Raw genomic sequence first — 119,842 nt, 5'->3', positions numbered from 1 at the left:
TACATTTGACTTCAAATCTACTGCCTCACAAAAAATGTATTTTCAGAATAACTACTGTCTTTTCAATGTTCGTTTGCAGGTTTGTTTTACCTCAAAATAAAATTCTTAACGGTAGTTCCAAATTAAGCTCAAAGAAAAAAATGGTCATGTTCAATATAAGCATGTAAGTCTTCAACATGCATCGCATCACACCAGCTATCATAATATCAGAAAAGATTCCAAATTTAACACACCAGGAAAATATATTCATGTGTCGGAGCATGAAACGCAGATATTACACGGAAGCTGTACTATTCGAAATATGTACAAAATTCCCTATGTCAGTGAATAACACTGATCAGAAGTATGTGCTAAATTCCAGCGTCAGTGAAAGTACACTTATCAGAAGTATGTGCTAAATTCCAGCGTCAGTGAAATAACACTGATCAGAAGTATGTGTTAAATTCCAGCGTCAGTGAAATAACACTGATCAGAAGCATGTGTTAAATTCCAGCGTCAGTGAAAATACACTTATCACACCAGATGATATGCATTGCTATTGGTTTAGCATCATAAAATCATTGACTTTTACACACAGGTTAAATGTCGGATTCCGATAACTGAAATCTTGTTTGGAATAAGATGGTGGCTGGAAGCTTCTGTGCTGTGAAGACTATTATAATCATCATTATGCATCGATGAAGAACGGGGACATTTTACCAGCATGTAAGAAGTTTGCGTCAGACAATAGTTTGCATAGTGACAGGCGTAAAATTCTTGTCCCGAGGGTGGAACTTTCCTTGTCAACACTGATACATAATGAAGGATTTTTCTGCTCACATTCCTGATTGAAGAACGAATGTCGAAGTCAGGATGGCTTATAGTGAATACTGATGCAATCTTAGAAACAGCAAAATACCCACTGAAAATGTATACCATTCCTAGAGCGTACAAAGTTCGGCTGACGCTGAAAAATTCCGGATAAACTTTAAGTAACATTGAAAAACATACCAGATTTCACAGAACAGTGGTCGAGATAATTGAAGCATACACGTCACTGTAGTCGTGTTTTGCAAAGAGCATGCGCAATGATAAGAGTGTAAATACTTCAAAATATATAAAAGCATCTTAAGATTAAACGAGACAACGAAAAAACCCAATAATCTAGTCCTTGTTTAAATTTTGATATTCAATTGATTTTTTTTCTGTCGGAAAAAATATTGCAGATATGAATAAAATTAAAAAAGAAAAATAGAAAAGTAATAGAAAAGTTAATAAAATCAACAAACCAACAAACACAAAATTACAACGGCATTTTTTGACTCGAAACAGGACAACATAATCTGCTCGTATATCTAGAAGGATGAGATATCATTATCTTGCTTTCGGGACACTAATTTCAACAAGCGCACGTTTATGTAAATGAGTTGCATTAATCTTGAATATTGTAAATGAATTCTCAGGAAGTGTTTGTAGTTTTTGTTAGATTTGTGTACGCTACGATAACATCAGGAACTCACGTGATGAAGTGCATCAGCTACGTGATGACCGTGTGTGTGTGATTAGGATTTGTAACGTAACTTTAAAAATTTTTCAGTCATATCGCTACGATGTCTGCAGTGTGATGTCTAGCACTGGGGCATCATGCCGCAGACATGTAGTATGATTTCCCACCCAGTCACATTATCCTGACACCAGGCCGACCAGTCCTAACACTAACCTCTTAATGCTGAGCGCCTAGCGAGGCAGCTGTTAGTACCATTTTTGTAAGTGTTTGGTATGACTAGGCCACCGTGATGAAAGATGTTTATGCCCCATCGTTTTACACTGGAAAACATGGCCCTACTGTTTCTGCTTGTCTGACAATTGCATGTGCACCTTGAAAGTAAATGACAATTATTGGCGGGACTGCGATAACAACGCCTACTAAACAGCAATGATTTTTCTTTTTAATCTATTTGGTTTCTACTGAAAATTAAACCCCTATTTTAATGATACAAAATAATGAAGTGATTACAAACAAGTTTATACCAGTTATTAAATGAACTCTTTCTTTGCGTCTAACCCATAGCAAAAGGGGCCTAGGCAAGGTGCAAAAGGTGCGATCACAAGCTAGAGGTAACTGAAATTTCGGAGCGTGTTTAAAACAGATTATTTATTTTTAAATTGATTTTGAAAAGAAACCTTTATTTTCTATGAATAGTTTATATCATTTCTTCGGTGATATAGACATTAGATTTTTGGAGATTTTTGGAGATCCGTTGCCCTAAAACCGCCGCTACCCATAATGTAATAGGCACCATTAATCAGACAGGCCAAAAATATCAGATTGAATTACTTAATGGTTTTAACGTTGTCTGGAATAACATTAGTTAGCGGTCCATTGGTAACGACAATAAATTTAAGAATTGCAAAATAGTGGCTGATATGTGGAGTTTAGGGTTTCGTCATATAAAGCTGATTGCTTGATTTAGGACACCTCACTATCTCAGGCTGGGAGCGAATTAAATCTTTGTTTCCTAAACGGCCTGGCCTGATAACATGCAAGCACACATTCGATCTTAATTCTGGAAGCATATCCTCTAAACCCGAGTGATTGCTTAGTTGCCTCAGTTTCCCCGCAATGCAACTCTGGTGATTGCTTAGTTGCCTCACTTTCCGCGCAATGAAACTCGGGTAACTGGTTAGTAGCTTCACATTCCCCGCAATGCATGAATGGCCAGTAATGTTAATTTCCGACATTTCTATATGAAAAAGACAGATGATAGTTATCCTCAATATGAACATTCCCATTCTCTTTTTCGTTTGTTCCAAATGTCACCAAAAATACAGCATAGTCATTACGGAAAAAGGTAACTCTTGGCAATTCTAGAGACATTTTGGAAAACAAAATTATGTTTTAATCAGGCTATCATCTAAATGAAATAATGAATATGTTCTTCTGCAGGGCGTAGACATTTAAATTGCTACAAGGACGGGTTTCCATTAATATTGTGGAATCCATGTTAATATGAAGCAAGACACAGCAGTCACCTTTCCGTTGACAGATGCGTCATTGTTAACAGCTTTGGTTGATGTTTTCATTTGCTTAGGTTTGTAAACCAGACGATAGACTAAAGTCCTATTTGGTATGACAATATTATGAACCTAAGGCGCTCGTACCTTTTAACTAGTAGTCGATGTGAGTTGTATACGATTTTCCTTATGGTTTTGGTTAACAGGTTTAATTTCTAGCATTTCCTAAACACCTCCACTAGTTTACATTGTGATCAAGGGCTCAGTCATAGAAAACTTCTTTTTAGATTCCTATTGTACTGAACGTTGATCATTACGAAGCTTAAATGCAATTGTCATGGCTTCTCGCCCCCATTATCTGGAGTTCAAGGTTCCCGTCATATAATATTTACGTTACGACTTTGGTTAGAGATTTAATTGCTAATAAGGCTTGACAGATTATTATAATAGCTGGCTATAATCATTACGAACCTAAGACAATTCCACTCACTCTACTCGCCCCTATGAATGGGCGTGATGTTATAGCCATAGAAAATTGCGTCCAGGGTTTGTTTGTATTTTCTTTTTATTTGATTATATTTCCTACATTTTCTGCACAAGTAGTTGTTGTGAGCCAACTGGGTATACAATGGACCGTTTTGGATACAAAGGGAATTAACTTTTGGCAGTCATCTTAGACGTGGCTTCTATAAGTACATGGGAGAATTAAATGCTAAAAAAAACTATAGATTTAACATTGTAGGCCTGTATGGGTACAATGGGTATGTCAAAAATGTACACAAGATTAACACTACTACGAAGCTGCACTATTGTGTACGTAATACGTTTTAATCTCGCGGATGAACTTGTGCCGTGGGAAACTGGAGCCATGAACCTGGATTCAACAACAGGACCTGGAATCCATTGGGTCGTGTATGCGGTGACACCCAAACAGTTTTATATTTTGACTCGTACGGGCTTGCATCGCTACGCGAAGTCGTTGATTATTTACAAGATGGTGGAGGGGAACAACCACTGTTTAATTCAATGCTGCCGTTGCAAACTTGGATAGACGGGCAGTATTTGGACATTATGCACTTGATCGTTCAACAACATCACAAGCGCTAGTTGATTACAGTGTCATTAAGAAAGTGCATTTTATATTATAGAAAATGCCTGTTTATATTTAAAGACGCTCTTAGCAACACAACACGTCGCCGATGTAGATATGAAAAGAGTTTGCACCAAAGCGGATTTGATTGAGATTACCAGCCAAGTTGTTGTTAACGTCGACTCTGGAGAGCTTACGATTTTCCAAGATCGAACTGGAAAACTGCAAACGTATTTACTGACCAACACACATAGAAATGACCAGCACCAACATCTACAGACCAGCATCAATATTTACTGAGCAACACCTACATCTAGCAACTAACACGATATATGACTGACCAGCGCTGATACCTACTTTACCAACACTGACACTAACTCACACAAGAAGTATGATGTATAGTAAGAGTAATATAGAAGCCAAATGCATTAAAACAACACTGCCATCATCATAACCTTTATAATCCTAGAAAAAATAGTAAAAGGAGAGAAAAGGACGATTCATGCAAACGCATATAAACTTATATAACATCACCAAGCAAAGGGCATTAATGTTCCCACATGCACAAATCTATTATCGCCATGAAAAGGGTAGGAGTGTTCACACATACATAAGCATACTGATATAATTGCACGAAACACTAACACATCACAAAAGAGCGGAGATAGGTTTAAATGTTAGTTGTGAACGAGAAAAGGAAAAGGACACGCACACCTAAAAAAAGTTAATATCAACACAGATTGTGTAATATCTCTGCTTCTTGCCATCTCGATGTTTTCCACCTCACTTCAAATATGAGCTACTTAGCTGCTCTGAAGGCGACCATATCCTTCTCTTCAGGTGTCGTTTAAAGAAAATATCACTTCATTTCATACACCCTGCCCAGGTGGTGCTCTGCCATTTGTGGCAAGCACATGGCTTCACACAACGTTTCCGCTTGGCAATAATGAGTCATTTGTTTCTGGGATGTCACGTCGACGATGGATGGCAAGTCTGGTGAAAGTACCACTTTATATGCTTTTTGTAGTGATCCGAAGGAACACATCGCTAGGTATAGCACACACAAATGTATGACACGGGTCAGGAGGAATCACGTAGCAATTTAAAAAAAAGATCGTGACGGAGAGAACGAGGGGTGAAAGAAAGAGAATGAAAAGTTATGTCAAAGGCATTTTTCATTTAAAAAAGCACAAACCAATCAGCAACATATTTCTAAATCAACAATTTGAAAGAAAGGACCAGTTAACTCATTCAGCCAAAATATGAAGGAGGATTGTCTGGGCAAGTTCCCATTTCTTCAGACACAGGCTCACAAGGGCAAAACTGTTAAACATGAACATCTTGACAAGGCTGATAATACCGAGATTTAAGGTTAGACTTCCAATGATCTAGAACAGTGTCATTTTGCCTTCGATGGGCACTAGGTTTTTGAGCTAAAGAAACCAAATAGCCATAACGATCATTAAACTACATTTTTATTTATGCGTAATTTCTAGAGAAGTTACGTTCATAACAAGTCAGTAAACATTCTAAAGAGAAAACAAGGCTGCGTTAATGAAGAAAATACACACAAAATTGTTCAGCCACCAGCGAATCCGATCCTTGTAAATCTCACATTATCGAACTGAGTTGATACACGATTTGTCTCATAATGTCAACGTTATCGTTTTTGAGAGGTAATCAATAGAAGTCAAACTATTCGTGTTGATCATATAAGCTGAAATGTCTTTAGGTTATCGATGAGTAAGTTCGTCTTTAGCATACACGACAAGATTCCACGGAGCTGTGCACGAATCGTTGATAAGGAAGCAATGATGTTCCCAGGTACTGATTTTCACAGGGAATGACAAGCATTTCATTATTTGTTCTTAAAAATAAATGTCAAGTTGTCCGCTGCACTGGATGTCTCAGTACTATGTTGCTTTGATGCATTTCGTCTTAGTGGAAATCATTGGAGGTATGTAATAGCTGATGTTGTGTTGATAAACATCTTTCATGATCATCGCTTCTGTGATGAGTGTCCATACTTCTAACAGAACTTCGCAAAACATTTGCTGGACTCGTTATTAAACATTCTCTATTTTCTTCTAGAATGATTGTCTTGTATACATACATACATACATACATACATACATACATATTCCTCCTTTGTAAACAGGTTAAGCAGATCTATTATTTGTAGTATCATCTTCTAAACGTGGATCAGTACGATTCTTTTTTTCTTCTTCAATACATCTCTCTCTCAACATTCAATTTGTCCTGGACGAAAGGTGATGAATCATTAGTAGCCCAGTATCGAACCTGTTAGGACTACATTATATCATGAAATGAAATTTGATTATTTTAACCTCGGTATATTAAACCATATCTGGGAAATTTGTATGGTTTTACGTCAACATAAAATCCTTTTATTAGTCATTTAGTTGTAATAATTATATACCATTTTAACTATATCGACAAGATACACACAATATTTGATAAAACAAGATTCTATATAAACAATGTATAAGCGTGCTTCAAGTAAATTCTTTCATTTTGGGTGTGTGTGATTTAGATTTTTAACGTAGGTTTAACCATTTTTCAGTCATATCGCTACGATGTCTTCAGTGTGGCTGTTTATAGTGATGTCTAGCACTGGGGCATCATGCCGCAGACATGTAACATGATGACCCACCCAGTCACATTATCCTGACACCAGACTGCTATTAGTACCATTTTTGTCAAGTCATTGGTATGACTCGGCCGGGGATCTAACCCACGGCCTCCCGCATCCGAGGCCGACTGCTCTAACCACTAGGCCAACGGAGCGGTTTCATTTTGCGATAAAGTTCATATTTTAATTGCCGTTAGAGGTGACAACACTGGCGATATCGAGAAGTAGGTGGAGGAAAATGTGATTCATCAGTATTCTAAATGTTGTACGGAAAATACTGCAATTTTTGGACATTTGTTTTTCTATTCATGTAATCCATGATGTAACAGGATAGACCTCAATGGATGCCTGGATCGAATGACAACACAACACAACGTGATGAATGATGATAATTTATATATAATGACTTAGTAAAAATATATAATGACTTTATATATATATATATATATATATATATATATATATATATATATATATATATATATATATATATATATATATATATATATATATATATATATAAATACAGTGATTCTTTCACGTTCCAAACATAGTCTCATTCAAATACTCTTATTCAAATATTCACAAGTAGGAAAACTAAAATTGATTCAAATGAAAGCGAGATTCAAATAATCTCTTGGAATGTAAGTGAGATTCGCATAATCTCATGTAATCAAAAATAAAGATACTCTTGTGTAAACAAAATGACTCAATTGTACTGAATTGAAACAACCAATTGAAACAAACAGGACTCAAGTCATTTGTGCAGCCGTATGATTTATATATATTTGTAAAACTTGCAAAATGTATCCAGTGACAAACCACACAGTTCTCCCGAATTCATGAGTTGGCTCTCACTTGTATTGGCCGTACACAACCATCATGGATCCACCATGCGCACAAGTTTACAAACTAGCGGTTTCGCCTTCGTATGGCCTTGATGGTTACATCATCTTCCATATCGACACAGACTGCCAGACAGATAGCCTGAGATACCTGCACACATACGCACCTATAGCACACAGTTCTCCTAGATTGGGATGGCCCACTTGTATTGGCTACACCCTCCCTTCATGGATCCACCATGCGTACAGACAGCTACAGACAGCCCTAAACAGCTACAATAAAAGGTCATAATTGGTTCGGAATTAATATCTATAGATATGTGCAACTAAATTAAACTCATAACAGCAACTTGTAATTCAAAAGTTCACAACGTTTCAAATCTGCGTAGTAATAAAGGCATCATTTCACGATACGACATTAAAAACTGAATACGCTTCACAGATCAAATAAAATACAAATGTAACACTTACCCCTATGGCTGGAGAATGTTCACTCCTAGACAAGATCCATAGACCAGTGTGTCAATTAGAAACTTGCCTTAAAACCACAGGAGAATGAGTATTAGTCAGGGTTAAAAATAAAAACGTGCTTACCGTGCTTTTAGTGAATCTCTCCGCAATCTTATCTACTACGAAGTACATATTTGTTCAGTTGCAGTGGCGTCACTAGGGTTGGTGTCACCCAGTGCGGTAACTCATGATGTCACCCCCATGGACCTCCTTCCTGCACAAAAATTCTAAATTTTTATAGACAGTCATGTACAATAACTCATGGTGTCACCCCATGGAACACTTCCTGCACAAAAGTCGAAAATTTTATAGACAGTCATTTGGGTGTCACCCCCTCTGATCGTGTCACCCGGTGCTGTCCGCACCCCCCCCCCACCCCCGTGACGCCACTGTTCAGTTGCTTACCTAGAAAAAACTATTCACCCTAAGTAACGTTGTACGCATGTACGACGACAATGATCAAATTGTTCTAAGGCGAAACCAAGTTATTTCTTGCCTTATTCTGTGAGACATGATATAACTAAGATGACCAAATACCTCCAAATCTGGCTAATCGTAGAGATAAAATTAGACGCTAGATCGTCGACTCACTATCGGCCCAAATATTACAAGGTTATAGGTGATAAATAATCATGAATAGTTTTACAGTTGAATACACTCTTTGTTCAACTTCACCGAAGCTTGATTACATATAACACTATGTTCATTGATAAGACCATAATAACAATTTGATTTAATTCGATGAAACAGTTATAAATCTTCTTGGACCTTTAATTCTGTCTGCTAATTAAACGTCTAAATAGCTGCTCAGGTGGTTGAATTAGTCAAATCATTGTTCTGTTTATGTTTGCTTGTGCACGTATAATGTCATGTCGATATTCAAGTATGGACATTGCACTTTATTGTCATACTTTCCCCCAAAACAGTACTGCATATACAATTTTGATAACGAAAACTTACGTCATTACGTGAAGTGCAAATGTATACTGGAGCACTTGTGTCATATTTGTCGTTGTCTTGGAAAACTCGTGACCAAACAAGTCCCATACAGAGGAAGATAATTGTGTCCGTGTACAAATGTATGCGGAGGACAAATTCATCCCTATATACAAGTTAAAGAATCCAGAAATTTGACGACCCACATCGATAAAGGTCTGCAGGAATCAGGCTTTTTTCAGTCTCGACTTTCATTAAATAATGTATCATACGTAACCGTGTCCTTTCGCCCAGTCGTGAAGTGTGTTCGGTTAGGCTTTGGAAGCTCTAAGTAGATTAGATAAGGTATCAGTTAAATGAACCGATCAACTTGAGTAAGATTGTAAGCTTTACGTTCATTAATAACGATTCTAAAGACAATCATCAACATTTTCAACCTGCTGAATAATTCACAAGCACATAAGCAGTCAAATAAAAGGAAAGTGTTAACAACGTGTGCAAGGCATACATTCCCAATGTTTTGTTAAAATGGGACCGTATTTGGTATTACCTTTGTCTGTGCAGATTTATCGTGTTAATTAAGTTTCATTTAACTCGATTATACTTGATATACACTGACGAATGATTTCTTGTTTTATGGAAATATCTTTAGATTTTCTGATGTATTTAATATCATAAGACTCCCAAAGATTGTCAACATTCATTTTAAAGAGAATCCGATTTTCTTTAGGAATTGCTCGACTATGTTGCCTGAGCTTTCATACAAACTGGCAAGGAAAATATACAATAAAAATCCAAGAAAAACACTTGTTTGAACTGAATAATACTCTAAGAAGCATGGAAAATACAAACTTACTTGATGACTGTGCCCTGTATTCCAGTTGCGAGTCCATAACTTTCCAGCAGCAAGAATAAAAATAATCTTCCTTTAAACAAAAATGCATTTATTTGGTACGTAGCACCTGAAAGTGCGGCATCGCAATCGGACCAGCATAAAACGTTGAGGGATACCCTTCGGGTAATGCAGGAGTTGTCCAAGAACGCTTCCGCCTCTCGTCTTTGTGAAACGGGACTAAGAAAACTTTGCTGTGATCTGAGCAAGGCATCAAACTAGAGGATGCGGAACATTCAATACAATGCGTAAATTGGATACAATATAACTTGGAATATCTACTTTTTCGTCTTATTTATAGACCTGTACGCTTCTCCTGTTACATTTATGGGCATCTTGTATTATGTCTATTTTAGACCTGATCGATCTGTTTATTCCATTCCATTTCATCTGGATTTTAAGTTTAATATGAATGATTCATACTTGGCATTTAACTCTCGGAACAATTCAAGCATGTTTACACCTGACAAGATCTTTAATAAAAAAAAATCTCCAATTCGTATAAATTGCTTGTGACACTGGGAGAACAATGCAAGGAAATCGAAGGCTATCATTCTTCTCTTCCTTGGAATTTTTATCCCGTCTTTTCCTTGTGGAGAAGGTTGATATTTCATGTGTCGTAGGAGCTATTTTGGATAATGATGAGCAGCAGCAGAATGCGGCGAAAGAAAAGAAACAAAGGTAATCGAAGGAGTAGGATGACAATGTCATGCTTACTCCGAATCGATAGTAATGTGTTATCAGTGTAGCAGATAAGCACCAGCTAGTTAGGGATAACCCTTTTGTATCGGCTATAAGGAATTAAAAACAAAGCATTAGGGAGGTATTATCTAAGATTATAATTTTCCACAACACCGTGTATGAACATAAATTGATTACATGAAATGATTTATCAATCATAGATAAGAAAAAAGAACACATTTAAAACATCACACGTCCATTTCCATATATTACTTAAAGAAAATAATGGTTAATACATTGAATATTAAAAGGATTAGAGTAAAAAGTTTAAAAAGTAAGCTAAAATACTAAAAGCTAATTATTAAAAATGTGCACTTATTTACAATGTGTGCCTTACATGCTTCTATTAGTGACTACATAATGAGAGAAAATGAACATCACATAGATGAAAATACAATTTACAATGGTAATTTCTTACTTTAGCCCTTAGTGAACGTGATTCTTATTTGTCAATTGCATATGAAGGGAAAATCCACTTTTGAAAATTTAGTCGTCACTAATTTCCGGATGAATTTCATTGAAAGGCTAGTTATGGATGGTCTTATTACCTGGATTGGACTTATTTATTATATTATAGATCGATAAGTGATTACAAAGTTGTTTCTTTTTGCCAAAATTCAAAGAAATGATGATATGTCTTCAAAGTGATTATGTTTTCAATTTCTTTCAAACAGACATCATCCAAAAATTTGCAATACAGCAAAGCAATATTTGATAAATTTCTAACGTTCATCATAACACCCGTTATTTTCCTGAAAATGAACAATGTACACAAGGAGAAAATATTGTGTCAAAGATCTGTCTCCTAATAATGAATTTCTTTAAAACGTTGGTTAAAGTTTTCTGCCCATATAACTATGAAACCTAAAGCCATCATATGTTCAGAGAATAATACTCACCAATTCTCAAAACTAATTTTCATGGAACTAGCATTGAACTGCCTGAAAATCTCAGATTTCCTAATTGTTTACATACTAATAACAAGGCTCCACAAGGCCAAAATTGCTCCAATGTTACACCCCATATATTTACTGATGGAACCTTTCGAGAGGACAGCTGCAGATGAAACGTTAGGACAACGTTTCTTATTCCATCCCAATGTCTCCTTATTTTCTTCGTTGTTTTTCTGTAGCCACTTAATCAGTGGATCAAAATATTCCAGAAGTGGAGCGGTGCTAAGCTTGTTAGTCTCACCGTCGGTTCCATTTGTAATTTTCAACATGGCCTCACCCCAAGGCCGTGACGCTCCCATTTTAAGCATCTCTCTGAATAAGAAAACGTTTTTAATTGATTACTTCAGCACCGAATCTACACGGTCTTCGAGGAGAGACGTACAAGTTATGTCCCATTGCAATATATCCGAGAAAATTTAGGGTAAAAATTGACCTTTAATGAGCTGTTTATTCTGATGAATCCGAAAACTAAATGCACAACATTTTCAAGATTTCGGTTTCGTTTCACATTAAACAGTTTTATAAAATGAATATAAAACTATACAAATCAGATCATGCGTGTTTTGACATGTAATCTGTAATCTTCACAATCAGTTTTAAATGGAGACCATTCTACATATGATGACCCGTGACCTTTGAAGCACATCAGCGGGAGAAGATAACGTTTGGTCATAATATTAATCGAAGTGTCTAATTATTCAGTTATTCATGTCATTTAAAATGTCAAAATTTGAAGACGGTGATTTATACACTCGCCCCTAGTCTGATACAAGGATTGTTGGGCTACGACATTTCTTGAAGAACGCATCACGTTGACATAGAACAACTACATGGTCGAGAATAATAATAATAATAATAATAATAATAAGTAGTAGTAGTAGTAGTAGATCGTGCTCTTGCCCAAATAGAGAGTTATACCCAATTACAATTACATGTTGAAAACTTAACAAAATAAAAATTAACAAAAATGCGTCAATGAATGTAATCAAACGATGAAATAGTTGATATGGCTTCAAACAGTTACAGTACAAAATGTATGATAGAGTGTTTAAATTAGAGAGCAATACTCACTTCAGTCTGGCTCCCGCAGCGGTATTGTTATAGATGTCACATCGGTGGAGGGGCCCAGGAATATTTCCCACCTGACACAAAGCTTTGTGCCATTGGAACTGGGCAACATAACTCACAAAATACCTGCAAGGGATGCATACGGTCTTTCATTGGTGCTTATGTATATGCAATTTATATCGCAAGATTATATTATCTGTTGCCCATGGTCAGGATCGAAAAAGAACTCGCACTAGAATTATTGGGGGTGTTTCTTGCACTGTAGTCCAAGTGTTTCTTTTCACTTGTTGGCTCGATATAACAAACAATGTGTTAAAAACGTCATTCATATCAGCAATCATCACCACCGCTAAAACCCAATACCCATTTGTTCTGATCCAGAATCGATATACCAAGAGTATGATCTTTAATGGCGAAAGGGTATAGCAGAAATGGTGATGGCGCCTCTTTGTCATATGCCATTTTGCTTCAGTACATAAACTATGATTTAATTACGTCGCCGTCTCCTGTGTCAGCCATATTACTTCCGTAAAAGGGAGTGTAATGACCGGTTACGCTTTGGTCGGAGTTGTAATAGCACACAACCACAACCAGTGCCGCCAGAAGGGAAAACTACAGACCAAAGTGAAACGTGATGCTCTTCAAAGAATCGCGAATATGCGACCCCGAGTTGCCTACAGTGTTGAAGTTTATAAACAGCTTAGATTTCATAAACCAAAAACAGCTTCCTATATTTAAAAAGAGAAAATATGGTCCTCGATATTTGTGTATGTATGATTTTCTTTGCGAGTCTGTCCATGATATCAATAATGTTTTGTGCAATAGCATTCAAGTCACGTGAATATCTATATAGAAACAAATCAATATTTCGACTCGACTCATAAAATTCGGAGTATTTCGAGCTTTCAAAAACGTTTGAGATAAGTAAAACACTTTTTGAATAATAACTAATTTCGAGACTAAAAAGGTCCACACATTCGGCCCTAATGCTCTTTCGAAGTGAAATCTAGTTTCATAGATATATACACACCTGATGAAAGGTATGCCTGTTGGAATATGGTACTTTGCCCCAGGATCAAAATCATCACTCGTTCTTTCAACTGGAGGGTAGATTCCTTGAAAGTCACACCTGCAATATGTTATTATTGATCATTGCTAAGTATGTGAAAGTAAATATTACATACTGGTTCATAAAGCTATATATTCAAACTTAACGTATGGGATAATAATTTTATCGTAAGATTTAGAATCAAAATTGCAATTTATTTTTCTTTACAACTGTACAACTGAAAACGTTAATAACAGGTGATGTCATGACCGTACTAGAAGAAAACACTAACACATACCACGTGGTGTTATACCGTCCAATGAAACGCCATATCGTACGGAAATCATGTAATTGCCGATTATAGACTGGATACGCGAGACTATATCAGTCTAATATGACTTCCAACGGCTAAAATTGAAGACCATAGTTCTTAAACCGTTTTTTACATCTCCAGATTCCTCCCTAAAGGTTTTTATGGAAACACTTCCTTGATTTTTAGCAACAAATAATTGTGACTTTAAAATATGAAGCTATATAACTGAGGAAAAAATTATTATTGTATTGATTGTAACAAGTTATCATGCGAACTTCGAATACTAACAAATACTGTTTAATTGTCTCCGTTCTTAAAATCATTTCTCGCGCGTTTAACTGATGAACTAAAATTTGCCTAATATTTTAAAGCGTTTGATAACATCATGGTTTTAAACAGGACAAAAAGAGTAAACAATATGGTATTTAGAACCGTAGTAAACCATATCCTTGCAGGACATAAAATGTTATGTTTTTGCAGTATTGTAGTTTATACGAGCGTAAAAGACAGAAATAGTACACATGTTATATATCTCTTGTTGGTATAATTTTGACGAAGATTAAAACGACCAAGTCCTATTTAAAATAATAGCTTTAAGTAACATATACCAAGTTATATAACGTCAAGAAGACGTTACCCTCTTGTTTAACGGATTTATACATTTCCACCATTTTCAATTACACGTTTTGCAGAAAAAATACTTCAAAAATCTAGGTAGCACAACTTTATTTCATAACATTAAAAGAAAAACAGTGTTTGAAGTTTTGAGAGGAAATGAACTGATAACGTTTTTCAGGTTCATTTGGGGTTTAAGAACAGGGGGCAAAAAGAGACGCTCTTTTAGTTTCCTTTAAGGAAAGGGGATTAAATTCCATTCACTTGTAATCATTTGTGGTGTCAAAACTTTCCTGGATTAGGCGCCTTTTACTAAATGAAGATGGTTTGTGGCACAAACTGGTTTCTGAACAAATGTTTGGAAAATCTGGAAGTACACTTATTAAAATTAGGAAAAACCAAATTGAAAATACTCTCTAAATCAACCGCTCCGGTGGCCTAGTGGTTAGAGCGCCAGCCCATGATTTGGGAGGTCATGGGTTCGATCCCAGACCGAGTCATACCAAAGACTTACAAGAATGGTACTTACAGCTGCCTCGCTTGGCGCTCAGCATTAAGAGGTTAGTGTTAGGACTGGTCGACCTGGTGTCAGGATAATGTGCCTGGGTGGGACATCATGCTACATGTCTGCGGCATGATGTCCCAGTGCCACACTGCAGACATAGTGGCGATATGACTGAAATTTGTCTTAAAACTACGTTAAAAATCCAAATCACACACACAATCTCTAAATCAGTTAAAACTATATTTGGGCTTGATGCTATTTATGCTGCGTGAAAATATAAAATGATGGATAGTTTTCGTGTAGTTTTGGACAAAACTTCGCTCCTTACAGTAAAAGTAAAGAATAAATTTATTTATAAAGATCGGAAAAGGACCAAGACAGAAGCCATATTATAAGCATTAAATTTGGTCGAGGCTTCTAGGGTGTCCAGTTGGCGCAAATGAATGGACAACTTTAGTTTGGCTAAACATTGCTCAAAAGACACGGAACTGATATGCTTTAATATTAGAGTTCACATAGAAATATTGCCACAAACCAGTTTTTGAGAAAGAAGAGTGATAATGATAAGTTCACTTCCTGTAAAGAGGGAATACATGTATAGACAAACCTGAGCACTTATTCTATGACTGTTCAGTTATTGAATACTTTTAGAAATTATTTGTGGAATGGATCCAAATTCGCAATCAACATTTGAAAATGACATGAAAAGACGTCTTTATAGGAAATAACATGTATGATCTTATTAATTTCCTACTTTAACTTGGATAAAAAGTCCCAAATCTCACCTATTATAAAAAATTTGGTTCATCATAGAAAAGGCTGGAAAACATATCTCTAAAGTAGATAACGGAAGTAATGTTTAAGAGAAAGTGGACCCTACTGTCAACCTTTGGTACATTTTTTTTAAACTTTCAAATAAAATAAACAGGCACTTGAAAACACCTTGGGATTTGCAAGCAAGTGGTTCTTTATGAAAATTATTTGTGAGTATAACTCAGTTTACAGGTGTATTTGTGTTTGCATCTAAGAAAGGGAACATGTGTAAAGATCAGGATAGAAAATAATGTTAAGGTAATGTCCCATACACCAAAGCAGGTGATGACGTAGTGGAACAAGTTAAATCTTGACAACTTTTGTTCAGTTTAAAACAATGTATATTTTCAGTTCTTAACACAGTTTATCGTTTGCATGTTGTGGGAAACAGCTATAGCACAAGTTACATTGGTCATGTATGTGCATGTACTCTTTTTAAATTAAATATAAATTGTTCTTTTAAAATCTAACATTAATTTTCTTTAACCAAAGTATTCAATCCTAATTATTGAATGATCTGCACCTTGACTGTCACCAAGAAACTTCCAGACCAAAGTTATCTATCGCTGTGTACTTTTACAATGGTGGTCACGTACTAAACTTGGGTCAAAATAAGATTGTGTCGAGTGGAAGCGTCACAATCGATGGTAGTGCGAATTTGTTGATCAATATGTGTAACTTTCATTGTGACATCACTTCGCGTGACATTCAATACGGATTGTACTGGATAACATCTTTAAGTTCATTTCGTCCAAAGCCTTCTACCTACTTTAACATTAATTTTGCCGTATGCATCTATCGGGGCGTCTAAATAACGACCTTCCAAAGGGAGATGGATATATACAAATCTAAATGATTGGACTATTTGCCCGTAACGGTATGTAAAATCAAACTCTAAAAAATGACAAATAGTCGGTGCTGAATGCCTTGATGTCCCGTGTGACTTGTACTATAGCATATGACGATTTCTTTAACAACAAGTGATCACTATTTAAGATGTACAGTATAACCAGTTCTCTGAAAATAAATTAATATCGTATTTAACCCATCTCAGATCCCACCATATAGCTGGACGTTAGTGTTTTCCTTCCTCCTATACCGCTCCGGTGGCCTAGTGGTTAGAGCGTCCGCCTCGGATGCCTGAGGTCGCGGGTTTTAACCTCAGCCGAGTCGTACCAAAGACTTACAAAAATGAAACAAACAGCTGCCTCGCTTGGCGCTCAGCATTAAGAGGTTAGTGTTAGGACTGGTCGGCCTGGTGTCAGGATAATGTGACTGGGTGGGTCATCATGTTACATATCTGCGGCATGATGCCCCAGTGCTAGACATCACACTGCAGACATCTTAGCGATATGACTGAAAAATTGTTAAAGTTACGTTAAAAATCCAAATCACACACACACACACACACACTTCTTTAACAACAAGTGATCACAATCTAAGATGAACAGTATAAGCAGTTTTCTGAACAACAATTAATACCGTATTTAACCCACCTTAGATCCCACCATTTTTCGTTATATCTGTCCGGTGTTGTTTCACCGCGAAATACACTCCATCTCCATTGGTCGATGAGGTATCCAAAAGGTAGAAATGCTACTTTCTCCAGGGCCATCCGTAATAAAAAGTTGATATCTCCTTCAGTGTCTGTAGAATAAATACTGTAATATTGAAGATAAGGATCCTATAGTTAGTTTAGTTCTGTAACAAGACGTACAAAATAAAACGTATACAATCATACATTATATCTCACAGATAACTAAAACCAATTCGACAGTTTAACGCTTTTACGGAGTATAGGAGAAGCTTTCTGCGAGAGAGAGAGAGAGAGAGAGAGAGAGAGAAGGATAAAAAGTGAACTATGAAAATAAACAAATATACACTTGTTCCGAGTATTTATGGTGGTACAAATTGACAGTGCTTGGTTTTCTGAACCCCATCATCGTTTACGAACAGATGCATTAACATACTAAAATAGTATACTTCTTGATCGAAGTGTACAAAAATATCGAACCATATTTGCCTGAAAAGATCACGTTATTTTCTTATTAGTGCGTTACACTTCCGGTGACGTAAGACTCCAGATAACTATCAATCGTCATCTTTGAAGAAAGTACACACTTTTTGAACCATTTACCCTGCAGTTCGGGAGGGGTGGGTGGGTGTGTATTTTACGAACTAAACGTAATAGGAAGTATCACATATTAGGTCTAGTTTTCCTATAGGATGTGCAGTTCATATTTCTGATATTAACACACGTTAAGCTGTCACTTGTTATGATTCCGATGGTCAAAATAAGCCTATCAAATTTGTGCGCAGTATTCTCTTTACTGATTGGCTGCAATCGTGGGAAAACTGGTTTTAACCCCGCCTTCCGGAAGTATGTTTTCAGTGAACACATCTGGGTTGTCATTATTCAAATCGACTCGCGAAAGGAATTGGGGGAAATTGGTCTCGTCTTTTTCAATATGGATAATTTACCCCCACAGGGGTTTGTTATGTCATGTATAACATGACATGAAAAGTGGCTAATACCACAAGACAAAAACAGCAACTTTTAACCACATGCCTTATGAAACTTTATGAAATGCATGAAACTCGTTGAATAATGTCCAGCTTTTGCTAGCCAAGGGTCATAAAAGCTGGACAGAATTCAACGTGTTTCATAAATTAAGTCATTACCCATATGAAATCCCCTATTGACGTCATTTGTGAGAATGACGTAACTGAAAAAGAAATCGAGAGACAATTTTAAATTGATAGCGGCCTATTATACAGCCTTGCGAACTGATAACAGTGATCTTATTATTGATTGATGCTGATGTTCCTCTTAAATTATGGTAGGCACGTCGGTTTATCGTCCGTATGACATCATGGTCCTTTCAAGTATTCGGGAAGAAAGAAACCCACTAAATACGCTTGGAATGACGATCTGTTTGTTAGAGAAAGATGCCGAATGAAATTATCCACAGAAAATATTCCGAATGAAAGAGGCCGACAGAAGTCACCGGGACGAACGGTTTCAGTTTAATTGCAAGGCTGTCACTAATGAGCGAATGCACACATTTGATTTGATTTCTTTCTTTTTTCAATAAAGAAAAGCTAAAAATGTTAGGCATGAACGGCGAACACAATGTTCATGTCCCAGAAATAAGCAGGAAGCTCAAAAATGTTCTTTTATTGAATGCTTACCGTTCGGAGCCGGTACTTCATCCATGAGTCCGATTTTATTCAGGTGTTCAGGTGTTTGGAAGGACAGTGTGACGATATCTGCTACTCCCTCATGGAATCCTACAATAGTAGCATGAGTCTGGTCACTGCTTCTCTTCATCTGTCTCTCGACTGAACCATGCATACACACATTTGTACGTACGTACGTACGTACACACACACACACACACACACACACACACACACGTGTAAATTCACCCTCATCTTCCAAGAATCCATTTTCACTGATTTTTATAATAGTCATCGATTCATCTATCTCCGGTGCATTTACTTTCTTTATTAAAATAGATTACAGATATGCACAAAAGATCACCAGTCTTCATCATACATTTACGGGTAAAATTAATTTAAACTAGAGCTTTTGGTGTTGAGTAGATTGCAAAAGACGCCGGTGACTAAAGTTTTCTCGGAAAGCCTTACAAAAATAAAACTACATGTTCAGAAATAAAGTTAGGAAGCATTGGTAAAATTGTGGCGCAAAAACAAACGGGAGGATGGGTATTTATGGGGCATAATTCCTATAAATATAGTGAGATTCGAACTAATTTAATATCTCATAAATAAAAAGTCACATGCTAAATTCTTTTGAAATTCGGCAATCATTGATAAAGCGATGCAGTGCAAACCAAAGTCAGGAGTCTGGACAATTGTTACGAATCTATGGTCATAAAATAACAGAAAGAAGCAAAACCAACAAGTTCTACAAAACCTAACAAATAATTAAATTTCCAAGTTATGAGATGAAGATGTAAATTGAATTTGCACTGTTACGAAGCGAATCCAAACTAATCCTAAAATGTTCTATTCAAGTCCAATATATCGAATGGTCCCAATGAATCCTCGAATGTACGTATCACAATGGCAGTTTCAGGAACTCGTGGGAATAATTCACAATAGTCTCAGAATATGTTCTAATCCAATGAGCACTTTTTAATTTCAATGAATAATCCTAACAACTGTCTCCTCTCAAACTATTTAAACACAAAATTAAACACATCTGCAGACTGATTTTAACAGATAAAACAAGAATCCGAAATAGAAATGAATCCAAAGATGGAATGCACAGTACAGAAGCAACATGGGCAATTCCGCCAATGCTGCGGTAGCTAAAGGTTCGCGAGTTCCAGGTTGACTGGAGAGTGTTTGTTCTCAATGTTCACATTGATGATACATTTGTCTCAGAAATATTATATTCTGAACTCAGTCACACGTAGACTTCGCGTAGCAGTGGAGGAGACGTAGCAGGGAACATGGCACTTTTGAAAATGCTCAATTGCAACAAGATTATGTTGATAGTAACAGCTAACAAATTATACAATCTAACGGACCAAATTATTTTGATGCCTCAGAACAAAGGTTGCTATGAATCACAAACAGCATAACGAGTGATCAGAAAGAGGTTAGATCCGTCATTTCAATGATACTGAACAGTTACATCATTATTGTTTTGCGAACAACGTCTGATGGAATGAACAGACCATCAACATGCACTAGATATTGCGACTAATTACATATTTATTGTGTTATGACAATGACCGGGCAGTTTGACTTGTTGTGTGTCTCGACGCTCTGTGTCATGTTTTGGGGTGATCAGGCCAGGAACAAGCTTAACATTGAGTAAAGGTCTTGTCGTCATTGTGCGTGGTTGAGAGAAATCATTGTTCCAAGTCAAGTACAGCTAATGATTACTCTCAGTACGACATATGGAAATGGCTGGCACGGTGGGCCGCCCACCATAAACTGAAACAAGATTGTCGCCATCATTTGTCATCCTTTATCTTTGCTTGCATGAAAAAGACTTAAGCCGCATTTTAAAATAAAATATTATGATCCGCATTTGTTCTGTTTCACCGTTTTATTATCACCAATCAAAACAGTGATGCTAATTCACACGAGTCATACCTAACCTGTATTTCAAGACCAATCAAAGAGGAAGACTTAACCGGAGTTTTGGAAAACTAGTTTATGTACAACTGTTTTATGTGTAGTTAATCGCAAGTAGGATTCCTGGATGAATCAAAATCATTAGTGGTAAGCAAAATACACAGTCCATGTCTCCAGCTGATTAACTCCAAATAGGAAAAGATACTTTTTTACCTTGAGCAAGTGTCAGTTTTGACATTATTTGTCAAGCAGAAACAGTCTTGTATGCAGATGAAAACGGCGTTGTAGGAACAAAGATGAAACACCCTATTTGAAATCTTGGTTTATTACATACCCTGAAGCTAAATTAGGTGGCTCCATGTGTCAGTAATCGGCTTTGTATCAAGCCGACTTTAAACAAGGTTTACATTGCTCGGAACAATAACTTTACACGAACATAACAAGTTTCTTGAACAACCAACAGATAAAGTAAAATGCTTTTCTCATCAGACCACCTCCGAAAATAGTCCTGATCCAGTCATTTAATATTCTTAATCCTGGTCAGACACACAAATAACGATCGTTTTTTTTTGTTTTTTGTTGTGTGCATGGTTTTATAGATGGATTTTGCCTTGACGAGTATTAAAATGAACGTTAAAACTAACAAATTACTCTGGTCAAGCTGCAAAAAGTCGCAGGTTATTGTCTCACGACGATACACTTAATTGCCAAATTCACCATTTTTGGGACACTATTTAATATTTGCTTCATGCACGTTCAATAAGCCGCAGTGTCTGGTTTAACTGGAGCCGTTGTAATGAAAATATTTTAATATGCGATTGTGCGGATGAGCGGATGAGCAACTGGATATTTGCGACAAAACATTTACAAAATAACTGGTGGCCTAAGTGGTTAGAGCGTCCGAGAACCCCGGCCTAGTCATACCAAAGACTTGTACAAATGGTACTAGCAGCTGCCTTGCTGGCGGTCAGCATTAAGAGGTTAGTGTTAGGACTGGTCGGCCTGGTGTCAAGATAATGTGACTGGGTGGGACTTCATGCTAAATGTCTGTGGTATTATGCCTCAATGCTAGACATCACCATAAACTGTCACACTGCAGAAATCCTAGCGATATGATTAAAAAGTTGTTAAAACTACGTTAAAAATCCAAATAACACACACGCACACACAAACACAATAATTGCAATATGCTTACCTGGGTTTGCACCTGACCTGTACAGAACAGGTAAATGTTTATATGCCAGGTAATAAATTACATGTCCCATCTCATGATGTACTGTCAGAAGATGATCCTCTCTTACGCTTGTACATTGCTTTATTCTTTAATGCAAAAGAAAAAAATATATGATCTCGATTAGATTAATGGACATCTTTTCTAGCAATATGTTCAACACGGGCAAACATGCATATGCAAATAATCTAGTCCAACGTCGCCATGAAATACAGCTAACGTGTCAAGTATAGCGACTGAAAATGGCATATAAAATAAGCGTATTGATGTGATCAGGGGATTCGGATATGGAACATGGAAATCAACTGACTCATCCCTGCACAAATCCCTATCTAGCTTGCATTAGATGGGATGGGGTGACATACTTGCGTCACCAGAGACCCACCTACACCTGGTACGAGACAGAAGTTTGTCGACCTGTGTAAATCTAAAGAATGAGTAACCAAGATAACATGTCGCTAAGTGAGTACGAGTACTCAGTTGCGAATCATTTTTTATTCTGTCCGATCTATGGGACCTGGGCGGACTTGTCAACTATGTTGTCACAGGGATACTGACATACGAATCAAATATTATCCACTAGAGTATTTCTACAGCCCTGCATATTAGATGAGAAGCATATAAGCCTGAAGTCCTGCACACCATCAACAGAAAACATGCATCATTTTTTCTCTACTAGGGAATACAAAGTGTAAATATACACAAAATTTCGATGCCAGTATGATGCCATCAAAAAAGTATTTGCATTGGAAATATGAACTCTGCGGCAGACCATGCTATTACGAATACTATAATTCGCATTTGCTCGCGTTAGGTGTTGGTCTAGGTGCTTGACCATGCCTTAAATGCGGTAACGGAGTCAAGTTGCGTAATCACAACAGCCTTCCATGCCGATTTATTCGCGAATATTATCGTGCAAACCGGGGAAAATTCGCTAACAGAACACAAAGAACCTATGATTGTAGAAACACCGGCAACGTTTACACTGAATCAAAAAGATATAAAAGTAGATGAAATAATATCCAGGATTGAAGCGATTGCAGATTCTGTGCCTTGTGAATTAAAAATGCTTTTAAAATGTTATTGATATTTGTTATATTATTTAGATGCGATGGTAAAACGTAGTAAGGACACGGCAAAAGTATTTATCGATGCGTTCTTTGCGACTTAAAAGCAAGACTTACTCGTACCGATGTCCGAATAACATTCCACAAGTGTGCGGTTAAATCATTCCACACTGGCATGGTCGCTATGTATGTTAACATGCCAAAGAACCCGCACATTGTGCTCCGTTAACAACGCAACAACGGTTCCAAGAAATTCTTTGCCCGTGTCCACCTCCAACAACCATGGACATGTTAACGGTGAACGTCCATAAATACATTTAAGCTCATCTGCGACACTTAAGCAATCTTGGGAAGTAAAAGGCTTTGCTTCAGTGTACCGGTCGGCGACATATACAATGGTTAACTCGTACTTGCATTCAAGTCCACATACCCGATCGTGCGGATGAAACAGACGATCAGTTTGATAAACTTCGTTTTGAGTGTTTAGTTGCGGGTAGGTAAATTTATCATAACGCTTGTTTAGACCAAAAAATCCTTTTGCTACCGCGCGAGTAGCCTTTACTGCGCTTGCTGAATTTTCAAAGCCCGATTCAATCTTTCCAATAAGTGGATGAGATGTAGTATCTTGGGGCCAGTTTCTTATCCATGCTTTTTATTATATCAATATATTTTACCTCCCCGTATAATCTTAACCTTCATACCTCCTTAGATGATCCACTGGCAATTCTTTCTCCGAGTGTTTGACTAATGGCGTTAAAGTCATATCGGCATGTTGACGAGAACGAATATCATTGATGCCTACAAGTAAAATCACGTCAGTAATATGCGGCATCGGCACGATTTATAGATGCTTATCCGAGCCTTTGGATGGTTTTTAAAATAAATTGCATATTCAGTCGTGTACCAGGCGCACACTAGTTGTATCCAAGAAATGTGCTTTTCACCTGAATATTACCTCCATGGTGCACCGGGTAGCTTCAATAACGTAGCGGCGACATCAGCGCTGGCGACGTTTTTTTAAGGCAATGCTTGCGAGATGAGTTTGCGTCTACAGTCGATCGACCTGAGAGCTCCCAAAAACGTGAACTGCGAGCTGCTTTGCTACAAAACAAACCTAAGTTCCAGTGATTGCGGTTCTGCCATTACGTATTTTAACTCTAGTTGGATTTGTAGTACGAGTGTTCGTGCGCATTAAACAATATGAAGGCACGACTATTAAAACAGGAGACATTTAACATGGCATCACGAAAGAGGAAAAGCCATGGTTTAAAGTCGTTGACTTTCTGCGCAGGCAAACAAATACCCAAACAAGATGAAACATTTCCAACTCAATTCGTCCGCTAATCATTGGACGGTCTGCTCAGGCATACCCCAATTGTTGAATATCAGTTTGGGATTGTTAACGAGGGATAGATTGTACATGACTACACCGTCAGCGCACGATCACCCATGCTATGATTACTAGGATTTTACATTTGGGCTGCAGACTTCACTAGCGTTGCAGACGTCGCAAAGTAAAGCATCTACCACTGATTTCTTTTCCACAGTCGAGGAAGCTCCTACCATTGACGACTTTGATCCGAGTGAGGAATCTTTTGTCGTATACGACGATGTGATGCTTGAACATAAAGATGAGGTCAAAGCAAATACGCAGGCGTGATGTGTTGCACAACGATACGGACACGTGCCTTAAGTGATCCGGGACAACTGTAAAATGTTGATATTTTGTTGCCTTGAAACAAATCCTTGTAAACATTTATTGAACAAGATGTGCCACCAACCATTCGTTCGGGCGAGTTTCGTAAAATGTTCGCCGATTTCATCAAGGATCCGTATAATTTCCTCACTATGAACTTCACAGTAACCTCTGAAAAAATATCGCTGGGTTCATAACGCAAGAATGTATTAATATGAAGATGACGTTCCTGGAGAGAGCGTGCACCGCTGGATTCCCGAAAGGATGGTAGTATGTGGATTCCCAGTCTTCCATACTTTCATCGGTACAGACTAATCCCGGGCGGTTCTACTTGTAGCTGTCATGTAGCACCAAGTCTCAAAGACGGTACCTCAATTATCTGCAGATAGCGAGAGGATGGTCCAGTGGGCAAACTTATGACTCCATTCGGGCAAAAAAATCATTTGCAATGGGCGCATAGGAAGGCGCTTTGAGCCTAGTAGGTGAAGGAATTCCCGTACGGATAGAATTTTCCTCGAAAGTAAGGTGCTACCATGGTTCCGATTTCAATGTCCGATCCTGAGGGAGACGAAATATTGTAACGTGTCAAGGGTCAAGGTCAAAGTAAACGGAATAGATGGACAGCTCACGCCATTTTCATTTACTAGATCTCTCCAGTGTATTGTAGTGTCAAGAATAGTGGTGTTCACCACAAAAGTCGCTCTTTAGATGACAAAGCACAAAACAAATATCAATAGACAGCACAGTTTATTATACAATTTCCAGGCTTGTATGTGTTTCTCACAAAATTTTGTGCTCAAAGTGGTGAAATATAATATTTGCAAATACGCAGAACAGGTGTTTGATAAAGCATGTTGTTGTTGTTGTTGTTGTTGTTGTAGGGTTTAACGCCATTTTTCAGCACACGATAGGCTATACATGGCGGCCAGTATTAATGGTAGAGGAAGAAACCGGGAAACCCCCGGAAAGAACCATCGACCCTCGAGAAGCAACTGGCAAGCTTTCTCACATACCCACATTGGCCGAATCCGAGACTCGAAACCACGCAGACAGTTGAGATGGCAGTGATCCGTAACGGTGAGCGCTTTAGACCACTCGGCCACTCGGGGCCCCGATAAAGCGTGTTGAAATAACAATAGTTGCAGTGGTAAATTCCATGTGAAAATCAGCATAAATGTTAAATTTGTCCTAACTCACATAATCTAACTCAGATAATCCAAATTCTCAAACTAATCTTACACAAAAAATAAGTTAATAGTTCTCAAAATTTGCTCATATGACGTACCGAAGTGGTAATGATTTTGTGCATCCAATCAAGGTTCGGAACCAGACCCGGGTTTGTGTTTTATAGTCTAATGGTGAATATGGTAGAGGCACAGTCTGGAATCGGGTGTTAATACTGTCGCGTGGGTTGGCTGCGACAATTTGTCGTTTTGAGCGACATAGTCTGGAACCGAATGTCAATAGTGTGTCGCGTGGGTTGGCTGCGACACAGTTTGTCGTTTTGAGCGACGCAGTCTGGAACCGGATGTCAATAGTGTCGCTTGAGTTGAATGGGACACTGTATCGTTTTGTAGCAACAAAGTGTGTCGTTGTGTCGAGTATATTATTTCGACATTTAAATGACACAACCACTACAAAATGGGTGTAAATTTGTGATTTCAAAATGATACATGAAACTGAGTAGGAAATTCGATAATGCCAATACTAAATTTCCAATGGATAGTAGAAGGCTGTATTGATGGCACAGTGAGTGTCGTCAGCTAAATCCCTCTACTGGAACTTTAATCTGATATGACGAGGAAATAAACCTTAGAATAATTTCAGAGAAGCATAATAGTCATAATGAGTACTAAATTTAATGTGTCGGTAGTAATTAGTGTACATTGCTATTAATGCTTGAAATTATCTGCTCAGATGACTAGACTTTTGCTTGGTCTTGAGACCTTTACTGGAATCCAGTAGAACCACAATTGCCAAAACGGCGGATCTCACCCCTATTTATAGGTTTTGGGAACACACTCGGGAAATTCATGACAGTTTTCATGAATATGACTAAATATGGAAGAATTCGAAAAGATTAACATGAGCGCCACCTAGTGGGAAGCCGAGCGCCCAATACACAAAGTAGTAAAAATGGCACCTAATTGCAAACGAAAATAATTAGCACTTATTTCACAATAAATTATACAAAAATTAAACATTGATGATGAACAGTTTCATCACACTGGTGACGAAAACTTATGAACTTACACTAGTATTAGCCTAATCCTGGAGAAAAATGGAGAAAATTGCCTACTTCTCTCAGAATAGAAGGTAGGTGATAACAGATTACAATCCTATTATGTACACACTGGGCTTCAAAAATCTTTACCCAGATGATAAATATTTAAACAAATCATTTTTATATGATTTACATATTGTATCAAATTACTTTTCCTTTGTGCAATGGTCATTTATCAAAAACTGTTGCTACAGTTACTATTATTTGCATTGGAAACAGAGGTACAACTTTCCAACATGAAGGGAATGTTAACAATAAAAGGAGATTATAAATTATCTCAAACAATAATGATACGTGCAAATACACTTTATAAGAATAAAAGATGACAGGTAGTCAGGATTGTTTCAATATGTTGCATGTGTATTGAACTTCATACACAGGTGAACCAATTGTTGAGATGGTTTTAGTTCGGATTTTTCCTTGTTGACGAGAAGCCCAGGTTTGTAACAATGATTATCGTGTTATGTAAGAGCTAACTCGCTCTTATTTCTACAGGATGTTGTTCAGGTTAATTGATGTTGCCGATGTAAAAATGGCCCTGACATGCACCATTACTCGATTCGTCAGACGCGTGAAGACCCAAGGGCTGATATCGAGTCCCAATGGCAGTGACCCGAATTGTGTGTGATTTGGATTCTTAACGTTGAATTTAACAATTGTTCATTCATATCGCTACGATGTCTGCAGTGTGGCAGTTTATAGTGATGTCTAGCACTGATGCATCATGCCAAAGACATGTAGCATGATGTCCCACCCAGTCACATTATCCTGACACCAGGCCGACCAGTCCTAACACTAACCTCTTAATGCTGAGCGCCAAGCGAGGCAGCTGTTGGTACCATTCTTGTAAGTCTTTGATATGACTCGGTCGGGGATCGAACCCACGACCTCCCGGATCCGAGTCGGACGCTCTAACCGCTAGGCCACCGGAGCGGTGACCCGAATCGGTATACGATGTTGTAAGCGAATCGCAGGAACATCCTCGAAGCCTTGTGAATAGGGGCATGAAGGCATGCACCGTTGTTTTAAGTCCACACTGATGGCGAAGTCTCCATCATTGATTTCATTCAAAATGCGCTGTGGTGTTTCCACTGAAAAACAAGGGGCATGAATGAAACGATTGAGGGTGCTTAGGTCGATGACCGGATGCAGGGTTGTTTTCCTTTAGGACTAAGACCAATCTGGAACGAGCGATAGGGCTCTCTGTGTGATATATATGCTTTGATATGTGAGAGAGAATTGTGGCTTTCTCTGATGGGGCCTCGATAGGACGGTTTGCAAAGAGTGTGTCCCATGAGAAGCCGTTGGCTCCTTTTCTTGATTTCCCGTACTATCCCTGCATCAACGCTGTGGTTGTGGGAGGGAGGGAATTGGTCTCCTGGTGGCTTGTTTGCGGACTTCTTCAATCTGGCCGTTAAAATGAAGGCTAGAGGCTCAAGGTTGTGCTCTTAGTTTGGCCGTATAGTGGTCCTTCAGGAAAATGACGACAGAGGACAGATTCGTGTTCGGCCAATAGTAAATTTCTAGCTGCAGTTATGGCATTAGGAAAAGCCATAGACACGAAAGTCCCAAATCGAAGCCACGACAAAGGTAGAACCGCCGATAACCGATGATGAAGGAGAGTCAGAACGTTTGTACCTCTGAGACTGAGAAAGTAATTTAAGTCAGAATCTTACGTTCCGTCGTCAGATCAACAGAGCTGTTACTCTGGTCCAGGTTGTTGATGGGAGGAGGAGGGCAAAACTCCGGTGGTCAAAGGTGGAATACGTCCTCAATGGAGACAAGGAAGACTGAATATCCCCGTGCCTTCGGTTATGGTAGAAAAGATGACCGCACTGGATAAAAAGCAACATCTTGGTTGCATGAGGTGAGGCTAAGGTATCCTGTAAAGGTCAAGTCTTAGCTGGCGAAGAGAGACAATGTGTCTCGCTCACTAAAACTGATTGAATTAGAAACCGTGACTTCGAGACAGTCGCTGAGCAAAGAGTCTCTTCTAGTGGAATAGTGTAAAGAAAAGGAGAAGCGACATCTATTGAAGCGTGAGAACTATTCGTAGAATCGTGCCGAGTGTCTCGAGTTCGACTGGTCTCTGCACATGACTGCAAAAGTCTGGTTTGACGTACTGGAAGCCGGACTGTTAGTGGTTGAGCCTTTAATATTAATATTTTAGTCCTTCGCGATCCCTATTATATGGCCTAGGCTGGTTGCTACCGTGCGGAGAGGATATCGTTAGGATCATCAATTTTGGACGGGTATTGGGATGCCGGATCCATGTAACCTCTCCGTATATCTGCTAAGTGAAAGGGAACTCTGCTGTTTGTTAGCTCTGTCCCTCGCTGCTCCGCAAAACGAATCAAGTCTGACACCAAGGAGGCATTGCAGAGGGAGTCAGGAAAGGTCAGCATGCAGATTGATGACGTCTTCGTCCTGAGCTGTGTTTTTTTTACGCTTTGCCCACGGTTCTAATCTGTAAAACGAACAGAGCAAACTGTATAAAACTGTACCACTGCATCTATCTGCCTCCGGGCGTTTACCTAACAGTCTTTGGCGTGTGTGTTTAAGATTAGATTTATTACATATAAATGATGGATTCTGACTGAGCGATAAGATCGCAGAATTGGCCGATACCGTGGTGAAAGAGCAGGCAGTGGAGGCTAAAACTGATAGCAAATAAGTTTTGGTGCATTAGTCGATGAATATCTGCATCAAACGATGTTATCAGACCCTCATATACGCTTAAATATACTATATGCGAATACAAGATAGAAACAGACCGTTGCAATCACCCTGATGTACCACAACCTACGCTAAGCTTTCTTGGAGGCGTAGCGTTAGCAGGTGAAGAAATATCTGGTCGTTGACTGCACCACCAGGCATGAAAACACCCAGGGATTTTATCTACAACGAAGTTGTGGTATTCACAGACAAATATGTCCCGATTGCTTTCGCCGACGAACGTGTTGCACCAACACTGTCGCAAAGTAGAAACAAATTTCGACAGTTATTTAACAAGAAAGCACTTGTCCGAGTAACTTTTTAGGCGAAGACAAGAACAATCGTTTCAGAAGCTATTCAGTGGTGTCATCGGTGTGTTTATATATGACCGTGGTGCTAGGCCCACAAAAAGAACAATGCCGGAGACTTAAATATTCTCCAGGCAGGTATTTACTATACTTTTATGACGATTCTACGAGTAAAAAGGAACCTGTTAGAAGTGCAAGTGCGTCGTGCACCTGAAGTCAAGATTCTCGAGCAATTATACTACGCGATCACATTAATAGAACTGCGATAGAAACTCAGTATCACCGACGTGAGAAAATAATCAGTGAAATAAGAGCCACAAAATTACACCAACGGTGGTCTTAATATTGCTGGAATTGTGACCACATCAACGTCGTCGGTGCACCTGTCGGATTTTGCTGTCGGGCCTATATTGATATTAACCTTGTGGATGACGGTGCTGGTAAAATAATTTCATTGTGGCTGCATTCACGAATACGTATTTATTCTAGAGGCGGCACAAAGTAGTAGTCTCAGTCCTATTAAATGGATTTAGACGATAAATCAGATAGCGTGGTCGAATTCGAAATGGTGCTGGTGGAAATGGAAAACCACTGCCGACTTCGTGCAAAGATACGAAACATATTAGTGATCAAAAGAGGTAACTTATTTACAGTCAGAGAAGATCAAATATCATACAGATTTTGATTTGCATAATCGTATACTTGACCGAAGTTTGTAGAAATTGTACGTTTGAAGACAAACACTTGTATTTCCAAAAAATAAGTAATAGTGACATCGTTTTACACTTGCCGATTTTACTACACAAAATTTCTCACGCTAGCATTGTAATTGTAGTGCACTGCCCCATACCGTGTGCATTCGCATGTGATGGTCGAGGTAAAAGGAATGAAATCATGGGGTTAACAAGACCTTGACATATTAGCTACAAAAAATTAAAACAACTATAAAAGTACTACTCATGTCTACCTTGGCACACTGGTGATAACCTAATTTGTCACTCTACATAACAGGAGTTGCTGCACTGTAAGGCCAAGCATTTAGGTAACCATGATTTATTTCCGGTTAACATTTCAGTGTGGCAGACGTATGCAATAATTGTGTCACCCACTCGACATTATTAACGATATTGTGCTCCTACAAGGTCGATTTCTGTTGCTGGTCTTTTTCCCTTTAAGCCACGTGCTGTAGAAGAATTCATCAATGAGGGCATGGTTTTGATGAGGGAGTGACCAGTGCAGTTTGTGCCGACAATCTTATTACAAGATTTTTGGAGCATGTGATAGTCTATGATTCTGGTAAAATATTCACAAGAATTAAATACATGTGTATCGAAAATATTTCTGTCAGCCGATATGAAAAGCCACTGATATATGGATAAAACCAAGACATGTATTAACTCTTGTTTTATTGCTACAGTTCAGTATAGTTGACCTTTCCATGTGAATTTTCGAGACAAAATAGATTGTATTTCTTTTTTTCATTGTACTTCAACTCCTTTAGAGACCTAATACACAATATTGCATCTCTTGGGAAAGGTAAAAACGAATGATAAAGACCGATGAAATCACTAAACTCTGCTAGCTCATACATGAAGAACTCACAACCTTGTGTGCTTTAGATGGGTAAGAGGTGTGGAAAAACGGACAACTCTTGTCAGCAGAGAGACTCGCTATACATCTGGTATATGTGCAAGTCTCAAGAATCAGTACCCAAGGAGGCATATGGGTTCAACGGTAACATGTAACCCAGTTGGGAACCATAATAGATCTTGTTCGACCACCTGTCTGATGTTTGACAAAGTCGAAAAGGGGATCAGATTAGAACTAAGTTTAACTAAAAGGGTTTTAGAGTAAGTTTCCTTTACCGAGCATTTATTGCATTTCAATCTAAAGGGGTGTGTACGCACATCGGTATGTGGTCATGTACAATGGTTTGTATGTAAAAACAAATACGCGCGTACAACTGTATGCATATAGTCTTTAGAAACTTATCTTGACAGTGGAATAGCTTCCACTTCCTATCATTAACGTGCAACAGGCTCTTTTCTAAAGTATTCTCTCACAAGGTTCGTACATTATAACAACTGCACAATTGACAAAAGAAAATTTAAGTAAGGATGACCAAATTGAAAGCAAAATCAAAATATCAAAGAAAGAAGTGAATACAAAAATAAATAAGTTGTGGAAGTTGCGAAACCTACCGGAAGTCTCTTCCATTTCTGAAATCCAATGCTGAAGCGTGGCAGATGACCTCCCTATTCTTTGGTTTTACTAACATTGATTTTTCCCAAAACAGGGGCGGCATTTCGTCAAGTCCAATAGATGTAAAGAAATCCTCGGCAACTTTGTACATGTGTGTAATGTTATAGTTCTTGTCAATCATTGCCTTTGTGATGTTAGCATTCTCTTTATACGGATACGGTACCACAAGGTCGTATATGTTGGTCCATTGTTCGGCCCACATGTCACCTTAGGAAGAAAGGAACCATGTATACATACATTTGTTTCCCGAATAGAATGCAACATGTATGAAGCATTTATATGTCTATATTAGCCATTTTTAAAACTTTAATTATGGAACTAGGAGTGTTGGTACCAATTTTATCTAAGAATCAATTTCTGCCATTCAAAAGTTGGTCGCTGAAACCAATTACTGGTTACACTGTTCTTGTTATTCGTATTTTGTGATCACTTAGTTTCTTACAATTGGATACGCTTTTGTTATGTTCCACAACATCAGATGACATGACTAAACTTGTTAATGCTACGCTAAAATTCTTAAACTCACAGGCAATATATGAGATGATGACAACATTCTATGGGTTTATTCACAGTGTTATCCGCGAATTCGTCCCTCGATCAGCCAATCAGAAGTCGATATTTCTTTAACCGAGAAAGTATTTCACTCAGCACTTATCACTGTAGATCATGCAAATTTAGTGATAAATAAAATACTTAACTCTGATTTGTGCATTTGGACAACGAAAAGAATTCGGGCAAATTTACCCGAATTAATGAGTTGCATAAAACAGCTCCAACTTTACTAAAGTTAAGATTTTCACAAATTTCTGAAAGCAAGGTGCGATTACACCTAATGATTTTATCCACTGGAAACTGCCCATTTGGAAATCATCGTCCTTTTCCAAAGTGAAATATATCTACACTGAATTCAGCGGCAAAATAAACAACTGAAATAATGCCTTATCTGTGACACACGTATTAACATTGTCGATAATGCACCTGTTAGTAAATCATGTCGCCAGTAAATTCAATCAGTGGATAGGTGTTTACAAACTGGTGTCTTCCTCGTCCGATTGAACAATATTCATATTGCATTTATTACATTTATAATGAAAATGACACCTACCGAAAACATGTGCCGGAATATGGCCAGTGGTAGGAAATTTGTCAGTTCCATAATTTTCCCGGAGTTTGCGTCTAACATAAGCATGAAGATTCTCATACAACGGCGCAAGCTCAACGAATAAATCTCTGACGTCGTTCTCAAACGTCTCGCTCTCGTACCAGGACCGGTAGTATGCACCCATGTCTTCATATTTTTCTTTAAATCAAAATCAGAATTGTTAGTTTCAGTCAATCATACAAGTTTTGCTTTCGAACCAAAGAGACTGTCGGGAATAAATCTTAATTAAATTGCATGGTTTAAAGTAGGGTAATGTTAACAAGCCCACTGTCTTTACAAAATGACAGCAACGTTTATGTCATCGATAATGCACCCCTATAGTTTTTTTTAAAGTTCTCAGCATGGACACACATGGACACAATTTTGTGATTGTGACCTCCAAAGAGTGTTTTTACTGTTAAAACATCAAATATCAGTTTTATCTGTTTTGCTGACGATATTTAACATTTGCTACTGTACAATTATTGAAATTTTATAATATTTTAATACTTGAAACCAAGATTTACCATTCCCATAAAAGTGATATCTATCGAGGTTGTTAGCCTAAAACATTAGGTCCGGATTAACCATCACCAATCCCATAATGTTGATGCCTATCGAGGTTGTTAGCCTAAATATTAGGTCCTGATTAACCATGACCAATCTCATAAAGTTGATGCATATCGAGGTTGTTAGCCTAAAACATTAGGTCCGGACTAGCAGTTTGATGATTAAGCATTATTTATTACTAAATTCTACTAATCTCTCCTTTTACACTACTTTCCACTACTCATCTTACAGACAGCATTGCATGGCTAAAAATTATGATTCTTTTTCACTAACATACCCAACAAAAAATAAAAATATTAAATCCTGCCTAAATTGTATTGATCCTGCTAAAATCAAACAAACTAGTTTCTAATTCAACATTAATTATTCATTAGCAGAAGCTCAAAACAATCACAACTGTTTTTCACAACTTCACTCGCAATAAGTCTAAAGTTCGTTTACAATCTTCTACAAGACATTCTTGTCCAAAGATGCCACAGTTTGCTTATTTCTCAAGAATCAACTTTCTATTATATGTCGGGAGCTTGCATTGTGCGATTCGAAGGACAATGTATGGAAAATATTGATGCCCATAAACGAATGAACACTCAGTACAAAACGGGCAGACCATTACAGCCTTTCTGGGTCAGACTTCAGCCATGAGTATTCATTTGCCCGGCATTGCTGGTACCTTACTAGTCTATTTTCTTGATCATATTTGTGATCGTACCGTCACTCCCTTCTCCCCTTCCCCTTCTATCTCTTATCTAAATGTGACTAAGTGCTCTTTAAATATGATGAAAGGCTTTTGCAGATTAATTCGAGTAAACCATGTACAGAAAGCGGACCTGTACTTGTCCGACCAGACTGAAAGCAATACAGAAATGTACAAATGTGTCTATGTAACACACAAACCTTCACATAACAGGAACTGAAGCAACGTTGCAGATGCTTACAAAATAGGTGCGACAATATCAATATAGGGAAAATAGCCCACAGACCGTACGTAAAAGTCACAAACACTGAAGCTGGCCTCCAGACGCTACGAATGCATTGCAATACCCGTTAGTAAATGCAAGTAGATAAATTTGTGACGACCACAAATTGTAAGCAAATTGTAAAGGCAGAACTATTATGTCTTCGGGATAGGAAGAGTAAAATTTGGAAATACAGATGGTGTAGACTTTCCATTTAAGTGAAAAACTCCTCCAAATTTTAAGTTACATCTTCCACGTGGATTCGGTCTTTTGCGAGGTCTCGTGAAGAGAGCATGCTGCTTGGCAGAGCAGAAGTAGTAACTGAGGCTTTGCCGCAAAATCTTATATCTAAGGGGAGATAACACTGCCCGACCGCCACATGGGTCGGCAGACAACATTTTGATCCCTTTAAACGTAGTATATGGGATGGCTTGATTTGTAAAGTAGTAGTAGTTCTACCTAAGGTATTATATGATTGGGTAACGGATTTAAAGAAGAAAGTTTTTAATAAATTATATCTGGAGTTAATATTAATTTAAATGGCTGGAAATCAGTTTGAATTAACAAAATATAAAGTTAAACAGTCAATATTTAAATGTTTTCCTCTAATACTGTTTAAATGAATATTCGATGTACTGCATATTCCATACAAATTGTCGTTCGTTGCCAGATTTAAGGGTCTCATAAATTGCCCAGATTTACGTCTTAGAGTGAGTGACTAGAAACTTGACTAAATCTTCCTTAAGATAGCCTTAAGAGTCCAGTAGGACCCTCGAATTTCAGGCGACATGACGTTTCAGCAGAAACGGATTCTCTTAATTTGGCGATTCAAAGCTCGAATACAAGTCCTATAACAAAGTAAAGAAAATGAAATAGCATTGACAGCACTATAAGCACTATATCGCAGATCCCAATATTTCTTTACGTATTGCTGAACTTGGTATTCGATAATAAATTTTGAAAGTCTCAAATAGCTAATAAAAAACAATATTTCGTTCCTATAGACGGACAAATGCATTTTGAAAATAAATCAAGTAAACAATTAAGACTTACTTTCAAATGTAATTGCTTCGTTGAGTAAATTTACAAGCTTGGGGTAAAAGTGTTTCATTTTCTTGCCACTGGCATCTCTCCAGTCTTTCCATGTAGCCTTCAACTCGTCATAATCCCGACTGCTGACCATAATATTTGACAAATCTGGCATGAAAACAAATTTTTGGCCGTCATACAACGATAAAAAATACGTAGTAACCTGCACTTTTGTGGAAAAGAAGAAAACAGTTATAATAATGAATTCATTTCAAATTAATATGACGAAGGAAACAATATAATCAGGCCCAAATTTCAAAGACGATTCCTTACACATGTGCGTTTCAGTCATTGGAAAGAAACTAGTTTATTTTATTTGTTTCTTCAGTAATACTTAGCCGATCGTAATACCTTATGAACACTACTACCTCGTAAATCCAGCCCTCCCAGGCGAAAACGTTTTAGCTAACAAGTTATCTGACTACCGAGGGGGGGCAGTTTGAGTCATACAAATTTGATACAAGGACTGGCGAGAAAGCTTATGAATGCTTAGTTTCTACTGGAACGCTAGGCACTCTATCCATATGGATGGAACTGCGGGGAGGTTGTGAGGATGCGTGTATATTATGATAAGGTAAGTATTATTTAAGAAATATTACCTCTCCTTGCCACGGACAGGTGTCGCCAGTCTTTAAGCTTCGTTACTGTAATGATAACACGTACATTATACCTCAAACAATCCAAGCCATCTAAGCGTTAAAACTGGACCATCCAACTTTAAATTTGGATATATTGTGCTGAACAATCAGTCTTCTACAGGTTGCATACATTATTTATATTTTTTCCAAATTTGAATGACTTTGTCACCATTACGGACTTCGTCTATTTTAGACACGTTACAACAAGCTATCGTTCAACTCCTATTGTCATTTAGAGCGAAACTATGTTTGCTTGTTCCGTTAGTAACAGGGGTGGTATTAACAAGTTAGTAACCTGCTGAATTACTCATTTATGCACGTTTTTCTTTTCTTGTGTCGTTGACGTCCTTATCATACAACCAAAGACAGCCTTCATTGCAATTACTGTGGGGGATGCTGGGGTCCCCCCAACTTTAAAGTTTGTCGCTTGCAACCGTCAGCCACAGTGACCAAAGCGGTAAAGGAGGAGAATAATGTTAAAGAGAAGACAATCATCCTCTTTTTAACAGATGCGTCGTCTCGTCCAGGTAACGATGACGCCATTATTAACATCATGCCAGATATTACCTTTATTTCCCTCACTTGCTTCCACATTTTTCCGACTCATTCTTGGAGTGTCCCCCCTCCAAATTTTAGGCTGCCAAATGAGCGCAAGTCCCCCACATGACCGAGGATGGTTTTCCGTCCTGTAAATCCGGACGCATGATGTCTGTACCAGATACATTTGGTCACTTTCATAAGACAACCTCGCCGTCACCCGTCGTCCAACCGACACCGGCCATCCAACAGTCCCAGCATAGGGACTTTTTGATAAAACTGTCTGGCCAACTAGGCTTCACGGGGATCTTAGTGACAGATCCGTCCGTTTAGCCGAACCGTCAGTGACATATCAACTATGACGTAGATTTTTGTGAAAAATCTGTCCGTCCAGCAAGGACTATGGAGCGGCCGCTACCGGTGATAACCGGATCGTCTTTTATACCGACAACATCTAGGCCGACCACGCTCCAGGCAATCCAGCCGGCCGTTCTAGGAATGCCGGACTTTCATATGTTCACTGCTTATTTACATGGGATAGTTAGTGACATTTTCAAACAGGACGGAGTTACGACGTCGATGCCACCTGATATTACTTATCCAAAGCTGACAGCGGAACCAGACCAGGACACAAACCTCCTACAAATCAGCGGTACTCAGATCCGACCATGGAACGGACTGAATTTAGCTTCAAGGTCGCAGTCGATGAAACTTTCGTCTCCTTCCCAATTGGCTACAGTAAAGAAGATCGATGACTTTCTGTCGGGTAGCATTGGTTATCCAGGGAATTATACGGCTTTCTTCTCAGAAAGCCAAGTACCAGCGATGTTGTCAACTCGCTGGTATAAGCCTCACTCAAAATACCTTGAGTACTGATCTCCCGGCCCTTGACAAAAATTTAGCAGTTTTATAAAGTGGACAAAATGTGTTCTATGCCACGTCAAAGCTATTTCGAAACGTAGCAGCTACGTTTTTAAATGTTAGACTGACCTCTTTGAATCTGGTAGGTCCGGTGTCGGCTGATTTCCCAGTGAAATTGTTTTAAGAAGATTTCAGTTATCTTCTTGATTATATATAGGGGTCACAGATGAAGTGACCCTAGGCTGTATTGCTTATGTAATTAGGAGACCTTAATGGATTCAGTGTACGTGTAAAGCTATAAACTATGGCAAATGCCTATGAAAGGGCTCGAGTGGCCTCCAATACAGGTTGATTATTATAGCGTCGCTATTAATACTTACGAAATGAACGCAAAAATATCACTTAAAATATTAGTTACCTGAAGGAATGGCCAATTGACTGCCTATACAAATGCAATCACCGAAGCATCGCTTATAGTTACTATGAAGTGGACGATACGACTAAACTATACCCGAATGTATCTTACCGCGGCGGAAACTATACAGCATTATCATTGAGTTTTATATAACACGCATAATACTTGCACAAATAAATTCATCGAAGTGACACTTATTAATATTTATGAAGTGGACGCTATAACATTAATTGTAAGATGATGTTACCTGTAGGCGAGCCCAAATGATGCCCTAAGCTGATCAAACTGGCAAAGCGTCTCGTATATAACTACGAAATGGACGCTAAAACCAGAATACAGATAACTTACCTGTATGTATCCGACCGTACCGGAGATCATACATCAATATCATTCGAATTTTCTACATCATACCATATCTGCACATATGTAAATAAGGCTACAGAAATGTGAGGATACGCACTCGTGACCCGTGCAGGTATGTACCAAGGGCACACAGGTGCGTGAGAACGGCACAATGATGACAATGAAAACCCAGAAACTTTCTCTTCGGAGAAAGAAAGAAAATTTGGACATTTGTATTGATGGAGTCTTTGACGATAACTTGCGTAAGCGTGAAGTCCAAACTTTCAAAATACTTACATGTGGATTTCATGGTCTAACAGTCCGAACACAAGTAGTAACTGAAGTATTCACGGGATCTGGCGCCGATCCCTGGATTAAGGGGAAATAACTAACAGCAACCTGGCTGGACAGAAACTTCAGCTTGGTAAAACGTTTTAGCCAGGAAGGACTTGATTTACGAGGTAATGATATTTCTCATAAGATATTTATGATCCGGGAACGTATTTGAAGAAATATCACATTCCCATGCCGTGTGATAAAGAAACAGGAATAACATTTTAAGGAAGGAAGGAAGGCAGGCAGGCAGGAATAGACGGAGGAAGGGAGGGAGCTAAGAAGGAAGGAAGCATATAAAATGAAAGCAGACTTCACTCACAATATTCTTCATATATATATATATATATATATATATATATATATATATATATATATATATATATATATATATATATATAAAAGAATGTAAATGGCAATGCACGTGCATTATTATTACTTACAAGACTGCACGTTATATAATGACATAATGGATTGATAATATTGTTATTGTTGTAGGGTTTAACGCCATTTTTCAGCACACGATAGGCTATACATGGCGGCCAGTATTAATGGTGTAGGAAGAACCCGGGAAAACCCCGGAAAGAACCACCGACCCACGAGAAGCTACTGGCAAGCTTTCTCACATACCCACATTAGCCGAATCCGAGACTCGAACCCACGCAGACAGAGGTGAGATGGGGATTGATAATAAATAATTTGAACGTGTATAATTTATTACTGGCACTACTCAATGGTCCTGAATACAACAATCGACATAAACTGTCCGTTTGGTAATTTTCTCTGTACAAACAAGACTTATAAAGATTCGCGTGTGCTTTTATCACAGAAGTATGGGCTTCTAATAGGAATTTTGGCAAATTTATAGTGAAAAACTATACATAAAATAATGCAGTCATTTTATAGAACTTCGGGCAAACTCATGGTGGAAAAATATAGACGTAAAAATGTAGAAATTTTAAATGAATTCTGGCAAACTTAACGTGTAAATACAGACTTAAAATAATAGAAGGATTTTTATAGGAAGTTATATAAAATATAGGAATTACTGGGAAGCGTGTGACGGTATATCCTTACTCGGGATAGTCAAGATAAATTAGAACACATCTGTTGGAGACGGACACTGCCTAATCTATTGATTGGAGTTTTGAATGCTTCATAAAATTTGGCCAATTTTCGTAGTGAATTTGTGTTTCAATTATTTACAAGGTCAACACATTTTTGCAAATACCAAGACGCTTAAGAGGATCCGCACTGTTCAGCTTACGGTGTTTAATCCTGTGATGGTATAACGGAAGAATTATCGTAATTCTGTGTTTCATATTTTTTTTCCTATATTATATTGGGAAAGGAATAAGTGTGTGATTAGGATTTTTAACGTAGCTTTTAAAAAATTTCAGTCATATCGCTACGATGTTTGCAATGTGGCAGTTTATAGCAATGTCTAGCACTGGGGCATCGTGCCGCAGATATATAGCATGATGTCCCACCCAGTCACATACTAACACCTGGCCGACCAGTCCTAACCCTAATCTCTTAATGCTGAGCGCCAAGCGACGCAGCTGTTAGTACCATTTTTGTAAGTCTTTGGTATGACTCGGCCGGGGTTCGAACCCACAACCTCCCGCTTCCGAGGCGGACGCTCTAACCACTAGGTCACCGTCTCGGACAGGGAAAGAAATATACGATGAAGTATTTCACTACGTATCATATATACAAATACTCGTACGTTGATAGCTGCATATACTTACAGCTTAAATCAAGTTGATATTTTTACTGATAGATATATTATATTGCCTAGTATTATAAATCAGTAAGGATGTTTTCGGATGATCATGGAGAAACATTATTGCAGATAGTATATAAACTGTACATATATTACATTACAGAGACAGGCGTACAGACACGATACATTTGTACACATTTTCCTAGAAACAGATTTGGTTTGCTTTGTTGCTATGGGGCACAGAAACACAAGTAGGTCATTCAAATATCGATGGTTGTTTCCCAAGAACACGCCACGGCAGACAACATGGGCTGATCTGAAAGCAGGAATAGAGACAGCACGCTTTAACTTGCTGGTCCGGCACGTTAGACAGTAACCGCGATTCCTTCCTCTATTTGTCGCATCTTAGGACATACGAGAGGGCTTTACTGAACATTCCGATCTCGCATTTAATGGGCCTGGTAACAAATGTCCAAATATACTATGTAATGTATGAAGACTTCGTACTATTCGTTATTAGTCATTTACCTCTGCATTTACACAGGATCAGAAATTTACTTACCAGGATCCAAAGGTAAACACGTGGTTGGATTTGTGCATACCTTTGCTTTGCCGAAGATGATAGTCATTATTGCTTGTATTTCGGTGATCTAAGAAAAATAAAGAGACGCTAAAGAGGATGCGAATTGTTCGGCCTTCTGTTCAGTCTGCACGTTGAAGAAAGTATTTATGTTTGAGAATCCCGTAAATAGTCGCAGAAGTTGTCCCTTTAGGGGTCCGACAATAAATGCAGTACTAAACGTAGAACAAATTGTTATATCCCGCAACTCGTTAAAGGAAATAGTTTGCTTTGACCTGCAAGTCATATGTTGTATGAACATACGAAAAAGGTGGTTATATCACATAATTCGCAATACCTCAATAATGTAACACGTCAACTTTTCAGTGAAATTGCTTTTCGTGAAGTTGTCAATCAAATTCGACTCCTACCCCCAATTCATCTAACATCTCAAAGGGCTCCTTCAAGCTAAAGTTGAAGAGACAGTGAAGGAAATACTAGGAAGACAAGCTTGATGGGCAAACAATGAGAGAAGATATACTAAAATAAAAGTGAAACTCAAGACTTTTGTTGTTTATTCTTCATTCTGTGTAATATGTGTGTTAGTTACAAAGACGTGACGTGTCTTGCAATTACAGTTCAACGTTTTCCTCTGCTCTTTTACAAATAAAAGCATTGGTTCAAAATAAATAATCGTTCGGCAACTGCTTTCTTCAGGCAAGCTGATGCAGTCCTCCTATTTATAAAAAGGTTTTATGTAGAATTTATTTTGTACAGCAAATGTTTAGCAATACTTTCATTAACGATGAAAAGAACAAAATACAAATCAAAATTATGTAGGGTTGTGTTTCTGTACCTGTCTCAATTTCGCCGTGTCAGGGAAAGCCGAAATCCCAATGTCCGTAACCATTTTGATAAGTCTGGTAATGTTCTGGTCTTCTATCTGAGACATGTCGAAACGAGATGCATTTTTTGCTTCTCTATTGGCGAATTCTGATCTCTTCAAAATCCACTTGGACTGTTCTCAGAAAGAAAAAGACAAAGCGATAAGGGATGCATTTATGCTTGAATTAATACATCCTTAACACATATGATAACTTAAAGAGGAAACAAGCGAGGAATTTCTTGTCATTTAAATGTCACCTCTATATGAAGCCGCTCCCTTATTAAATACTGATGAAAAATGAAATGTTACATCTCCCTCTCCAATTTCAAATACGTGAAAAAGAAAAGAACAAAAATTAAAATATCTTAGAATGCATTACGAATTGTTTGCATGCATAGGCAGAATGACGTATTATGTCTGGTCGAACTTCTGACTATTTTTGGACTGATAACCTGCACTTAGAGTGTTTTCTTGGCAGAAATCATTTTAAAAAATCGATACATCTTGCAAACAAAAAACATCGCTGCGAACAACCTCATATTTTTGGTATAGTGATATGTGCAATTTTCAGAATTAACTATCCCCAACCCTTCACACCCACTCGCACAATACGTGATGATAAAGCAATTTCAAATGGCTGCATTCTAGAAATGTCACCGATTTATCTTTAATACGTTTTAATTTATATGATGTTCTTTGCTTTTCTCCACAAATGATTACCTTGTTCACACATACGAGCATTCCGACCACCTCGGTTATATCTGGGATACCAATGCCTCTGATGTATGTAGGCGCAGTATTTTACAGAAAAATCTAAAGTTTTGTTCGTCGGAAATTTCTTCAAAAGAAAAATTGAAGTGAAAACATTCGCACGATCTTCGCTACTTACACTACTGGATTGGTCGCAGGAATGCCCAAGAAGATACAAATAAAGCAAACAGCTGTCTGCATTTTAAACTTCTCGGTCAATCATTTTTCTGGTAAATAGCCGCGGTAGTCGGAATAGCAGTAAAACAGTAGAAAATAAGAAAAACAAAAGATCTGGACTTGAAGGATTTACTGTACAGCTTGTTTGCTTGCTTCCTTAGTGGGGGGGGGGGTCAAGATATGAACATTTTGAAAATCTATTATATATATGGATGTCTATTCTTTTTTGTGGGGAGTAAGGCTATAAATATCTTTCGAAATCAATTAAAAAGGATGTTTATTGATTCATGGGGGGGGCATGTTATGAATGATTCGTTTGAAATCAATGACATACGGATGTCAATCTTTTTTGTGGGAAGAAAGGGTATGAATATTTTTAAATCAATTAAATATGGACTATGGACATCTATTGATTCTTTTTTTTGGGGGGGCGGAGGGTATGAATATTAATTTTCAAATCAATTACATACGGATGTCTAGTCTTTTTTGTGAGGAGAAAGGGGATGAATATTTATTTTGAAATCAATTAAGTATGGGCGTACACTAATTCTTTAACAAATTACTCAAAAGTCGGGTATTTTATTCTTCATACACATACACACACCCAAAAAACCCGCAGATAGTTTAACCAAAAATAGTGAGCAATATCAATGTTAAATGTTATGTAAATACAGCATCACGTTGTTCTGCAAAAAATTTAGACCCGATTTCCTTAGATCCAAAGGCATTTGAAACGTTATGAGACAATATAATTAGTTTATGTCTGAAACCAGGCAAAGGATATCCAAGAATTAGTTTTGTCCGTTAATTTTGGGAAAAAATTATACTATTTCCCTAAAAAATTGTTTAAAAAAACTAACGAAGTGACTTCATTTCGATAGTCTGACAAATGCAAGTATTGAGTAATCTTGAACATTTTAAACTTTTTGCAAGTATTGAGTAGTGGTGAAAATCCGTCTACCTTGCAAGTTTTAAGTAATGATAAAACTTCGTGCGATGGTAAATAATCGTGTACTTTACTAGAGTTGAGTAATGGTGAAAATTCATGTACACTGCAAGTGTCGAGTAAATGTGAAGATTAGTGTACTTTACAAGTGTTGAGTAATGGTGAAAATTTCATGTACACTGCAAGTGTCGAGTAAATGTGAAGATTAGTGTGCTTTACAAGTGTTGAGTAAATGTGAAAATTCGTGTGCTTTACAAGTGTTGAGTACTGGTGAAAATTCGTGTGCTTTACAAGTGTTGAGTAATGGTGAAAATTCGTGTGCTTTACAAGTGTTGAGTAAGGGTGAAAATTCGTGTACTTTACAAGTTTACAGTAATGGTGAAAATTCATGTACTTTGCATGTGTACAGTAACAGTGAAAATTCGTGTTCCTTGCTAGTGCTGAGCAGTGGTGAAAATTCGTTAACTTTATGAGTTGAATAATCATGAACATTCATGTACTTTTCTAGCGGATACATTTCCGATAGTTTGGTTTACAAAGAGTGTCTCAAGGAAAATCAAAATACCCCAACACACTGCTTGTGTGCTGTGTAGAAATTAATGGCAAAAGATGAATAGTGTAAGATGATAAGGGGAAACGAAATAAAACATTTTGTATATTGGAAACTGATCTTTCTCCAATGTTTCTGAAACATCCCACAAAACTATGACTTTTTTATAAAAGGAAATAAATGTTGAGATTTAAAAACAATAATCAAAATTAAATGTGAACATGCGACACTACGGTTCATTTTTCATTGCTAAAGATGAGTAAACTAGATAATTTCATCTAAAGGGAAAAAGTATTTGAACATTTTAAATATAGGCAGATTTAAATAATGAAAAGCTCATTTACCAGAAAGTAGCTACTGGAATAATTGTATAAAATCAGGGTATTTACCTGAAATAGAACCGTTACACGAAACTAAACCAGATGTATTGCTTCAAGCCAAGACTGTTTCAATACACCAAGGTATATGTTATTTACCAGACAATAGCACTAGAAAATTGGACGACAATAACCAATACTTACTGCTTCAAGCCAAGACGGCTTTAATACAAGACTGTTTTAATATGACAAGATAGAGGTTTATGTACAGGTTCTGCTTAGAAGTTTGGGCTTCAAAATATCGACCTTAAAATCAAATCATAGAATTAGTTTTGGGTAGGATGGCTATCTATTCAAAAAGGAATTGTGGTATTTTGGATATTGACTCCAGCATAAGCAACGACCGGAACTGGTCTCCGATTGTAAGAACCCATTTTTATATATAAAAAAAACAATCGTGTTATCTAAATTATTATTTAACAAACTACAACTGCTTAAATTATTGTTATCAATATTTTAAAATTGTTCAGTGAATATCACAAATCAATAAAAAAAAAATATTTTTACTTGTAACAGTTTATCAGGTTTCATAATGGTGGGTAAATCACGCGTTTATCGTCAGAATTTAGCAGGGTCCTTTCCCCCAGGTCAGCACCAGTGCATGACTGATCGCTCATCAAATGGCGGTATTTTATGGTCGGGTATACCTGTTTATACACTGAGAACAGAGTGTCTGGTTGATAGCTCTACAACTCTAACAGCGTAGAGAAGATAATATGCATGTGTGTATTTCGCTTACATGGATTAACTTTCATTTTTCTTATAGTTCGGAAAATCATGTTCTGCCTGAAGGAGAGAGCATATGAAAACGGACTGCTTCTGTGCGCATGTGATGTCTTCTTAAAATTGCACATCAACTGAAAATAACTAGCGGGGCAGGTCAACATGAAAGGAAACTGGTTACCCAACATACTTTCAGTAGTCCACAGAAGGTGTTTTAACCTCAGATATTTTGTTTCAATACTTTCTTTTTCCTTTGTCAAGAGTCATAAGCTAATTTCTTTGTGAAATAAACTTTAAGTTTTATTAATGAAACAAATCTAGAAAAAAAAGTAAAATATAATGTAGTTGTCAACCAAGTTTTCTGAACTCAATATATGGTAGACAAGATCCAGTAGTGTTGTCCCTTTATATTCCAATAATAACATCAAATGCGATAAGGATTCATTATTATAGACAGCAGAGTCGATACAACTAAATTAAAGCACAAAAGCAAAGGATCATACGTATTTATGTGCAAATTAAAGTCACGCCAGCGACTATAGACTGTGTCCGGCCTTAAGTATAAAATTATTTAAGATATTGAAATGTTATTTGTTCCATTTATCTATAGTCCAAATATTTAAACAGATACCATTCCACAGAGAATTTAAGATTCTGACTATTAGCTAGTCTTGTCATCAATGATAACACACACAGTCAACATTTTAAAAAAAAAAAAAAAAAAACACCTACTTTGGCTGCCGCCTCACAAAAAAATCACGGTTATGGTAATGATTACAATGAAGAAAAAAAATCACAGGGTGGAACGGGACCTAGGCCTTATAGGCACTCTGTGGAGAAGATCTTGGGCTCCCCCTTGACATACACAAACATAATTTCTCAAAGACACACGAACTCAACAAAATTTTACTTTAAAAAATGTACGAGTACCAAGGTACCATACAATAAGAAACTTTCAGGCTTGAAAGGTTACACACCGCCTCTCAAATTTGACATCTTTATTAAAAATACATTCAGTAGACAAACTTTTCATGCTTCACACATACAAATCATTCACATAACTCCTTCTACCAAGGCAACTCTCTGGCGAACAGAAGAAATGATCCTGGTCAGTAACCATCGACTCCCCTCCTGAGTCAAGTGTACCCCATCCCTACCGAGGTACACAAGTCGGAACCCACGTATACGGCAAAAGGCTACACACTCGGAATTCTCACAAACTATGGCTAACTCCCGGTTGATCCATCGAGCCATCCGGGAATCTTGACTTACTCCCAACCCACGCGGCTGTGAACGAGGCAACATGGATCCAATGCAAACACATTCAACTCCTGATTTTAGAAAAATATCGTACAGCCTTATAATCCGATTTACAATATGATAGGGTCTTACAGACCCAATGTCATTCTCTCCAATTTTCAGAAAGAAACAAATCTGGGACTGTATCAAAAACTGGAAACTATTAACAGTCGCTCCAGAACAACCTTCAAATCGCACAATCATGTCTTCAGGAACGCACAAACGATGTAACCAGGGCATCCTGCCAAGATGAACAATTAAATTGTGTCCAACGACAAAAAGATACATCCTTTCTTGTTAATTGTATAAACAATAATAACTCAACTATTAATAATTGCGCCAAAAACTTTAACATGTTTTCAATCATGTCCGCGTGATTGAAAATTTCAATCCCTTTACATGTAAGAAGCATCAAGATGCTTTCAGAAAGACAAAACTTTACCTAAAAGTTTGTTTTCCATCACGTCAGCGTGATGGAGAATTTCAATCCGTTTTTGTACATGAGGTGCCAAGGTACCGGAAAATATAACCATATGTGAAATACGTAGTAAATAAAATTGATACATAATTAAAAATTACTAAAAGCCCTCACCAGGATGTTTCCAACACAAAAGTGAACTGGAAGATTTAAAATCCTATCAAATATATAATGTGATAAGGCACAAAATATTTTGAACTTATAAGACACATAAACAAACCAAAATATAACTTCATGCTACGGCATAAGGTATAAATAAGCAACACGCACACAGACAGACAAACAACGCACACTAGACATCTTTATTTTATATTTTTGGAATTAAAGGCAAGGCTTTTCAAAAACGATAAGACTTAAATAAGGAACGAAACCAAATATAATATGATCTAGATAATGCCGTCCATACAAAGAAATGGGGACAAATTACAACATATACACCAACAGCAACACACATTGGACATTCTGACTCTGGCAGAGTCACTAATGAATAACCAAGTTTAAAAAGGGAAACAAGGGGAAGAATGCCACCTCAGGGCTCATATAACCCTCGAGGGGGCTAGTACTCTCCTAAAGTTCAAAGTGCGGAAAATGGAAATCAGACCCAATGCCATCCCATGCAAAGGGAAGAAAGTACATCTTTCCAAACTTTAATGGGATAAACAAACTTGAAATATTTGACGAACAAAACAAATAGCAACCCTGCTAAATTTTACTTATTACCTTTAATAAATTTGGAGACACAAACACTTATAACAATGGTGGGTGGACAGGAAGACCCACAACACTATTTGGAAAAACCAGGGTGTCACTTCTAAGTCCTAACCAACTATGTATGTTGGGAGGGAACTAAGAGGTGTCAACATTCACAGATTCTCATTACTTCATAACTAAATATTTTATAGCTTTCAAATATGGCAGGAAACTTCCATCTTGGAAGGCTGAATAAAAAAAAAAGAAAGGCTTATTATAACCAATAACTATTTTTTTCAAAATTTAACCGAATGTTGTCAACAGTATAGCGGTGTACATTGTGCAGCAATACAATTTGAATAATCTCATTTTGATGTTCAAAGAAAAATTTCGAAATTAACGCAATATCATTATATCAACGTTTCACATTATTTAGGAGTATATACTGCTTTTATCTGGAACACATTTAAAATTTTCCCCCTTTCCTAAAATCTGAGGCTGCTTTTAATATTTTGGACAAATTTAATTTTGCCATTCTTTATCATGAAGTATTTAATACTAACACTTAATACTAATGATACTTACTATAGTTTTAAGGTCTCTTCAATTATGTTTTTATAGTAATACTCACCATATTTTTTAAGTTCTCGTCTGTTATGTTTGTATAGTAATTCCATGACGCTTCAGAGGTGTGGTAGTAAATATCTGAAGCCATTTTATCATATTCCTCAAGATAGTCTTTGACCTCAGCCAAGTCATCAGTCGGTCTCCTCGAAGCGCTAACCAGGGTCAGCATCCCCAATAGCATGCGACTCCATCTCGCCATCGGAGCTGAAATAAGAAAGTGAACGCAGGAACCGACTGGAAAATGAGGCTTTTATTTACGTTAAATACATAGATGCCTGTAAAACGTGTCACTTATTGGCACCGTACACAACAATGTATGTAAACTATATGCGTCATTTTATTCCGTGTCATCAATCCATGATTTTAACATAGGATTATATATTGCCCTGTTTCAGGTAGGTGCAGTTCTTGTAAACAGATCAGAAAAGAAAGATTGTCAGGGTAGATGATTTTGCGCATCTTGCTGATCATTCTGTCTATACATCTTCCCCTACGTCCATCCAGTCCACCTAAGCAAACCATCCTTTTTATTCCTTTAACCACCGATATGTCTGTACATCTATTACTATACATCTACACTTCAGAACCATGCTTCCTCTGTCTCGCTACATCAACTCCATGTATCCCTGTACATTGCATCGAAGTATGTGGTCACAAAAATATGGAATATATTTTACTACAAGTTCTTCTTTCACAGAGTTACAGCTGAATGCTGCAGGATACTTAACTGAAAGAAATGGAACATCACTATTACCATAATTTTTTAGCCATTTCTTCCCAATCAGAGTACCAATGACAACCCACCTATACCAAATTAGCAATAACTTTTAAGACTCTACATTTCATTTAATGTCGGTGCGATTGCGACTGTGTACGTTAATTGCTGCAAAGATAACACTGTTTCCTTTATATGCCGTATTTTTCTCTTAGCTTATACAAGTAGACAACTTTTCAACTGCAAGGCGTTACCTTTTTTGGTCTACTACACACGCACCCCCCACCCCCCGACCACAAGACATTTTTAGTCAACAAAAATTCCAACACTGTTAAGTTTGGTAGGTATGCAAAAGGTAATTTATAAGTGCAGGTCTCATATTACATTAGAATCGCAGAAATACCCCACCCCAACTAAGGTTTAAAGGTTTAAACGTTCAATTCTATATATTCCAGCCATTTGCGTTGTACATTGGCACAACAAAATAAATAATATAACTTACCAGCTCAGTACGTGAAGTCGATAATATAATCTACTAAAGCTGTTTAAATACTTAAAGACCACGTGATCAAATATGTCGGTTTCCATTGTTACTAAATATGAAGAAAAATAATGTACACGTACTCGTGTTTATTAGCACATGCACGTGCACCACGAGACGCATGAGCAGGATTCGCTCGTGCAGGTAAAATGCCCGATTTTACTTGTTTTAATACCTACGTCAATAATAAATAAAGAATGCAAATCATACCAGAAGTAGTAAGCATCTGGCAGTCGCTGGCCTTCCTGAAGGTCAAGCTTGACCAGATCATGTCCTCTCCCAAAACCAAAGTGAAATCGAAGAGCGCTAAGAGGTATTCTGATATACAAAACCATATAATTAATCAATCGCACGCCGCGATGCATAGAGTGACCAGTAGAAATAAAGATTTTCTAAACTGTTTTCTTTAACCAATATGTACACAAACAATTATAATAAACCAGTATAAACAATCAGCCTCACTCTTTAGAAAGGTTTGTGTATTTAATAATGCGTAAATGGGATGTTTTTATTTTGTTCCTCTGGGTAATTGAGTTGCAAATGACTATAACCAATAATTCTAGTTCACTGGTCACAGTACGTCTCTTCAAACCTTGGAAATTATGTACACATTTCTATAAACGCGCAGTTAATTCATACAAGACACCAGAAAGTGAATAACAATAATAATGAGGACTTTGTATAGCGCCTAATCTTTAGAAGCTTTAAGCGCTTTACAACATTAGAAAACACCTATAAGATAAAAAAAAAAAACATAATGATATGATTACAAAAGCAAACACCATGAAATTATAAAACATTAAAAAAACATGCTGAGAATATTTAAGGTAGGAAACATTATTCAGTCTTTAAGTTTGTTCTTGCAGTCGAAATAAACGAGCTTTGAGAGCCCTCTTGAATGTGATCACTGTGTCTTTGTGTCTTAAGTTCAGTAGGCAATTCATTTCACGTTGCTGGGCCCTGGTATGCAAAAGAGCGCTGTCCATATGACTTTATTTTCATAGTGGGAATAATGAGTATACGATTGTCAGAAGAGGAGCGTAAGTATCTTGATGGTGTGTACACATGGGTGAGGTCAGATAGGTATGTTGGACTAGAGTCCGACAGTGAAACGTAGCACAGAGAACAAATTTTATGTTTGATTCTGGATTGAATGGATAGCTAGTATAGGGTACAAAACAGCGGGAAGGTATGCTCTGATCGTGGTACTTTAAGTATGATCCGAGCAGCTGTGTTTTGAACTTTTTGAAGTTTCATGGAGCAGATACTGAGATACTGAAACATCATCACTGGGTGATCAGGAAAATACTCTACAAAATATACCAAGTATATAATATTTGAATAAAGACATTTGTAGAAATAATTTATTATTATTATTATTATTATTATTATTATTATTATTAAAATATGAGATGTTTAAATCCATGAATTTATCGTTTAACGAGATCCTACATCGGGGAGTTGTCATTCGTACAGCTTAAGTAGTAATCAGTAACCTGTATGTGATCTCACATGTGCGAGCATGCGTGTTTGATTCGAGGGGTGAATCCAGAAGCGAGAGTGTGCGAGGAATAAATGTATCTTTATTTCTGTTTGAGAGGAACCTTGAGTACGAGTTATTTCAGGTTTGTGAGTGATTTTGTATGTACGCATGCGTGTGTGAAGAATGGCAAAAGCAGATGGAACAAAAACCAAAACATATTGTTACTTACATACGTCCTTTCTCGACTCAACATTTTTAATGGATGCTGTACATTAGTTTTAGGTTCAGATGCACCAAAACTATGTTACTTATGTTAGACTGCAATTACTGTAATACACTAAATTGTACACATCCTGTCACAAAGAAACATAGGTTACGTATCAATTTCTGGAAATAGTTACATTTGAATTAAATGACCCGAATTTTTAGTGTGAACCCGGCCAAATTCGCACAGTGACGGCAAAAGCGTGAATACCAGAGGCCAACGTAAAAAAAAAAAAAAAAAAAACCAACTAATTTTGTCTTTTTAGGCTTTACCGCTCATTTCTACTAAATGCAAGTGATGTTCTTCACCATTTACCACATCTCCATAAGAAGTCAAGGAAAATTATCAATGCTCTTCAACAGGATTTCAACAAGGTGCATAATTTTTATAAAGCTCTTACTGACATACTTTATATCATGGCTGGGACAAACAATCAGATAGATGAAGCCCAAGCTTGATTTCTAGGAGGTTTTTCAGCCGCAGATATTATTGTCTCAGTAGAAGCAACGCGCAAAAATATTTGTCGTGTTTCTAATGTCGATACCATGATATTTCCAAAGTCTTTGATAACGTTAAACGTGACAGAAACAAGGGGACATGAGCAGTCCAATACTGTAGTCCTTGTTTATTTATGATTTATGTACCGTTTTTTTAAAAAAAGAGTTGGGGGTCGCATAAACCCTCCTACTAGCACGACACTGTCCAAATTATGTTTACTGTTTGCTGACGATATTGAAAACTGCCGAAACTGCAACCCCAACCCACCCCAAAACCCTTTTAATCAACTTAATATTATTTTCGGAAAATCCGGCATGAGTGTGCACTTGAAGAAAACAGCGATGATCATTGTTCTCAAAAATGGAGGTCCTCGTAGTAAATATGAAAGGATAAAAAAAGACCTAACGTGTGATTACTAAATCGACTACGGTTTATAATTACATGCGTCTTCTTGTGATGCATACTTAGTTTGTATTTTGTAATTGACCTTTGTCCGTAATTAAGGGTAGGGTTTGGAACCTACATGACTGTAATTTTTAAAAAAATATGTGTACATGTACCAGGATTTTAGTCCTGGACCTTAGTTTTAGCCTTGGAAATTCTTCAGTCTACCTGCTTTTGCCATGCTTGTAATATGTGATTATCTGTTCTCATCAAGGGTTACTTGATTTCAATATGTGATTATCTGTTCCCATCAAGGGTTACTTTATAGTATCAACGTACATGAATACCTGACTGTTGTCAATAAGAGTTACTTGATATCAATGTATGTGATTATCTGTTGTCAATAAGGGTTACTAGAAAATATAAATGTATGTGATTACCGGACTACTGTCAGCAAGGGTTACTTGATAATATCAATGTATGTGATTACCTGACTATTGTCAGCAAGGGTTACTTGATAATATCAATGTATGTGATTACCTGACTGTTGTCAGCAAGGGTTACTTGATAATATCAATGTATGTGATTACCTGACTATTGTCAGCAAGGGTTACTAGAAAATATCAATGTATGTGATTACCTGACTGTTGTTAGCAAGGGTTACTTGATAATATGAATGTATGTGATTACCTGACTATTGTCAGCAAGGGTTACTAGAAAATATCAATGTATGTGATTACCGGACTATTGTCAGCAAGGGTTACTAGAAAATATCAATGTATGTGATTACCTGACTGTTGTCAGCAAGGGTTACTTGATAATATGAATGTATAAGAGTATTTGTTTTAGATCTGAGTACCATAAATATCTTAAAACCTTCTTGAATGTTGAAAGATATCATGCAATGATGTCACTGACTTTAAGGCGATGTGAAGGGTTAGACAGGGAAGACAGGGTTTCTTCTTCTTGTTTTTTTAAATCATAAAAATATCAACATATCAGAAGATTTCAACTGCTTATGGGAAATTATCAATCTAAAGAGTATATGTATGTATATATATATATATATATATATATATATATATATATATATATATATATATATATGTATAATATGGGATGTATCACACCTGTGACCATTAATTTTAGTATTGTGAAGTTTTGGCCACTGAATGTAATTAATAACAGTGTACTTAAACCTTGAATCATTTGAACAGCGGTTGGGAAATGGATATTTTAGGACATAAAATCAAGATATCAGCTAAACGTTTAGTTCACTTGATATTCAAAATATGTCTTTTGAAAATGAAATTTTCTCAAGAAGCCTGAATACCAACATGAATAAACATGTGTGTGCAAATAGATGACACTCTCTCCATCTCTCTCCCTAGATTCCACCTGAAATATGTAGACATATCTAAAATAATATTTTCATTCAACCATCAGGACTCAGAAATAATACAGTCTGTATTTATCTGACTCTGTATCTCTTTATACACACAGACGTCTATCCTTACACACAGATAAAAACATGCACATATTTTAATGCCCATTTTTCTGTTTTCTACCATTTTCTGTTTTTCACACTCGTACTTACACATTTTCACACAACCCTACTCCCATCAAAATCCAGACAAACATTTATTTTTTAAGATACTGATTTTTCTCTTTGAACCTGTGATTTACTGTTTGTCTCTTATCACACACACATACACACACACACACACACACACACACAAAACACACCTCAGCACAAAGATTTAATAACAACTTCTCTTATCTTTAAATTACTCTCAATATGTTTCTTATCTGCCTCTATCTGTCTTCACACACTGAGATTTAATATGGTTTCATCCTCCCTATGATTCCCTAACAGAATGATAAATTTATTTTATATTCCTCTCACATTCTCTGATTCCACCTCTCTCTCCACACCCACACACTGCATAGTCATTTTATGGCATGTTGTAAACGGATAAATTCACTGACTGAAAAACTGAAATAATAATAATAATAATAATAATAATAATAATAATAACAACAACAATACAAATAACAATAATGATAACAATAAATACTAAATAATAATAATAATAATAATAATAATACAAATGTATCCTGATATTGCCATTATGTTAGCATTACAAACTGCAAATATTTTTCAGCGAACTTCCTTTATCAACCTTGGATGATGATTTAGTATCTTAGTTGCAAGCTGTTATCCACAAGTCCCAGCTTTAAACTATAACAGAACTTGTATAAATAATTACTGGAATAAGTACATACTTGTCCATGCGTTGCCCAACCTTGCTGAGCAGTGGAATCAAGAGGTACATCTCTTAATGATCATGATGTAGGGTTTACACATGCCCCCAAAATCAGGAGGAGAATTTTACAACAATTAACCTTTTACAATACCAATGCTATTAGTTACACATCATATAATTCAGTACATTCATATATATATATATATATATATATATATACACACACACACACACTCTCATATAAATATATACACACACATATTATATATATATATATATATATATATATATATATATATATATATATATATATATATATATATATATATATATATAATAAGTTTCTTAGAGCAATAAACACTGCTCTTTCAGTGCGAGGACACACTTCTTTGGTGGTATGGTTAATTGTTTATATGCATTAGTTCCTATGCTGGATTTATTCAATGCTTTTGGTGAAGCCTCATTAGGACTGACTTGAAGCTGAGCCACCAGAATTTATTCCAGTCATATTTCATAAGCTCAGAGGCTACAAATTATACCTGATAGTTAATACATGTGGCAAATATGAGAAGAAAATAATGTGCATACCAAACAACCTTGAAAAATGTTTATAATTCTATCTGGGTGAATTGTATTTCATAGACAGCTTACAGTTCGTAAATGCTTTACTTGATAAGCTGGTCAAGAATACAAAATTATTCAACTATACTGCAGAAGAATTCGCTTGCGATATCCTTATGACTAAATGATGAGAAAAATCTGATGAGACCACACGGCCAGGAAAGAAGAATTCTATGGCAAGTTGGATGGCACTCATATTTCAAAAGAATATGACCATACTACTAGCATCTGGAATGAGTTCAGTGTAAAAAAATTAGGTGAGTGTTATGATCTGTTTTTCAAATCTGATGTGCTGCTGAGTGTTTGTGATCTCTGTATGTCTCAGTACTATTCTTGCCCAGGGCTGTCATGGGAGTCCCCTGCTTGGCACGATTCGTGCCATGGGCTGTCATGGGAGTCCCCTGCTTGGCACTTATTCTTGCTCAGGGCTGTCATGGGAGTCCCCTGCTTGGTACTATTCTTGCCCAGGGCTGTCATGGGAGTCCCCTGCTTGGTACTATTCTTGCCCAGGGCTGTCATGGCATTTCCCTGTTTGGTACTATTCTTGCCCAGGGCTGTCATGGGATTTCCCTGCTTGGTACTATTCTTGCCCAGGGCAATCATGGGATTCCCCTGTTTGGTACTATTCTTGCTCAGGGCTGTCAAGGGAATCCCCTGCATGAAACTATTCTTGCCTAGGGTTGTCATGGGATTCCCCTGCTTGGCACTATTCTTGCCCAGTGCTGTCATGGGATTTCCCTGTTTGGTACTATTCTTGCCCAGGGCTGTCATGGGATTTCCCTGCTTGGTACTATTCTTGCCCTGGGCAATCATGGGATTCCCCTGTTTGGTACTATTCTTGTTCAGGGCTGTCAAGGGAATCCCCTGCTTGAAACTATTCTTGTCTAGGGTTGTCATGGGATTCCCCTGCTTGGCACTATTCTTGCACAGTGCTGTCATGGGATTTCCCTGTTTGGTACTATTCTTGCCCAGGGCTGTCATGGGATTTCCCTGCTTGGTACTATTCTTGCCCAGGGCAATCATTGGATTCCCCTGTTTGGTACTATTCTTGCTCAGGGCTGTCAAGGGAATCCCCTGCTTGAAGCTATTCTTGCCTATGGTTGTCATGGGATTTCCCTGCTTGGCACTATTCTTGCCCAGGGCTGTCATGGGATGCCATGCTCAAGCTTATAAAAATCAAACTGGAGTTGCTCATTGATATTGACATGTAGACTTTGATTGAAAAAGGAATCAGAAGAGGGATTTCTGTCATGAAGAAGCAAAACAATGTAGCAAACAGCATATATCAGCTAGGATATGACATGACACAGGAAACAAAATAATTATATTATGTATTTGGACTTGAAAACTTGTATGGCTGAGCACTATCACAGAAGTTTCCTGTGATTGACATGGCTTGCATACTTCCAGAAATGTTTACAGCATAATAATATGAAGTGGTGATGACACAGGTTATGTTCTTGAGGTGGATTTAGAATATGCTGCTATGCTACAAAACATGTACAATGACTACCTCCTTGAGGTGGATTTAGAATATGCGTCTGAGCTACATAACATGTACAATGACTACACCCTTGAGGTGGATTTAGAATACGCTGCTGAGCTACATAACATGTACAATGACTACCCCCTTGAGGTGGATTTAGAATATGCTGCTGAGCTACATAACATGTACAATGACTACCCCCTTAAGGTGGATTTAGAATATGCTGCTGAGCTACATAACATGTACAATGACTACCCCCTTGAGGTGGATTTAGAATATGCGTCTGAGCTACATAACATGTACAATGACTACCCCCTTGAGGTGGATTTAGAATATACATCTGAGCTACATAACATGTACAATGACTACACCCTTGAGGTGGATTTAGAATACGCTGCTGAGCTACATAACATGTACAATGACTACCCCCTTAAGGTGGATTTAGAATACGCTACTGAGCTACATAACATGTACAATGACTACACCCTTGAGGTGGATTTAGAATACGCTGCTGAGCTACATAACATGTATAATGACTACCCCCTTGAGGTAGATTTAGAATACGCTGCTGAGCTACATAACATATACAATGACTACCCCCTTGAGGTGGATTTAGAATACGCTGCTGAGCTACATAACATGCACAAAGACTATCCCCTTGAGGTGGATTTAGAATACGCTGCTGAGCTACATAACATGTACAATGACTACACCCTTGAGGTGGATTTAGAATACACTGCTGAGCTACATAACATATACAATGACTACCCCCTTGAGGTGGATTTAGAATATGCGTCTGAGCTACATAACATGTACAATGACTACCCCCTTGAGGTGGATTTAGAATATGCTGCTGAGCTACATAACATGCACAATGACTACCCCCTTGAGGTGGATTTAGAATACACTGCTGAGCTACATAACATATACAATGACTACCCCCTTGAGGTGGATTTAGAATATGCGTTTGAGCTACATAACATGTACAATGACTACCCCCTTGAGGTGGATTTAGAATATGCTGCTGAGCTACATAACATGCACAATGACTACTCCTGGCACCTGAAAGTTATGGTTTTTGATGATGCAGTCCAAAGTACATATTCTGCAGGTTTAAGAAAAACTTAGCTTTGATAATTGTAGAATGTCAAAACTGATGTTTGCTATGAGAGACAATTTTGATTTCTCCATATACCCTCTTGATGGGGATGATCTTTAACACAGCCTAAGCCAAAGCCCAATATTGAAAACCATTCTTTGATATGTAAATGCTGTGCATGCTCCAGGCAAAGAACAGTGGTAAACTTAGTGCTGATTTTAAGAACTGACTCAGGGCAAGTTAGATGGCACTCATATAAAGTCATTGGGCAAGAGACTTTGCTCTGTAAATTGATAAGGTTTCAAGAGAAGATGTAAGGGAAAGTCTCAATTCCAGTAAATTCGTTTCTATTCTTGTTGAAGAAAGTATGGATGCTAATGTATCAGAGCAAGAAATAGTGGATATAGGATGCCTGACAATAAAAAGTTAAGCACTTTGAAGAAATCAATCGTTTGTACATATTTTTTCTTTGTATTAAAATTAAAACATCAAAATCAAGGCAGGAGATTTTGGGACATGTGAAAATGTAGGATTGACAAGTGAAATTTCTGAAACCACTTTTCTGGACAAGCGGGTGGAAACAAGGTTGTATCAGTCCCATCTATAAAACAATTTTCAATCTGTCCAGTCCCAGCCTGCATACAAACTTGTCTCAATGATGGATGAAGACCTGTTCACTCCATTATCATCCATGTGATCAAGATTGTCTAACAATGCTAAATGTACAACTCCATCTGATCGTTTAATTGTAGCATAGCAACAAAATATTTTGTTAAACAAGGCAAGTCATTGGGCAAGTGAATAACAGACGGTTGGTCATTGAAAAATCTATTTAGGCACATGATTGACATATGGCTGAATGAATGGAAATTTATGTAGGATGAAGGACCACACCATCAGCATTATTGGCCTTACGGCCAGGTGAGCTAAAAATCATTCACAAGCAAGAAATTAAAATCTTTGATCATCTGTTTTACTTATCCAGGTTAATAAATTGATTTTAAAATAAAATCATATAACAATGAGATCCAGTAGTTATGAGTACATTGCAAAAGGTCCCACTGTCTATAATTTCCTTGGCAAGGCCTTAAACTGAACAATTTCTTTTGGAAATCTAAGTTTAGATAAAACAAGCATTCAGGGACCAGAACTCTTCCACATGATTACATGGAATAAAGAAAATCCAACTCAATCAAGGTTGCATCAATATAACTATGCATGATTACTATAACTAAAATGCAAAATTTCTTAGTTAAGTTATGCTGCATAAAGCAAAATTAGACTGAAGAACAAATCAAGGCCCATAACTCTTCTAAATGCTAATGTGGTATACCTAAAATTAAACTCCTTCAGGTCTCATCAGTGTAAAGCTACATGCCAAATTTAGTTGAAATGCAACTAGGCTTAGTTGAGTCATGCTGAAGAAACCAAAGTCAGAAGGATGACAAATTAGGGGCAATAACTCTTGCAAATATTGTGGAATGCTGGAAGTCAAACTAATAAAAGGTACCATCAGTCCAAAGCTACATATCACACCTGGTTGAGATCCAAAACATTTTGGTAAAGTTATCTTGTGTAAATCATATTGAGGAGGACAAGCAATCAAGGGCCATAACTCTTAGAAGCCACATTAAACCTATACCAGGCTTATAGTTGTATATGAAACAGTGTCTATACCAAATTTCAGTGAATGCTTATGGAATTATGCCAGTTACAAGCAACATCAATCAATGTCCAACATTCTGAAGTCAAGACACACAGCAAAGGTTTTTAGAAACACTACTGATTATAGTTTGCAAATAAACACAAATTTTGTGTAAATTTTAACAAAAACAAACAACAAAGTATGTCATGAAGAAAACACAATCAAGCAAAATGAAGTTTCCAGGTTATGGTACAAAACTGATTATATGACTTGAATTACCAGAAAAGAATGGGAAGGACTGAAATGAACTGGTCTGAACAATAGCATGTTAAATGCTAGAAACTGATCTTATGTCAAAAATTACCAGAAAAGATTAAAAAGTACAGAAAACACTCTCAAGTTACATGTTGGAAACTGATAATACATTACAAATTACCAGAAAAGACTTGACAAGTACAGAAAACACTCTCAAGATATATGTTGGAAACTGATAATACATTACAAATTACCAGAAAAGACTTGACAAGTACAGAAAACACTCTCAAGTTATATGTTGGAAACTGATAATACATTACAAATTACCAGAAAAGACTTGACAAGTACAGAAAACACTCTCAAGTTATATGTTGGAAACTGATAATACATTACAAATTACCAGAAAAGATTTGACAAGTACAGAAAATACTCTCATATGGCTTCAGGTTCTATCAATATTATTTGGGGTTTAATTGTGAATTTTTGTATACTTTTTTCTATGGCAGTGTGATCTGTAAACAGGCCTGGCAATTAAAAAAGACACTCTCGCCTAATTCAGGACAATGGGCATCTATTCAATGTACACACCAACTTGTATCAAAATATGTTGAACAGTTCATGAGGTATGCTGATTAATAAGATCTACAGAAGTAGAAATCGATGTGAAAAAGGCAATAAATCTGTCAAAATGAAACCGTTAAGAGGCACATCTGCAAGTAACTGATGATGCACCTGCCACATGGTATCCAATTATGTGTAAGGGTTACTGAGCTATGCTAGTGAGAAGCAACATCCCACATGAAGGTCTTATGTTAATCATCAAGGGCCATAACTCTATCCAAAAGAAATGGACTAAACAAAAACAATAAATGACACATCAAGGTATATGAGAGATGTACAAACTGCATTGCATCAAAGTAAATCAGCTGTGCTGGTTATAATGATCTGGTGTAGTGGAGATGTAAATACTGATGAAAAAAAGGGGAATAACTTCACAAAAAGTATACCTGAATTGATGAAACCCTAAAAGGCACATGTACATTCACCTACTAAAATGGCACTCAATTATATTTAAGAGTTGCATGGCTTTACTGGTTATAAAAACATAACTGGATCGAGAAGTGACTAACTGCAAACAGAACAGATTGAAATGATGACAAATATGGGCTCCCATATCTCAATGTAGGGCCCTAAAATTATCCTTGGTTAAGCTAGTATCATCAAAATAGTCAAGGTGTCTGATTGTCTCCAGCGCCAAGGTTGTTTCTTATCAGCTGCTCTGCCTTTTGTCTCTGCTGAAGCTTATTGACCTTTCCTTGGAAACGACCTTTACTGCATCCACCTTTACCATCCATAAGCTCCATCACTCTAAAAATATAAAACAACCAGTTCATATAATATCAATAAAATTTAGAAATGTGCCACAAAAATACAGATGCCCACTCCAATATAATATAATACAAGTGAATAAACTTGAACTAAAGATGCAAAGGCAACCTTTAGCTTGAAAAGGGCCATAACTCAGTTAAATTATGATAAAACCGGTGAAAATCAAACTTGAGAGAGGTGAAATCATCAAGCTTTTAAGCTCCATATCAAAATATACTTCAAATCCTTTTAGCCCTTCAAAGGTTATTAAAAAGAAACCAAATTCTTGACACAGGATAGATGGACATACATAACTGGAGTAACCTATATCTTCCCTCAAAAGAATGCCACAGATTCAAAGAAAAGATATTTAGGATATGCTTCAGAATTACTCTTTACCAACATTAAAAGCATGGGTGTTGTAAGAATGTACTGGTTGGTATTACATAATGGATACTGAGGATACCATATTGCCCTACGGACACTGAGGATAACATATTATCTTATTACATAATGGATACTGAGGATAACATTGCCCTGTTCATAATGGATACTGAGAAGAACATATTGCCCTATTACATGATGGATACTTAAGATATCATTGCCCTGTTATATAATGGATACTGAGGATAACTTATCACCCGATCAACATAATAGCTACTGAAGACAACATACTGCCTTAAAAAAAGTAATACCTCATCAAATAAAAAAACATTAGTAACGATGTTTATCCCTGAACCTCAAAAAGCTTTTATGAAATAAAACAGAAATAAAAGCAACCATGAAATATATACCTGTGACACTGACGTTGAGGATAGGACCCAAAATATGGAATACAAGATATTTTTAGTGACAATATTCAGGTATACCAACAGAACTTAAGAATTCCTGTTGGAACAGTAGTGAAAAGGTATTGGATTTGAGCCAGAAGCAAGTTTTTTGACAATATTGAAATGAACCCTGACAAATATTCTAAACGGCTTAATATACACCCACCCCATCTTTACAGTTCCCTGTTTAAATAATTTGGGCTAAAATAGTAAATTCCTAAATTGGATATTGTAACACATTAGCTGAACCATAACTGGTTAACTGCATCAGAAACACCTCATGTACTGAGCATGAACTGGTAATAATTACAGCAAAATCAAAGTTTCAAGTTTCTAAAATCTAGTCAAGCTTACATGTTACAAAGATGAAACAAGATATTTTCTATTTGCTTTTGCATAAGTTTAAGGTAGACATTCTATTTTTAATAATATTCTCCATTATTTCATGCAGTAATTAGGCAGATCTTAATCTGCATCCAGACTTCAAACTGTTTTCAAAAGATACACTGAAATATGAGTTATGTACAACTCATGCAGAGAAGATGGATGCCCAGTCAGGTATACGACCGGACATACAACAACTACAAATTGAGATGATGATGATGATGATTATTATGACAAGAACATGGCCTCAGCATGCTGAGTCCACCCCCATAAAGCAGGTCACCAAACCTGCCCCAAACTTTTGGTAAAGTGGTTTAACATCAAGATGTATCAAATACAAACTCTGTGGCCAACTGTACTTGAGAAAATGACCTCATTGCTGAAGAATAAAAACTTCAGTGTCCAACCAAGGTGTGGATGTACGTACATATGGACATACTCAAAGTAATCACTATGTCCAACTTCCACCAAGGAGGGATTGACATAAAATGCAAAAGTCTAAATCTTTAACACAAAATGACCTCTATGCTGAATCTTACTTTGGTGCAAGATCCTGTACTAAATTTTCTTTCCCTGTCATCATCACAAAACCTGATCCTTTGTCATCCCCAGCCGTCAGAAAACACAGATCACACTGCAAAGAGAGAAACGAACAATGAATTCAGTATACTCACTTATAACTTGAGTCCAACCTGAAACAAAATCAACCTGATTTGCTATCACATATTGTGCTGGCAGATCATGGTCCAAGTTTGCATTCTGACCCGATGTATAAGCAAATGTACAAGGTATCTTTTGTTGGGTAAAATTGTTTGTGGATTTCACCATTGCTACAAGTCAAAAAGTGTGTGTGTGTGTGTGAAACAGTTCCCCAAAATTTTAGCTAAACATGATCTTTGTCTTAGGATGAAACAACAACTTATATCCATGAAACAAACACTAAACATAAAAGTCAATAGAAATTCTTGACTCAAACATTTTTTAATGACACGGGAGGAAAATCTACAAACCTGAGATAAAAATAGAAGAGAGAAAGAAGAAACAAACTAAAACACTTAAAATTAATGAACTGCATTTCTATTTTTTGCTGTCATCAGTACAACAAAGTTGGATAACAAAACTCAAAGATGGGATTAATATGAGTATTGCACTGAGAACCAATATATAATAGATAAGACCAAAATTTCTAAATCAAACTCAATCTAAACCCTGATCCAAGGATTTTTTTAGGGGGTATTCCGATTTCATTTATTTCTATAGTTTTGTGAAATTTCAAAATGTTTTCAGTTTTTAAATTCTTGGGTGAAAAATGGGAGTTCATTTGTCTTTCAAAATAAAATCTTCATTGAGTCTTTAACTTATGGTCTGCAGCAGCCATAAATTCTACAAAAATATATGCAAATACTCTGACAGCATCTTTATCACATAGCGATATGATGAAATCATTCACAATTTTATACTTCACAATTTAAGGCCAATAAGCATAACAAAGCAAAAACAAGTAGATATAAATTATTGACAACCAACCTGATCTCCGATTTCTCTTGCCAGTGTATTCAAGAAATCAATATCACCCTCTTTCCTGCAAAAGACCAATATAAATAAGCTGTAAATGATGTCCAAACATTTTCAAAACTAGCAAAATTGATTTTAAATGTCACATCTATATAGAAAACAAACAAAAATCTCGAAATGAAATATATGGAAAGATTTATTTTTTGTTTCTGAATTTCAAGTACAATGGTTATATGTAAGGTTTTATGACTCTAGACTTCTTATAAACAGAATAAATTTTAACTAAATTCACTATTTTCATGGAATATTTCTGTGAATTTTGTGACTGCTACAAACAAAAGACCAAACACTCAATGATTCACCTGTGCAAACATAAGCACACCATAAAAAATGTTGAAATCTAGTACCATATATACTCGCTTATAAGCCTGGTCCACCTGCAAACAACATGCCCACAGAACTGCAGTCATATAAAATGTACCAGCAAACCAAGGTCTATGTTGTTTGTTCTACTAATTAGTCTTAATAAACTGCAGAGACACAGATCTGCTGACACATTATGCCATAGCAAATCAGGATCTTTGCAGTTGGACTGGACCTAAGGTGAGTACTACCAAAAATAAATGCCGATTTTCCCAAAACAAGAAAACCGATACAAACATTTTTAACTCACAGCATCATGATATTGAGAATTTTTGTTTGCTAAGTCCCAAAACATCAGAACATCGGAAGAAAATAAATTTAAAAGGACAAAATCAAGCTCTATCCAGCATTTAAACAGTCTACAAAAATAAGTTTTGTAATGTACAGATAATAACAAAACCATTAAATATGTATATGTATGTGGAAAAAAGTTTGCATTATTTCTAAAACCCAACCAAATTTATCAAGTTTGCAGGTAATTATTGAAATAACTTACTCTATCGTTCTAAATTTTAAAATTCAAGATAATTTATTGTTGAAAGGCTTTAAAATTTTCCATAAAAAATAGCAATTTTGTCATGAACTATGAAGAGATAGCAATATATCATAGGGTTTTCTAATTACAGAAGACCTGCTTTGCCACACTGACCTTTTATTTAGCTACGTACAAAACAGTGAGGTCAATCTAAGCTTTAAAAATTAATTTAGGGTGTGGATGGTCATTCATACAGATACATGTGGACAGAAGGATTGATGGTCTGATTTGGTGTTTTATGACACAGCAACACAAATAGATTATTTAGTGATGAGGAAATCTTTGTAAAGTGACTTGCCCAAGGATGCATCACTGTAGACACTATCGGCTGAACCAATGGTAGGAGTCAAGTACACCAACCACAGAACTACTGTAGCTCCTGCCACCATTAGCTGCCTCCTACAACGTGCCAAGGAAGGCTCAGGGGATATGGATGGATGGACATGCACACAGACATTATTGTAATTGTTAATGAGTGCTTCCACCTAGGAGGGCTCAGGGGATATGGATGGATGGACATGCACACAGACATTATCATAATTGCTAATGAGTGCTTCCACCAAGAAGGGCTATGGGGATATGGATGGATGGCCATGCACACAGACATTATTGTAATTGCTATTGAGTGCTTCCACCATGGAGGGCTCAGGGGATATGGATGGATGGACATGCACACAGACATTATTATAATTGCTAATGAGTGCTTCCACCAAGGAGGGCTCAGGGGATATGGATGGATGGACATCTTTACACTTTAGTAATTACTATGAAAAGCTTCCATAAGTGATGGCTAGGAAATAATGTTAAAAACATGCTGAATGGGGATGTGTTATTTCATTAAACACTTTAAATTATGGGAATAAACGTATCTGTTGTACGATCTTTTCAGACAAAGTCTTGAGATGCATCTCTATGAGTTGACACAGTAAAGACCAATCACTAATTAACAGTTTTATTTACTCCTACTTAGACAATTACTTATGATCAGCTTCCCTGAAATTTGGGCTTCACTTTTGAAAGTCTGTATAGGGTGCTTATTGTCATTCAGGGAATTATATTTCTATATAAGAAAAGACATTAATTAATGCTGCAGCAGGTTGTCTATATCTACTATGATACCTGGGACACCAGAGATAGTAATAAATACTGCAGCAGATTTTTCTGTGTATATTATTATACCTGAGCATTGGTGGACAAATTGGTAATCTACTTGCCTGTAATTGCCTTATTTTATTTTCCAGGATCTTTTGGTTACATATACAAAGAAGGTAAACATTGCATAAGAAGAAGAAAAAAATTAAATGAGAAAAGGCCCTCAAATTTGAAAAGATGCACAATAATTAGAATGTGGAATTGTAAACTGATCATACAAATTCATAAAAATAGACTTGCCAATGTAAATATCGATGCACTGTTAGCAAATAAACTCCCGTTCCGTCTTAAATGTGGAGATGACAATGGACAATGTTAGGGACCCTCTGGTGACAATCTGCTGTGAAATTTGACATTAACGAATGAATTGACCAAGTTGTTTGCACTTCTTATGATATTTTATGATACCTGTGACACACAAAGACTTGATCCCTCTTAGGATTATTCTTGTATTTCTCTGCTTCCAACACCGCAACGTCACGAAGAAGGGTCTGAGTTGCCTATATTAAAAGAATAAATGGTAACTTATGTTAAAAGAAAAAATGGAGACAACCTATATTAAAAGAAGAAATGGCAACCTATACAGTAGTCGAATAATTTTGTTTTAAGCAATGGCCCCAGGCGGATGACTTAAATAAACTCACAAACCCTGACTGAAATTCCACAAGCCTGGACAGTTCATACCTGTCAACTCTCAAGATGGGAGAAAAAAACTCCTGATTTTTTAGGGGTATTTTCACACACACACACACACACCCGATCTCATATCTTCTGATTTTTTGCACAGAACTCCTAATTATTACATTATGTCTGCCAATTTTCAATTCTCAAAAAGAAACATATATTGTATGCAATCCACAGATGCCATATTGAATTTTATCACTTGTGAATACAGTTGTGATGAAACAATTAATATCACACTACAAAGTTTTTTCATTAAATAGAATGTTAAGAATAAACATTTTTTGCATAAATTTCAGTTTTTTTAAACCCCTACAACAGTACCACTGTAGAAAAAATAAAAAAAACATAATAAAACTGTCACCCATTAGTTTCAATCCCATAAAGGATTACTATGAATGATTGTGTAATTTTCTCAGGAAACAAAATATCACCTCCATTTCCGCCAAAGAAACTCGGCCAGTAAACACCTGGCATTTGGCATTCCACTACCATATATATAAACTTTAATTACCATGATTAAATTAAACGAAGGAATGAAACAAAATATACCATGCATTATATGTGCCCCCAAAGAACTCATTCAGAGTAGATATTTTAATTAGTAAACAGTGTAACATGCCTTAAGACTTAAACCTAAGGAAATAAGGTGGGATATGAAACGTCGGAAAAACAGTTACCACATGCACAGTTAACTTGCGACTGCAGATTTGAACTGTTAAAATGAAGTCCTAAGCATTAAGTTACAACAGAATAGGGCATTGTTTATTTGACAATCAATTGCTGGTGCTTATATACACACAATGTAGAACATGGTCCTCCCACAATTTCTCCTTTAAACATGTTTTGGCCTACATCCATACAATTTCGTGGCTGACCACTACGAGTCCCCACCCCCCAAAAAAATTATGTGGGTGAGTACTTTGATAATTTCACTGAAAGTTTTTTTAAAAAATATATTTTTATATCTTTTTTATTTTTAAGATTACTGAAAATTGTGTTTTCTCGAAACATGACTGTGTCAGGGGGTTCGGGAGTACAAAATCATATTTTTAGCAAAGCTTCCATTTGATTAAAATCTGATCTCAATTTCACGTAGGACAGTGGTAGTCTGATTTAGATTATGGCATGTATGTCAACATCTTGAAAGCAGCTCTACTCATTACATCAGCGCAATCAAACTCCTCAGGCAATTTTTTTTTTTTTTTTAACAAGCCCAACGGGCACCTCACTTTGAATACAGGACAGGCCCTAACTGAGTTGTGGAAAAACATCAAGAACAAAGCGATTTTAAGTCTCAGACAGAGTGCAGTGTCTTGGGTCTTCACCTAAAGAAGGCATTGATTGCTAGTGCAGAGGGTAAGGTCAAAATTTTCCCCACAACTTCCCTCTCCAAAATTAGGCATTTGATGCTGACTGTGACAGTTACATCCAGGAAATTGGAGGAACAAATGGTAATAGAGTTGCCATTCCTACATTCTTCCTTGATGCAGGTAGAGTTGCAGATGCTTCACCTGGTGCAAGAGTTGCTGGTTTTAGGTCTATATAGTTTAGAGTTTACTGGGAAATCACCCCATATACAACCAGCAAAACCCCAGCATATTCAAGGACAGTCATGCATGTAACTGGAAGCATGGGGCATTTCTTGGACATTGGTGACCCATTTGCCATTTTTTCATATGGAACATAATGCTCCAGTTACCAACCAGCAGTCTGCTGTCATGCTGGTAATACATAATGCCTAGTAACCAAAGATCCAACTGCTATGTAAATAAACAACTTGAATGACAGCATATTCAAATCCTACAATGAAATGAACTATCTTAAGGTGGCTATGGAAATATACTGTGTTGAAGACTTCCAAATTCCTGCCACCACCAACTATGAGGCCAACGTCCTTATGGCAATAGCTAACTTAGATTTAGATAAAACTCGTGTTCTCAGGCATTTTCAGTCTAAGCCAAATCTTCGGTCCTCTGTGCCACTCCCTTCAATTACTTTTTGGCAGTAGGATAGCAGAGACTCAGACATAGGCAGCACAGGAACTGCCCATCAGTTGGCCATGCCACTGGCAATAGTGTTCAGACAATAAGTAGATGACCATCAGCAGAGAAAAGAGACCAAATACCGCTTAACAGCAACAACAGTTTCAACCTCAAATTTCATTCAGGCCCCTCATTTTAAGTGGCAGTTCATTAAAGGGGTTAAAAAACTTGGTATCTCTTTCCTGAAGTCTCCCAACACCACTGCAAATGCCACATACACATTACTGGTTGGCAGACTTTCATTTCCTACAGTGTTGGATTAAACAATTTTCACAAAACAAATGGACAATTCAAGTGATATCGGAGAAGTTTCATGTTTAATTTATCAAGCCCTTTCCCTATTCATGATGAACATGCCACTATATTATTAGAAAGCCAACATTTTACAGAGAAGAACCAGGCAGTGGAGATATTTAACAGTCTGAACTCACTAGGGTTTTATTCCACACTTTTTCTAGAGCTCAAAGCCAGTAACCTCATCAAGCTAAAATAATACATTATTGTGCTGAAGTTCAAAATGGAAATGGCATGGTCACTAGGCTTTCTGACTGCTCCGGTGGCCTAAGTGGTTAGATTGTCCTCCTCGGTTGTGGGAGGTTGTAGGTTCAAACCCCAGCCAGGTCATTCAAAAGATCACAAATAGTGAATAACCTTTCTCTACACAGTTCTGCCAATTTTTAATGGGTGTCAGTGCTTAAGGCTAATTTCTTGTGAATAGATGTAAACATCATCTTTGAAAAGCAATTCTAGAGTCTTTTTGAGACAAACAGTAAATCCTATTTCAAATGATGAAAAATGTTACCTTTTGGGCATTCTTGTATCCTTTGACAGCCTTTTCTGCCAGATCATAATGTTGCTCCAATGGACCCCTTGTGTGAAAAATGGACAAAAAGAAACATTTAAATAATATTCATTAAGGAAGACAACCACATATTTTTTCAGGCAGTAGAACTCTGATTACCCGAACTCATTAGAGGATATGAGAATGGTTGGGATAACTGACTCATCACCATAGCTGAGGCACCATATATACTCATTTATAGGTCAGACCCCAATGCAAACTGTACAGACCCAGATCAGCTATAGTGTGCCAGTATATCTGGGTCTATATAGATTGTTAGCATTGATCAAATAGAACAAATAACATAGACCCTGATCTGCTGGCACATTATGTAACTGCAGATTAGGATCTATATTGTTTGCAGTTGGATCCAATTAATAAGCAAGTATATAGAGCAATCTCGTTTGTAAGCACAGCATTTTCTTGTTTCATTTAAAAATGTTATATTCTAATCAGAAGCAAAATTTTGGTCAACACTTAAAATTAAATGCCACTGTTATAAAAATAAGGAAATTATTTGTATAAATTGAATTATTACAAACTGAATTGTTATATTTTACAGACAGCAAACTGACCAGGTGTCTCACCATTGGACTGATATGTAACTTCTTGGTTAAAAAAGTTAAGCACCACAGATGTCATCATGTTCACCCATTGCCCAGGGCAAAATTGCCTAGTGGAAAATTTGAATTTTAATTAAACAATAAAACTGAATGACTGTTAGGGTTAGATAGAAGAAGTATGGGTATTTGTGAACAAGAATTTAAAATATGTATTCTGTATTTCCATATTAGAAATCATTAGGTAACACTGTGTTCATTTTAAACATTGGATAATCAAGGCTCAAATAGTCAGATCTCATCTGTATAGTTTAGTTTTGCTAATTAGACTATCATTAATAAGATAATTGCTTCAGTTCAATAGAATATGTAGAAATTTCAAGGTAAACATAATCTTGCACCTTTTAGCACAGTAAATTGTGAAGGGGTATATATTAGCCCTGGGTCGTTAAAAGCATACAGTACAATTTGAAAGGGTATATATTAGCCCTGGGTCATTAAAGGCACACAGTAAAATTTGAAGGGGTACATATCAGCCCTGTGTCATTAAAGGCACAGAGTAAAATTTGAAGGGGTACATTTTAGACTGGGTCATCAAAGACACAAAGTAAAATTTGAAGTTGTACATATTAGCCCTGGGTCATTAAAGGAACAGAGTAAAATTTGAAGGGGTACATATTAGACTGGGTCATTAAAGGCACACAGTAAATTTGAAGGGGTACATATTAGACTGGGTCATTAAAGGCACACAGCAAAATTTGAAGGGGTACATATTAGCCTTGGGTCATTAAGGGCACACAGTAAATTTGAAGGGGTACATATTAGACTGGGTCATCAAAGACACAAAGTAAAATTTGAAGTTGTACATATTAGCCCTGGGTCATTAAAGGAACAGAGTAAAATTTGAAGGGGTACATATTAGACTGGGTCATTAAAGGCACACAGTAAATTTGAAGGGGTACATATTAGACTGGGTCATTAAAGGCACACAGCAAAATTTGAAGGGGTACATATTAGCCTTGGGTCATTAAGGGCACACAGTAAATTTGAAGGGGTACATATTAGACTGGGTCATTAAAGGCACAGAGTAAAATTTGATGGGGTACATATTAGACTGGGTTATTAAAGGCACACATTAAAATTTGAAGGGGTACGTATTAGACTGGGTCATTAAAGACACAGTAAACTTTGAAAGGTTACATGTTAGCCCTGGGCCACTAAAAGGCACAGAGTAAAATATGAAGGGGTACATATTAGACTGGGTCATTAAAGGCACAGAGTAAAATTTGAAGGGGTACATATTAGACTGGGTTATTAAAGGCACAGAGTAAAATTTTAAGGGGTACATATTAGACTGGGTCATTAAAGGCACACAGGAAAATTTGAAGGGGTACATATTAGACTGGGTCATTAAAGGCACAGTAAAATTTGATGGGGTACATGTTAGCCCTGGGCCACTAAAAGGCACAGAAAATATAGCCATATATACTGCTTGCTAGATTGTGCCATGTAACCCAACTGTCAGTGTCAGAGAAACTTAGCTAATTGCAAAAATTTATTGTGACTGCCTTTTGCCGGTGATGAACTGTACCCTCCAGAATAAATACACTCATCATAACCATATAGCAGTGTCCAAGAAACTAAGCTACATGCAAAATCTTAATATGACCTGCTGATTTGATCTGTACAAAACCATTTGAGATAGGCAAGTACAATTTGGTCAGTATAAAACAGTTGCAGACAAACACAATTTGGCTTATATAAAAGATCATGAGACTGGAAAGCAAAATCAGTCTTGTAAACCATGGTATGACATAGGCAAGCATGATTTGGTATGTATGAAACACTGCAAGACAGGTAAGCATAATTTGGCTTGCATAAAAACAGTAAGACATCCAAGCATGATTTGGCCTAAATAAAACTGAAGACAGGCAAGCATGATTTGGCCTGTATTAAACAGTACAAGACAGGCAAGCATGATTTGGCCTCTATAAAACAGTGCCAGACAGGTAAGCATAATTTGGTCTGAATAAAACAGTACAAGACAGGTAAGCATTATATGGCCTGTATAAAACAGTACAAGACAGGTAAGCATAATTTGGACTGTATAAATCAGTACCAGACAGATAAGCATGATATGGCCTGTATAAAACAGTACCAGACAGGTAAGCATAATTTGGCTTGTATAAAACAATACCATACAGGTAAGCATAATTTGGACTGTATAAATCAGCACCAGACAGGTAAGCATAATTTGGACTGTATAAATCAGTACCAGACAGATAAGCATGATATGGCCTGTATAAAACAGTACCAGACAGGTAAGCATAATTTGGCTTGTATAAAACAGTACCAGACAGGTAAGCATAATTTGGCTTGTATAAAACAGTACCATACAGGTAAGCATAATTTGGACTGTATAAATCAGTACCAGACAGATAAGCATGATATGGCCTGTATAAAACAGTACCAGACAGGTAAGCATAATTTGGCTTGTATAAAACAGTACCATACAGGTAAGCATAATTTGGACTGTATAAATCAGCACCAGACAGGTAAGCATAGTTTGGCGTGTATAAATCAGTACCAGACAGGTAAGCATGATATGAATTGTATAAAAAAGTACCAGACAGGTAAGCATGATATGGATTGTATAAAAAAGTACCAGACAGGTAAGCATTATATGGCCTGTATAAAACAGTAACAGACAAGTAAACATAATTTAGCCTATATAAAACAGAACCAGACAGGTAAGCATTATATGGCCTGTATAGTATGAATATGCAAGCACGATGTGACCTCATTGAAACTGTACATGACATGCAAGCACAATTTGGTCTGTGTAAAAGAATTTGAGACATGCATGCATGATTTGGCCAGAATAAAAGAGTACAAGACATGCATGCACGATTTGGCCTGATTAAAACAGTACAAGACAGGAAAACACAAACTAGCCTGTATAAACTGATCCCATATTTAACAAACCTCTCTAATGCACATGAATCAACATACAGTGAATGCTTACATTCACTACAAGCTGGATCTATGGTTTATCTTCTCCTTGTTAAAATCACAAAGTTAACTGTCCATATGAATATTTCATGTGATAAATTTGACATATCGTGTGATCCTGAAACTGATTCACTGAGAATGCTTCATATGTATTATGAATGAAATAGTTCTGTCCTCATGACACTATACTAGCTGTTTTAAAACATAACTGAGACTTATTTCTTACACTTCATCTAAAAATATATCTAAGCAACCAGCCTAAATAAAGGAGAATGAGGTGCTGAATGGTTTCCAAATAATAGATACAAATCAAAGAAACCATTTTAGCCATTATTTGTAAAAGTTATCTATTACTTGATGCATCTTGCATACAGTATTTTTGCATGTATGATGTTGGGATGCTGGTAAAGTATTGTTTCATACTGTTGGTTGTCAACTACTGAATTATTGGTTTGTTTTTGTATCTAAACCATTCAAGGAATCTCAGACTCTATATATTGGAAAAGGCATTCTACTGTCTGCAGTAATCCACATTATAGCAAAGTCATCTACTGACTCAAGTAATCAACATTAATGTAATGTAATTCTACTAACTGGAGTACATTAAAGGGTGCACCCACCAGTTATTATGTACTTTTGAGAGAGTGACATGTAAGGTGAAGGTGTTTGCATTTAAAACATGCACAATGGAGAGAATGTTGGCATACCTCTATGTTACATTAATGTAATGTGGATTATATTTCTTTGGATATTGTACTTTTGGAAATCGTACATGATCTAAGCACACTGCTAACTAAAATGACTGCTCCCTTGTGCTAAAAAAATCAGCCTGATTTAGTCTAAAGTACACTATCCATAGCAGCTATTAAAAAAGGGAAAATGAATTTTGCCAGACTAGACAATACCAGCTTCTAAAAGTGCAATGAATGAATTACCAGATATATAAAATGTAAAAAAAGTTATCAGCTCTTGTTTATACAATTTACCTCTGAAGTTCAGGAAGTGAAAATGACCAAGTTTTGCTAGCACATTTTTGAAAGGTGCACATCTGGAGTAAGGCCAAGCTGTATACTCTATAACCTATATTACACCCATCAATCAGACACCAAAACAAAGGGAATTAAAGGTTATTTGAATTATACCTAAGATATACAAGGTCTTTTTAAATAGCCAGTATAACCAGTGAGGATAGCCAGGGAAATTCTTTTTCCTTAAAATTCTAGCCCTATGCAAAATGCGAAACTGTAGAGCGCACTAAAGTAATGACTTTCTATTGTCTAGAGATCAAAATTAAGTTAAAAATTAAATTAAATTATGGACTATATTAATCTACATTAATTTAAAAGCATTCTACTATACGCAATAATCTATATTAAGGTAAATGGATTCTACTGTCTCAAGAAATTAACATTAAGGTAGTCATTCTACTGCTGGGGGTTGTCTATATTTAGGTAAAGTCATTCAACTATCTGGAGCAATCTATGTTACATTGAAAGCATTTTACTGCCAGGAGCAATCTAGATTAATGAAAAGTTATTTGACCAACTGGAGTAATCTAGATTAAGGAAAAGTTATTTGACTGACTGGAGTAATCTAGATTAAAGTAATTTTATTCACTGTAGTAATCTACATTAAGGTAAAGTTATTTGACCAACTGGAGTAATCTAGATTTACGAAAAGTTATTTGACTGACTGGAGTAATCTACATTAAGGACAAGTTATTCGACTGATTGGAGTAATCTAGATTAATGAAAAGTTATTCGACTGATTGGAGCAATCTAGATTAATGAAAAGTTATTTGACGAACTGGACCAATCTAGATTAAGGTAAAGTTATTTGACTGACTGGAGTAATCTAGATTAAGGAAAAGTTATTTGACTGATTGGAGTAATCTAGATTAAGGTAAAGTTATTTGACCAACTGGAGCAATCTACATTAAGGACAAGTTATTCGACTGATTGGAGCAATCTAGATTAAGGAAAAGTTATTTGACTGACTGGAGTAATCTAGATTAAGGTAAAGTTATTTGACTGATTGGGGTAATTCAGATTAAGGAAAAGTTATTTGACTTATTGGAGTAATCTAGATTAAGGAAAAGTTATTTGACTGACTGGAGTAATCTAAATTAAGGTAAAGTTATTTGACTGATTGGGGTAATCCAGATTAAGGAAAAGTTATTTGACTGATTGGAGTAATCTTGATTAAGGTAAAGTTATTCGACTGATTGGAGTAATCTAGATTAAGGAAAAGTTATTTGACTGACTGGAGTAATCTAGACTAAAGTAATTTTATTCACTGTAGTAATCTACATTAAGGTAAAGTTATTTCACTGACTGGAGTAATCTACATTAAGATACAGCCCTTCAACCATCTTATGTGATCTACAATAAGGTAATGAGGATTTTACTATCTGGAGTAATCTACATTAAGGTAAAATTATATCACTGTTGGAATAATCTACAACAAGGTAAAGGAATTTGACTGATTGGAGTAATCTATATTAAGCTAAAGTTATCTGACTGACTGGAGTTATCTAGATTAATGTTAAGTTATTTGACTGACTGGTGTAATCTATATTAAGGTAAAGTTATTTGACTGACTGGAGTAATCTACATTAGGGTAATGTTATTTGACTGACTGGTGTAATCTACATTAATGTTAACTTTTTTGACTGACTAGAGTAACCTACATTAAGGTAAAGATATTTGACTGATTGGAGTAATCTACAACAAGGCAAAGGAATTTGATTAGAGTAATCTACATTAAGTTATCTGATGGACTGGTGTAATCTACATTAATGTTAAGTTATTTGACTGACTGGAGTAATCTACATTAGGGTAATGTTATTTGACTGACTGGTGTAATCTACATTAAGGTTAAGTTATTTGACTGACTCAAGTAACCTACATTAAGGTAAAGATATTTGACTGATTGGAGTAATCTACAACAAGGTAAAGGAATTTGACTGATTAGAGTAATCTATATTAATGTTAAGTTATTTGACTGACTGGAGTAATCTACATCAGGGTAATGTTATTTGACTGACTGGTGTAATCTACATTAAGGTTAAGTTATTTGACTGGCTCAAGTAACCTACATTAAGGTAAAGATATTTGACTGATTGGAGTAATCTACAACAAGGTAAAGGAATTTGACTGATTAGAGTAATCTACATTAATGTTAAGTTATTTGACTGACTGGTGTAATCTACATTAATGTTAAGTTATTTGACTGACTGGAGTAATCTACATTAGGGTAATGTTATTTCTCTGACTGGATTAATCTACATTAAGGTAAAGTTTGACTGACTGGTGTAATCTACATTAAGGTAAAGTTATTTGACTGACTGGAGTAATCTACATTAATGTTAAGTTATTTGACTGACTGGAGTAATCTACATTAATGTTAAGTTATTTGACTGACTAGAGTAATCTACATTAATGTCAAGTTATTCGACTGACTGGAGTAATCTACATTAGTATTAAGTTATTTGTCTGATTGGAGCAATCTACATTGGGGTAATGTTATTTGACCGACTGGTGTAATCTACATTAAGGTAAAGTTATTTGACTGACTGGAGTAATCTACATTAATGTAAGTTATTTGACTGACTAGAGTAATCTACATTAATGTTAAGTTATTTGTCTGATTGGAGCAATCTACATTGGGGTAATTTATTTGACTGACTGGTGTAACCTACATTAGGGTAAAGTTATTTGACTGACTGGAGTAATCTACATTAGGGTAAGATTGTTTGACTGACTGGAGTAATCTACATTAAGGTAAAGTTATTTGACTGACTGGAGTAATCTACATTAAGGTAAAATTATTTGTCTGACTGGAGTAATCTACATTAATGTTAAGTTATTTGACTGACTGGAGTAATCTACATTAATGTTAAGTTATTATACTGACTGGAGTAATCTACATTAAGGTAAAGTTATTTGACTGACTGGAGTAATCTACATTAGGGTAATGTCATTTGACTGACTGGCATAACCTACATTAAGGTAAAGTTTGACTGACTGGAGTAATCTACATTAATATTAAGTTATTTGACTGACTGGAATAACCTACATTACAGTAAAGTTTGACTGACTGGTGTAATCTACATTAAGGTAAAGTCTGACTGACTGGAATAACCTACATTAAGGTAAAGTTATTTGACTGACTGGTGCAATCTACATTAAGGTAAAGTTTGACTGACTGGAATAACCTACATTAAGGTAAAGTTATTTGACTGACTGGTGCAATCTACATTAAGGTAAAGTTTGACTGACTGGAATAACCTACATTAAGGTAAAGTTATTTGACTGACTGGTGCAATCTACATTAAGGTAAAGTTTGACTGACTGGAGTAATCAACATTAAAGTAAAGTTATTTGACTGACTGGTGTAATCAACATTAGAGTATAGAGATAACTCAAGTAAATAATTATGATAAATTCTGGAAATCAACTCATTTACTGTCTCGTCAATATAAGGATACATGATAAAATTCAGTTGAACTCAGCATTACTTACATCGTCATGCTGCAGAAAACCTGAGTTAAGAGGACGAGTAATTAATTATGGATTGGCCATAACCCCTATAAATGATTCTGCGGAACACTAGAAATTGAACTCATTTAGGTCTCATCAGTATATAGCTGTATACCAATTTGTTGAAATAAATGAATCATTAATACAGTAAAGATGCAGAAATGAAAGTTTGAACATCAGGCAATCAGAGGCCATTACTCCCTTAATTGCTGACACAAAAGACTATACAAGTTTTTAGACCTAATCAACAGAAAGTATAAAAATCTGTTTTGCAATTTGTAAGATAAAAAAATTTTCAGTTCCATTTTCTTGCAGTAAACATATTTTACATCAATGGATAACTGGATGTAATTATTATAGGACCCTACCAACTTCATTCATCAATTAAGTAAACACTGTAATACACCTTGTCTAGCATCCTTCTTTGTACATATTTTATGCTGACATAACATGGCCCCTAAATGAAAATTTGTAAAACTAATAGAGCTGTTTTTGTAAAACGTTTATGCCTCTCACTGCACCCACAAAATGTTGAAGGGAATGAGTTTATAAATTTATGAAAGTAGTGTTACTGTGCCATGGAAAAATAACCAAATCATCTACATTTGCACATAAACATGCCAATCAAACATGTTTTGTCCATATTAAGGGTTCTTTTTTTGTCAGTATCATTTATACAACTGGAAAGGTCTTCATGCCAGTATGTTTTCTGTCAAGTTTTGTCTAGTCAGCAGTTTTGGAAAAGACTGTAGACATCATTAAAAGTTTTCTTTGTGACAATCCTTTTCTATTTTCAATAACAGTGAACATATCTGAAAGTGGATTGACCTCATTTGTAAAACTGTAAGAAAAAGTTATTTAAAGGGATTTAACTATTTTCAGCAATGGTGTCCATATCGGATTGCACATTTGCATAATTTGTAAAAATCTTTTGTGTCAGTATGCTCCATGCTAAATTTGGTCAAAATTGGTTTTTAATGAGTTGCCCATTGTTGATGGACATGATGCATGATGGATGCAGGACCATACCATAAGCTCCCTAATCCAGGTGAGTGAATAAAAACAAAGGAAAATATTACTTTAAAGGCACTGTCAGATGGAACTGGAGATAGTGGGTAAGAATACTAAAAGTAAATAAATGCAGAAGAAAACATTTACTTTAAAAGTGCTGTTAGAGACTTCTCCACCTCCAGACAGCGACCCAGATACTGAAGGACTCTGTTTCCCACCACAAAGTTGAGATTTGTGGAGTTCTTCCTCTTACCCCTCTCTGATCCAAGCAACTTGATTAACTGGTTAACAAAAGTAAAAAGGAATAGATAAGAAAACAAACACACACTATAATTAATGTATACCTTGCAAGAAAAAAAATATCATTTACCTTGACCAAAAAAAATTACTCAATTTTTAACATATTAAAAATTATCCCTCCCTATGACTAATGCTACACTTATGAAAATAATTGTTCCTCTTTGCTTTTGTACAAATAAATCCAGAAATATAAGCAAGCATTAGCTTAAGTAAAATATGTCTCTTTGACAATACTTACGAAATCAAAATAGATTAGGAACATTACTACTACCTCACAAATCCAGCCCTCACAGGGTAAAACAAGTTAACTAGGTGGCAGTTACACAGAATAAACTTCCTTTGATACCAATATTGGTGACAAATCCCATAAAATCATCAGTTACCAATTCTGCTTGTGCTGAGTAGCACTCTCTTTACTGACATAAAGGCCTCACAAAATCCATACAAGTAGTTTGGAAGTTTTCTACCTCAAAGCAAGTTGGAGTTTCACCTTCAAAGTGAAGTAAATTCCATCTATAATTTTCCAACTTTTCTGTTCTTCCTATCACCAACAACAAAGTTTTCTAACCTTTTATTTTACCAATTTGCCATTTTCACAGACAGGTGCTTTTGGTTCATACCTGCATTGGTCACAATGATGTTCCCTCACATTGCTATAACAGTATTAATAAGTGAATGTCTTGGGTGTGATGTAGAAAACTCACTTAGTATTGCTGTATAATTTCTGCCAAGTCAGGATACATACAGTTAAGTTTTGAGGTAGCAGTAGTTCTTTTAAAGTATTTTGATTGGATAACATATTTCAAAGAAGAAACAAGTCCAGAAGAAAGCATGTCTTACTCTCACATATACATACTTCGTAATAACTTCAGACAATACTATGCTTGAAAAATAATTACCCAGAAGTGAATAATTAAAAATTAACATCGTTCTGCAAATTTAAAAGTTGTTTAGTGCTTGACTTTTATATTGATGACAGCAACTATTTTGTTGGTCACTGTATTCAATGTCTTTAATTACTGAATAACGATTTTTTTTGCTGTGAGCAACCTGGCGTATATACATTAAAAGGCAATAGAAAGATTATTTTCTCTCCAAAGATGATGAAACAACATTTGGGAAAAACCAGATGGGTAGTGCCTCTATCGGAATGATTACAGCTGTCTGATGTGCAAAATGTGACAGCATGTTCAGAAGTGTATTTAGCTGACAGTGTGTCAGAAGTGTATTTAGCTGTCAGTATGTCAGAAGTGTATTTAGCTGTCAGTATGTCAGAAGCGTATTTAGCTGACAGTGTGTCAGAAGTGTATTTAGCTGTCAGTATGTCAGAACTGTATTTAGCTGACAGTGTGTCAGAAGTGTATTTAGCTGTCAGTATGTCAGAACTGTATTTAGCTGTCAGTATGTCAGAAGTGTATTTAGCTGTCAGTACGTCAGAAGTGTATTTAGCTGTCAGTATGTCAGAAGTGTATTTAGCTGTCAGTATGTCAGAAGTGTATTTAGCTGTCAGTATGTCAGAAGCGTATTTAGCTGACAGTGTGTCAGAAGTGTATTTAGCTGTCAGTATGTCAGAACTGTATTTAGCTGACAGTGTGTCAGAAGTGTATTTAGCTGTCAGTATGTCAGAACTGTATTTAGCTGACAGTGTGTCAGAAGTGTATTTAGCTGACAGTGTGTCAGAAGTGTATTTAGCTGTCAGTATGTCAGAAGCGTATTTAGCTGACAGTGTGTCAGAAGTGTATTTAGCTGACAGTGTGTCAGAAGTGTATTTAGCTGTCAGTATGTCAGAACTGTATTTAGCTGTCAGTATGTCAGAACTGTATTTAGCTGACAGTGTGTCAGAAGTGTATTTAGCTGTCAGTATGTCAGAAGCGTATTTAGCTGACAGTGTGTCAGAAGTGTATTTAGCTGTCAGTATGTCAGAACTGTATTTAGCTGACAGTGTGTCAGAAGTGTATTTAGCTGTCAGTATGTCAGAACTGTATTTAGCTGTCAGTATGTCAGAAGTGTATTTAGCTGTCAGTATGTTATAGATGTATTTAGTTGATATAGAAATACAGCTATTTACTTAACCTGTATGCAAGTAGACCACTTTCACAACCATGGAATCAGACATTTTAAGTCACAAAAAGGTAAATTAACTAGTCATGTTAATTGAACAAATTCAAAAATCCAATACAAAAATCCAAAGCTCACTGCTGAATACAAGATTCCCAACACTTTTGTCAAATTACTGGTCTAAAATATCCCAAACTTACAATGCATTAAAATATTTTTCAAAAGTAATATAGGGTATCCCTATCTATCTTCCTATCTATAGATGGACAGACTGAAAAATAGATGGATAGAGATACCCTATAAGACAGATAGATAAATAGCAGAGGTACAAATATAGTTGTAACTAGTAATATGACTGCTTAATTATAGCCACATTCTCATTAATAATGACAGCAGCCATTGAGGATCAAACCCAGGCACTCTGCTCCACAATCAGAAACACATGCAATGAGACCAAAGACTTTGACTAGGTAGGTCAGTAAGTGGTCTTACCTTCCTTAACCACTACACCCCTCTCTCCTTACCTTAAGACTAACCCCCCAATATCTCTCACAACTCATTCCATAAGGCTCTCTCCAGTACTACCAACAAAAGTGAATATCCATGACACCAATCTATGCAGGAAAGAGGAAAGGACCAAGAAATGATGTTATCAAGATCTGAACCCAGTTCTTAAGGAGTACAGTGCAGCAGATATTCCATTAAATTAATGGGTCGGAACACTTTGGGCTGATTAGAAAGTGGTCTCATGTACACTTAACTATTAAAATTATGACTGAAGAGTAACAATACCTGTAAATCAGCTGTTGTGGACACGTGAGTGCCACAGCACAAACAGGAGTCTATTCCCTCAATGGTCATTACTCTGACTGGTCCAACATGGTCATCTGGAAGACCCCGAGTTCGAAACTGAAATAAGTACCTTTCAGTTTTAGACTAACACAGAATCTTGAATGCAAGCTATGTATGTGATTTGTTATATTTCTCAAACCACGTAACATATGCATACACAAACACACACAGACACTGACAGAAATGCATACACACAAACATACAGACACACACAGAAACACATTGACACACACACACACATGAATAAGAGGCGTAAGTGGGCCTGACTTCATTCACCTTGCTTACATTTACCTAAGAGAACGCAGTAAGCCAAGACATCTGCTTCAGCAAGGTGTTTTCTGCCAAATTTATCTAATGCTGTTAAGTCAATATATTACAAAAACACTTGTTTCAAGGTTTTCTAGTTTCTGTATTTCTTCATCAATATCTAATCACACATCAAAATAATTTGTCCAATGCCAGGACGTTTTGTGTCAAAGCTGGTCAAATTCTGTTGAGCATCCCTTTCTGAATAGAGCTGTGTAACCGTTTTTTTAACTTTAAAGAGCCGCAGCCCAACCTGATGGATGAACATTATTTGTATAAATCTGAAATGATTTTAAGACAGTCACTTTCTGTCAAACTTGGTCCAATTCTGCAAAACATTGAAAAATCTCAACCATATCTGATGGCCAATGGGCATCACATGTACAAGCTTAAAAGCCCTTCACACCAGAATGCTTTTTGTAAAATCTGTTTAATTTCTGTCAAGTGGTTTTTGAGAATGTATTTAAAGAATTCTCCATACTTATTAAAAGTGGCCATACATGAAACCGAATCAACATCAATTGTATAAATCTGAAAGCCATTGATACCAGATTTCTGTCAAATTTTTTCTCTGATTCTTATAAAAAAAATTTTAAACATTTAAAGTAATTATTAATAGTAAAAATAGGCCTGATAAGCTTACAGATTGGCATCATTTGTATCAATATAAAGAATGTTAATGGCCGCATGCATGTGTTTTTTGTGTCAAGTTTGATTAAATTCCGTTTATCAGTTTTGTAGAAGCTGCTTAAAAGTTTTCTACTTTTAGTAACTGGCCATATTTGAAAATTTCTAATAATATAACAAGGTCTTCACGAGATGATTCTTTCTGTTAACTTTGGACAACGTGGTTTCAGAGAAAAAGTTGGGTAAAGTTAGTTTTTATATAAAGTAATGGTGGCCACCTTATATGGTAGAGCATTTGTGCAAAACTTACAGGTCTTCATGCCATGATAGTATCTGTCAAGTTTGGTCAATTCTATTCCGCAATTATGGAGAAGTAATGTAAAGTTTTTATTTATTTTCTTCAGTAATTGCAGCCATATTTGATTGTGGATCAACATCAATTGTATACATTTTGAAAGGCTTTCTGTGCCTAATTTGGTGTTTTTTGAGACATGGAAAAAAGAAGTTTCTACATTGGCCAAACACAGGAAAAACTATACCACATGCCAAGCTCACTCTGCCTTATGACCAAGTGACATAAAGTGAGTATTTATTGTTTCCACCTTAAGATGTTTTGTTTCTATTCTGGATTCTTCTGGCTCCCTCCATTGCATTCAATGTATCATGCCAAAATACTGAACCATGTAGTAAATTAAATTAAAGTATCAGAAACTTTATTCTTTAGCAAATTCGGTTTGTCTGACAATACTTACCCAAGCATATTAATGGTAGAAAATAAATTTCACTACCTCCTGAAAAGATGAAATGTCATTCTTCTCATCTTTATACCAATAAACAAAGGGAAGAAATTCTCATAAATTACCTCCCATTCCTACCACCATTTCATGATCAGATATACTGTTGAATAAGTGTTTTCTTTACCTCCTCAACTCGAGGGTCATTTTTATCTTCATAATATGTAGGATAAACTTTGATTCCTTCAAATATCTTTTGGTTCAACACTGCCTCCAGTTCAGAAACCTGCTCTGTTGTCATGCAAGGGGTGTCTAATTCTATGTAGCTTGTTTTTTCTCCAAGGTACCTGTAAAACAAACTTCAAAGAGTACCAAACACAATACACAGTAACCGCTACACTCCAAACTGGTTGGGTTTTTTTTTTGTCACATCACTTCCAAACTTTGGTGAAGGTATCTGCAATCTACTCCAAGTCATCCTTCAAAAACATTTTCCCTTCTGGTTCACAATGACATTGCATTGCATCATTAAAACCTCCAAATCTACTGATTCAAGGGCAACATACTTCTGAGGGCTGTAACCTTGACCAATGACCTTAAACACCATAAAATCTGCAGGTTTCTCCATATCCTCTAGGACAAAATATTGAGAGGTTTGCTGAGTAGAAGTCACCATGTTAAAACTAGTGTCCCTTTCTGGGTGACAGTCACCTTGACAACTGAGCTTTCAATCCAAGTACCAATATGTCTTTTGATACGCTTGAGGGGATATTTTTTTGTTGAAGTTATAGAACTCAAGTTATCGCATTTTCCTTCAACAGGTCAGAGTGATATGGATTTGTGACCTTCTGATGTAAAATCAATATGCTTTTCTACTACACTAAAGATGAATCCATCTGCTAAGTTTGCTATATAAAGACTAATTCTTATGCAATCAGTTCACTTTTAGCTGGTGTGACATAAATGATTCCATTATATCAGACCAAACTAAAATTACATGACCTTTTGGCTGGTGTAACAGAAATGATTCTGTTATATCAGCACAAATTCAAACATTGCAGTACATGGTTCACTTTTAGCTGATGTGACAGAAACGATTCTGTTATATCAGCACAAATTCAAACACTGCAGGACATGGTTCACTTTTAGCTGATATAACAGAAATGATTCTCTTACATCATCCTATATTCAAACACTGCATGATCAGTTCACTATTAGCTGGTGTGACGTAAATTAATCCATCACATCATCTTGTATTCAAACATTAAATCAGCTCATACTCAAATATCACAATTTGCATGTGCTGCTTCAGTACAGCCTTTTTCATGTTTGAATAATTAGGTTTTTTTTAAGGATTTAGTCTATAAAGTAAGTACAATGTAACTGATCACATCAAAACAATGATCCTAAATAGTTAAACACAAATAGTTCCTTCAGTGCATGGGAAAAACCTGAAATCCTCATGCTGAAATGCTTCTCATGCTCCTGCAAATATTTGGTTGTGCTGGTGCCAAAATAAGCAAATATAAGACCAAACTTGTCAGAAGCCAATGATCACAACTCAGGGTGCAATACTGAACTTTCTTATGTACCTATAACATCTTCATCAGCATCGTATCATACTAGTATAACCCAATCAGTTTATCATATCCCAGTTTATATCATATCATGTCCCAATCATTATCACATCATATCTCAACTGATATCATATCATATCCCAATCATTATCACATCATGTCCCAATCAATACCACATTATCAAACCCAATCAGTTTATCATATCCCAGTTAATATCACATATCCCAATCATTATCACATCATGTCCAAATCAATGCCACATTAACAAACCCAATCAGTACATCATATCCCAGTTGATATCACATATCCCAATCATTATCACATCATATCCCAACTGATAGCATATCATATCCCAATCATTATCACATCATATCCCAACTGATATCATATCATATCCCAATCATCATCATATCATATCCCAACTGATATAATATCATATCCAAATCATTATCACATCATATCCTAACTGATATCATTATATCATATCCCAATCATTATCACATCATATCCCAATCATTATCACATCATATCCTAACTAATATCATTGTATCATATCCAGTCATTATCACATCATATCCCAACTGACATCATATCATATCCCAATCAATGCCACATTATCAAACCCCAATTAGTATATCATATCCCAGTTAATATCACATATCCAAATTGTTTCATATCATATCCCAATCATTATCACATCATATTCCAATCAATATCATATCATATTCCAAACAGCATCATATCATACCCCAATCAGTATCATATCCAAATCCAAACCACGTTGTATCACATTTCTGTTTCATAATATATATTGCATAAATCTGATAGTGGTTTAACGTTCCGCTACATTGGCATATAAATCAGTTTATAGTACCCAAACAAAACACAGTTTAAAATATTTAAACAAAAAATGTCTTTGAAAGTTTCACCTTTATAACATCCAATTATAATACCTGTAAATAATTCAGTTTAAGAAAACCACTTAATTTTGGCACTGCATGTGCAAAGACCTATACAGTACATATTTGGCACTTTATGTACAATGACTTTTATGGTATATATTTTGGCACTGCATATACAAAAACATATACAGTATTATTTGGCACTGTATATACAAAGATCAATACAGTATTTATCTGTCCCTGCAAATACAAGGACCTAATAAAAGCATACAGTATTTATTTGGCACTGTGTATACAAAGACATATAGAGCATTTATTTGGCACTGTATATACTTATATAGTATTTATTTGGCACTGTATATACATATTTATTTGGCACTATATACAAAGACCTATATAGTATTGATTTGGCTCTGCATATACAAAGACATATACAGTATTTATTTGGCACTGTATATACAAAGACCAATACAGTATTAGCTTGCACTGTAGATACAAAGACCTATACAATATTTATTTGGCACTGTGTAAACAAAGACAGAAAGAGTATTTATTTGGCACTGTATATTCTTACACAGCATTTATTTGGCACTGTATAAACACTATTTATTTGGCACTGTATAAATAAAGACATATATAGTACTTATTTGGCACTGTATATACAAGGACCTATACAGTATTTATTTGACATGAAAACTTAGCTGTGATGGAAAAACAATACATGGAATCGCAGCATACCAGGTAGTAGTTCTATATCCATACATGTTTTCTGCTACTGCAGTAATCAAGTGCTGTCCTGAAAACATAAAAACATTGATTTGAAGATCACATTTTTTATACAAAGCTGATGTTCTTCACACATGACATATCATAAAAAAATACTATCTATCAATGACTGCAAATGGCTGGCTGGTACTTTCTCCAGGATGTGAGACTGTACAAATCCCCATTAAGTTTAATGAAACCCCATTAAAAAAACTAAAACAAAAATCACACAGCCATGTTGTAATGGGACACTGTCATTGATTGTCTAGTTATTAATATTATTTTACCAACTTCAACTGGCAAGATTTGACAATGACAGACATGCAGTTTAACATATCTGTGTTTACATTAATATTATTTAACCAGCTTCAATGGGCAAGGCTGTTCAGCGACAGACATATTCAGTTTTGTGGTATCCATTGATAATATCTGTTTTAAAGGCAGTTCTAATGTAAGCAACATAGTGTGGCTTTCATAAAATGAAACACTGTATACTTCTCACTTTACAAGTTATTTGTTTGAATCTCAGTAGTGATAACCTGGACAAATAAGATTTTTTAGGTTCAGGGTTTCTGTTCACACACATTTGTGCATCCCTGACAAAACAAAAATAAAAAAGGATGCTTTAAAACCCCACCATAAGCGTAAAACTGTTATAATAAATCATGATCAGGTGTAAATGAGCCTTTAGAGTAATTTGTAAGTACCGGTATGTCTCAGCCACAATGAAGCAATTTCAATACCCATCTCGGCACAATTACTTATGCATGCACCTTGGCTAGTTTCCAGTAATCTCAGTTTTAAATATAAACCCTGCTGAATGGGTACCAGATTACACAAAGTGTGTATGTGTGTGATTTGGATTTTTAACATAGCTTTTAAACAAATTCATATCGCTATGATGTCTGCAGCATGGGAGTCTATAGTGATGCACTGGGGCATCATGCTGCAGACATGTAGCATCATGTTCCACCCAGTCACATTATTCTGACACCAGGCCAACTAGTCTTAACACTAACCTCTGAATGCTGAGCACCAAGCAAGGCATCTGCTAGTACCATTTTTATAAGACTGTGGTATGACTTCGCCAGGGTTTAAACCTGTGACCTCCTACATTTGAGGCAGATGCTCTAAGCACTTATGCCACCGGAGATTACAGAAAGAAAAGTGTGGTATATTTCAGTACAAAAGATAAAACTATTTAAACTTACTTCATTTTTAGTATATGTATTCAGCAGCTTTAATAAAACATGTTGGAATATTATTTGTTTTGTGTTCTTCCTCTCCACCTTTAAGCTTGAATATTTGCAAGATTTGCTGGCAGACTGGGGGATCCAATGATTGTATATCCTGGTGGATGTATATTCCCAATGAGAGAAGGTGCTGTGATAAACGTAAATCCACTATTTTGGAGAAGCTCTGAGGAAAACTGCAGTGATAATATCATCCTCTAATGTTATCCCAATTTAAAGAAATGCCACCTGAGATGTTTTGGAATGCTTGTTTAAAATATCTTTTAATAGAATTGAAATCATCTCTTGCTTTATGGAAATTTTTCTGCAACTGATTATCTTTCAAATACATGTATGTATTATTTATTATCATTACAAATAGATAAAACAGAGTCCGCTATAACATAAAAGTATCATAATCATAATTCTCTTAATGAGTCTCTATTTCTGCCACAAATGCAACTTACAAACTTGACAGTGGGACCTTCTTAAAACCCATACATTTCAAATGTGGTCGACCGCTCTGGCAGCCTAGTGGTTAAAGCATCTGCCTCAGATGCGGGAGGTCATGGGTTCGATCCCCGGCTGAATCATACCAAAGACTTATAAAAATGGTACTAACAGCTGTCTCACTTGGTACTCAGCATTACAAGGTTAGTGTTAGGACTGGCTGGCCTGGTGTCAGGATAATGTGACTGAGTGGGACATCATCCTACATGTCTGCAGCATGATGCCCCGGTGCTAGACATCACTGGATCACCCAACATTTGGGACTAGTATGTTTTGGTAGTCCTCAGGGTTTAACAAAATTGGATCGCCCAACATTTGGGACTAGTATGATGTTTTGGTAGTCCTTTTGATTTTCTGGCATGAATGACCATTTTACAAAAACAGGAACACTGCTGACTTTTACGTAATCTGTTGTAACCATGACCACTTTGGAGTGTATGTAAAGTACTGATTCTTCAAAAACAACACTCCTATGCATGACTGCATCACAAAAAGAGAAATAAATACCACTGACCTTAATTTGACCCTTTGAAGCCACAAATGTTATTAAAGTATTTGTGCTACAAAAAAACTAAGAAGAATGATATTCAAGTCTGGCTACCAGATGTAGGTAGCTGCTGTATGCTATAAACTGTCAACCAGAAAAAAACTGTATGCATGGTCAGTGTTTCCCTTTACCCTCATTTGCGCTTCAGAGACCCCCAAATTTTGTATCTGACCCCCAGTTTTGATACCAAAGTTTGTTTTTTACTCAGTCTGACCCCCAGTTTTGACACCAAGGTTATTTTTGACTCTCAGTCTTGTACCCGTAGGGATACACTGATGGTTCCCACACTTTTCTAAATATAAACTTCCAGGTCTTTTCCAGGATGAAAATAATTTGTTTAAGGTTAACATATGACCATTACTGAATGGAATTAAAGAACATTTTGGATTATAAAACATGCATTTTCCAAATCTGAAGATGTTTCTCTTTCAAGACTCCAAAATATATGTCAGAAAAGATGATCATGTACAAAACCACAAAATGAGTCACACAAAACAAATCTGACTATATTCCTATAAATTGGCATTTAAAGCCATTTCAATGTACAGAATACAAATTCTAACTTTCCTTTGCTGACCTGAATTATGTTGCTATGTGGAAACAACATAATGAGCATAAATTATTTCGTTTCCTTTCAAACCTTTAATTCTAAAGAGCAATATATGTGCATGTTATACAAAGTAAACATTTCTTATCACAGCATAAAAAACCCAACCAATAAGTGCGAAGTATTATAATCTTATCTTGTAACAAAAAAAGTTTAACCCTGAAATTATGTGTGCCAATAAAATCTCAAACAAGATTTTTCAAAAAACCTAAACTCCTTAGGATGATTTGGTTAAAAAATTCCATCATTTAAAAAGGTTGATTTAAATTTTGACAAAAGACCTTCAAAATTATATATTGTTCTATAAACAAGGACTGAATTTTCTGTAAAATCTACTTGTCTTCTTGTAGTTCTATGAACCAGTCTCCATACCTGTATTGATACATGGGCTCGTATCGTTTCTAAATATATAATAAAAGGGATGACAATTTCTCATTTCTCTTGCATTCTATTTAAGATCTGAAATCAATGATTCAAGCTACATGTCACTGTGTAATAGTTTTGCACCAAAGTTCAGCTCAGAGACTCAAAATTTTTATAATCCGGATTTCCTCCAAATATTCCAGCCCCATTTTTCACATTTAGTATGGAGTGTGGGTTCAGAGCAATTACATATAACAAATTTGGAATCTGCCACCACCGTAAGATAGCTTACCAGCAGGCCTAGCAAATTTAAACTATGTTATATCGACTTGCAATGCCTGCATGAAATTGATAGGAAAATTATTTATTTTCTCAAAAATGGCATGTATTATAATCGTTATTTCTTTAAACCGCTGACAGACTAGTAGAAACTCAGCATAGATGAAACCTGACCCGGTACTCGCCATTTGCATTAATAGTCACATGACTTCACAAATCTCAAACAACAACACCAGAAGTCCAATAGTCACATGATATCAACAACAACCCCCTTTTTAATGTTGTTGGACAAAATTTCAGTTACATTAAATGAAATTCTGATACCTTTTGTAAAAACCAAAAAGAATACATAATTCTCAACATATTTATTTCGAGAACAACTACAAGAACTTAACCAGTCTGATTCATCAAGCAGAGTAGTCTGGTTACCTGTTATGTATGCTCCCTGCATGAGATAGCATATGTCACAACAAAACTCCGAAAGTTGGTCTCGGAATAAATATAGAGAATTTTGTGCCCTTTTATTTTTGTATTTTTATTACAACCAGTATACGACTTTCATTTAATATTTTTTTCTACAATGTTTCAAAATGACGGTTGTGAGATTCTGCGTGCTCGTGCCATTAGCAATCGAAATTGCTAGTACCAGTTTAAATTTCATAAATGCATTAGTTTGATCGTCTTTCAGCAGATTAAAGGCATGGCAATTTTAATACTCGCAATTTCTGAGAAATTAAATAATTTTTATATTGATTTCATGCAGGTATAACTCGACTTAACGTTTAAGTTTGCATGCCCATCCCCTAAGCGGCTGTGGTTTAATGCCACCATGTTGGCCTTCTGTGATGCTAGACTGGTTTTCATATCTTATATATAAAAGAGATACGGATATTGAGCAGTCTGGGAAACAAAAAGTCTACTAGACAAATCAAATCCACTGAGCGTTTGGATTGTCTCAACTAATATATTTATGGCAAGCACCCAAATGATCCATACTGTAACCTCCTAATATTCTGGTTAGAACATGAAAAATTTAACTCACAATCAGTTCACTTACGACTCAATTACATAATTGTTTCGGGTGTCAAATTGTGGAGGAAATTTCCTGGGGTTTTCCTGACTTTCATCAATATTTGCAAAATTTAAGGACTTTTCGTGGTCGTGAAAACAATTATCATTCCTCCCAACTTTTTCCTGATTTCCCAGTAGCGTGGGAACCCTGTGTATGTCAATAAATGCCACTGCAGTTTCAAAGTCCTGCAAATCCCAATAAGACTACATATTGCTTCTTTTGAAAGGAACTGTTACAGATATATATAGTCAATTCAAGAGTTTGTATTGATTATTTATCTTTTGTGTAACACTGCAAAACCCCAATAATGCCCTAATACGAACTGTTTTGAAATGGCCTCACTGTAGTGGTTGAATATGCAGTTCGTCTTTGGAGTCGATGCATAATGCCTGGAGGTGAATAATTAGTTATTTTCCAGACCCGATTGTCACTGTAAAAGATTTGTGCAGTTCATTTTTTGATGTTACCATTATTAAAGCCCAAAGTAAGTCATCATCTGTTCACTGTGCTGACTGATAGGTTAATTCTGTCTCTTGATTTCATTCATTGGTACATATATATTCCATATGTACCTAAAGTCTGATCACGTCGTAAAGTGTTATCAGAGTTAACTTTGCAGTTTTTATGCTACATTTGTGTGTGTGTGTGTGTGTGTGTGTGTCTGTGTGTGTGATTTGGATTTTTAACATCGCTTTCATAATTTCTGTGTCCTACTGCTATGATGTCTGCAGTGTGGCAGTTTGCAATGATGTCTCCCTGACATATTATTCTCACACCAGGCCAACCAGTTCTAACCAGTGCTCAATGAAATTTTTTTTTAGGCACAGGCCCACAGATGCCATATTCAATTTTATCCCTTGTGAATACAGTTGTGACGAAATAGTTAGTATCACACTACAAAGTTTTTTTCTTCAGTAAATTGAATGTTATGAATAAACATTATTCACATAAGTTTCTGATTTTTAAAGCCCCTACAATAGCAATATAGTAGAAAAGAAAAAAAACGTCACCAATTAATTTTCAATCCCATGAATGATCACTGTGAATGCTGTGTAATTTTCTCTGCAAACAAAATCGCATCTCCATTTCCGCCAAAGAAACTCAGCCAGTAAACACCTGGCATGCCTCTACCATATATGTAAACTTTAATTACCATGATTAAATTAAAAGAAGGAATAAAGCAAAATATACCATGCAGTATATGTGCTCATAAAGAACTAATTCAGAATAAATATTTTATTTAGTAAAGAGTGTTATGTTCCTTAAGAGTTAAACCTAAGGATATAAGGTGGGATACAAAATGTGGGAAAACAGTTGCCACATGTACAATAACTTGTGACTGCAGATCACAGCTGTTAAAATGAAGTCCTAGGCATCGTAAGTTACACCAAAATAGGGCATTGTTTATTTGCCAATCAACTGCTGGTGCTTATATACACACACTGTAGAACATGGTTTCTTTGAAGTATGTCCGAAAGTCAGTCCTTTTCACAAGGTAAATGCAATGATAATTATTAACTGTTAATTAGTCACACTGGCTTATTGTTTGTGTACTTAGGTCTAACCTTTAGCTATTTATGCAGTTTAGCCACAGCTGACCAAAATATGAAAAGGGGGCTTGTCCTGGGGGAAAATAGGGTGCGCCACAGGGAGAAATGATACATCCCATGGGCACTCACACATTAGGGCAAGGGGATGGGAGCAATAGTCGCCTCCCTCAATTTCACCTTTAAAACATGTGTTGGCCTATGTCCATAAAATTTCATGGCTGACCACTAGTCTACATGTCCCCCTCCACCAAAAAAAAATGTTTCTGCAAGCACCTCTGGTGCCTCCGTTGAGAATTTCATCCTTATTGGACCTGGAAGATAGGTTAATATTTATTGAAACCGGGACTTAAAAAATGCCACGTAAAAAAACTCCCCATTTTAGGTCCATATCTCACTATTTTATTTGCTATTCACCCTACCTGGCTTTTGACAAGTTTACAGGTATGCCAGACTCCAATTTCCACATGCCCAAAACTTCCCCTCCTTTAATATTGTCACACAACGTTGTTATAGCTACATTTCTAATATAAATTTAATAAAAATGAATTACACTTGAACGCAATTCCAGTAACTGAAATGATCATGCTTTGCATTCTATATATGCAGTAAAATCTGACTTCAAAGAAACAAACTTGTCAAAAATATAATACATATCAGCTTAGACATTTTTAATCAAGGCAATAATATGTAATAACTTTTGATCTTGTATACACATCTATCATCTCTTTGATGTACCTTTAATGGTTTGTTCCACTTCCTGATCCTACCTATGCAAATTAGCATTTTGGGTTCACCCACCACTACTTTCAACACATCTCACTAGCTATTGTCAGCCAGTTAATGTGAAACTTTAATTTTATACCTGACCACTTTTCCTTTAATTCTTCTATTTAAGCTGCCCAAGGGATAGTTTTATATCAGTTTCAGTCATTATAGATTACCTTTGATACAGGACTACACAAAACTGTTTTTTTTTAATTTGTTTTTTTTTTTAAAGATTAGCGACAATTGTGTTTTCTCGAAACATGACTGTGTCAGGGGATTTGGGAGTACAAAATCATAATTTTAGCAAAGCTTCCATTTGATTAAAATCTGATCTCAATTTCATGTAGGACAGTGGTAATCTGATTTAGATTATGGCATGCATGTCAACATCTTGAAAGTACATCCACTCATTACATCAGTGCAATCAAAGTTTCCTCAGGCAAATTATTTTTTTCAACAAGCCTGACGGGCACCTCACTTTGAATACAGGACGGGCCCAGACTAAAATTTTAGGTGCCTCAGGTGTCAGGCTATCAGATTTTTTAAGCACTGCTTACACTCACCTCTTAATGCTGAGTGCCTAGCAAGCAGCTGTTAGTACTATTTTGTTATAATTCATTGGTATGACTCAGGTGGGATTCAAACCCATGATCTCCCACATCTAAGGTGGACACTCTAACCACTAAGCCACCAGAGCAGTTGCTAGATTTTAAGTTTGTCTGAAATTTATCGCCATGTCAAGCTGACATATGGGCAGGACAAATAAACATTATCTTACTAATTCTGTAGTTCATACACAATCCTACATGTACACATCATCTTCAAATATAATTGCAAATGTTTCATAATAGATCATAGTACATCTTTATTACTTTGCTATGAAATGATTGCAATATTTTGACAAAAACCCTGAATAAGGAATAACATCAACTGTAGATATTGCGCTTCTTAAACCTGGTACATTTTGATCTCGAAAAAAGGTAATCTGCACAAGCCTATTATCAAAGACAACCTGTCTTGAGAGACTGCTTTCTGTTGGCAGAAGTGGTTATCTCACAAGACAGGTTTCACTTGTACAGACAATTTTTATCCAAAAATAAAGGTCATATACCACAGATGTGATCATGGAATCAAAGAACAGACTGATAATAGATACTGATTTAACTTAACATAATACACTCACTTACAAGTTGAGTCAAACTTCAAACAACAAATATCCTGATCTGCCATAACATAATGCACATACCGATCGAGGTCTGTGTTGTTTGTCTACTTATTACTCCTAACAAACTGTACAAACCCAGATCTTCCAGAGCATTATGTGATGTCATATCCTGTGTCTGTGCAGTTTGCAACTGCACTCGACTTATAGGTATTTACGTATGGCATCCTGAAGAAACAGCATAAATAGCTAAGAACCAGAAGGCAGTGCTTATGAGCCACTGAAAGGCATAATAGTCATAAATCATTCAATCTTTTTATTATGGTTTCCTTAAATACAACTGAATTATGCTAGCCTCTTTAATCATTTACCTGAGTGCTGCTGCATGTTGTCAAATCTCCTGGTCCAGTCAACTTCAAGCTCTACCTCTGTCCCCACTGGAATTTCTGTCTTTACAAAATTAATGGCATCTGCTCCCCTCCTGGTAATCCTCAGCACTGGTATGTCATTGATCTATATGTTATTCAATAGAGGGCTGCATTATAACCTACACGCCTGCTTGGGTTTAGGATCATAATGACATTTAGAGCTCTCTACAGTGAAAGTCCCAACTTCCAGGACCATCAGTTCCTTATCTTAAAAGCGTCAGTTTTTTTGAAAAGAAATTGTGGCCATTGACTTCAATTTTTGGACTCCTACAAGTTCTGAGATTGTGTGCATAGTTGCAAAGCATCCTGTAGTAAATTCATTACTTCATATTTCATATCAACCTGGCCAACAATTCATATGAACCTGATCCAGGATTCATATTTCATATGAACCTTGTCCATGATTAATGGGGTGACACAGATGAATGTTTACATGTAGTGAACATGTGCTATAACAGTTATCTCCCTTCAACTGTTGTATGTATGTTAAAGGAATCAGTGAATCGGCAAATTATTGTATCTGAATTTATTTTTCCTCATTATGTCCACTGATAATAATAAATATCTAAAAGATGTATTTTTATATTATATAATAATTAATTACCATGGTTATATTATGAATGCTCTCAATTTTGTCCTTTTCCTCTGTGAAAGATTTTCTTCTAAAAACAAACTAATACAATCAACAGCTGTACAGAAAACTTTTGTTGAAAGGCATCAAAATGTTTGCAGATAATAGTCTTTTGTTTCATCTTTCAGTTTTTTGTTTACAGTATCCTTCCCATCTAAAATAGTTCAAAGATAAACCATGGCAGCTGAGAGAGAGAGAGAGAGAGAAACAGCGAGAGAGAGTAACTTACGGTCCCTCTGTCGTCGGGCTGAAACATAAGAAACATATACATCATTTAAAATACTAACAGCATGAAAGTGCAGAAGTACAATCTTCTGACCTAACAGACAGCATGAAATCTGATTTGAAATAATTCCAATGTAATGAATCCATGTTCATAATGAACACTTTCAGGATTAAATTAAATCCATTTTCAGCCTGCCTCAGAATAAAGGACACCAGTCTAAAGAGGATATTTTAGGACAAATTTTGTTCCAAGTTAAAATTATTTTTGCTGCACATAAAGGGCATTTCACTTGGATATAAAAATGATTCATTAAATTTCCCAAACATAGTGTCTATTTAGCACCTGCATCAGCATTAACAAAATGTTGATGGATTTATTTTGAATTAATACATAAAATATTTACTTCAACTAGTATTCTGATCTGAAAGTTTAAATAAAACAATTCATACATGGATGTACAAGTTAAAGGGCATGATCTGTTCTTGAAGAGCATATTAGTTCTATCCTTTCTAGAAGCCACAAAAAATTGTTTCCCACTCGCATACTTCAACTGCACAGTACTTGCAAAGCCCAAAATTACTGTTAAGCACTAAAAGAGGAAGGGCCCTGAGTGGCCAAGTGGTCTAAAGCGCTCTCCGTTATGGATCACTGCCATCTCACCTCTGTCTGCTTGGGTTCGAGTCTTGGATTCGGCCAATGTGGGTATGTGAGAAAGCTTGCCAGTAGCTTCCTGTGGGTCAGTGGTTCTTTCTGGGGTTTTCTGGGTTCTTCTTCCACCATTAATACTGGCCGCCATGTATAGCCTATTGTGTGCTGAAAAATGGCATTAAACCCTATAACAACAACAACAACAACTAAAAGAGGAAGCCCAAGAAAGTGCAAGATCACTCACCTGACCATCTACATAAATATTTCAGAACCAGAATTAAAAACCAGTAGATTTACAAATTTTGATCAGTAGATTGGTTTTTAAACCAGGATTTTTTTTTAAGAAGCATATATTTTAATTGTTTTAAAGGGAATGAAATATTTTGCCATAACATGTATTCTATTCATACTGTAATAAAACATTCAAGTCTCAACATGTTCAGATTTGGATTCTGAAGGAAATGTTGCAATACGAATTAAAATTTGAGTGGCACAGAGGACTGCCAAAATTCTATGGACTGACAGAAATTGAGGCATTAGCTCAATACTTCAGTCTGGACTCTGAACAGCTACTTTAAGCAATTACAGACAAGGATGGATACCGTTCCCTGATGAGTCATCTTAAGCTGAAGTTTGATGTTGAACATGAGGAGAAAGGTCTAAAGGAGCCATTGGTCACAAGACTAACTGCAGTTACTGTAGCATGAGTCCATCCTCTTTAGTAGAGAAAGTATTTTCACAAGTTAAACTGATGAAAACTGGATGCAAAAGAAATCTCGATACAATAACATTATCAAAACTGCAGAATGTGAAAATAAACTGTTCAGAAATAAAATGTGAGAATATGATTGGCATAGTTTGCTTGCAAAAAGTACAAGATATGGCACTGCACTGGTGTTAAATTTACAAATCTGACCAAAACCGCATGAGGCTTGCAAAATATTATTCAACTCATTTCATAAAATCCTATGTGAATCAAATAAACAATGCCTTTCTAATTATATGAAAATCCTTTAGATAAGGATTGACTGATAAAGAAATCTGACTCATTTTATAAATTAATTTTAAATACAAACTAAAGATGGAATCATACTCTCTCCATAAACAATCCTATTTTATCTCCCCGGCACTAGATTCAAAGAGTATCATATGCAATACACATTTACAATGAAACACTTGATCATAAATTGGTTCCCTTTCTACCTGTAGAGTGAAAGAAGCAAAGCACAGATGATTCAAGATACTATGCATGTCCCTGTGTGTGTGTGTGTGCGTGTGAGAGAGAGAGAGAGAGAGAGAGAAAGAGAGCTAAGTATATAACACAAATATGCAATAAGAAATGTTATTATTTAAAATTTGACTAAAATTACATCTATAAAGAAAAGGTTGGGCACGCTCCCATACCTGATAAATACAAAATTAATAATGGAACAGGAGAAATTAAGACATGTTTGAATAATAATAATAATGATAATACTAACAATAATACTAATAATAATAAGTATTATTTTTATTATTATTACCTGTCCACCACCCTCTGGAAAAAGGACTGTATCTTCTAAAATGACCTCATAACCCTGAACAGTCTCTTTTTTCCCATTTGATGTAATTTTCAGCTCTGCAGGACTGCAGCCTTTGACTTTTGTTTTTAACTAGAAGAAAGTGATTTTTTAAAAAATGCATAAAAAAATAACAAATTGATGTTTGTAAATAAAAGATATTAATCAAAGCACATGATGCTGGCAGTACTTCATAAATTAAATTCATCAATTTTGTAATTTCATGAAGAATAAAACAAAAAGGATTTTTCACTTCAACCAAATGAGAACTTGTTTCAATATATTCAGATGATAAAACCTACCCTAGCTTATAGGGTGCTGCATGATTTGGACTGTAGCTAAATCAAAACAAATTAACAGCTGTTTTAGAATAACAAGCTGATATGGACCATATTATGGGCTGATTTGGACCAGGTAACATTTTATTAAGTTTTGTCTTAGCTTTACATGTTAAATTTAAAATTATTTAAAATATATTTGTAATTATTTAAAGGTATGTTGAGCATTTACGCACACAACATTTATGTAAGGTAATGATGTTGTTTTGCATACAAATCAAATGAAATCATGTTAAGATCATTTATCTCTCATTGCCAATTTTTTAAATCTTCAAAGCAGCTCATTCACTGTGCAAAGTAGTTTACTTAATTTTATTGAGAAATGATACAATTACTAGGAATCAAACCTCTTAATGCTGAGTGCCAAGTGAGGCAGCTACTGGCACCATTTTTATAAGTCCTTGGTATGATTAGGCTGGGGTTTGAACCCATGACCTAGCAAATCTGAAGCAGATGCTCTAACCACTTAGCCCACTTGAGCTTTTATTCATTATAATAAAAAAATGAAAACATAATGAAAATGGTGCTCTTGTTTCTCTTAAAGCGTTTGAGAATGATGATGATAATATGTCTTCCTCTTGTATAAAAGGAATGATTTTAAAGCAATGCCACTGTCTCATTATATTAACAACATCTGTTTAATACTTTGATTAATACGCACTTGATTAATTTAACATTGCAAACAATAATGGTGAAATCATCCAACCATCAATTTACAAAATGTATTTCATCAATGTCACAATAATTAAAGCATTTTCGTTATGAGTTTCCAAAATATGGAATTTAATACTCTTCTAGAACAAAAAAAATAATGCTTACTTATACTGATTACATGAAAGTGTTATTATAACATAACAAAATCTCTATTCAAAAATCAAGCTTTCAATGTTTTTAATATGTGCTTTAAATTAAATATTATAAAAATGTTCATTGATACAGCCAGTATTTAAAGGTTAAAATACTGGCCTGATTTATATAAAAAAATTCAAAGAATATTTTTGTTTTCTTTTTTGCACAAATTTAAAAGTTACATTGGTCAATAAAGTGTAAATGCAATAGCCAATATCTACTTTGTTCCAATTTCAACAAGAAATTGATACAAGAAATGTCTTATGTAAACTTAAGACCTGAATATCAACCTTTGCAACAACAGTAATAACTGAAAAAAGTCAGGCATGCATATTTCACATGGTCCAAATTAGCCTAGCATTTGCTATGAATCAGTCTTAATTTGGTTTGAATCAGCATATAATTTGGACAGAATCAACAAGCAGTCATTTGATGTATCTTTTTACCTAGTTTCTCAATGTAAGCTGTCGACCCTGATATATGCCATCATGCATACCAGGGTTGACATCTTAAACCATATGGTAGATTCCTACAATATCGTGGGTTCTAATGTATCATAGAATTCAAAGTTTTCAGAATTTTTTCTGTATACTGCCACCTATCGTGTATTGATATACATTACATGACCATAAGTTACTAGTTCTGCATCACCAATTGATTTCTGGACAACCCTGAGATTGCTGAAGAGTACACTATTTTAAAAATACACCAATGAATATTGCTGTTTCCAAATAATGGCCACACCAAATGTTCTCAAACAGAATCTATATCTTCTTAAAATCACTATCACTGTAAGAAATCAGTTACCCAAATTGTCGTCTGATAATGTCAAATGATGTTATACAAGAGTTAGATCACATGATTACCATATAATTGGTCAAAAACTAAGAGATCCAATCTAAGGTACCAAATACGAGTCAATATGTGAAGTACGGAAGGTTGTTGTTTTCTGGTGGCTTTTGCAATTGCCAGACATTGACTTTAAAACTTTGTTGTACACGATATATTAATTTTCACCGCAACACGTGGAGTTCTTTAAACAGTCTGTACTTTTATTCTCATGTTGATGGTCCTGTTGAATTCTCTAAAACTAGCTTTAAACCTAATTACTCATCTGAAATGCTGACAGAAACAGTCAAAATTAATGTATTTCATTTCTATAGCCCGATGGATAAACATCTTTTCAAAGGTGTGGACAGATTAGGCCGACATATTGCGAATATGAAAACATGGGGGTGGTATCCCGTGTGTCCAAAATTAATATTATTTTGAACAGAATATTCTGGTGACGATGCCTCTTTTCAAATGGTAAGCATTGCACTATTTTATTTTCGTCAATCGGTCGAATTCGGTAAGCGTTTTGCTTCAATACTGGAGACGGAAACCTTAGGTGTGCAAAAATGCCCGACAGCAAGTTCTCAACATAAAGACAAGTATATGCCATCGTAGATACCTGGAATCCGCGTGTCATGTGTTTATTGATCGTCTCCCTCAGTCGTTTGATTTAAGCTGGAAATTAAAAGCATTTTAATAACGAGCAAAAAATAACAAATAGACACGTGTAATATATTGAAGGTCTGTGTTTTATTTTTTCGCCGCTAGCAAACTTTAAAAACCACGATACCATAGCACTCCAGTATACCTTAGTCCTACATGTCAGACATCGACGCTGATATTTAAGTTCTGGGCGTCTGACAATAAAACATAAATAACACGTGATACGTCTTACACTGTAGACTACAGTATACCTACATACTGTAGTGTAGTTTTTAACGTGCGCTACACTAACAAAACCAAATAAATCATTGCTTGAAAATTTAAAGAAAGCAGGCAACAACAAACCTCCTTTAAATAACTGTTCCTCTGACATGCTAATGTCATGATATTTCTTTAAAAATTTATCTACTATAAGAAAAGACTCGCTGTTAATTTACTCTTCTCCTCACGAAGCCTAACGTTGCATCAATGATCAAGAAACGAAACCAACTTGTAACATGGATACAAAAAGTCACAAGATATTCCGATTGAGTTTAGACTGGTCTCTTGACTACTCATAGGCCGGAAACCTGGCTAGGCAAAAAGATGCTTTCGGGCTACCTCGGCTATTTCTCTCAGACAAAATTATATCGTGAATGTATTTCGGTTCACTAATTTTTTTCGCCGGAAATTTTTCCGCGAAAAAGAAGCCCAAACTCAGTTATTTCTGCGATTGGATTGACTTTAGGATTAAGAAGGAGATTACGATGATTCAATCATTCGTAATTGTTCAGATAATCTTTCATCGTAAATAACCATGGAGGTGCGAAAGGAGGATTGTCCTCGGAATTTGTTCGGACCTTTCCGTCAATGAGCGGAAATGCCAACCGTAGCCACTATACCGTTTTGAAATAATCTCGCTCAGCCATACTCTGACGTGTCCACGTAAGATCGAATCAATGGACTCTGAGGGACTCACTGTACTAATTCAGTTCTCATAGTAAACCTATGCAAACACCAATACTAAAAATTCCATAACTTAAAAAAAAATTGTGCTCATGATCAAACCTATATTTATCAGTGTGGATGAAATCTGGATGTCAGCTTCTGTGCAGAGGAAAGTATATGAGCCGTGGCATTTTCTGGACCTGCATGTGTTTGAAACATGTGCTTTCAATTCCATACCAAAGAGTCAGGTGCTAATTTTAGTAATGAGTGTTCCAAACTCAAGACTGTTAAAGGACTGAAATTCCATAAATAAAACAATGTCTCTATTTCTTTTTCACTTACAACTAGGATATACTCTCAAAAGACTCTTTTTCCTAAAACGTAACTTACATTATTAACTAATCCTAGTCAGCCAAACCCATATATACTCTATTTTATGTTTTTATCCATTTCCAGGCTGCTTCCCATTCTTCCATATCATTAGTACCGTGTGTCCAGGGGAGTTACAAAAGAAACTAAATTTCTTTATGTCATAGCATGTATGTTTATATCTGCAAGTAGATAAAACTAAATCGAATGTCGATGTGGAACAATGCTGTAAAATTAAGTGAGCTTTTTATCTGCTTACAGTAATTTTGACGTAATAATCTCGATGCTCTCATTTCTTTTTGAACATCCTCGTTTCGTTCTGATGCGAGTAGAATAAACTTCGACTCTCTGGAAAGACTCAAAGGTAATACTAGCGTTACTTACAAATAGCAGCATCATAATAGCGGTTTACGATTCCCGATCTCTAACTCCTTCTAGTCCAATAACCAGACCCCGAAATATTTGTAGATACTGATGGACGATTTTTTGGTATGATGTCACCTGTTTAATAAAATGTGCAACTTTGCTGCATGCAAATCATTCCGGAACACACATGCGTACAGTTTGCTTACCTGTATTTGGTAAAATCTATATCTAGCGTGAAATGAAAAATAGCCACAGGACATCTGGATGTTTTATTTCACGTGGATTTACAAATCGTCAAACAGGATTTGATCCGGCTATATTCTTTGCATATCGCCAAACGACGCGAAATATACCCGTGTCTAAAGTGCACTCCGACATATTGTGGACAAGTTTGTCAGCAAAAGATTCCCCGATTTTATGAATAGATATTATCAGACACACAAATAGTCCATCAGTATCAACACAGATTTGAGGGTTTGATTTATATGACTACCCATTTATATTCCTCGTGACTTTCCCTCACTTTGGAATTTTGTACACACGTACATCTGTGACCGTCGTCTGCGCGAATCCTCAAGTGAAGTTTCCACGAGGTGCCCCGGCCGCTGAGAGTTAGAAAGTTCGGGCACCTCGATTTACCCGACTTTTTTTTCAATTTTAATCAGTTACCTCTTTTGAGTTGCTAAGGTCTCCGTTTCGAATCTGTGCAAAGAGACGTCTGTGGTTCTTCATTTCGGGCAGAACGGTTGCGTACTCCCCATGCTACTTGTTGTATCCTTAATGGTCACGGAGTATAGTTTATTGATTGCGTTGAGTTTGCTTTATACCGCTGTGAGAAGTTCAGAAAAGACGCTTATTTCGCGAAAGCAGCAAGAACGAAATTAGTTTATCTGCGCCACCAGATAAACCAGTTACTATCGATATAGCCCCGAAAGCAAATCTGACTGGTGACCTATGATGGTTGCTGTAGGTAAAATTTCAGCAATACCAAGGCCAACAGTGATCGCGGAGGCGATTCTACAAATAACATAAATGATCCCAGACATGCGTTTGAATTTCGAAAGGAAATGGGCTTTTTAAGGATTTCATATCGCAACTGTTGTTCTGCTTAGATTATTTTCTCGCGTCAGCAGCTTTAGAGGTCCACCACAATGCTTGTATTGATACTGTGGTGGTGTTGAATAATTGGTCCGGATGTAGACGATGTTCAGATTTATTACGTTGAGATGTAACACGTATACGCACTTCCAACAAATTACTATAGTTCACTGGGACAATTGCTATACAATCATATAAAATATCTGCCCCCGGAATATTCAAATATCAGGCGATTGTGCGTTCTTGGCGCCTGGTACCACGTTCACTTAGAACCATGCTGATTTATGTCTGAAGAATCTTTCTCGCCCAAGAAGTGTTACACGAACAAGTGCGTTCCTGTTGAATAGGGGTCGAGATCTTTCCCTTCTTAGTCGAGTCAACGAGTCAGCGTTGATTCAACATAATTGTCTGAAAACGTAACTGGGGTGGATTCATCGGTGAATTCCAGTTCCTCACTGTCCACGATTGTAAGCTTACCTGAGCTGGTATTGACACACTAGTATGGTCCCAATTGTCGATTTCTATTCGGCGCTTGACAAGATCATATTTGAGTGTTCATAAGGGTCTGGTAACATCGCATTCGCGCAGATACGCATTGAAAAGTGATACAAAATCACCGTCTTCTGTCACCTGATCCATCGTCTCATCTGTAAATTCATCACCATCATCATCGCGTTGCGGGGCCCCGAGTGGCCGAGTGGTCTAAAGCGCTCTCCGTTAGGGATCACTGCCATCTCACCTCTGTCTGCGTGGGTTCGAGTCTCAGATTCAGCCAATGTGGGTATGTGAGAAAGCTTCTCGTGGGTCGGTGGTTCTTTCCGGGGGTTTTCCAGGGTTCTTCCTCCACCATTAATACTGGCCGCCATGCATAGCCTATCGTGTGCTGAAAATGGCGTCAAACCCTACAACAACAACAACATCATCGCGTTGCTGTTCATATCATACAACTTACATTTAATAAAATAATAAAATAAAATAGAGAAAAACAGTCATACATATAATTATATTGTTATAAAGGATATACAATATATCAATTTAAATTATACAGTTTTATGTAGTGCATTGGCATTAAGTCCATTATGATACAAAGTATCTAACTAATGAATCCAATAAGTTCCTTTTATGAGTCTATTCATGTCACCATGCACAATATACATTGGCATGAAAGAAAAATCGAATAGAGAGTGATTATTTGTGTTAAAGTGTGTTGAAATATTATGGAAAACTGAGAATCTCTATAATTATTTATATGAAAGCGATGATTATTCATTCTCTTAGAAACTTGTTGATGTGTTTGTCCAACATATTGCATGCTACATTTTTACAGGTTATTAAATAAATCACATCAGTTGATATGCAGTTAGTGTTATAACGTAAAGAAAATACCTCTTTTTTATTAGCACTACTGAAAAAAGTACTTTCTCTTATCTTTGCACATTGAGAGCGCCGGTGTCTGTTACATTTAGATTACGAAAAGTGTCTTTTTTATTTTCTGTCTGTTTAGTTCTAATTAAAAAATCTTACAAATTCTTGGGTCTTCTGTAAGCGAGAATTGGTTTAATTTTGTAAAGTGATTTTACGCTGGTTTTATTGGATAAATTTAGGAGACTATAATATTTATTAATTATACGACCTATATTAGGTAATGAAGGATAATGTAGTATTGTGATAGGAATTAGATTTCTCTCTATTTTCCTTTCTGCTGTGTTTAAAGCCTCATGTTGAGTAAGATTACGGGCTTTGTTCAGCGAATCAATTATATGTGTAGGATAATTTCTATTTTGGAATTATGTTTGTAATTTATTCAACGAATTTTATAATTGACAATCATCTGAAATAATGCGTCGGTATCTTTTGGCCTGGCTGTATGGTATACCGTTTTTACTTGACATGGGATGACATGAAGAATATTCTACATATTGGTGGATATTAGTTTCCTTGATATGAATATTTATAGAGATAGTGTTATCAATATTTTTTATTACATTTACATCTAAAAATGAAACATGTGTACTAGATGCACTATAAGTAAATTGAATCGTCGGGTGAAAATGATTTAGGCGATAAATACATTTTTTTTCAGTTCTTCAGTTGAATGGTTCCAGATCATAAATATGTCATCTAAAAATCTGAACCAAACAGATGGATTAAACTTTTCGTTTTGAAGAAAATCTTTTTCTAATTTACCCATGAAAAGGGAAGCGTATGAAGGAGCCATAGGACTACCCATATCCGTACACATTATTTGTATGTAATTCACATTATTAAATTGAAAATAATTGTTTTCCAAGATAAGTTTTATTATTTTACAAATATCTTCACTAGATAGTGTGCTATTATTAGGATTGTTATCAAGAAAATATTTACACGCTTCAATACCACCTGCATGCGGAATGTTGGTATATAGTGATGTTACATCTAATGATACAAGGATTGAGTTATCAGATAACTGTGGAACAGACTTCAACTTTTTAATGAAATCAGTAGTATCTTTAATGTATGAAGGAAGTGATTTCATTAAAGGTTGTAAAACACTATCAATAAATTTGGATAGGTTTTCAGCATATGAATTATAACCTGATATAATGGGTCCTCCTGGATAAGTTAAAGGTAAATTATGGTCAGGAAATGGAGGAGAATCAACTCAGAAGACATCTGAAATCAGTGTCGGTGCTAGTGCTGCTAATATTTACAAAGCATGTAAAATGTTGGAATTTACTTTTGGACATAATTAATTAACATTGATTCCAATCAACAACTTGGACGTTTTGCTGAATCAACAAATTGATACTTACATAACATCAAACAGAATAAAATGTTTTAATGGATACTTAACGTTCAAAATTTGGATTACCTCTGTCTGAATTTAGTGCTAGTCTGATAACATTTAAAATATCAATTTGAATAATGTAAAAAAAATAATGAATCTTATTACGATTATATGGCCTTAGACCAAGTGCGAAGAAACAACAAGTTTTGTAAAATTCAACAAATAATATAATTCCCTATAATACAAAGTGAAAATTTAAAAAAAAAAACAACTTACAGTATTGTGAATTAAATCCCAACCAGTCCTAAAAGTTCTATGACTAGTCCAAAAGCATCGAACATCCCGAGCGAATTCCAATGCAGTTCTGAATGAATTCCAACGTTGAAAGTGCTAACTGTACCAATAGCCTGGGATAATGTTGATGTGCTAACAGTCTAGACATATCGCACTGGTATAATAGTCTCTAGATGAATTCACAATAATCCCAAAATAATAATTTAGTTTGAAAGTATTACTGAGTGCTGTGATTTATGTGTCTATAGTAATCATTTTCATGTTCCCTGCTTTAAGTTTTCCATTGCTCGACGTATTTAATATTATAAAGGTCATATTTAGTTGTTTTTTTTGTGAGAAACTCTTACATATTTAACGTCTTGACATTCAAATAGTTATTTGTATCCAGTTGTTTAACGTGTAATGTTTCAAAATTAATGTTAACTACACCGAAAAATTACCCACGACTAATCGTTTTAGCATCTTGAAATTCTTTTCAGAGACGGCATGTAAGAAAGATGCGGTCGAGCTATTCTATCCTTCCAGATTTAATTACAATTAAACAAGCGAACACAAAATGAAGTTGAAAATACAGGTGTCACAGAACCAGAAATGGTTACATTGGAAAGCCACAAAAAAGTAAAACTAAACTTAGTAGAAAAGTTGAAAAAACATTCTCACGAATATTAAAAAGGTAGAAATGAACAGATGAAAAAGGAACAAAAAGATTCTACTAAATGACAAGATGCAGAGGTCACATTACGCGAAAGAAATGATCTAATTTAATTCAAGCATCACAATTTATAATAGGATAAGTGGTGTGAAGGTCATTTTTTATGAATCTTGTCACGAAGTAATATTGTTTATGTACAAAGTCTTCAGCATCCAGTTAAAAAAGATGTTAAACTTCACATTTAACAATGAAATAAATTATGACGAAGGCCAATTGGCAAGGTGTTCAATGGCAGATAAAACCACAAACTTGTCTATGAAATTTTTGAACGTTTGTTGGCTAACAATTAAGAAGAAGAAAACGTAGACTGAAGAGGAAAACATCACTAAAAGAGCATTAATTACTCACCATTAAGCTCCTTTCATACAGCCACTGTAACGTATATGCTTAAAAATGGTATTGATGTTAACATATAGTACTTAGCAAGCATGGATATCGAAGCATTTGTAGGGCTAATGCTTTGAATCAGAACTTGCTATTAATTGCTAACCATTAATTTTCATATATATATATATATATATATATATATATATATATATATATATATATATATATATATATATATATATATATATATATATATATATATATGTATGTATGTGTGTATGTATATATATATAAGTGCTCCACCATTATATCCTACAATTCCGTTGTCTCAAAATGGCAAGGCTATTTCCTCCAGGATAACACCGCTACAAATGGGTGTTGCCTCGCCTATTTCAACCTGATTTCAGGGCATGTGATATTTCATATTTCATTCTTATTTTAGTTGAGGTCGTTACAACCAATGACGTTATATATTTAAAAGTCTTGTTTGATGGTCTGTCCACATGATTACTTGGTGTATTGAACGCAGATTAAAGAGTATAACAGAAATACATCCCGTTTTCATTTGTACGTTTTCAAATAAACCTCTTTGTTCTCAACACATTCAGGCAAATGCGTATGCGGATTATCTCTATTTATGAGTAATTCTTAGTACTGAATCCTGTGTAATATCCATTTTGTTCTTTTGTTTATTTTCTGTCCGAATCTGCTATATAAAATTCGAACAAAACCCGCTTCAAGTAATGACCTATTTTGAACAATGGTGTATAAACTAGTTTACATCATAATTACGAACCCCTACTTCAACATCTGTTTAGTAGAATTACTCATTTACTTCACCTATGATTTGAGATGGATTTATTTGTATTAATCTTTGGAATTACAAAGTGCTCAATGACATTAGGGCTAAATTACTATTTTGGAATTATTGTAAATTCATTCGTGGACATTCTTGATTTTATCACTGTGATACATCAAGACTGTTGGCATACTGGCACATTAAAGGTTACGGCACATCACCACATTTAAGATTCTACTTCATTTCACCTTGGAAGTCACATCATTGATCACTAAATCTGTGCCCATTGATAGCATGAAAGAATTACAACCCGATCTGAACGAAAGTTAGATGACATCAATTGGCACTAGACATTTAAATGGTTAGTTATCATTCACACTGGTATTAACTCTAAGCTCTCCTTGGTAGCTCGATAGGAATTAAACAAAATCAATTCTTAAGGACCAACAGACATACCAAAACAAGAAAAAAAGAAAATAGGAGATAGTGCAAAACTATTTCTACTGAATGATTGGTGGCGCAACGTATATTTATTTGTAAACAGTTGTATCAACTGTAGTTATTACCGGAATGTTACATAGTTAAGTCTCTCATTAGAGAGACAAACAGGAAAGTACATATACTAAAATGGGTTATCCATTATGTCCTCGGTGATGACAATGATAGTTTTGAAAGTTTCTACTTTTCTGTAATGTTCTCGTATCTCTCTTATGAATGACATCTTAGAACCATTCGATCTATTAGAGCAGTGAGAACATTCTCTTTGCTATTCAGGCTCAGAAAGGTCAATATATACAATTGCAATAACACGGGGGGCGGGGTTTCAGGTTTGGTAAAATTCAGCCATCATTGGTAGAGGTCTTGCAAAATATTTTTGGCGCAATTTTATTCTGACTTTTTGCCACAAAAGGTTAAAAAGAAAAAATTAAATACAGTGAAATATTAAAGCATAATGAGCTAAGGACCTATGCCATTAGTAAACTATACCGTACTGATGATATGATGCGTGTGCCATTAGTAAACTATACCGTACTGATGATATGACGCGTGTGCCATTAGTAAACTATACCGTACTGATGATATGATGCGTGTGCCATTAGTAAACTATACCGTACGGATGATATGATGCGTGTGCCATTAGTAAGCTATACCGTACTGATGATATAATGCGTGTGCCATTAGTAAACTATATCGTACTGATGATATGATGCGTGTGCCATTAGTAAAGTATACCGTACTGATATGATGCGTATGCCATTAGTAAACTACACCGTACTGATGATATGATGCGTATGCCATTAGTAAACTACACCGTACTGATGATATGATGCGTATGCCATTAGTAAACTATACCGTACTGATATGATGCGTATGCCATTAGCAAACTATACCGTATTGATGATATGATGCGTATGCCATTAGTAAACTATACCGTACTGATGACATGATGCGTGTGCCATTAGTAAACTATACCGTACTGATGATATGATGCGTATGCCATTAGTAAACTATACCGTACGGATGATATGATGCGAATGTCTTTAGTAAACTATACCGTACTGATGATATAATGCGTGTGCCATTAGTAAACTATACCGTACTGATGATATGATGCGTATGTCATTAGTAAACTATACCGTACTGATGATATGATGCGTGTGCCATTAGTAAAGTATACCGTACTGATATGATGCGTGTGCCATTAGTAAACTATACCGTACTGATGATATGATGCGTATGCCATTAGTAAACTATACCGTACTGATGATATGATGCGTGTGCCATTAGTAAAGTATACCGTACTGATATGATGCGTATGCCATTAGTAAACTATACCGTATTGATGATATGATGCGTATGCCATTAGTAAACTATACCGTACTGATATGATGCGTATGCCATTAGTAAACTATACCGTATTGATGATATGATGCGTATGCCATTAGTAAACTATACCGTACTGATATGATGCGTATGCCATTAGTAAACTATACCGTATTGATGATATGATGCGTATGCCATTAGTAAACTATACCGTACTGATGACATGATGCGTGTGCCATTAGTAAACTATACCGTACTGATGATATGATGCGTATGCCATTAGTAAACTATACCGTACGGATGATATGATGCGAATGTCATTAGTAAACTATACCGTACTGATGATATAATGCGTGTGCCATTAGTAAACTATACCGTACTGATGATATGATGCGTATGTCATTAGTAAACTATACCGTACTGATATGATGCGTGTGCCATTAGTAAACTATACCGTACTGATGATATGATGCGTATGCCATTAGTAAACTATACCGTACTGATGATATGATGCGTATGCCATTAGTAAACTATACCGTACTGATGAAATGATGCGTGTGCCATTAGTAAAGTATACCGTACTGATATGATGCGTGTGCCATTAGTAAACTATACCGTACTGATGATATGATGCGTATGCCATTAGTAAACTATACCGTACTGATGATATGATGCGTGTGCCATTAGTAAACTATACCGTACTGATGATATGATGCGTATGCCATTAGTAAACTATACCGTACTGATGATATGGTGAGTATGCAATTAGTAAACTATACCGTACTGACGATATGATGTGTTTGCCATTAGTAAACTATACCGTACTGACGATGTGATGTGTTTGCCATTAGTAAACTATAAAGTACTGATGATATGGTATGTTTGCCATTTGTAAACTATACCGTACTGACGGTATGATGCGTTTGTCATTAGTAAACTATACCGTACTGACTGTATGATGCGTATGCCATTAGTAAACTATACCGTACTGATAATATGATGCGTATGCCATTAGTAAACTATACCGTACTGATGATCTGATGCGTATGTCGTTAGGAAACTATACCGTATTGATGATATGATGCGTTTGTCAGCATCATATCATCAATACGGTATAGTTTACTAATGGCATACGCATCATATCATCAATACGGTATAGTTTACTAATGGCACACGCACCATATCATCAGTACGGTATGAAACTATACCGTACGGATGATATGATGCGTATGTCATTAGTAAACTATACCGTACTGATGATATGATGCGTATGCCATTAGTAAACTATACCGCATTGATGATATGATGCGTTTGTCATTAGTAAGCTATACCGTACTGATGATCTGATGCGTTTGTCATTAGTAAGCTATACCGTACTGATGATATGATGCGTACGCCATTAGTAAAATATACCGTACTGATGATATGATGCGTATGCCATTAGTAAACTATACCGTATTGATGATATGATGCGTCTGTCATTAGTAAACTACACCGTACTGATGATATGATGCGTATGCCATTAGTAAACTATACCGTACTGACGATATGATGCGTATGCCATTAGTAAATTATACCCGTACTGATGATATGATGCGTTTGTGATTAGCAAACTATACCGTACTGATATGATGCGTATGACATTAGTAAATTATACCGTATTAATGATATGATGAGTATGACATTAGTAAGTATTGATGATATGTATGACCTCAGTAAACTATACCGTACTGATATGAGTATGACATTTGTAAACTATACCGTATTGATGATATGATGCGTATTTCATTAGTAAACTATACCGTACTGATCATATGATGCGTATGCCATTAGTAAACTATACTGTAGTGATGATATGATGCGTATTTCATTGGTAAACTATACCGTACTGATGCTATGATGCGTATTCCATTAGTAAACTATGCCGTACTGATGATATGATGCGTATGCCATTAGTAAACTATACCGTATTGATGATATGATGCGTATGCCATTAGTAAGCTATACCGTACTGATGATATGATGCGTAAGACATTAGTAAACTATACCGTATTGATGATATGATGCATATAACTATAAGCGATAGACAAATCAACCATGAAGAGTTTAGTTTGATCAGCAGTGAGTACAACATATACTAGGATATGAAAAATGCAATCAGGTAGGAAATCAAAAATACATAGAATGACGACAAAAAATAACTAAAATGGATATTTGTAGTTGGAGAAATTAAAACAAAATGAAAATGTATTTTTAGGTGCTAAAACAGACAGGAAATATATTATGGTAACGGAGGCAAGAAAGTGCTTGTGTGTCTGTGTGCGTGTGATTTGGATTTGTAACCAAATTTAACAATTTTTCAGCCATATCGCTACGATGTCTGCAATGTTGCAGTTTATAGTGATGTCAGCCAGTTACGTTATTCTGACACCAGGCCGACCAGACCTAACGCCAACCTCTTACTGCTGAGCGCCGAGCTGTTAGTGCCATTTTTTTTTATAATTCTTTCGTATGACTCGGCCGGGGATCGAACCCACGACTCCCCGCATCCGAGGCGGACGCTCTACTCACTAGGCTACCGGAGCAGTCGAGGTACGGAAGTACGCAGCACGCTAATGGATACAAACTGAAAAGGAAAGTTTTTTTTTTTGCAGGTTGAATAAATGAATCAAATCCCCCCAAAAGATATGTATTACCATAAAAGAGTCACCTCAGAGATAAAGGCATTTAACCAATCAGATTAATAACAGTATTGTTAACTATTTATATTGAAAACATTTAGTGTTCAGTTAAAATAAATTAAAAAAATTACATATTTTATTACACCAAGGACAAGAATGAAAGAAAGTCTTTAAAATGGCAGATGGTTTCCCTGAAATGCATATAACAAATTCTGATCTGGAATGACAGAAAATAACGACAATGAAGAGACAATTGATATTCAGTGTTTGAAATAGTGCTCTTTCACCTCTTCAATGCATAAAGCATGTCAAGATATCTACTGAATTGGATACATTTTTGTGGAATTCAGAACCCCAAAGTTTACACATTTTCTTCCATCAGCTTAACAACATACTGCATATTAGTTGTCACTGCTAGAATTTTACCTGACACAAAAGTTTAATGGTGATGTTGCTTCTTATAATGTGAATATTTTTTACAAACAGTAAAGAAGAGTAAAGATAAATGCATGAAATATTATCATAAAAAAAGAAAATAACGATAGATTTTAACTCTGTGCTAGCAGCGTATGTGTTTTATTGAATGAAATGTTCACTTATACATGGTAAAAAAACATTTAAAACATAAAATCCTCTCACCATTTGTTAAAACTCTGATTTAAACAAAGTTACTAGCTCTTCAAAAGAACATCTAAAATATTGTCAATGCTACTTTTGATCTTTAGATTTATCGAAGTCGACGACATAACTAATCCCTTTAATATATAGTATGAATTTCACAGGTTTATTTTGGACGATAGGACGAAATTCTGTACTGTTATCATTATTAAAAACTATTGTCAAATACGCTGACCATTTAAAACCCTAATTGACTTTCTTCATAGACGAAACAGGGCGATTACAAGTTTCTGTCGTTCTATATATTGTTTGTTAAGAACACAACTTTAGATCCACTTTTTATACAACCTAAACTCTAGAATGCATATTTGTCAGTTTTTGACACCAATACAAATGCCTTGTCACTAAAAAAGTTAAAAGTATTTATATTAATGCAAACTGTAGAAGTTTCACGACTTGATTCACTTAAATTGCCATCATAACTTTAAAAATAAATGTAGAGTATTTGATTTATCCGAACAGGGTCCTAAAAGTCCTTCAGTATAATATAATACAAATCAAATAAGGCAGCAAATTAAAACAAAGCAAGAAAATCAAATACGCTTAACTGAAAAATGGTCAACTCAACAGACTCAAACACATATCAAAAGCAAAGAGAGAAAATATTTCCATACCTATGGGTTTCCGTCAGCTGGAGACGACCATTTTTAATAAGATATATCAAGCAGCAGACTAGCGTATTTAAACGATTCTGAAATACTAATAATTTCACACTTACGTCATCACTGGCATTGAACCAATCAGACACCTCTCTCTGACTCATTCGAGTAGGTGACTTACTCCGTTTTCGTTCTTTTAGACTTTTGTCTTTGAAGAAAATCCTTCTAGCCTGATATTTTTGTTTTGAAACTAAATATAACAACTAACATGTTGAAATTTATTCCAACGATTTTCCCAGATTCATTTTGAGAAATTCTATGATGATGAAATCACACTCATGTAAGGCACGATGAAGGACCAGAGTGAACCAAATGTTTTCACCTACCGGATACGTGCTTGTTGTAGCCCGTAAGTAGAAAGTATGAATATGCGAATACCTCAATAGCTACACTTTTCCTCTGCATAACGTTGATGTCATTTGCAACGTCGTGGGGTACTCTTACACGTGTTACAAATCTGAAAATTATTATATGGGTATATTACCGTTCATAACACAGTAGTCATGTAATAAATAGAGGATCTCAAACACGTAATGACTTAATATTAAATCTAAGAAACGAGTTGTATAATGACCACCTTTTGCGAGCTGCGGCGAATATGTGATAAACTGATAAAATGCCTTATCACACAGTTTGTACACTTTACATTTAGTGTGTGCAGTTTGATATTTTTATATGACATGCTGACATATCACTTTATGTGACTCCAACTGGTCTAAATAGCCCATGAAATTCGTGTGCAGTATTCTCTTTTACTGACTAGTTGCGACCGCGTAAATTTTTCTTTCCCCGCCTTCCGAAACTTCAAAAAAATATTACGGTCAATATTTTGGAGCATAATTGTCGAACCGATTTCCCAAAAGGTATTGGAAAAAAGGTTTCGTCTGTTGGAATGTGGTGAATTTACCCTAAAGGGGCTCGTTACCAATAAACGAAGTGTATCGGTCAATGGTATGAGGGCTGGGGGTGTGGGTGGGGTGTCTTCACATGTTTCTGCTATTTTGTTTCATTTTTCAAGAGCTTAGCTAGCTTGATTTTTTTCTTTTTTCTTTCTTTAAATACCATTTATTCGTTTGACATTTACTTGTTTCATGTGTACTTTATTTCATTCTTTCGACATTTGTCTGTTTTTTTTCTTCAGCCAATTCGTGTTGTGCCAAATAAAGAAGTGAGAGAACGCAATAAAGAAGCGAAAGAACGCAATAAGAAGTGAGAGAACGCAATAAAGAAGTGAAGGAACGCATGTTGCTCAGATGCGGGAAGACTGTTTATTTACAATTTATTCTATTTAAATGTGGAACTGATAAATGGGAAACGAAATGCTCAGAACGATATACATTTATAGTAATACTAGCAATACATTTATAGTAATACTAGCCAACTCAAATAGTCAGTTTATAGATTAACTTTCTAGATGGCACCTTCAGATTATTTTTAAGGAAGGTTTTCAAGAGAAAACGGTTGTTTAAAGATATGACAAACAGTTTCTGGGCAAAAGTCAACAGTAATCTGTCCTTGAAACAGAATTATTCCATTAAAGAGGCCCAACTGCTTACTGATATCGGTCTGTTACAAGTATAATGCTAACTTGGTGTCAATGATTTGAAACGGAATTTATTCAAATTACAAGCGACGCGAACATCTAGTGCACCATAATACCAGATAGGATCGTTCCCAATCACTATAGCTACACTAACCTCAGGAAATTCCTAACTTAAACACAGGGTCATAACGGGGCTAATTGAATCCAAGTGATACAACGGTCAGGTGTTATTTTGATATTTGACTGTTGGTGGTATAGACTTTTTGCGAAAATCTGGTGGATAGAAGGGCGGGTCGTCTAATGTTTTTATGAAATTAGTTGATTTTGTGGTCTAGTGATTTTGTGACAAAAAAAATGAAGCCATATTGGTCACATGTTTCATGAAATTGTTATTTGTTGGCGGGGGCTTAGTATTACTGTGCAATATTTGCTGAATATGTTGTTGGGTGCCTAGGCTTGTTGTGTCGTGGGTAGAGCATTAGTGTTTAAAAATGTTTTACAAGAATAGGCGGATGGGTTACCTATGATTCTTCTGATAAAATTTGGTGGCTAGGAGAGTGGGTTGTCTAGAGTGATATTTTTTATATAAAGAAAAGGACAGAATGTAGATTTTATATACGACCAACTATCATTTCAGAATATAACAATGTTAGTCCATGAAAAATTAAGACTTAAAAATCCTGCTGCAAAAATATTCACGAAAACAGACATTTCAACCTGAAAATCGGATATGCCATATATGTGAGAAAAATACAAGATAGCAAAGTACGATATCGTGATAATTTATCAGCAGGTATAGAGATCATGTATATGCTGATTGTAATTTAAATTACTAACATCCAAAATATGTAACGCAATTTTGTATATTTGTTCTTCTGTTGTTCTCGTATGTTTAAAGGCCGTAACATGATCCAAGTCATGAAGTAATTATTAAAACAATGAAGAACTGTTTATTCAGAGCGGACTGTATAGTCAATACATTTTTTTTTATTTATGATAAAGACACTGCTGTCAATCAAGAGACAACTAGATTCGAAGTCTCCAAAGGAAGGACATATCCAAAATTCATCATAGGAATGTGCAAGGATATATAAAAAAAAAACCATCGTATCCCAGTAGAGCTACCCGATTACCATCTTTGACAAGTTCAGAAATGGCTGCCTCCAAAAGCAGATACGGCACATTATTACTGTTATTATTTTGGGGTTTCACGCCGTTTCTTAGTACAATATAGGCTATACGTTGCGGGCAGTATAACTGGTGCAGGAAGACCCAGTAAAAACCCGAGTAAGAACCACAGACTCACGGGAAGTTACTGCCAGCTTCCTCACGTACCCACGTTTGCCGAGCCCGAGACTCGAACCCACGCGGACTGAGGTGAGACGGCAGTGAATGGTCAAGGCAAGCGTTTAGACTATTCGGCCACATGGGGGCCCATTATTACCGTTTATCTCGATTAGCTTCAATGGACGAGTAAAAAAACAAAGAAAATAAAAACTGCTTTCAGACTTAGTACGGTATGTTTCTGCTGATACAGGTGGGTGTTAGAAGAGGAATAAGCTCGATGCCAGATAAATACGCTTAAGCCAAACACGAATAGCGTGTTGACAATAAGGACAAATGTTGTGACGAAGCCAAATTTAAAATATAATAAGTAATGGTTAAGTTATCTAGGTAACTATATGTATGCTGAGGCTGCGCGCATTAATATATACCCACCCTTTTGTATGAGAAAAAGACATTAATGCAGAACAAAATAACATCAGACCACAAAGGTATACAACCTCCTGTACCGTGTTGCTTTTGCATATTGAAAAATAGAGATACGTTATCCACTATCGTAATTTAAAGTTATATGTTTAATTGCGATTGAAACTGACAAGGATACTTACAGTATACATTAAAATATTACGTTGTATTGAATGCAACTAAGAGACAAACCAGCGAATAATAAGCTTGAGGAAATCGTTTTAAGCTTCTTAATTGTGCTTGGTAAACAGATGGAAAATCTATGAAAAGTTAAGGTTAAAATACGTGCCGATGAAAATAGCTCAACTGGAAACAGAACAAAAAAAAATTGTCTTTAGCAATGAGGACAATCATAAAGACATGCGCTAAACGTATGTTTTCGGTTGGGTAAAGCATTTGGTTATCCACATGTCTTTCCCGTCATGTATCAACAATAATTAATCTTGTAAAATTGAGAATAAATTTTAGTAAGTTATTAGCAACAAACATCGAGTTTTAAAAACAAAAAGAAAAATGCCATCTAAAAGGCTTCGTTCAACTAAAAACTTCAAGGTCGAAAGGGATAAAAGTCAATTTACCTACTCGAATGAGCTAAAGAAGAGCTCTGCTTGATCGAATAGCAACGGTGATGTTGTGGTAAAATTCTGGATTGTACTTAATGTAAAATCATGTGGAATGTGTCATATTACAATTTATGTCCAAGGAGAGAAAACTAATTCGGTGACTCACACACAACCTCCATTTTTTCTTTTTTCCTTTTCATGTACTTTTTTATTACTAGCTAATCTTCAATTTATTTAAGTATTAATAAAATGTGGATGAAAATAATCGGAGTAAATAATTTAATTAAGTGAAATGCTCTTTTTCTAACAAAGCACCGAAAATGCTACTTAATTCTTTTTAACTCAAAGATAAATGTGAACTCATGTTAACAGTTTTGGAGCTCCAGGTGGCCCAGTGGTCTACGGAGCGTATAGATCACTAACATCCTCTCTGTTCGTGTGGGTTCGGGTCTTGGCTCATCCAACGCGGGTATGTAAGAAAACTTTTCAGTTTCCCGTTGGTCGGTGGCTATTCCCAGGATCTTCCTCTGCCATATTTCTCCATCAGATGCATATCGTGTGCTGAAAAATGGCGTCAACCAAAGCCATACAAAAAAAAGTTGGTCATACCCAATGGTC

At 36.0% G+C, this 119,842-nt stretch overlaps 2 protein-coding genes across 2 annotated transcripts; both read right to left on the bottom strand.

The window, feature by feature from the left end:
• Window positions 1-9,895: 9,895 nt before the first annotated feature.
• Window positions 9,896-50,137, bottom strand: LOC149791573 (angiotensin-converting enzyme-like). The gene is made up of 12 exons (XM_089969219.1): window positions 49,329-50,137; window positions 42,678-42,839; window positions 41,825-41,912; window positions 36,375-36,518; window positions 33,760-33,954; window positions 32,594-32,861; window positions 22,287-22,411; window positions 19,169-19,267; window positions 17,473-17,623; window positions 13,713-13,811; window positions 12,686-12,808; window positions 9,896-11,926 (listed from the first exon to the last, which is right to left on the bottom strand). The coding sequence occupies exons 1-12, from the start codon at window positions 49,521-49,523 to the stop codon at window positions 11,629-11,631; spliced, it is 1,947 nt and encodes a 648-aa protein (XP_089825345.1). The 5' UTR covers window positions 49,524-50,137; the 3' UTR covers window positions 9,896-11,628.
• Window positions 50,138-59,634: 9,497 nt separating this feature from the next.
• Window positions 59,635-102,374, bottom strand: LOC149791572 (alanyl-tRNA editing protein Aarsd1-B-like). The gene is made up of 13 exons (XM_089970120.1): window positions 102,211-102,374; window positions 99,146-99,274; window positions 96,978-96,995; window positions 96,061-96,202; window positions 87,576-87,633; window positions 84,546-84,705; window positions 82,632-82,748; window positions 79,629-79,762; window positions 70,319-70,385; window positions 67,199-67,290; window positions 64,693-64,747; window positions 63,705-63,799; window positions 59,635-61,951 (listed from the first exon to the last, which is right to left on the bottom strand). The coding sequence occupies exons 1-13, from the start codon at window positions 102,247-102,249 to the stop codon at window positions 61,813-61,815; spliced, it is 1,245 nt and encodes a 414-aa protein (XP_089826246.1). The 5' UTR covers window positions 102,250-102,374; the 3' UTR covers window positions 59,635-61,812.
• Between the last annotated feature and the right edge of the window lie 17,468 nt (window positions 102,375-119,842).

Source organism: Sinohyriopsis cumingii, chromosome 9, assembly GCF_028554795.1.
Source record: "Sinohyriopsis cumingii isolate HCF-2022 chromosome 9, ASM2855479v2, whole genome shotgun sequence".
Classification (NCBI taxonomy): domain Eukaryota; kingdom Metazoa; phylum Mollusca; class Bivalvia; order Unionida; family Unionidae; genus Sinohyriopsis; species Sinohyriopsis cumingii.
This window is presented reverse-complemented; position numbering and strand designations above follow the sequence as displayed.

Coding starts and splice junctions, on each gene's coding strand:
- LOC149791573 (XM_089969219.1), bottom strand. CDS start 49,523: ATGGCGAGATGGAGTCGCATGCTATTGGGGATGCTGACCCTGGTTAGC. Junction 42,840..49,328: donor ACGAGAACTTAAAAAATATG/GTGAGTATTACT, acceptor TTCTGAGAACAG/TCCAAGTGGATTTTGAAGAG. Junction 41,913..42,677: donor ACACGGCGAAATTGAGACAG/GTACAGAAACAC, acceptor TATTTTTCTTAG/ATCACCGAAATACAAGCAAT.
- LOC149791572 (XM_089970120.1), bottom strand. CDS start 102,249: ATGACATTAGCATGTCAGAGGAACAGTTATTTAAAGGAG. Junction 82,749..84,545: donor ATGACCCTCGAGTTGAGGAG/GTAAAGAAAACA, acceptor TACTTATTTCAG/TTTCGAACTCGGGGTCTTCC. Junction 70,386..79,628: donor TCTCTAACAGCACTTTTAAA/GTAAATGTTTTC, acceptor TTTTCACACAAG/GGGTCCATTGGAGCAACATT.